Source organism: Lepidochelys kempii, chromosome 3 (genome assembly GCF_965140285.1).
Source record: "Lepidochelys kempii isolate rLepKem1 chromosome 3, rLepKem1.hap1, whole genome shotgun sequence".
Taxonomy (NCBI): domain Eukaryota; kingdom Metazoa; phylum Chordata; order Testudines; family Cheloniidae; genus Lepidochelys; species Lepidochelys kempii.
Genome location: NC_136382.1, coordinates 122,000,624 through 122,139,379, shown reverse-complemented (window position 1 = coordinate 122,139,379; position 138,756 = coordinate 122,000,624). Strand labels below are relative to the sequence as shown.

The window sequence follows — 138,756 nt, the reverse complement described above, 5'->3', positions numbered from 1 at the left end:
AGGAGATGGCACTAGGTATTATTGATGTCCTGAGGCCCAGTCTCTAACCCTTTGGGTCATAATAGAAATGCTTCTTCTTGATGTCCACCAAAGCCAAAAGAGCCTCCAAGTTCTTTGTGCCAGCTGTTGCAGGAATCCCTCCTCTTTCCTCTGCATGAGTTGTCAGAAATTACCTTTCAGGCACCTCTTCAAGACTACCTGCCACAGTGTATCCAGCTTTTCAACAGAGTAAATTGGGTATATCTGGGCCACAAAATAAGAAAAGTGTGGAGACCAAAAGGAGTCTCTATATAATAAGATTATTATTATCATTTGTCTGTGGGTCAACCCTAAGCCATGGAAACAACTAAAAGTATGGCTGGGAGCTCTTTTTGTTCAGAATATGATCAGGATCAATCATCACTGGGACTCATGATCTGTTACTATCCAGTTTTTAACAGCTCAGACGTTTTGATTCTATGCATTACACCCATGTGATCTATTTATGCCATGCCAATATTCCTAGACCATTGTGATAGTGGAATTAACCCAACCAATCACCATCCTTACTCTGCAACTACTTTGCATTCCTTTGGTTGTATGAGGGAGACGACACAGATGGTGGATTACCTGGCCAATTGCCATATCCGTGAGACAGCGTGGGCTCTCAGCTATGAATACAGCATTACTGGGTGAAATCTTGGACCCGTTGAGGTCAATGGAAGTTTTTTGGCCGGTGTCATGTGGCAGTGCCCCACCCCTAGGCCAGATTGGGCTACAGCAGGCCAAAGCGGCTGCACAGACAGGCAGCCAATCAGAGGGGGCCTTTGGGGAGCCAATTAGGGCTGAGCAAGAGGCAGCCAATCAGGGACAGGCTAGGCCCTATATAAAGGTTGCCCAGGTAAGAGGCAGATAGTATCTCTTGGGCATTCAAAGGGTGAAGGTCTGTCTCCTGTGTGAGGAGACTAGGGGCGGGGGGAGCAGAAGGGATCTCCAGCCCAGTACTTGCCAGGCTGCAGGTCTTGAGGAAAGGGCCTACCTGGTGCAGAGGGGAAGCAGCCCAGGGAGAGAGAGATGGACAAAGGGAGAGAAGGAGGGTAGGCAGGAAGGCTGCCACCAAAGGGTCCCTGGGTTGGGATCCAGAGTAGAGGGTGGACCTGGGTCCCCTGCTTCCACTTACACCTGGCCATTAGGAGTGGCCATCACAGACTGCACCAGACCCCTGCCAAAAGGGATTAGACTTTGGGGTGTGGTTGCCCATTGTGGCTGGGGCGAAGAGAAGAACTGCTGATAACACCCACCACCACCCCAGAAGGGGGTGAGGGTGGACTAGGGGGCATGGCAGGAGGGCAGTGTCCTGAAGAGGATGCTGCTGAGCAAGGAGCAACGTGGGTCCAGATGCCAATAGAGGGTGAGAGACGGATGGGACACCACTAGCAGAGGGTGCTCCATGTGGACTGAGCTAATTCCCAGAGGTACCAAAAGGAGGTGCTGTGGTGGTGAGTCCCAACCCTATCACAGGGGGTTTTCACCTTTCACCCCATTCTGTGTTCCTTTTTGCCACTGAATCCCATAGAATGAATAATGCTAGGGTTTGAGGGAAAAGGTTCACTTCTATTTTTTCATTTGTTTTAACTACTGGGTAACTTTTCAAAACGCTCTGGGCTTTGGAAAAAATGAAGATGACTTTTTTCCAAACATGTTGATGTGAAAAGTTACCACATGGCAGAGTTAAAGTGTGCTTTTTCCATTTGCCACTCAGTAACAGGTCTAAACTTGGAGATGTTCTGAAGGGTGCCAAAGGGGGAAAAAAATTTAAATGAATAAGACAAAAACCTGACCATCATTCATTTTATTGCACTCAGCAGCAAAAGGGGGGGGAGGAGGGAGAAAAGGGTGAAAGAGGGACAAGTGAAAACATAAAATTCAAAAACTTGAGGGGAAAATATTTAACACAAGTTTAAAAATTAATTTTTTTTCCATTTTGAACCTTGCAAACAGAAACAACTTCAAAATTTCTACTTTTTTGCAACAGTTTTTCCACTTTTCATTCAGCTCTAATTATCTCCAACATTCTTCATCTTCTGAATTTGTGACAACTGCTTATACTGCAGAGCCTGGCTGCACAAGTATCCTGAGAATTAATGCCATGTTAGCCCCTACACTGTCCACCTCCTAAGGCAGGTGATAGAGATCAGAATTATTCATCCTATCTGAAAGATTGATATCCCTTTCTGAATCCTCTCCTCAATTTGACTGGATAGATAAGACATATCCTCAGGACTCCTTCCCCAAAGCAACCAGCACCTGCTACAGTTAAGAGTCAAAGGTATAAATCAAAGCCTTCTAGCTTCCTGTATACCAGCGTGGACCCAGACAAACCTTACTGGACCCAGCAAGATCAATCCAGATTGTTTTGTGTTTTTTTTTTGTTACCAGTTACTCAGAAAATTGTTTTCCTGGTGACCAAGTACAAATAAAAGAAACCAAAATAACACAATGTAACAAACAACCAAACAAAAAACGAACCCCAAAGCAATTGGGTGCATCTGTGGTCCGTAACTTGTTCTGTGACTCATCATTTAAGACTGCCTAGCTCTTCTCAGAGACCAAGGGCTCTTTGCGGAGTACCCTATAAGCCAGGGTTTCTCACTCTTAATTGCACCACGACCCTTTCTGACAACAAAAATTGCTACACGACCCTGGGAGTGGGGGCCAAAGCCCAAGGGCTTAAACCCCAGGTGGGGTGACTGTAACCTGAACCCCACCCACGGCTTCAGCCCCAGGCTGTGGAGCTCAGGCTTCAGCCCTGGGCGGTGGGGCTTGGGCGACCCCATTAAAACGGGGTCACAAACCACTTTGAGATCGTGACGCACAGTTTGAGAACCACTGCTATAAGCAAAGCTATATAAACATAGCAAACAATCTGATATTGTGGTATTGCCACAAGGTGGCAGTATTACATCAGATCTATGAAGGTAGTATGTTTTATTTTTCTGATTCTCCCCTGCATACTGTATGACAGAAATAAAGGGAGAGTATATTTTGCCTGCAATTAGTATTCCATTGTTCATTAATCTCTTGAGCCAGCTGAAGACAAAATGGAGAGGCTTCCAGGGCCTTTTATATTCCCCCTCTTGTGGGCGGAAACCCCTTTGTTCTTCTGTGCAAAGTCACAGCAACAAGATGGAGTTTGTAGCCACCTGGGTAAGTCACATGTCCATGGATGATTCCACTTTTTGCAGGCCAACACCATTGTTTACATGTTAGTTTGACCGTTCCCAGGAAAGCTCAGATGTGGATTGGCAGCTCCCAAAGTCCATTGTTAGTTAAGTGTTTCTTGATTGGGCACGTACTGAGAATAGTCCTTTCTCAAGAAGCTGACCAAATGCTTCACTGAGGCTACTTAGAATCAAACCTATTGAGATACCAGTACATAGCCAATATTCATAACTTCAAATACAAAAATGATACACACCTACAGACAGCATAATCATAACCAGCAAACTACAACCTTTCCATAGACACCCCACTTGACCTCCTCGGTACAAGACCTGGTGCAACCATAGGACCCTGGTTGCAACAATGATCTATATGGTCACAGTTCATGTCAATAACATCACACTAGTAGGTGGATGAAGTGCAACCACGGAATGGTTGATCAAAGTACCTAAGTGGTAAACAGTGAAAAGTTGCTATTTAGGAAACTTTATGGCAGTTAAATACTTTTAATCTTCAGGAAATATTTTACTTTGAGTGTGTTATAGTGATTCGACTGTCGTGATGCTACTTGGACTCTGATTCACTTTCCTGATCAAGCTGTTTATTTTTTCCTCATGTTCAGTGCTTCCATCCTCTGCCTATAGGGGACCAATGGTTCAGTGGGCACAGCCTGTCACAGCTTGAGCATAAATGTCTAGTTGCATGTGTTTTAGACTTACACTTGGAAGTAATTTTAACCCATCTTCTATTTGCAGATCATTAAACGCACTGGTTTGGTAGCAAAGTTCTCTCTGAAGAACCCAGATAACAGAAAAGAAGTTGGTGCATAGACACTGATTAAGGCAGTTGAAGAGGAAGTAACCACAGTTCCAAATCTTTTCTATTAATTTCACTTCCTCTCCCAATACCAAAACTTCAGACCAACTCCTCCTGCGTGCACTGTCACTGCACGCACACACACACACACGCAGCCAGTCCAAGGCCCCTTTAACTCCCCAGCACTGAGTGATTATTCAACATCATTAACAGCAGCACAAACCCCTTTGTTTACTTGTGTCCCAGGGCCCAAAAGAGGCAGAGTTCAGGAAGTCAATCTCGGTGGTGCTTCAGAAATCCTTAAAGCATGGGACAGAAATGATAGCATGAGGACAATCACAGAACCAAGGCTCCACCTGAGCAATCTTGGGTTTCAGCCTCCAAGGACAAAGTATTAGACACCCGTGGGACTGTAGAGAAACTGTGTTATCAACTCTAAACACAAAGTGTGTGTATAAGTTTTGTATATGCTGTACAGAACTATAACTGAATAGTATGGCAGTGTGAAATCAGCAATTCCTGACTGGATGGTCTCTGTTAGTCACTAAACTGTATCCAGTGCAAAAATTCCTAGCACATTTTTTTTTGTGAAAATACAGACTGGAAAGTTTCTGGCTAATTTGCTAGTGCCGTCAGTTTGTGAAAATTAACCCAGAAAATGCTTGTTAATAGCAGAAAACAAGGGAAGGTGTTGGTTCTTCTCACTGGTTTGAGTTAAAGTAATTTTGAATGTGATTATACTGTAGGTCTTAAAGCTAGTCACCAAGTCCTGTAAAGCACAGGAAGAAAATAGGGGTGTAAATGTGATGACACCAAATGTTGATTCCTAAGGCAGGGTCAAATTCTGCCCTCCGCTATAGCAGTGTAAATCTGGAGTAACTCCATTAATGTCAGCAAATGGAGAATGGATCCAGGCTGGTTGTGCAGAAGAGCATTTAGAACTAGTTTGGGTGTTTGTCAATTGGGGGCACTGCAGGCTTTTTTTGCTGAATTGAATGTTTGTTTTCTGGACTTTTAAAAATAAAAACCTTTTTAAAAGTCTTGCCCAAGGGGATTTCTCTAGAATCCTTTGAGTGTCATTCAGCTTTTCTGGGATAAAACACACACTGTGCTTAGGTGCATTCAAGCACAGCTGCGTTTTACTGAAAAATACACACTCTGGAATGTGGTGTTGCCACTAGAAAGTGCTTATTAATGTTTTAAGAATGAATAATTCTTATGAACCACTTTCACTGAAGAATCACGGCCATTCTGATTATCGCTAACTTTATTTACTCTTTTCTTTAAGCCTTTTCCATTTGAAGCACCTACCTCTAAACCACACCCTTTGAAAAAATGTCTGGAATCCCCATTGCAAAGGGAAGGAGAAACTCGCTGCCCATGGGGCAAAAGAAGTGCAAGCAGTGGTACTGGCAGAACTTCCACACTCAGATAAGACGCGGGAGTAACAGAAGTCCTGGATAGGGTTAGGGGTAAAGACCAACAGGTGAATCAGTTGGGTGGAGTAGGGAGAGGAAGGAAGAAGAACTGACTAGGAAAGGAGAGGAAAAATGAGAATTAACCATGACCAGCAGGCTGGGGGAAGGTCACAAAGGGAGAAGAATGTGTGGGACAGAAGCCTGCTTTCTGCTTCTCTACATCAGCCTGTGGCATGACTTTTTCTTTCATGGTATGTCTACATTGCACCTGGGAATGAGCCTCCCAGCCCAGATGGACTTAGAATCATAGAATATCAAGGTTAGAAGGGACCTCAGGAGGTCATCTAGTCCAACCCCCTGCTCAAAGCAGGACCAATCCCCAATTTTTGCCCCAGCTCCCTAAATGGCCCCCTCAAGGATTGAACTCTCAACCCTGGGTTTAACAGACCAATGCTCAAATCACTGAGCTAACCCTTCCCCCTGGATTTCTGTTAGCAGAGCTCACACTAGTGCACTAAAAATAGCTATGTGGTCAATGCAGCTTGGACTGGCCACCCAAACTCGGACCTAGAGTGGACTTGAGTTTGGTGTGCTGGCCTGCACCTCGGTGCCACAACAATCATCCCCCTATTTTTAGCACACTAGTATGAGCCTGGCCTGAGTTCTATTTTTGTTTTGCTTTACACCACTGACAGGGGATGCCACAAGAGGGCAGTTGATGCATCTTCTGGCACATGCATCTTGTGGATTCAGAGCTAAATACAGCTTCCTGTATCACTAGTGGTTGCCTTAGCCACACATTAACATATAATTTGTGTGTTGGCTCATAGATCACCACCAAAATTTCAGTGAGATTCCATCACCCTTAAAATTGCATGGGGGACTATGACAGATGAAAACAGCCTGCTGCATACAAGGCTGACAGTGGTTCCAACAGATGCCAACAAGCAGTGCACACTTCCCACAAGATCTGCCTGCCTCCAGAAGAAACCACCCAAAGCTGCAGTTTCTGCTGACTTGCCTTGACTGACTTTGTGACACCCTGTTGTCGTGGCTGTTCATGCACTCATGCCCAATGCTGCCAGCCCAGTGCCAGCCTCAGATGAACAATGGCATATCGGGGCCAACAGCTATATCCTCACAGAGCGGCAACAACTCTAGGACAGAGAGACAGGCATGCTGATGAACTTCTGGAGCCTTAACTTACAACCACCTGATTGCAACCTGGGATGCAGATCCTGGATGAGGCTTAACAGGCTGCTGACTGGAACAGCCAGAGTGGGCACCATAATGCAGAAATTTGGCTTAGTGCAGTCCTCGTAGTGTGACTGTGGGGCAGCAATGCAGATGGTGGAGGAGCGCACAATTAGACTGGAGAGTGGACGGCAATAGCTAGCTACCCTCAGTGATGCAGCATTTAGGTGGCTGAATAATTTAGACAGCCACCTGTGATGCACCTAAAAGAAGAAGCATGAGCCCCACTGGTGGAAGTGACTCTCCAGACAGGGAGAGTCACTTCCAGCTGCAGTGTAGACATACCCTTTGGAGCTTCAGCTCAGCTGAACTGGTGCATAGTGTCAAGTACTTTAAGAATCTGCACCAGAAACAACAGAACCCCATAGAAATTCCTCCTTTCAGATGATTTCCTATCTCCTTTCCCATTTCCCTGAGACACACCACTCTAGCTGATATTACAGCACAAAATCACAATGGCCAGAAAGGGCTGTGAACTCCCGCTCCTGTCTTACCCTGCTATAACAACTGCTGTTGACCTGGATTGGATTCAGATCAGTGTCACGGAGGTGAAAGTTTCAGGGTAGGGCTCTGTACAGGATCCAAGAATGGGGAAGCCAAAACCAAACTCACAACAATGACAACAGCCCCTCTTAAGAGTCTCCAAACTGATCATGGCCAGCAGAGTTCCTAATTCTCTTATTCTAGCAGGCTGGCTTTCTCCCTCTCCATGAGGTGTCAGGTCAGGGGAGAAGCCACTTAACACAGTTCATAAGGCCCTTACCTCTGAGCCTTGAGTCAGAGCAACCAAACTTCCAGACAGAAAAACAAAGTCTCTAGAGCCGTGCCAGATTCGTGACCCTTGCAGCCATCACCACTTTTGATTCCCTCGCCTTTTCCTGTTGTATATAGCCCTGCCCCCAGCCAGGGGCATGTCTTGGATTGCACCCAGGCTCTCTTGGTTGTTAGCTCCAGTGGTTAGTTCCATAGAGGAGACACCCTGCCACAGGCTTCCTGGTCTCGGAGCCATTCACTTTGGCATAAACACGCAACATTTAGGACTGGGATTTTCAAAGAAGGCCAGGGAAGTGAGGCACCCAGCTCCCACTGACAATCAATGAGAGTTGAGTGCCTAACCCTGTCATGCCCTTTGAAAACCTCAGCCCAGTGGTTGTTCCTGAAAGGTGCTGAGCACCCTTTTACCCACCCCCCCACCTTGGCTTCAATAGGAGTTGAGGGTGCTCAGCTCCCTGGAGAAGGCACACAGCACTGTACAGGATTGGGTTCTTTTACTGGGGGTGAAACCAGGCTTTGTTCAGAGGGCTAGCACAAGATCTTTGCTACACACAGCTTCCAGTTAAGCCATGAAAATAGGGCTTAAGTGGGACTGACACACTTCACGGGCCTTGTTCTGTCCCTCCAAATAAGGGTGAACGTCATCCCATAGAAACATTTATGCTCAGTTAAGAATGCAATTCCTGATACTGGAGCAAATTAGACTGAAAAGTAAAGGGTGCAGGGACCCATGAGCACTCTTTGGTTTGTATTTTTGCCTTTTAGCTGACAGAAGCTCAGAACAAACTCTTGTCTTATGAGTTCATTTCTACAACAAGAAAATAGCAAGATTTCAGTTAGATGTATCTAGGGAGACTAGACAGCAAGTGTGAAAAATTGGGACGGGGTGGGGAGTAACAGGAGCCTATATAAGAAAAAGCCCCAAATATCTGGACATCTGGTCACCCTCGATGTATCAGTAGCATGTAACCAGTATTAGGAAATTGTCCTGCGCTGCTAAGTGTGAGTATATTTGACTGGTGCCTATAAAAGGTATTTAGCAGTTAATTGAGCCCGTATTATTACGGTCCAGACAACTCTGCCAAAGCTTCTGCACTTTCTCAGGCTCCTTACAAGGGAGAGAGCAACCCTCATTGCTGTGAGACTCTTGACTCTGAACACTGGCCCATAGGGAGCAGGTCGGTACATTCAGGACTCACTCTCATCTCTTCCTAGTTATTTATTATGGACATAAAGTGAATGTATTTAATAGAAATACATGTCAGGGGTTCAGTAACAATTGTTTTGATGTTTCTGCTGGTTCTTTGAATTCAACTCCCTAACCCTGGTTGTAGAAGTTTTCTCAGGGCTGGTCTACACTGGGAACTTACATCAGTGAAGCTATATCTCAGGGGTGTGAAAAATCCATACCCCTGAAGAAGTAGCAATACCGACCTAACCCTCAGTGTAGACAGTGCTAGGTTGGTGGAAGAATTCTTGGGGCAGTGGATTGCCTATGCCAACAGGAGCAGCTGTGCCACTATAGCATTTCAGGTGTAGATAAACCCACGCACTGGTTATTTATTCTATAATCCCCCCCCCCCATTTCACTGATTTTTCCCCTTTTCTAGTTGACTTATCTTGTTTTCTTTAAGTGACATCACAGGAGTTCTCAGACAGCCCAGAGATGGAGTGTGTAAAGCGAGCCAGGTGTCTTGATCTCTCATAGCATTTTGAGAGATGCATGTACTTCCCTCTCCGGAAAAAGAGGAAGCATGGTCATACTGCGGTGGCATTTTGAAAGGAGGAGAAGGGATCTTTGCCTTTGTTCAATGGTGCATATTTCTTTTAGGGCCTGATCCTGAGAAGTTCTATGCACCTTGAACTCTCATCTCTTAGGATCAGTTACAAGATCACATTTTGGTACAGGAAAGAGAGGTACACACAAAAGTGGCAGAGAAACTCTGTGGGTGATGTTTCAATCTCTGCTGGCATGAGACACTAGGCAGACCACAATTTTCAATACAAAAAGTGCAGTAAATAAGGCCTGGGACTACATATTGAACAAGGATGATAAAATAAAATATTAAATAGCTGCTCATTTAGTGAGCACTTTCCATCCTGAATGAAGCTGGGGTTCTATAGAAAAAGGTAGAGTGATCAGATAACTAAAAACTGTATCATAATACGTATGCACATGGGGACTGAATTATGGTTGCACAGAGAATCTTAATTTTGGCATTTCCTAATTTTGGCGTGCTCAATTTTACAACCTTAATAATTGCCTTTTAACATAGTTTTTGTGTGTGTGTAATTAATACTTCTGTTACAGTAACACTGAGAGGCCCCAATCACAACTAAGGCTAGACTCTGTGCAAATGCATAGGAAAACACACTCTCTACTCTGAAGAATGTATACCCTGAGACGATATCAGGATGGGACAATGGACTGTAGTCAAATATAATTCTGTAGGAAACCAACACATCAAGCACCCTTAATCCAACAAATATATGATAGAGGTAAGACTAACCAGATGATCATTCTTCACTTATTAGGATTTATTCGGTTCACAATGTTTAAGGAGGTAAATTTAGGAATATTATCTATTTAATATAGGATCAAACTATAAAAACAATTTAAATTGAATATAATAGCAGAGAGTAGCAAACATGAAAAGTGAACAGAGACAACTGGATGAATTATTAGCACTATACAATATCAGTAAAGCACAAGTTAAATGGATTCAGAACTAGCTGAATGGCAAATCTTAAAAAATTACTGTCAATGAGGAATCATATCGAATGGGGGTGTGTGTTTCTAGTGGGGTTCTGCTGGGATTGGTACTTATTAGGTCTGATGCTATTAAACATTTTCATTAATGATCTGGGACTAAATATAAAAATAACTGCTGATAAAATTTTCAGATGACACAAAAATTGACAAAGAGATAAATAATGTTTAGGACAGAGGAATCATACAGAACGATCTGGATCACTGGGTAAGCTGGGTTCTTTCAAACAAAATGTGCTTTAATACAGCTAAAGTTATACTTCTAGGAACAAACCTACAGACCACACCTACAGAATGGGGGACTGTATCCTAAAAAGCAGTGACTCTGAAAAGGCTTTAGGGATCATAGTGGGCAAGCAACTGAATATGAGCTCTCAGTGAGATGCTGTGGCAAAAAGAGCTAATGTGATTCTTGGATGTATAAACGGGAGTAGTGAGTAGGCAAAGGGTACTGATTTTATCTGTGAATACCGCAATGGTGAGACTGACACTGGAATATTGTCTCCAGTTCTGGCACTTGCCTTTTAAAAAGAATGTTTGAATAATTGGAGAGGGTGCAAACAAAAACCACCAAAATGATTCAAAGGGCTGGAGAAAATGCCTTACAGAAAGATCAAAGAAAGACCAAGAAGTGAGTTGATTACAGTATATAAGTACTGTCACAGGGAGAAAATACTTAGTATTAAAGGGCTCTTAATCAAGCAGAGAAAGACATAACAAGAACCAGTGGCTGGAAGCTGAAACCAGACCAAGTAAAATTACAAATTAGGCACAAATTTTTAACAGTGACAGTGATTAACCATTGGAACAAACTACCAAGGGAAGTGGAGGAGTCTCTATCTCAAGTCTTTATATGAAGACTGGATGCCTTTCTGGAAGATGCACCTTAGCCAAACACAAATTATTGGGCTCACTACAGGGGTAACTGGGTGAAATGTAATGGCCTGTATTATACAGGATGTCAGACTGGGTGATCTAATGGACTTTTCTGGATTTAAAGTCTAGAAATCTATTAATTGTTTTCCTACCCAGTCTATCAATAAGCCAACAATAAATAGCCATAAAAACCTAAGGAAATACATAGTAAAAATATACAGTAACTGGTGGAGTTTTCAGTTGCATATGTCTTGGCCGATTGCTGAAAGAGCTCGCTATTCCTGAGATGGAGCATTATTCAAACCTCAACTACCTTACTGCATGTACCACATTCATATGCTGGCTGAACTCCCCTAATTAACAACTATTGCCATTTTTTGTCCATCTAAACTATTCTCAGGTCCTATTTAATAAAATAGGCAAAGAGTAATCAGTACACAGAATATATGTAAGATGGATGTTTGTCCAAAATTAAATCCCCCTCTCCCGAATTGCAACTACTCATAGCAATAAATTCACCAAATAAGGTATTCCTGTGGCAATGCCTTGCACATAAAGAAACTCAGGCCAAGTAATTTGGAGGATACAGCTTTTGAAAAGATTCCAGAAACTTGGATCATTGGCCCAAATTCAAATCTGGTGCAGAATGGGCACAATTCCCAGTGGGAGTTGAATTTACTTATGCCAGGGTTGAAGGATACAGTTGTTAACTCCTAATCAGAAAACATTTGCACATTATCATCTAGTTGGTTTTAGAGGGCCAGTTTTTAGCCACTATCCAAATGTTTCTTTGAGGTCTGGGAATTGGAATACTTACTTTCATTACTTAAAACATCAGCGGTGATCCTCAAAGGTGCTTTACATTTTAAAATAAACTCTTAAGAGATTGTAAGATAATGCTATTCCAGTATTGAACTTATATTTGAGTTTTAATCTTTGCTTTCAAAATGCAGAGACAGAGAGAATAAATCTCACCCTGATGCAGTGGATCAAGCCCTGACCTACCTACCACTAAAATCTCACTTGAACTCTCAATACAGGACTCTAGGCAGCCTAGTTATTGTGCTGACTCGCTGCACAGGGATGAATTTCATCCCAAGAGAGAGGGAAAAAGTAAACTTGCCATGTAGAGGGCAGCTATTTGACAAGAGGACAATAGCTTTTTTTTTTGTTTGTTTTGGTCTTTTTTTCCATTTAATCCTCTTGAGATCCCTAGGGTACAACCTGGAACTGCACTACCTCTGTGCCCCCTGAACTCTTCAGCCTTGGCTGTCTCTCACAATGCTTTGCTAGTGACACAGAGAAAGGCACCAGCCAGTTCCCCCCAGAGCTGTACCATCTTGCCCTGCTCAGAAGCCTGAGCAGTGTAAAGTTATTACCCAGACCGCCCCTCCCTCAATGTGGAGAGGACATACACTAGCCTTTGGAAAGTGAGCTGAGATTTCCCAAGCACTTCAAGCAAAATACACTCTTTTAGTTAAGGTATAAAACAGATTTATTAACTACAGAAAGATAGATTTTAAGTGAAAGGCCTAAAAGGGTCAGCAATGGTTACCAAAGAAAATAAAAGATAAGCACACAATCTACATCTTAAACCTTATTAAACGAGTCAGTATTTAGATCAAACAATTTTCTTAACCCACTGGATATTACAGTTCATAGTACACAGGTTTCTCCCTTAAACCTGGACCAGTCTCCTCAGTTGAAGTCTTCTGTCTTTCTGTGTTCTTGTTGCTTCCAGGGTAGGTGGGGGAGGAGAAAGGCAAAAGCATGATCCCACTGTCTCCTATTTTATATCCTCAGTCCATGTGGCTGGAAGACACTAGCCCAGGCATCCCTGGTGGGTTTTGCTGAGTCACAGGGTTGAGCAACGCCTCTGGTGGTCTTGTGCAACTGAGCCATAGAATTGAGCAATCTCCATTGTGTGGTGCTTGCGGGACTGTCACTGAATTGTAAATCCCTTGATCACAACTCCCCTGCTGATTAATGGTTATTTAACACCCTCCTAGGAGAGATTAGCAGTAGTGACTCAAAGTTACAACATATTTCAGTAACAACTATACAGCAAAATCTCAAAACTTCATAAACACTAATGATATACATATTTGAACAAAACAATGGGTTTCAGCAGATCATGACCTTTCATAAAATATCTTTCATGGCATGCTTTGTATGAAATATCACAACCATATTTGAATGATGAATATGGGAGTTACAGGGTGCAATTTTGAGGTACAGTGTGTCACACCTCTTTTTTTTACTTAACAATTGAAAAAGAGACACTGAGCCAAACACACATATCTTTGCTTGCATTAGGACTTCCGAGTGTCATCGTAAAATAGCTCCCAACCCAATCTAGTGGAAGAAATGTTTTTATTTTCTTCACCCTCTTTAAATGTTTGTGAACGTTTAACACTGAAAGGTACTTCCTCTGTTCACAAAGCATGTAAGCATTGAAAAGCTTCCTATCCTCTTCACATGCTGCATCCACACCTGGAGAGGAGATTTAGAACCTCTAACACACTCAGCAACTTTCCTGGTCTTCTTTGCTCATACAGATAAACAGCCAGCCAACAACAACAAAAAGAGAGAAATGAATGAGTGCTGATAATTGGCATGTGGGAGGCAGGTGTCACCTTTCTATGTCATGCAAGTTTTCTCTAATTGTTTTACAAGGGCAGATGAGAGATTGGTTTCAAGGATAAGAATGAGCTCCCCATTGCAGCTGAGCTGTTTAGTGGCTGGTGATTCATTTGATGTTTGGTAATTCAGCTTCCACAGAACTGGCACAAGGGCACTGCGCCAGCTCCCAACATGGGGAGGGAGGAGGCATTCCAGGAGATGGGGAGGGAGTGGTAGCCCCAACACAACTTAGTGCAGCCCTCTGGCTGTTCTAACTTACACTGAGAGTGAGGTAGGTACCTATAGGGCCCCACAGTAGGAGGAACCCAAAGATGGCATAAAGGCACCTTTTCCCCAGCTCACTCTATTCCCACACTAGGCATAGAAATGGAGCAACTGAGAATCAGGGGCCCATTTGCTCCAAGGTAATTGAATATTCCTGCAGGTAACAGAGTAACTACCCTTGGTAGATGTAATTGGCTTCTAACTTGGGTTTTTAAAAGAAGTAACCTGACTGTAGCGACCTTTTCATGTTAGTTATTACATAGTTAAGTCTGCCATGGTGTGATGCTTAGGTGTTACTAATCCCAAGAATTCAAGCATAAGACTATGCCAGCAAATAACCTTCAGGAGCATAACTATTTAGAATGATGCACTAAGGGCTCAGCAGCATGACCCTCCTTAAATAGAGTAGAGCCACCTGCATCTATTGACATTACTGACTATACATGTGGCTAACAGCATATGCACCTTACTCTTCATCACTCTAGAGCCAGCCAAATACAATGATGGCATGGTTTCATTAGGGTTTGTTTTTCTATTCCCAGGTCTGCTTGTAAAGCAACTAAGTTCTTAGAAGGATGCAATGCCTCCTATCACTGAAACACAGAGAGATTATTCAGATTACTGGACATTGATGAGCACCTCCATGGTGGAGGGATCTGCACCTACACCCTTCTGGCTTTGGCTTATTCTCATCTGCTCCATCTTGGATGCTGTTGCAAGTGGAATTGCCCTCTGGTTTTTCTGCCTTCACGCTCAACTGGACCCCCTGAGCATTCACATACTGAACCTGGCTGTTGCACATCTCCTGCGTTCTGTTGGTGATGCACTCCTGACTCTTATGTCAAACATGCCTTCTAATGAATTGGGTGGCAGTCAGTAAGTGTGACCTACAGCTTGGGAAACAATGCCAGCCTCTTTTTCATGCCAGCTATTAATCGGGAGAGGGCCACGTCACTGCTTTTCCAAGCACAGTTTAGGCACCTCCACCCAAAACAGTCCATCTTTTGTGCTTTGATGTGGGTCCTGTCCTCTTTGCTGACAGGAACAGAACATGCATTCTGCGTGAAGGTGACGCTGAGGAAGTGGGGGTGGGGGCACAGGAGTTTACAGAGGGCTGAGACACAATGTCAAAGAGTGGTCATCTTTATGAACATCCTATATCTGGTGGATTTTGTTACATTTATGGCCATGTAATTTGATGCTGTGTAGGCAGATCCAGCAAAGCACATGTATACCTCACTCAAAGCTCTATGTAGCCCTTACAGCTACAGCTGCGATGGTATTTGCTTTAGGCATTTCCCTCTGGGTGCTGGATTATGAGTTTGAACTCTTAGAATTTCCATATTTATCTTTTATGAGAGCAGCCACAGATAGCAGATGTTCAAGCAGCATCTCCCTGCTCTCATGTCACAAGTCAGAAGCAAAAGAGCAAGGGGGAGATGGGAGTATCTCCAGTTTTATAACCGCCAGAGTTGAGCACAAACAGTGAATAGCCAGAGTCTGCTGGAAGGTAACAAAAGGTCCAGATCTGACTATCACCCAGAGAGTTTGCTTATGAGATCTGTGCTGCTTATTGACAGGAAGAGGTCCAGTTAAGCTGTTCATTTACTTAGAATGATGCATAGTGGCATAGAAAAAACCCAAACTGGAATTTTTGCCCATGTGGTCTCTTGTGTGTAGAAGTAGCTAGTTCAAGCCAATCTGGCCCCAGATTGAACATTTATAAGAAAACAAGTTCTCAAGCCAATAAAGAGTCAGCTGACATAACTGACAGAAGGAGAAACATGATTAATGAAGCTGTAAGTATAAAAGCTCTAAAACTGAGGAAAGGTTTACAAAAGTAGCAGCAGCTTAATTTCTTCACTGCTGCCTAAAGTGCCACTCATATGTGGCTAAAAACATCCTCAATGCACCTCTGTGTTCTTGGTACAGCCTGACAACTAATTGTGAACTTTCTTGGGTGGACTGTCTTAGTGTTTTGTACAGCACCAAGCACAATGGGCTCCACTGTGACAAAAATAATAAATAGTGATTTACCAGCAGTGGCACATAAAGGACCACCACAGTCAACCTCAGCAGCTAAGGTGTCACAAAAAGCAAATTAATGTTCTGATGAGTGCACTAACCTAAGAAATAAGAAAAGACTGCCAGCAGTATATTGTACAGAGCTTAAAAACCACCTCTGAAAATACAGTACGTCTTTTCACAACACCAATAGTAAAAGGGTTGAAAACCCATGCAATTTGGCTTGCAAGCAAACAGCACTGGATATGTATGCCCCTGACACGTGAACATTGTTATGCATCTGTTTTTAAACTCTGTTCTAATATAAACTGCTCTTATTATGGAACCAGTTCTTCTCAATGGCTTCCTTGGACCACTTAAGTGTTAGTCATAGCATACTTTATAGGGCCTGTATTTACAGCATAACTGCTGAGCAGCCCTGGAACTGATGAAGGCAATCATGGTTTGACTATACAGATTTATAGGTTTGTTCTGGACATGAAGGAGGTTCTAGGAACGAGAAGGTCTGCACTAAATAGAAGGGGGTAGTGTACTTTTCTGTTATTACTTCAGCACACAGACATGACGGACAGTGTAATCCTCCACAAATACCCCACCCGTATATCTTCAGTCACTGGAGCCTGGTGTGTTTTTATGTAGTTGAAGGATTTGAATATTTTCATCCATAAGTTAATAAACCATTCAACCCGTGTCTTCCAAAGACCCCCATAAGCTAACATATTTTCCACTTTTATCTTTGCCTTTAGAGTTTGTTCTTACACTCGAATTGGAAGGTCTGAGCCTGGCTTGGTGCTTGGCTTGTTGAAGAATTCTCCCCTCCAGGCCAGCTGCAGAACTTCTCCCAAGAGCCTACTGCAGCAGACCACACAGTGCTCTTCTGACCCTGCAGAGGGGAGGCATGGATGGAAGGATCTAGGCAATGGATACCCAACCCCCAGTGCTCCTGTATCCCATCCTCCTTACGGTGGAGGGAGCTGAGTCCCTCCCCTATTCAGCTTCAACTTTCCACAGAAGAAACAAACTCTTCCTAGTATCTGAAGACCTTCCACACCTTAGAATTCCCAATCAATTTTAGATTGGGTTTTGTGCCAAGGGACGAGGAAATCCTGAAACTGATCCCTCTGAGATTAACAGTGTCCCTAGTCCCTGAGAAATGCTCATTATGACACACAGGCACCAAGGCCAGAAGTAAAAGCTGTTTTCCTTCGAAAGACTTACACAATTGTTGGGCTTACCAAATTTCAGAGTAGAGGACAGCAGTCCTTGGCCTGAAGCCCACTCACTCATCCATATCAGAAAAACTGATCAACATAGCACATGTTACTGTCAGGCACTCTCCTGCAACGTGTGCTTAAAAATACACACAGAGAAGTCACCTGACTTATTTTGTTGTCTTTGAAAACCTTTCAGGAGCCTGCAGAATTATTTCTCCATCAGTTTCGTCCTTTTCCATCTGGCAAACAGCAATAACCCCCCTTTCCCTCAGTTGAAATGGAATTAAAGTTAAAGTAGCTCTTCTATTTAACAATTTCCAAAAAACACAACATGAACCTGTGTACACCAGCCTTTTTAAAAGCAACACAACACTTGGAATAGAACTGGTTTATTAATGTTGTTGAAGAACAAACAGGGAACAAGATAAAAGTCCCATCAAAACAGTGGATTCTCTGTTCCACTTGCACCTGAAGAAGAGGTAGTACTTCTTTAATAAATATATTTAAAAAAAAAAAAAGGAGGATTTCCCCTTCAGATTTGATTCCTAAAACCTAACAGTCTCCTTAAACACAGATTTTTTTTGTGATTGAAGGCAAACAAAAAACCTTTGTTAAATGCCTTTTACTGACCATCACTATATTAGCAATGTAAGGAAAAAAAACACAACAGGCATCCTCAAAGATGTCCTTGAGATTTTTCCAGAAGATAATCTTTTACATGGCATACCATTGAGATCCTCCAAATACAAAGGCCAAAAGAGACCATGATGCCACAATCCCACAAATTCTGCAAGAAGAAGAAAGTTAAAATGTCATTAGACTATTTCATAATCACACAACTAATCCCAAATGTAAAGTGAGACTACTCCCTGAGCTGGGTCAGAGCTAATATTCTCCCTCCATCTGCACCACTATATCACTGGATTAACAAAGCATAGAAATTTTAATCTGTAATTGTCCCTGATATTCCAGAATTGAACTTTCAACACAGCTTTACCCTTCCCCACACTTGGTATTCCAGTACTGGGCTTCAGCATCTGTCAATTATGGTTTGGTGATGGTTTGGTGATGGGGGGAATATTATTCTTGACTCACAGCAGAAAGCACATGAGAGCATCGTCACTTACTGTAGTAAGCAGTTCATTTGTGGTGAGTGTCTCCAGTGGTGATAGAGTGAAATCCGCAGATTGGGGTGAGCTTTATAATCTCGCAGAACAACCCTGACACTAAGAAATAAATCATAATTACATTAGATACATCTTGCATGCGGCTCTTATTGCATTCTGAGGCTTGGGACATGAATCCCCTTAACTAAAAGTCAGCAGGATTGGAGTAAGAGGGCAAATAGGGGCAGCAGGGGGAGAGGATGAGAGGGTAAAGAATTAGAATTTTGATCACTTACTCCTTAAACTTATTGGAGAGCAACAGAAATTGGTTCTCGGTCAGTCGTCTGACATCAAACTTGCACAGAGCTTTTAATATTTGATAGATCTGTTCTTCATCCACCCCAGGCCACCCCCGAACACTGGCAATCAGAAGAGGTGGACGTTGGCTAGGGACATCTGTGCCAGAGAAATTCTGGAAAATGATGAAGTGAAATTAAGCCAGAGACTCTCAAATTTAATCCACATCTGACTGTGGAAATACTAAAAGAGTTATTTAAGATAATTAAACACAACAGGCAAAAAGTGACATAGTGACTAAGCAATATCCACCTGTACAATACAAAGAAGTATTTTTTCATCTTCGGGCTCTTGTGGGCATGAACCATGAGAGCAAAACTTAAGTCACCAGAATGCATGTGAAAACAAAAATTCAAGGCAACAACCTATCCTCTAACAAACTGTAGGAATCAGAAGCCTGGAAGTAGGGATACCTTAATACAAATAAGTACCTTTGAGTGCTTCCTGTATTTCCATCTCATTATAGGTGCTGAAATGGGGGAAAAGGCATCTTGGCTGCAGTTAAAAAGACTATGGGCTTGTCTTCATTATGGCACTAAATTGGTGATATGCAGTTGATGCCATGGCGTCAATTTAGCAGGTCTGGTGAAGATGCAGTAAGTCGATAGGAGAGCGGTCTCCCGTCAACATAATTAATCCACCTCAACGAGAGGCAGAAGCGATGTCAACATTTCCCGCTGACATAGCACGGTGTAGATACCACGTTAAGTCAATGTAAATTACACCACTCGGGGGGTGGGGGGCAGTTTGTTTTTTTTTACACCCAGAGCAATGTAACTTACTTTGACTAACGCAGTGGTGTAGACAAGGCCCCAGGTCATTTGTAACTGGTGACAAAATGAATATAAATAACAGGGTAAAAATTCAGTACAACTGTTTTTTTTAAAATGCTATTTGGACTGACACTGAGCAGTCACCCGCAGATGAAGATCCAGACACCAGCTGGCATTTTCTTTCACTCATGTGAGTGAGCAGATAGCCTACTAGCTTATCCACCTGGGGATTCAGATACAATGAGGGTAAACATGATGCACTTTAAACTCACGATTTTTGAAACGCCAGCTCGGATCAGATTCACTTGGTTCAGGTACTTGGTTAATGCATTGAGATATTGAGAGAAAGAGGGACCATTCTCCAGCGTGTCACTATGTAGGAAAACAAAATAAAAAAAATAATTCAGTGATCTACACTAGAGGAAAACGGCACAGTACTACAGCTTTAAGGAACTCCTAGCTACAGCAGACCTTTAAGGGAACAGGTGCAGGGGAAGTATGAAGGATTTATTTATTTAAAATATGAATATAGTGCTGGTAAAAGGAAACAGATTAACAGTCTTGCAGTACGAACTCCTCTGTGTACAGAACAGATACAGCACATACAAGGCAGATCAAGCTTCCCCAGAACCCCCCTGCCAGTGTACCTCAATCATAACAGAGGGAAAGACCACATCTACTGGTGCAAGGATAGTGCTGTTTCAACACCCATTTAACACCCTTGTTATTCTCAACAGAAGCCAACAAGTGTACCAAACAGTGGGAAGGGGACAAACATTCACTAGGAACTTGACTGAAGCCATCAGTTCATTTCCCCATAGCTGTCAGATGGTAAGACCATTTGGTCACAACCAGACTGAGCTGGATTTGAAACAATGACCAAAAGAAGGAATGATGCACAATTTCATTACCAGCCTCCCAGGCCATCAAACCCCTCAAGATTATTTTTTTAAACAAGGTTTCAGCCTTGAGACAAAAACTCTAACTTGCAGCTTTATTTAAGCTAATTACTTGGAGTAGTCGCATTTTGAATAATGTTTTATTCAAAAACCGGACAAAGTTGTTGAACAGAAAATCACAAGCTGACAGCTATTTTCTAAAAGAGCTATGATTGCAAGGTAATTCCCAAGGCAAAGAAGTTCATAAACACCACTCACCATGGCATCCTGCCTAGGAGCAAGTGGGCTAATTTCAAAAGAACTAAAAGGAGGAACAATGAAGAGGTGACATTACAAGAGTGCAGAAGCAAAAGCTAAGCAAATGTTCAATTTTAAAGAACTATATATATGAATAATTTGGCAGTTTATCGTTAAGTAACGAGTACCTGTATTACCTACTATTGAATGAAAATGGTTACAGTGGAAGGAAAGCAATTCTTGAATTCTAACAGTTAAACCTTTAAGAAATGTCAGGTTTTACCTGATCCACAAAGAAATGCATCATAGGCCGCCTCATGGGGAGATTTCTTGTCAGCTAAGAGTCCAAAAAATGGAAAATAAATTAAAGCATCTCTAGAACACTGTGCAAACTACTTTGGGTCAAAATAATCCTTCTCTCACTAAGCATCAGATTACCCACAGTTTTCCTCTCTCATCTTTACACTTCTTACTATTTCTAACCCTCCCCCCTCACAGAATCCCTATACCCCTGCAGTCTCTGCTGCTCCTCAGCTTTCAAAATGACACTACCAAGGAGGCAACAGTTAGACCAGTGGCTGAAGAAAAGATGGCATCACATTTAAAGGTTTATTAGAGCAAACTTGCATTTATAAAAGGTCGGGATTGGAGTTAAAGGTGTGAATGGACAGGTTCCCCAGCACATGTTCATTTTGCCACACAGCTTCATTTCTGCCTTGCATTTGGATTCCCATGGAATAAAACAAAGAGTCTTTATACAGAAATGAAAATTTGCTTCATTGCACAGAACATACCATATTTTGAACAGTCACTTGCATGGGCAATCACCGGACATGTGGGGTTGGTGGGATTTAGGTCACTGTTGAAGAAAATTTGAAGTGTAAATTTTCATTCTTCCCCTATGCCTAAGGGTGGGAGAAATTTTTCAGCAAACACTCTTGCCCCGTCGGAGTAATCCCTATGGCTTTCCATTTTTAACACAACTGCTAAAGAGATTTCTTAAAAGAAGTTTCTCTACCATTAAGGAATAAAATCATACCATTACAAAAGCAGTGCAAGCAACAATTTAACTGTTTAATTTTCACCAACAACAAAGGAAGTCATATGGCTCAAATCTCTGCAGGCTACTTTGAAAATTTATCCCAGAAGTTTCAAATCTTAGCTCTTGACTGATATTTGGGAGAAAAGAAACGCGGGGGGGGGGGGGGGGGAGAGCATGTGAAATAGTCCAGAAGTACCAATTTGTGTCAGAGGGATCTGCATATATCCACACACAGAGATTAGGAGCCAGGCAAGTTTGTGGCATGAAAACAAAGTATATGGAGTTCACAAATGTAGGAGCCTTCTACCCTGCACAATACACCCGAAGTAGATTTGTGCTTGTGGCTGCCTCTTCTAGACTCAAGTATCCTAAAGGCTTTCTGCACATCTCCCCACTTTACCAATTTACAGATTCTTGTCCCTGACCAAAGATTACAATAAAAATCAGAAGGGATTATAATCTCTTAACTAAAACTACTGCTGCTTCAGACCTTGAAGGTTGGTTCTTTTCCCTGCCCATTTGGCTGTGTGTATGCCCTCACTCCACACACTGGTCCAACAGACAAGACTTCCACTGAGATCTAAAAGCAGGCTAGTTCAAAGTTCCCTCCCTCACTCCATGCTCCCAATACTGTAACTCGTATTTGGTAAAGACGGTTATATGCAGGGGAGACATCAGAAGGCAGCATAGGGAATCTTATTCCAGTTGTGAAAAAGATCCTTTAACATCTGACTGTGCAAGGAGAACATGAGTTTGGGCAGCAGGATTCTCCTAATCTGTTTTGAACTATAAAAAAAAATAGTAGTCCCTACCCAAAGCCAATCACACTGCCTTTAATGGCTTCCCTTACATCAGTGACTGCAGAGACAAATAGGGACCCATGCAGCTGCATACCCGTGAATGCTCTCCTTACTGGAAACTAATCCCCACATGCTGCACTCTGTGTGTATCTGCTGATATTGTATACACTACACAGAATGTGTTCAAGTGCAGCAGAGTGTTTTACTTGCATAAAAAAGTGTGAATAAGGATGAGTAAAGACAGACTAGTCCAAGGAGATGTGCTGACTGACTGGCTCTGGAGGGAAGGCTGTTTTGATGCAGGGCTTTTGGAGAAGGCAATAAAGAGGGTAAAAATTAGGATTCTTGAAGTCACCGCGAACAAGAGTTCCCAACTTCCCAACAATTCTGGGTATCCACAGTTTGAAAAGACTATGAAAAAGCAGAATGTCTTAGGAAGAGAAGTTAGTGAGGTTAGTGTAATAAAAGGTGCCTGCCTGAGAGCACTCATATCCTCCATTTATCCACATAGCAGATCCAGTACAAACAGTAGCAACACAAGGCTCTCACCATATCTCCTGGCATGGTGTTTTGCCTGTGGAAGGAACACATCTATAGAAAAGGAGACTTATAGTGTCCAGTCCTTACACTCTACCCATTCTTCTAACAAGAGTGCCATTTGTAATGTGGACACATGTCTGCTAAGAGCCAAACTGAGGGCTTGTCTCCACTTACTGGTGGATCAATGCTGCAGCGATCAATCCACCAGGGGTCGATTTAACATGTCTAGTGAAGACCCGCTAAATCGACTGCAGATCGCTCTCCTGTCGATTCCGGTACTCCATTGGAACGAGAAGAGTAAGGGGAGTCGATGGGAGAGCATCTCCAGTCAACATAGCATGGTGTGGACCCCACGGTAAGTAATCTAAGCTACATCAACTTCAGTTACACTACAAAACGTAACTCAAATTGCATAGCTTAGGTCAGCTTTCCCCCGTAGTGTAGACCTGTCCTGAGATTACAAATTTATTCCACTTAAGACCCTGTGCAGCAGTGAGATAGTATTAAATTACTGCCAATCCCAGCCCTAACCCAAATTCAAGATCAGGGAAATAATGGTAGAAAGCTTCAGAGCCCATTATCAATCCTCTAAACAATCCTATCCTCTAGAAGTCAGCATATGACCTAGTTTGCCATATATGTTTCTACATCAGAATCTGAGCCAGTTTCCATCCTAATTTAATACTGGCTGAATAATTCAAACGGAGGCATTTTAAACAATTTACTGACTATTAACTTGATAGGTTTATAGGTAGTACTTCCTCTGATATTAAAGCCAGGTTAGAAAGGAGGGAAATTGGTTGAACAATCTCAACCCACAGAGCAGCAGAAAAAAAAAAAGTATAAAAATATTGCATGATTGACTTTTGAAATACCCTTTCCAAGATGAAAAGGAGTGCTTGTGGCACTTTAGAGACTAACAAATTTATTTGAGCATAAGCTTTCGTGAGCTACAGCCCACTTCATCGGATGCATTCAGTGGAAAATACAGGTGGGAGATTTATATACAGAGAACATGAAACAATGGGTGTTATCATACACACTGTAACGAGAGTGATCACTTAAGGTGAGCTATTACCAGCAGGAGAAGGGGGGGGGGGAGGGGAACCTTTTCTAGTGATAATCAAGGTGGGCCATTTCCAGCAGTTGACAAGAACGTCTGAGGAACAGTGAGGGGTGAGGGGCGGAATAAACAAGGGGAAATAGTTTTACTTTGTGTAATGACCCATCTACTCCCAGTCTCTAGTCAAGCCTCAGTTAATTCTATCCAGTTTGCAAATTAATTCCAATTCAGCAGTCTCTCGTTGGAGTCTGTTTTTGAAGTTTTTTTGTTGAAGAATTGACACTTTTAGGTCTGTAATTGAGTGACCAAAGAGATTGAAGTATTCTCAGACTGGTTTTTGAATGTTAGAATTCTTGACGTCTGATTTGTGTCCATTTATTCTTTTACGGAGAGACTGTCCAGTTTGACCAATGTACATAGCAGAGGGGCATTGCTGGCACATGATGGCATATATCACATTGGTAGATGTGCAGGTGAACGAGCCTCTGATAGTGTGGCTGATGTGATTAGGCCCTGTGATGGTGTCCCCTGAATAGATATGTGGACACAGTTGGCAACGGGCTTTGTTGCAAGGATAGGTTCCTGGGTTAGTGGTTCTGTTGTGTGGCGTGTGGTTGCTGGTGAGTATTTGCTTCAGGTTGGGGGGCTGTCTGTAAGCAAGGACTGGCCTGTCTCCCAAGATCTGTGAGAGTTTTGGGTCGTCCTTCAGGATAGGTTGGAGATCCTTGATGATGCATTGGAGAGGTTGGGGGCTGAAGGTGATGGCTAGTGGCGCTGTGTTATTTTCTTTGTTGGGCCTGCCCTGTAGTAGGTGACTTCTGGGTACTCATCTGGCTCTGTCAATCTGTTTCTTCACTTCAGCAGGTGGGTACTGTAGTTGTAAGAATGCTTGATAGAGATCTTGTAAGGTGTTTGTCTCTGTCAGAGGGGTTGGAGCAAATGTGGTTGTATCGTAGAGCTTGGCTGTAGACAATGGATTGTGTGGTGTGGTCTGGATGAAAGCTGGAGGCATGTAGGTAGGGATAGCAGTTAGTAGGTTTCCAGAATAGGGTGCCGTTTATGTGACCATTGCTTATTAGCACTGTAATGTCCAAAAAGTGGATCTCTTGTATGGACTGGTCCAGGCTGAGGTTGATGGTGGGATGGAAATTGTTGAAATCATGGTGGAATTCCTCAAGGGCTTCTTTTCCATGGGTCCAGATGATGAAGATGTAATCAATGTAGCGTAAGTAGAGTAGGGGCATTAGGGGACGAGAGGAAGCGTTGTTCTAAGTCAGCCATAAAAATGTTGGCATACTGTGGGGCATTGTGGGTACCCATAGCAGTGCCGCTGATTTGAAGGTATACATTGTCCCCAAATGTAAAATAGTTATGGGTGAGGACAAAGTCACAAAGTTCAGCCACCAGGTTTGCCATGACATTATCGGGGATACTGTTCCTGACGGCTTGTAGTCCATCTTTGTGTGGAATGTTGGTGTAGAGGGCGTCTACATCCATAGTGATCAGGATGGTGTTTTCAGGAAGATCACCGATGGATTGTAGTTTCCTCAGGAAGTCAGTGGTGTCTCGAAGACAGCTGGGAGTGCTGGTAGCATAGGGCCTGAGGAGGGAGTCTACGTAGCCAGACAATCCTGCTGTCAGGGTGCCAATGCCTGAGATGATGGGGCGTCCAAGATTTCCAGATTTATGGATCTTGGATAGCAGACAGAATACCCCAGGTCGGTGTTCCAGGGGTGTGTCTGTGCGTATTTGTTCTTGTGCTTTTTCAGGGAGTTTCTTGAGCAAATGTTGTAGTTTCTTTTGGTAACTCTCAGTGGGATCAGAGGGTAATGGCTTGTAGAAAGTGGTGTTGGAGAGCTGCCTAGCAGCCTCTTGTTCAGATTCCGACCTATTCATGATGACGACAGCACCTCCTTTGTCAGCCTTTTTGATTATGATGTCAGAGTTGTTTCTGAGGCTGTGGATGGCACTGTGTTCTGCACGGCTGAGGTTATGGGGCAAGTGATGCTACTTTTCCACAATTTCAGCCTGTGCATGTCGGTGGAAGCACTCTACGTAGAAGTCCAGTCTGTTGTTTCGACCTTCAGGAGCAGTCCACCCAGAATCCTATACCGGAAACCTGCTGACCTCTATTCCTACCTACATGCCTCCAGCTTTCATCTAGACCACACCACACCACACAATCCATTGTCTACAACCAAGCTCTATGATACAAGCGCATTTGCTCCAACCCCTCTGACAGAGACAAACACCTTACAAGATCTCTATCAAGCATTCTTACAACTACAATACCCACCTGCTGAAGTGAAGAAACAGATTGACAGAGCCAGAAGAGTACCCAGAAGTCACCTGCTACAGGACAGGCCCAACAAAGAAAATAACACAACGCCACTAGCCATCACCTTCAGCCCCCAACCTCTCCAATGCATCATCAAGGATCTCCAACCTATCCTGAAGGACGACCCAAAACTCTCACAGATCTTGGGAGACAGGCCAGTCCTTGCTTACAGACAGCCCCCCAACCTGAAGCAAATACTCACCAGCAACCACACGCCACACAACAGAACCACTAACCCAGGAACCTATCCTTGCAACAAAGCCCGTTGCCAACTGTGTCCACATATCTATTCAGGGGACACCATCACAGGGCCTAATCACATCAGCCACACTATCAGAGGCTCGTTCACCTGCACATCTACCAATGTGATATATGCTATCATGTGCCAGCAATGCCCCTCTGCTATGTACATTGGTCAAACTGGACAGTCTCTCCGTAAAAGAATAAATGGACACAAATCAGACGTCAAGAATTCTAACATTCAAAAACCAGTCTGAGAATACTTCAATCTCTTTGGTCACTCAATTACAGACCTAAAAGTGTCAATTCTTCAACAAAAAAACTTCAAAAACAGACTCCAACGAGAGACTGCTGAATTGGAATTAATTTGCAAACTGGATAGAATTAACTGAGGCTTGACTAGAGACTGGGAGTAGATGGGTCATTACACAAAGTAAAACTATTTCCCCTTGTTTATTCCGCCCCTCACCCCTCACTGTTCCTCAGACGTTCTTGTCAACTGCTGGAAATGGCCCACCTTGATTATCACTAGAAAAGGTTCCCGTCTCCCCCCCCCCCCCCCCCACCGTTCTCCTGCTGGTAATAGCTCACCTTAAGTGATCACTCTCGTTACAGTGTGTATGATAACACCCATTGTTTCATGTTCTCTATGTATATAAATCTCCCACCTGTATTTTCCACTGAATGCATCCGATGAAGTGAGCTGTAGCTCACGAAAGCTTATGCTCAAATAAATTTGTGAGTCTCTAAGGTGCCACAAGTACTCCTTTTCTTTTTGCGAATACAGACTAACACGGCTGCTACTCTGAAACCTTCCCAAGATGATTCATGGACCAGCTGGTAGGGCTCAAATTCCCAGATTTCAATGCTCACCTGCACAGGATTTCATAAATTTCTAGGAGGTTAGATGCTCGTGGAAACTGAAATTCCTGTAAGAAAACAAGGCAAGATATTTCTGATGTGCTGTGATGTTTTGGAAGAAAGGAACCACAGGATCAGAAAACAAAGCGAAACAGTCAGACCACATAAAAAGTGCTGTGCAAGCTTCCTATCCGCACTGTTTTTCCAGTAGTGCCCTTCAATGGGCAACTAACAACAGCAGGATTCAAGTCCTGGGATCCCATAGAGCCAGAGTCTCAACGTCCTGGCCCGCGGGCCATCTGCGGCCCAAGAACCTCCCCACTGCAGCCCGTGGAGGAGAGATGCAGGCAGACACGCTGCCGGCAGTATCTGCTGTAGACGCCGCCCACCGCAGCTCCCATTGGCTGGGGGAGAGGGACAGAGACACCATCATTAGTTGCCCGGCAGAGTCAGCCATGAAGGCAGCATCACTTTTTTCCCCCCACAATGCATATAAACAAGTCAAAGTACCGAACACAACTATTTGATGCATGCCTTGCTGCAATCCTGAAGGTTTCAACTGCTCAGTCCCTGAGGCCAAACATCATCAAACTGACAGAACTGAAGCGTTGCCTGGTGTCTGGCAAACACTAAAAACTCTCTGGCAGGTGAAGAATTATATAAAGTTGTATGACAGTTTTATTATTTCTAAGAAATTCTAAATAAAAAAATACAATGTAAACATTTTCTTTTCTGAACACCATCTTCAGTGACATTATTGGCCCGCTGGGAGGATTTGAGGACTGGCACTGGCCCTAAGGTAAATTGAGTTTGAGACCCCTGCCATAGAGTTTCTTCAGAAGAAGCAAACTCACTGCAGTACTCTTCACAATGTTAATTTAAAGATTAAGTTACGATGCTGTGATAGTCAAAATCTGGAATATCAGTCCCTGGATGCCATCTTGCTTCCCTGATGGAAGGACTGGAAATTATCCTATCTGTTCAGTACTACCTTTAAATCCTCTTTCCCCTGGAGCTGTACTACCTCTTCTGCCGAGAAGGTGTTCTAAGCTCCAAGTGACAGCTGAGTTATGAAGTGTTACAACAGCAATTCCTAAAATCAATATTAGTAGATACTGCACTCTCAACTCCTCCACCCTCAAACTCAGGAACCATATTCTGGCAATGGAACACAAGTCGTCTGGAAGTCAGTCAACTTCAGAAGGGTCACTCAGTGACAGGGCATATTCTATCCAGTGCCCCCAGCTTTTTGTCCAATACTCAACTCCTGCAGAGTGACAACCAGGATCAGCATTCAAACCCCAAGTCCAAGCACTTGTACAACACACTACTGGTTTGGGTACCACCGCTTTAGTGCAACATTTAAAACTGGTCCCTGCTCTATAACCAGAGAGTGATCAGGACCTTCTTTCCATCTAAGTGTGAGGCAAGTTTTATTTCCCAAAACAAAATTCCATATCTTACCTTCCAGATGGATTTTGTTACATTCTTGGTGTCTATGAGGACAGGAAACAGGCTGTGAATATTCCTTTTAAACTCCTCATAGCTTTCTGAAAGAAAAATAATAAAGAAGCAAACATTCAGAAAAAAATATTACAGAACTGAGAAAAAAGAAACTCAGCACTCTATGCAGTAAACAAAGTTTAAGTATCTTTCTGGTCTTTTGCCCCATGGGAGAACCACACTGGGAGCATTCCGGAGGGACCAGGTCCTGCCCTAGAGGTGGGGGAGCCAGTGCAGTTATCTAGCATCAACCCAGTCACACTATGCGGAGTAAATGATGATCACTGAACATTCATGCTGCATTTGTGCCCAGCGATTGAAAAAGCTGCTTTGGGGAGAGATGCACCAGCATTTGAATGATGCTAAAGATTACGCTACCTGGGAGGGGCTTGTAAAACTTGTCATGAAGATGCAGAAGGTCCATGAGCATGTTGTGTCCCACCACTGGCTACGGGGAAAGACATAAAACAATATCAACATGTTCCTACAGAAGGTAGGTCAAGTAACCAACTTCAGACCTGTTCAATAGCCCAACTTCTTTACTACAGGGGTAACACCCATACAAGCCTCTTCACAAGCTACAAGGCCTAGAACAGCATCACAGTGAGGCCAATGCCATTCCCAGCTGGGCTTGCCCTCTAGTGTAAACCTTAGGGTGAGGGGGACATTTATTGGTAACATTTTGTTTAAAAGAGGTCTGAGGAACTAGGAAGGGGAGACAATAGCCTTTAAAAATCTTTCTGGGCCAGCTGGCCCAGAAAGATTATTTTGGTTGTCAGATCTACAAACTTATTCTGGGATCTGAGCATCCAGGTGGGGTCTTTCTGCCCTATACATCACCAGGGATAAAGTTTCTGAAATTGGATCTTATTCAACAATGCTGCTCGGAACACAGGAATTCCAATACTTGATCAGGCCATTGGTCCACGTGGTACAGTGTGCTGGCTCTGACAGTGGCCAGCACCAGATGTTTGAGAAAAATCTGCAAATGCACAATTATGTCAAAGTGGAATAACCTACCTGCAGGAATGTATCTGACTAACTCTCAGATGGTGGCTTATGCCTTGAAATGTGACAGGTTTTATTACTTCTGAACTTTTGGATTTTTTACAAATTGTTTGAAATGTATGAGTCAGAACAGAGCCTAGATTGCTCTCCCGCAGGCGTGCTTGCTCTGCAGGGTATCAGGAATGCAACGCAGTAAAGTATGATTTTTAGATCAATAAAGTAAGAATGTTTTAACAGAACACACTTAAAGCACACCTGCTTACTTAACAGATCTGCTATGTTTAATAGCCATTTTTCTAGACAAAATTACCCTTTAAACACTAAGTTGTTTTACTGACAGCTATGAAGGGGTTAACGAAGCCAGCCTGTGCAGCCACTCACTGCTTTGAATCTGTTTACTTAGCTCCATACAAAACATCTTGCATACTCCATCACCACCCTGCTACCATGGTAACAATCCAAGAATTCCAAAGGTGGGAATAGGGATGGTGAGTGTCACCTTCTTGGCTTCAACAAGGGTCTGGAAAAGGTTGGTGAAACCCCGGGCAGAGAGAAGAATGAGCTCCTTTCGGCAGCAGTCGTAAGAAGAGTTCTCCAGACACCAGCGATGCCGTGGACTCACCTTTTTCACCATTACCTGCAAGAAAAGAGTTACTACAACTCTGGAGAAATAACCTTGCACAAATGCACACACACAATCAATATAAGCAGCTTGTCTGGTAGCCTGGTGTTAACGCTGAAAACAGGTTCAATTTTCAGACTCCCAAGGCTGTGGAGATAGCACTTCAATACAGAAGGTGAAGATGGTCTCTCTTCCGTCACTGAATGGCGATCAGCACCCAGTTGATAAATTAAAATAACTCTGAAGGGAGTTACTTCCAGGCCTCCTCGGCTAGAAGGATGGTGGCCATAAAATAGGTTGCGTTTTTCAGGATGCGAGTGGGTGGCTATGGAATTTAAGTGCTCTTAGCGCTAGTAATATGTATTCGATTGACAACGCTGAAACAAGACGCCCTCTATCCATAAAACACGTATTGCAGGGACAGCAGCAATTCAGGTTTCGCCACACCAAAGTGCATCAACGCTGACTCTGAGGGCCCACACTTAGGTGTGAAATGGAAGCTCAGGAAATTTGTCCCATCTATAGCCTCTGTTTGAGAATAAGGGTGCTAGCTGCAATATTGATTTTTGTGGTATTTTTAAGCTTCTCCCTGGCATTTGACTGAGACCACTTGTTTCCTGAATATGCCATCCAATAGCCCTCATTCTTATTCAGTAAAGAGCGTGCCAGATTCAAGCTGATGACCTAGATGCGAGAGGCTGTGTAACATTACTGTTATAACAAACCAGCAACAGAATGGGTGAAAGTCTCCAAAGCTAATACAAGGGACAGTTTAACAATGAAAAAGCAACTACTGAAGACCAAATGTTCGCTTTTGTGGATACATGAGGCACTGGGTTTGAGAAGCCTGGAAATTCTGAGAGTCATTTCAGACTTTGCCGAAGAGTGACCCTTCTGGAAGAGGAGGCTTTGGGATTGTGGGAGAAACAGAGGCCAAAGCTTCCCAACCCATGGGAAAAGGGAACCTGGTTCAGCCCCTTAGCACGGTTCCTTTGCAAGCTCCCTCCTCCTCCAGGAACCTTTCCATTAAAGCACAACCAAGATTTCAGAATCCCAGCAGGAAGGACAGGCGCACACATATCTAAAACAGAAGTCCTACCCTCCAAAGGGCTTCATTTCCAACTTACCTTCTGATCTCCAAAAGGCTCTGTCCAAACATCTGGAATTGCCTGTCTCAGAATCAGCTGTACCTCAAATAGCTGAAAACCTGAGACCAGAAACCGAGAGAAAGATTTAAAGCTGGGGAGGAGTTTGCTTGGTAGAACAAGAATGTTTTTCAATGGAAGAATAAAATATCAGTGTGGAAACCAAGATAAAAATTAAATATTTAGGGCATACAACAATCCAGAAAAGAGGGCTGATGATCTGAGTCATCCCTATTTCAAATTATTTTAAAAATACCTTTGAATATATATCTTAGAACATTTCCATGCAAAGGGCACAAAATCGAGCCAGAAAACCTTACAACGAGGAAAGCTGTCAGACTTACTACTCCCAACCCTGGAAAATCCACCTCAGTTCCAGAAACAGCCACTGATACCAACCTACCTCCAGAAAAAAAGCCCTTCCACAGTAGAGCTCATCATAATGACAAAAGAGGAGCAACAGAGCAGAGAGATGAAAACACGACAGGAACCAGAAGGCCTGGCAGCAGCAATGGTGGGCTGGGTATGTTTTTTTTAAAAGTGAAAAAGAAAGAGTGTTACAAGACAGGCAGCTATGTAAGTGGGCTGAACAAGCAGCAATCCCCATATATTCAGAAAAGGTACTGCAGCCACTGAGAAATCACAAATGAGGAAGGAATCCTATTTCATACCACTAATATTATGTAGAACCATAGAGTCTCCCTCTTCTGCTGATGGCACCCAGCATGTCACATCATCAATCACCTTTTTCATGTTATCCTTGTCCAAAGTGCTGAAATGAAAAGAAAAAAAGTGAGAAAGCTGCAAAAGCAGTGCCAAGCAAGACTCCACTTTAAAGAGGTGGCCCCCTTCCCTCCTGCTGTAGTCATTCTGTGGAGCAACTGACAGCACCATCCTGTGACCTTTCACCGGACTCTATATATTCCCCAAGGGAACAGAAGTGGCAATGAGACATTCTCTCAGTTTCAGTAGTCCTACAAAATGTAAACTGAGTGAAAAGTGAAGGTGAAATACTAACAGAAGTCACTGGAGGAGCAATGGCTTTGGAAGAGCTTTACCTGCGAACTTTCCAGTTTCCAGCTAAGAGCCCTTGCTGAAGTTTCTTCTCCTGAACCTGATTCATATATGGGATTCCATCTTTCAGAAACTGAACGGGGGGGGGAAAAGGGTTTATTTATCATAGGATTTTCTGGTGTTAAATTAGAAAAATAGTATGAAGTATTTATTTGTGAAATCTGTCATTTCTAATACGATGGCCTTCCCCCATTCCTTTCTCAAAATGCTTCCAAAATTTTTTTAAAAAGTCCAAAGTTCACCAGTAATCCAACTTGTATGCATATGCAAAGGAAGGGAAAGGTTTTATTTTAGGATTCCAAAGGGTTCACAGGTACAGAGAGGGAAAAACTGAATTATGAAAGACTGTGCATGAAAGATAAAATTGAAGTCCTGACCATTTGTGATTATTTAAGAGCCGACAGAAAAAGTACTCAGTGTCAGGATTCTAATCTAGGTTTTCAGGACAAATTCCAGCTCTTTAATTACATTCAATTTAATTAAATTCTCCAGCCATTTCAACTGGGTACTATTTTCTTCACTCCCTGCCACGAACTGTTGGATAGCGCTGCTGTATACTTATGCCTTGGAGATGGTGGAACATCATAGACAGGTAAAGTTATATTTAGCTAAGAGTTCAAGTTTCTTTGAGATTATCAGATGATAATAAATTCAGTACCCATTTTCTTATCTGCGTACCCAAGCTTCCCACTCCTACACAGGGTCTTACGTCTTCTGTGCAACTGAGTATGCTGGACCACATCTAATAGCCAATGAAATGACACTTAAGACACAAAAACTCTACTTCAGTGTATGAGGCCTGGAGATATTCACCCATCATGCAGACCCCACCTGGATAGCGTGGTTTGCAGACTCGGTGAGAAATGGGAGAGTAGTATAGGCGTCGACTTCTGCTGGCACCGGTGGGTGCTCGACCCCCCTCTGCCCCTTCCTGCCCTGCTCCGCCCCCTCCTGCCCTGCCCCCATTCCAACCCCTTCCCCATAGTCCACGCTTCAACTTCGCCCCCTCCCTGCCCCTATTCCAATCCATTCCCCAAATCCCCGCCCTGCCCCACCTCTTCCCCTGAGCGTGCCACGTTCCCATTCCTCCCCCTCCCTCCTGGAGCTTATTATGCAGCGAAACAGCTATTTTGCAGCGGCAAGCACTGGGAGGTAGCCGGAGAAACAGGGACATGGTGCACTCAGGGGAGAAGGCGGAGGTGAGGTGGGGCGGGGAGTGGGGAGTTGAGCTTGGCTGCCGGTGAGTGCAGAGCACCCACTAATTTTTCCCCATGGGTGCTCCAGCCCTGGAGCATCCATGGAGTCGGTGCCTATGGAGACTAGGGAGGAAGGGACGCATGTGACCTGCCATGTGCTTTATTTATTCAAAGGCTGGCTGTGCCGGGATACCAGTAAAGACAGGCATTTACCTCTCTGCTGATGAGGAGATGGGAAGTACATGGAGATGCCCTGTGGCCAGTGGCAGCTAAGGTTGGTGTCACAGGGCAGTAAGGAGGTGCCCAGTGACCAACTGCAACAATGTGAAGCAGCAGTACAGGGTCCACAGGGTTAGTTAGGGGTTCAATTTAGTAACCATTGGCAAAGATGTGGTTATTGCCCCCTGGTCATGGAACAGCTCAGTGTCCAAAGCCCTGTATTGCTACTGACACACAACAGAACAAACCCAACCCAAGTGTTCAAAGCAGCCATTGTACTGAAAAAGTAGCGAGCTGCTGCTTACACAAGAAATGCAGAGTTTTGGGGATATTTTTCCTTAATACTTCCCCACAACTACATAAGCCTCCTCTGCTCTAGTCACTTACAACAGAGAACATACCTTATTATAGTCAAAACCGTAATGTGTCAGGAACTGAATGCTAGACGCCTGGAAAGAGAATTCAGAGTCCATGACTCCAAATGTTGAGGGGAAGAGGAAGAAGTTATAGCAGCGTGCAACATACCTACAACGAAAAATAAAGATGCCTAAAACAGGATCACAAGGAACCATTGCAGAGGAGTCTGAGAACCTCCAGCATGGAATCTCAACTGCATTATCTCTATTGTAAGAGACAGCTATGAACTTATTTAGAAAGAATACTTTTTTTTTACTTACTTGTTTGATTTTTCATTTGAAAATATAGACAACCCTGAAAGAAACAAACACAAACTGAAGTCTTAGTACTGAGAGCTGGGTGTTACTCCTCGGTCTCCTGAATACTGATATTGTGAAAATTAAATAGCGGATGCAGGAGTTCTCCTTGCTATGCCATTTTAGTCATACACTAAAGCTGCTGCACTAGAATTTTACTAACCTCCAGATCACTGCCAGGTTACAAAGGGGTGGCATGAACATGGGTCCCCAGATAGTTAAACAGAAATAAGATTTTAGGGCTCAATAGGAAGACAAGTTAATCTTCAGTAAGAAGCAGCCCTTACTGAAAAGGGACTAAGCAAAGGAAGAGAAAAGGAAAATTATTGAGCTACAACCATGCTGTAGCTTTACAGGCCTTTCTACTCTACATGTAGTGTTGTAACGAAGTCCCCCAACACTAACTGATCTCCTCAGACCACAATAAATACTCTGATAATCTAAGACTTTAAAGGTGACCTGCAAACCATTTTTAAAGATGGAGTTTGGAACTTTAATTAATTTCATTATGAAACATACTCCCCTTCCAACACCCTAAAAATGAAGCATCCTAACTCTATTGTTTTTAAACATTAGAAATATAAATTCTTGTTTTCCCTTGGTATTGACGAAGATGCCTTAGAGGAGGCATACTAACAGCTCACAGTGTGACTAGAAAAGGTGGCTGAATCTATAGTAAAGACATTTTTAATTCAAAATATTAGTCATTGAAGTTAAATAGGTGTTAACCAAAAAAAAGTACACCATCTAACTAAATATCTTAGTACTTCTAATTTTCTCAGCGTTCAGTCTCTTGTAGTGTCAGAATTTCACTAGTTTTTGAGTCAGAGTGTCTTTAGGCACAGGCAATCTAGACAAGTCCTGAATTTCTAATGTAAAAAGTAAGCAGAAAAACATTCAAAAGAGAGCAAGAAAACAAACCTTAAGATTTCTGTGTGTCATAAAAGAAATAAGGCACAAGTACATTTTCCCCATTGCAGGTCACCTTTAAATTGCTTCAGGTACAGACATACCTGGGTCAAAGTATACGGATGTTTAAATGGATGAGGACAAAAATGAAGCTCCTTCCAGAACACCACTCTACCTTTTCAGCCAGAAGGAGCTTCAGCAGGGAAGGTTCAAATATCTCCTTGGCATCCCTACATTGGTTCAAAACACTCTGCAGCCCAGGAAACAGATGCAGAGATCATAATCTAACTGGCCTTTATTTAGAGACATTGTCAAAAAGTTGATATGTCCTCGTTTCTGTCTCCCCCAAATCAAACTGTGCTTAAAGCCAGTACCTCAGTCCTCAAGAGAAGCCCTTACAATAGTAACCTAAAATGCCAGAGGACAAAATGAAGTTTTATAAAGCAGCATATTTCATTGTTTAACCTTAGAAAATATTATTTTCTCTAGCACCTTCCATTTGAGAATCTGAGTTATTTATTAACATTAACCTCACAAAACCCCAGTGAGCTAGGATTACTCCCATTTTACACGGGAGACTATTAAGGCACAGAAAGGTTATATTTCTTGCTTACAGTCACATTGCAAGTCAATGACAGAGTCTGGAACAGAACCTAGAATGACTGACTTCCATTACATTTTTCTTTAAAGATGACAGATACCTTAAGTGTTTTTTAAAATAAATTTGCAGAAATATAAAGTAGACTGAAAATTCTTGCATAGCCAACCTGACTTTAAACTACTTAAGATGTATGCATGTTGATCATAGGTGCCGACTCCGCGGGGTGCTCTGGGGCTGGAGCACCTACAGGGAAAAATTAATGGGTGCTCTGCACCCACCGGCAGCCAAGCTCCCCTCTTCCCTCCCCCCTGAGTGCGCCACGTCCCCGCTCCTCCACCTACCTTTGAGTGTTTCCCACCCGGCTACCACCAATAAGCTGTTTGGCAGCGTTAGCATGCTTTCGGATGGGGGGGGGGTAGCGGGGGAGGAGTGGGAACGTGGCGCACTCAGGGGAGGAGGCAAGGAAGAGGCAGGAATGGGGCGGGGACTTTGGGGAAGGAGTTGGAATGGGAGTGGGAAAGAGGTGGGGCCTAATGGAAGAGGTGGAGTGGGGGCAGAGCCAAGGGCAGACTTGCAGGGGGTTGAGCCCACGGGAAAGAGGGGAAGTCGGCACCTATGATGCTGATAACATTATTCCTTAATAAAAAGGGATCTAGCATGGTGGACAACCAGTGCAAACACAGCAGACAAGCAAAAACAGAATTGCAAACCTTTATCCCTCTCAGAAAGTCCCACAATCCTCTAGTAGACTAGATGCTATGTGTTAGCCAAATTCAACTAGTTTGTGAAATGCTAGTAAATACTTTGCAAGAAGTGGGATTTTATCTTTTCTGACAACAATGAAAAAAGATCTCACCGAGCTGATTGACCGTGAACTTCTGAACACTCCGTCTGGCCTTCAGATACCACTCAGCAGGTGAATCGAAGAGACTATTAAACAATCGGAGGTGGGGGGGGGAGAAATACTCCCATGATGTACTGTTTTACTTTTTCATCGCAACTTCTACCATTATTTTAACTCACTAGATCATATGACATTTTGAATGTGACATCTTTACCTGGTCTGCTTGCCTTGTGGAAAGACTGAATGTAAACCTGTGAATTCCATATCGAACCCTGTAGAGACAGAACACACAAAAAAAAGATTCCAAAATGTGAATCTGCCTTTCTGTAGCCTTTTGTACTAACGACAAATGGACAAAGGAGTGATCTAAGCTCCCAACATGGTACTAAGAAAATTAAATCCCCCCTAACTTTTCCCTTTAACCCATTAATTATTCAGCCAGTCAGCAGTTGGGTAGGGCATTACTCCTTCAAAACAAAAAATGTGCTTCACAATTTGGACATTCATTTGAGGTTTACTCATCCCTGAATGTAGCATTAAGACACATAGTTGCATTAGACAGCATAGCATGTTAGGGCCAAAAGGAAAAAAAAGTACAGTATGTTTAATCAGCACCATGTGGCCAACACAAGCTCACCAAGACCAGCAATGCAAACACGAGCTGGGCTTATTCTCCACGTGGGGTTCACTACCTTTCTCAGCCAAAATTGAAGCTTTATTTCTGGGAGCAGTCTAAAATACCAGTACATACATATTGTACATTTTTCTGTCTTTTCAATATTAATAGAACAATTTTATTTCTACATAAATTAGAAGTACACACTCCTAATATGAAACTACTTTCACATACTAGTGAGATATAGTTTAGTTAGATGATTTTCTATACTATTCCTCTCTAATGACAATCACTGACAGGAAAGATTGCAATCACATTGTCTATCTGAGGCGGCACAGCAGAGGCAAAGACCAGGGACAGGAAATGGACAATTAATAGTAATGCATTCTAGTGTTCATAGCTACAATTGAGGTGAAAATGTTATGTGGATGGATAAGGTGCTCTCCTAGGCTAAGCCTACACCAGGAGCGCTTTGTTGATATAGCTATAGAAGTACACTGTACTGGCAATACACCCCTAATGTAACATAGCTTATACTGGCAGAATGATGAGCTTATACCAGCCCCCGCCAGCAACGTAAATATCTAACACAAACGCAGTTTTGCTGGTATAACTGCGTCTACACTAGAGGCTTCTGCTAGCTCAGATACGTCAGCCAGAAACCGGAACTCATCACCCCTCTCTCTGACCAACATACCTCTGCCTGCAAAATTTTGTAGTGTAGACCTGGCCCTCGGCTCTCCATTCACCCCAGGCATCAGCACAGAGTACAAGTTGTTTGGATGCCTCAGCTGTAGCTGTACCATACTTTCCAATAATCTGAAGCTTAAGATTAACTCTGAACTTTAAAAAAAAGATAACTACAACATCCTTGTAAGGGTGTATATTTTTACTTTTAAGTTATATATGTATTCTTCTCCCAATCTTACCTCCTGTTTAACAGTTACTGAATGGAAAGTAACTTGTGCTTCATTTATAGATCAGGGAAAAGGGGAACATTTCGAGGACAATGGTGGAGAGAGTGGGAGAAAACAAAACGACATTTTTTCCTACTGTTTCAATGAAGTCACACAAATGAGGGTCATTCTTGTCAGTTGCCAGCTTGTGGAGATCAAGGAGTGACTGGTTCACATTCTTTTCCAGGTGCACACTAACTGTGATACGATTATATACACAGTAGTGATTATTAAAATCTTAAATAGAAAACTGGAAGAAACACCTAGGGTGGCTAGTCTACACTATAAAGTATAGCTATACTGGCAAATCCTTGCAGCAGAGATGCAGTTTATGCAAGCAAAAGAACTCCTTGTACTGTTAAAGGCATTAAATCACCTCGCCAAATGACGTCATGCTGCAATAGTTATTTCACTGTGTGCGATTTTTTTCACATTCCTGACATAGCTATGGCAGCAAAGCTTGAGACACTCTGCTCTACCAGTTCTCTGAACAAAATAAGCTATGCCAGCAAAAGAACTCAGATACATAGCTACACTGGTAAATCTTTTATACTGCAGACAAGGCTTAAGACTGAACTCCTTTTCTAATCCTTTGTTGTAATCATTCATGATGAAGAGGCAAAGTGAGATAGCAGAGATCACTGGAATTGGGATGGAAGGGGAAAAGAATTCTCAAGTCTTATAAAAATGTTTCTTATTTGTTACCATGGTGCAATCCTTTCCCTACATGATTATAACTGGCTCTACCTACCTTTCAATACAAAATGTGCACACACACACACAAAAAAGATTAGATGAATAAAGGGGCAGTAGAGGCAGTTTTGCTTTAGTACTTTTCAGCTTCCTCTTTGACAGCACTTCTGTACCTTTCTAGAGGTGTCTCAGAGGTTTTTCTATAGGCTTTCAGAAGGGAACCACACATCCTCATCAGCACCCAATTTTTTTTTCCTTGATACCAACTGCACAAAGAGACCCAACTTTGTGCCTATGCCTCTTTCTGCAGTATGCAATGGAAAAGGAAAAAATCCTGTTTCCCTTGTCACATTTGGCAGTAGAAGCATAGGTGCTGGAACCAGGGGTGCTGCTGCATCCCCTGGCCTGACGTGGTTTCCATCAATGGTCCAGTGGCTCTCAGCACCCACTATACAAATTGTTCCAACACACAACACCCCTGAATGGAAGAGGGCTCGGGAAAAAATCGGGTGGGGGGCGGGGCAGAGACAATATTTATCAACTGCGGGCCAAGCACCAGGAAAGGCCAATCCATTAGTCTGGCAGCGGAGCTCAGCAGGGGCGCATCCCGCACGGTTTGGCGCCACGGGCCAGAGGCAAGTCACCAGGGGAGGGGATGCCTCTGGCGCTCCAGTCACGGCCCTGGCTCTCGGCTCGGACCGGGCTGCCCGAGTCACGCCGCCAGGAGCGCTCGCTCCCGCGGCCCAGTGTGAACAGCCACTTTCGCTCCGGGCAGCGAGCCCGGCGGCAGCTAGCAGGCGTGAGAGGTCCCACGTCTCCCCGCCCGCAGGGGGAGCAGGCAGCGGGCGGCTCCCGGCCCGCGGTAAACGGCCGGCCGGGAGGGTCCGGCCCGCCGCCCGGCTCCAGGCGGGGCCCCTCACCCAGGAAGTCGCAGCCCAAGACCAGCGCCCGCAGGTGGGGCAGGCTCTGCGCGAACTGCCCGGTCCCCAGCTCCATCCCCGCCGCTCCCGCGCGAGGACGGAGCAGACAAACCGGCGCTCGGGGGGAGTTCCCGGGCCGCAACTAAGGGCCTCACGGGCACGCCCGCTTGATTGACAAGAACAGCAGCGAATCAGCGCTCGGTTAGGAACGTCAGCGCCATCCTCTCCCTTCTTTCCCTCCATAATGACAGGTTTCGGAGTAGCAGCCCTGTATTCGCAAAAGGAACAGGACGACTTGTGGCACCTTAGAGACTAACCAATGTATTTGACCATAAGCTTTCGTGAGCATCCGATGAAGTGAGCGGTAGCTCACGAAAGCTTATGCTCAAATAAATTGGTTAGCCTCTAAGGTGCCACAAGAACTCCTGTTCTTTTAACAGGAGAGGTACTGATTTGCTCCTAAAGCTAGAGGGACTGGGAGCTGGAATTTAACCAGGAACCTAAGTAACCGTGTTATAAACTGCATGGTTGTGCAACGCTCTCTTCTGTTCCAGCATTTAAACACTTTGATGCTGTGGCTCATTTGGCATATAATAATAATCGATGAGCAGAGAGGAGTTCCCCGACAACAGCCAGGATTCGAAAAAGTCAGGATTACAACAGCAACGTCTCCCACTAGAGGGCACCAAATTATTTTACAGCTGCTGGTACATTATACTGCTGCTGCAGAGATTCTGTCTGCCCCCTTTTGAAGGATTTTCTTTAAGACAGAAACATACAAAATTAACTTTCTGTGGAAAACAGGCCACCAGTTTTAACCAGGGCCATAGCAGCTGCTGGAAGACAGTAGGACAGGGCACACATAAAGCTTCTACCTTTGGGAGCTAACTCCACTGATACAAATTTGAAGAGAATAAATTATGCACTATGCAGGAAATTGAAGATAAATTTGTCCTAATGTTGTAAATGCAAACATCCACAGCTTTCTTCTACAACCAGTTTTAAAGAAGCCTCGCAACTGGTCACTTTCACTGACCTCATTTAATTTTTCCAGAGGACTGGAAGAAAGTTAAGGTTATGCTAGTATTTTAAAAAGGTAAATGGGACAACCCAGGTAACTATAGGCCAGCGAGTCTGCCATTGATCCCAGGCAAAAATCATAGAAAGACTAATATAGAAAATAATCAGTAAAGAATTAAAGGTTGATAGCATAGGTCACCATATACTATGAATGCTTCTAAGATTGTTTTTTAAAGGTAACTGCTATATTTCCATTTCTGTAAGGGGTTTAATTTAATAGTGAACAATTTTAAAAAGTCAGTATTCCATGGATTTTAAAACTGCCACTTGATAAATTTCTAAAGGTGAGGAATGATCGCCCAAAGGGGGCTACATTGTAGTGGCATCTGACCAGGACCTTTTCTTGGGCCAGTACTATTCTATTATCTATTAATGATTTGAAAAATATAAAATTAGTGCTGCTAAAGTTTGCAGCTCACCTGTTTTTTGCATCAAGTAGTAAATGGTCAGTTACACAGAGCAACTTGGGTCACTTGGTAAACTGGGCTCATTTGAACATGTGTTTTAATGAAGCCAAATGCAAGGTCATATCTAGGAAAAAGAAAAATGCAGGTCATACCTGCAGCATGGTGGACTGTGATCCAGTGACTGTAGAAAAGATTCAGGGATCATGACAGATAACCAACTGAACATGAGCTCCCAGTAGGATGCTGTGGCTAACAGGACTAATGTGATTCTTGGATGCATAAGAAGGTAATATAAAATAGGGAAATGGTATTACTTCTGTATATAGCACTGGGGAAATCATTACATGTTTTCTACTTCTAGTGTCCACACATCAAAAAGCATGTTGAATTGGAAAGGATTAAAAAGGGCTACAAGACTGATTTGGGGAAGTGCAATATATTTTGCTTATATGTCAAGTCAGTTCTCATAGGTACCTGCATGGGGAGAAGATTCCAAATAGTAGTGGTCTATGTCAGCTAGATTAAAGGCATCCAACAGCTGGAAATTACATAACTTCAGATTAGAAATAAAGTGCAACTTTTTTTTTTTTTTAATTTTATTTAAACAAAGTGATTGTAATTAACCATTGAAAAATATACCAACAGATGTGGTAAATTCTCCATTAGTTGAAGTTTATATCAAGACTGGATGTCTACAAATCTAGACTTGATCTAGCTCAACCGCAAGATATGGGCTTGAAGGAGTAGTTACTGGGTGAAATTGTGGCCTGATTAGATCATCATAATGATTTTTTTCTGGCCATAAAATCTTTGAACAAGTTGGAGTTGAAGTCAACAAAAAGAAAAAATCAGCATCACTTATTTAGTATAATAAATTGCTATGTTCCACACTGTTCCAGCTCTGGGCCTGAATTGCTTCTTTGCCCACTCCTGTATGAGAGCAGTTGTTTGACAGTCCGTTATAAGAAATTTCGCCCACAGTCTTCATCTTACTGATAGATTCTTCGAGGCTCACCCACGACAACACCACCATCTGTCACAGCTTTTTGGAATCGCTGGATCTGGTTTTAAAGGGAAACAGCTGTAAAATATGAAGGTTTAAAGTAGTTTTCATTCCCCCCATCATCCCACCTCAAATTAAATCTGCTATACTGGAATAATAGGAGTCCTATAAATTAGTTTTGAGATGCAAAGCCATGGAGGCCCCCTGAACTGCAATAGCAGAAGGTGTTGCTTGTCAGAGATAAGGTGCTCTGGTAGGATGTCCACATGGCTCTGAGCTGAAAGAAGAGGGGATTGTGTAGTCTTTCTTGGTTAAGGTACATTCTTTGAGCCACCCAAAGATCACTTTAGCGTTCAAGAGCAGTAAAATTTGTGTAAAGAAATCCAGTGCAAGGAGATGGACGCTTACCGAGTCACAGCGATATTCCCACGGGATAACAGCTTTAAAGGTCACAAAGTTGATTCCTGCTTCCAGACAGCGTTGTGCCACCACACGCCCAATATTTTCACATGCCGCCACTCCCTTGGGACTGTATAGATGTCTCTTTATGGCCCACTCACGGGTGGAGGCTGACACAACGACATTCCCACTGCAATGCTCAACATAGGCCTCCACATAGTGCTGTGTCCGCTCAAGCCGTAGTCTGGATGAGGGAAAAATAAATATCATGGAACATGAAAGCTAAATAGTGAAATGATTCATTATTCTGTGATTGTTATTTTAGATTGTGTCACACTGAAAGAAAGACAGCTTCAGTATTATGCAGCAAGGGAGATGCATGTTAGATAGGAGAAAAAGCTTTTGAACTATAAGGATAGCTAAACTCTAGAATAGGCTTCCAAAGGAGGTTGTGGAATTCCCATCATTGGCAGTTTTTAAGAACAGTTTAGACAAACACCTGTCAGGGATAATTCAGGTTTACTTGGTGCTGCCTCTGCACAGGGGACTGGACTTGATGACCTCTTGAGGCCAGCCCTACATTTCTACGATTATTTGTTTACAACTCTGAAAGCAAAACTTTTAGGAAAAAAGTAAAAGTTGATAAGTTACAATATATGTGACTATGGAATCATTTCTAAATTTTAAAAACAAGGAAAATAGTTAAGGACATCATAAATTTTATGTTGCTCACTTATAAAGTAGAAAGAAAAGCACTGCAATAACCTTAATGCTGACTCATGGATTTTTAAAAGTAATTGTTATCTAAATATTTTCATTTAAGTGACTCTATTAGAGGAGGTATCGGGTGCCAGGATTCTGAACGTTTTTTTTTTTTTTGGATATACCAGAGTACAGAAGCAAAAGACACTGAAGAGGTAACTAGAACCCTGAGTAAAACTTCTGAAACATGTTTTAAGGCTGCAAAAGTTATTGCTTGTTCAAAAGTTTGCAAGTTCTCTTTTTGTTTTCACTGTTATTTTCATTAATAGTTAATTTGTAAGTATTTTTTGCCCACTGATTTTTATAAGTGGAACCTTAAAGCAATAATTCCCACACAACAATATGTTTATTTATATTCAACTGAAGATTTCAGGCTATTCAGAAAACAAGATATTTCCCTGGAATTAAAAACTCATTTACAACTCTTTTATTTCATTTGGAATCAACAGCAGAAAATTTTAACTTGCTATTATTTCTGTTTATTGGTACACTAAAACACTGTGGCCTGTAGTCTCAAGAGTAATTAGTGATTTTGGTTGCCCAACTTGAACATCTTTAAGGGCCCCGATTTTCAGATGGCAGATGCTCAGCACACTTTAAGGTGTATCTTGTTTTCTGAATGGAGTGAAATCTTCAGTTGAATCTAAACAAAAATATTGTAGTGAGGGAGTTACAACTTAAAGGTTACATTCTAGTTGTATTTTGTTAAGCCTGCACTATTGTTAACAGATTTCTGACTCACCTATGCCAATACTCTCTCTTGGGCCATGTTGTTTCCCAGCCCCGTTCCTTTCTTGCTAGTGCCAGCAGCTCCAAGTTACGAGGATTTCGGTTGGTGAAATCTGGGGCAACAACTTCATTTTCCTTCGTGTCTACTTCACCCTCAGTGGTTCTGAAGCTGGCTACAGCAGATATGAAACGAAGCCCTTGGGGGAAATCAGGAAAAGAATGAACGAACTAGAATATACACAGAATACATGGATTGAGTCTACAAAGCCTGAAATGTAGAACTAGTGATCTGAAGATTTTGGGTAAAAATCTTAGTGGAATTGAACAGTTTTCCACCAAATGTGTGCGGAGTTGTAAGTTGAATGCAGAAGGCATACCACATTTCCACTTATGGTCTGCAAAGGTGAGTTGACAATTTTTCTGTGCCTATGCTTGTAACCCAAATGCATAAATGACAGAAAGATTCTCTCAGGATTACAAAGTTATTCTTAATGAAAATAAGTAATTGCACAGGAGACTGCCTAACTGAATAAAGACATCCTATACATCTCTACCAACATAGCTGAAGCCTGATTTGCAATACTGACTTATAGCTGGACAATTGTATGTGCAGACTGCAAATGCCCAATTCTGGATAATTTCATGATGCAGAAAAACTTCTAATAGAAACTGATCACTGTTTATAATGAATAGTGCCTTCCATTTTGAAGGGTCCAGTAAGGTTTATGTCCACAGATCACTCCATTATCCATTCATATTCAAGCCACTCTGGGGTGAAGTAGCTGTTTAACAGTGCACAGCTGTGTAACAATGTTGGGCAGGAACCAAAAGTTCAAATATTCAAATAAGGATACAAGAGGCATTTAGGTAGGTCAATACTATCAGTGTTAACACTCCTTCTTCTAAAAATATGCCACAGGCATCTTCAGTAACCACATATGGGAAAGACCTTGGCATTCAGATATCACAGTAAGAATCTAGGAAAAGCTTTGCCATGTAGGCAAATTATACTATTATGACCAGTTACAGGGTGTCTTGCGTCTTCTTCTGAGGCACTTAGTTCTGGAGAGCATCAGAAACACAACCAGTAACTAGATGAACAATTAGTTTGTGCATGGTGATTCTTGCATTCCCCTAAATGCCTAGGTACCAAAGGCAACATCTACAGCAACCGAGTACCGCCAATACCTTCCTGGAGCACTGGGCTCGCCCTGGCCCAGAGGAAAACTTGCCACCAACAGCCCTTCCTAAAGCACCCCTGTTTCCGTGAAAGCCTCCCTGCCAACGTGCTGGGAGGCTCGCTAAGCATGGGGTACGAGCAGTGCAAGAGGCTCAGTCCCAAGAACAAAAGACTCGCGCCCACTCTCTAGGGGGCGCCCCGGGAGGCCTCCCGCCCGTCTGGCGGCCCAGCGCGGGTTACCGGGACTAGCGCGTTGAGTGCGGACGACACTTTATTTCGCTGCCTGCCCATGGCCAGCCCCCCGCGGGCAGGGTGAAGACACGGGTCGGAGGACCGCGGGGGAACCAGGGGCGGATGAGGGCAATCGCGAGGAGCGGCGGAAAAATCACCTTTTCCGGCTCCCTGGAGTCTCCCGGCCGCGGCCCTCAACACCAGGCCCCGGGTCCTCAGCGCCATCGCGACCAGGCAGGAGTCGCGGTGAAACGTCCCCCGCGCTCACGGCCGCCCAGGACGCGCCATCTTTGCTGAAGCGACCGGCTCGGCTACTCCGGAAGTAGACAACTAACTTCCGCCCTCACAGGCCAGGCGCCGCCACGGCGGCCTCCCTCGCGGAGCGGGGCGGAGCTAACAGAGGGGACAGTCAGTTCCGGCGAGGCGCAGGCTGCTCCCGCGCACAGCAGGCCCGGGGCCTACGAGGCAGGCGCCTTGCTGTGCAACCAATAACCCCCCTGCTCGGCACAGCGTTCCCGTCATGGGATCGGCTTTAGCCTTTGCATTCTCTCCGCTCAGGTTCGTGGAGGCAGATGGTAAAGGACAAAGCCCTGCCTAGTATTGCTCTGGATCACACCTTTATTACCTGGGCCAGAAATAAACTAAATCCCCATAGGTTTCAGAGTAGCAGCCATGTTAGTCTGTATTTGCAAAAAGAAAAGGAGTACTTGTGGCACCTTAGAGACTAACCAATTTATTTGAGCATAAGCTTTCGTGAGCTACAGAAAGCTTAAGCTCAAATAAATTGGTTAGTCTCTAAGGTGCCACAAGTCCTCCTGTTCTTTTTGTAAATCCCAATAGGATCAGTGGTCTCAGACCTTTTTACGCCAAAGATCCCGTTTTGAATTTGAGGGCAACCCAGGATCCACCCTGAGACTTCATCCCACTCCCTCGGAGACTGCCCCCCACTCTGTTACTTGTTCTCCCCCACCCTCACTTTCACCAGGTTGGGGGAGGGGTTCAGGAGGGGCTGTGGGCTTAAAGGTTTGCAGTGTGGGAGTGGGCTCTGGGCTGAGCCTGGGGCAAGGGTGTACGAGGGGGTGAAGGGAGCAAGCTCTGGGAGGGAGTTTGGGTGCAGGAGGGGGCTCCAGGCTGGGACAATGTGTTGGGCTGCAGGAGCAGGCTTGGGGTGCTGGTTCCATGACAGGACTGGGGTGCAGGAAGGAGTATGGGGTGCTGGCTCTGGGAGGGGGCTCAGGGCTGGGGGTGCGGCCTCCTGCCAGGAAGCACTGACATCAAGCAGCTCCTGGTCCGTGGCACAGCGAGGCTGCTACTAAGGTAGGCTCCCCACCTACCCTGGCACCACATAGCTCCTGGAAAGGACCTGGCTCTGCATGCTGCCCCTCTTTGCAAGCACCACCCCAGCAGCTCCCATTGGCCACAGCTCCCTGTTCCTGGCCAATGGGAGCTGCGGGGACGGTGCTTTTAGGCAGGAGCAGTGCATGGAGGGAGACCCCCCTGGCCACTTCTGGGAGCAGCATGGGGCCAGGGCTGGCAGGAAGCCTGCCTTAGCCACAGCCCTGCTTTTCCACCAGAGATCAACCAGTTGTTGACCATTGCTCTAGGAAAAGGGGAGTAAGTGAAATTTCCTGAATCCCTGCCATTTCTCCAGTAAGGAACCATAGAATTATAGAATATCAGGGTTGGAAGGGACCTCAGGAGGTCATCTAGTCCAACCCCCTGCTCAAAGCAGGACCAATCCCCAACTAAATCATCCCAGCCAGGGCTTTGTCAAGCCTGACCTTAAAAACTTCAAAGGAAGGAGATTCCACCACCTCCTTAGATAACGCATTCCAGTGTTTCACCACCCTCCTAGTAAAGTTTTTCCTAATATCCAACCTAACCCTCCGTCACTGCAACTTGAGACCATTACTCCTTGTTCTGTCATCAGCAACCACTGAGAACAGTCTAGATCCATCCTCTTTGGAACCCTCTTTCAGGTAGTTGAAAGCAGCTATCAAATCCCCCCTCATTCTTCTCTTCTGCAGACTAAAGAATCCCATCTATGCACAGGATGGGATGTCATCAAGAGCGTCTTTTATTTCCCCTTCCTTGCTAGTTAGGAGGAGGCTCATATTGAGTCAATTCGCTGAAAGGCTGGTTAGATACAATTTTAAAGTTACTTTTAATTTCTGATTTTTTTAAAATTTACATTTAAAAAAATTTAAGTCAGATTTGTATATACTTGTCACTAATTCTTTATTTCTCGTTTTTCATGAAATCTGTTTACAGCTATACACTCCACAAGCATTAGCCTTACAGGCTAGCATTTAAATCTTCTTATCCTATCTTTAAAAACGGAGATAGAAATTACCTTAGCAGATGGAATATCTAAAATATATACAAGAGATATTTGGGGAAGACTGCGTGATAGTGCCGATCAAGAAAATCTTACTGTAGATTAACAGAGTAGGGAGTGATGCTCCACCACAGAGAACATTATTCTTGATTGAGTACTTTATATTTAAAAATTAGGCAATGAGAAATTCTATGTGGCCTTTGATAGAATCAAAAGCTATTTTGAAGTCTACAATCAGATAAAATTTCAGAACAGATTGATTCAAACTGGGATTTACCCAAGCACATTATGCCTTCTCAGCTCTGTGTGTGTGAGACCTCAACTAAGGCCAAAATTAGAAAAGGAAGACAAGGTGACTCCACCAACATTTTCAGGAATTTCAAAGGGGATTAGATTAAGCAGAGATAACTGGCTCTTTTTGTTGTTGTTATTTTTAATAGTACTAACATAAAATAAAAATTAAAGGAGCTTGTATTTTCCCTCCAAGAGTTAACTACCCTATCACTTCTTTTTGGTCCACCAGTGGTTTTAACTTTTTTTTCCATTTACAGACCCCTCAAAATTTCAGATGGAGGTGCAAACCCTTTTTAAAATCTTAGATATAGTCTGCAGACCCCCAGGAATCCATGTACCACAGGTTGAAAACCACTGTTCTATACTGATTTTAGTTTTTCCCCAAACACAAACGATTCCTAAAATATTTCCATGGTCACTACTAAGATCTTGATTTCATAGACAACAAAAACAAGGTAATGGTGGTAAGCCCTTTGCTCACATTAGGTTTGTAGATGGTCACAAACTAGAAGAGATTTGGGGCCAGACTTTGCACTAACATGGAAAATAGATCATATTTCCCGGATGAAATCCAAAGCTGTTACACCAGTGTTCTGAGGTTGACCGAAATGCTGGGTAGCACTGTACATTTGGTTAACTCTGCAATTAGTTATCAAGCTAAAACAGTCTCATGGGGCTGTAGACTATAAACACTGAAAATCTGCGAAAACTGTACTGGATTACTTCTGAAGAAGATATTGGCTCTGCTCTACTCAACTCCAAGGTCACACCAAGCTCTAGGGAATTACCCCTACGCCCTACTGCCAAAATGCAAGACGACGTCGTCGTCTAGGTTTATGGCTACTAAAGCAGCCCCGCAGCTTCCTGCAATTAACCCCCCCCAAGCCTGGGGAGAACATTTGCGGTTTCCAGCGATCTCGGCGCTGGAGAAGGGGCGGGGATTGGAGGGACGACTCCGGCCTGGGACGGGCTGGCTGTCGGCGCGGCCCGGGCGGAAGCGGGGTTCCCGCGGTCCGGGACCCGCTGCAGGAGGCCGCGGAGCTAGTTTGCGGGCCTGTTTCCTCGGCGTCGGGCGAAGCCCAATGGAACACGCAGGACTGGGAGCGTCGGAGCACCCAGCACTAACCCCCAGGGGCTGCGCCCTGCTGGGCCGGCCCCGTGTGTGTGTCGTAGGAGGGTGGAGGTGCGCTGGGCCCCGCCCGGAGACAGGCGCTGAAGCTCGCTCGCGCCGTGCCGGGGCAGGGGCCGTCTCGGCAGCGGCTTCGCCCCTCTGAGGCGACGCTCCCTGCGCTGGGAATTCCTAGGCCAGCCCTGCAACCTCCTGGAAGGAGAAAAAAACCAATGCTCCTAACCCCGCCCCCTTTCCCAACATGCAACGTGACTCAGGGGGACATTCAGAGAGCAGAGGCGTTGCTAACCCCAGAATCCAATCACCACCTTCAATCTAGGCACCTTCTGGGCCGCATTGCAACGGGCTGCTGGATTGGACAGAAGTGTTAACGTCATCGTGAGTCAGCGCCGTTCCTTTCTCTGCCCCGCCCTCTCCCCATCGTGCACCGCGGTTAGGGGCCAGTTTCCCAGCAAGCCTTGCGGCGTCGCCGGCGCATTCTTCTGCAGCAGCGCGCGTGTCACTGTCTCTCCTCTCGGCGCGCGGGGAAGATGGAGATGGGGTCGCTGGCTGTGTTTGGGGAGCGGATTTCCGGGGAGGCGATCCGCGGCCAGAACGGTAATGGGAGCGCGGAGCGGGGCCCTGGCCGCCTGCCTCAGCGGCCGCCGCCATGTGCTCCCTCGGCAGGGGGGGCGGGGTGTCCTGTAGTAGAGGAACCCGGGCTCGGGGAGGGGCGAGGCCCCGGCTCTCAAGCCCGCTTGTGTCTGCGGGACGGGGCGCGGCCTCAGTCCCTGTGAAGCCATCGTTACGTGCCGGAGCCCGTTGGGAGGGAGCGCGAGGCGCGGCCGGCCCCGCCCGCCCCGTGGCGCGCTCAGAGCTCGGCCCGGGGCGGTGGTTGCCGAGAAGCAGCTCGCGGCAGTCCACGGGCCCGTTACGTAGGGCCGCTTTCCCCGCGGCGGCCCCTGGGTGGTTGCGGCGCGGGGGCGCCCGCGTTCGCACCGAGCAGCCGGGCGCGGGGCCGCTCGTGTCTTGCTGCTGTTCCTAGCCCGCTTCCCTTTGGGGCGCTAGGCAAACCCGAGCTCGTTGTTACGTGAATGGCCCCGGCCGCCATTTTTGACATGCCTTCAGCAGGCGAGACTTGGGGCGAAGCGGCGGGTGACTTATCCCGCGTGGGTCCCGTCTGGGACAGGACTGCGGCTCGCTATGGGGAAATGGCCGAGAAATCGGTAATCGTGTGCCGTGAATGTTTACACTGTCACTGTGTCGTCTGAAGTGCCTGTGAACAATAGTGACCGTCTTATCAACCCCCCCCCCCGGCGGGCCTTTGCTTCCCGGTTGGGTGGAATTTATGAAAAGTGGCCCTTGTTACACTGGAGATTAAGGCTACACATGGGTGAAACTTGATATTGGTACTCTTAAGTTTTTGCCCACATGAGACCATTCTTGTATGTGTTTCCTACAAAATATTGGTGTTTTTGAATATAGATTATGAATGACTTTCAAACATTAAAGCTTCCTGCATATGCAAATTAAGAGCATGAAGACTGAGTTTCTCATCCTCTGTAGCACAGATCCTGTTTTAATCTATCTGAGGATCAAAAATAGTTTTGAGACATTTTCTTAACTCCATCCGGTTACTGACAGTTAAGAAGCAAATACCAGGATGTGGCCCTTAGTGCTAGTATAAAATCAAGATGTGTTAATTAAACAACGGGGTAGATAGACTAGTTTTGTGTGAAAATAATACAGCTTGGTATAAAGCTTTGGTCCCAGGCCCTCAAAGGTTTTCTTGGGGGAGAGGGGTGTCTCACTACCATATCTTTGAGAATCTGGTCATTGGCTAGTTTGGGATAGAATCAAGCATGGTAAGTGACAAAAAGAGGCTTAGATGTAGCTCCCTAGTACTCCACTAGCTCATCAGCCTGCCTTTGCCACAGCCGTAATTATCTCTTTGCAATGTTGGTGAGTCTGGAATTTGCAGAGTTACCTTTTAGTCCTCAAAAGGGTTTTTTGTGCCATCTGTCTCAGTGCTTCAGATAAGTTATTACAGGAGCCCTGCACAATGAGCAGAAACCAGCTGTTTTTGGAGTGGGTGCTCTATGCATCATGTGGAAAAGTGGTACATATCTTAGTAAAGTCTGTAGTTCCAGTAGTTTTTTCGCAGTGTCTTTAAATGGGATGAGGTACATGGCTGCCTATTTAGCCTATGGCTAAGGAAGCCTCTGATATTAAGGGCAAATTTGGGAAATGTTTTTTTTACGAAGGGCTGATCTCTGGAAAGAAAAAATGAGCAAGTTTGGTACATTTAAAGCTTTAAGGGAAAGATCAGATTTAAACTGGACCCTTCCCATTTGACTACCACTCCTTCAATTTACAGATTGAGTGGCTATGCTTATGGGATAGAGAAAACCCTGCCAAAGTCTGAAGGAGAAGATTGACGATATCTTTTTCCTATATGAAATGGCAGAACACAGAATGAAAAGATTCTGAATGACAAACCAAAGTGCATAATTTATTTCTTTAACTTAGAAAGTTTTTTACTATTTCAGTATCCAAAACAACATCCTTCAAGGCTGAATCCCCACTCTGTCACTCCGAGTGCAGAAAGTGGGGGCCCATAAGGATTCTAAAAGTTAATACTTGCCAATCCAGGCTTGTATTAAACTCATAAGGTTACAGCTTCTCTCTGACCTTGGCGTGGTAAATGCTGCCATCACCCAAATGCAAAAAAACCACCCTTTTAACCCAGGAAAGAGCACTTGGGAATCCCTCCCTGTGGGGTACCCTCAAGCCCTTCCCCTCCCTGCTCCGGGGAAGAGCTGAGAAAGGAACAAAGGACACTAGCTATGGCTACCAGCTAATCAAACAACATGCACAAACCTCTTAAGAGACCAGTAATCCAACCCTGTTCTTAAAAAAAGTAAATTTTATTAAAAACAAAAAGGACAAAATACATTTGGAATACATTTAGGCTTTTGCTAGATTTTAAGAGCAATTCTCAAAATTAAGCACCCAAAATAAAATAGCTTTCTTGGGGGTTCAGCTTAAATGTTACAAGCAAACAAAAGCAACTGGGGTTAGCAGAGAGGAGATCCTCAAGCATGAAAAAATAAACCTGATCGCGTCTAACTAAACTTTCTGATCTGCTTACACCTTTGGGTTGTTAAAAGTAGTTCTAGATTGGCCACCATACATAGATTCCAGTCATGACATCACTATTTCGTAGTATCCAAGATCCCAATCTTGCAATCAAGTATCGTCATGGACCCTTACACAACCACCCTTTTTCCCCATTTTCCTGGTCAGATTGGCAAATTTTTTGCAGGATTGGAGTCTAAATAAGGAGTCATTTTATTTCAGGTTGCTGAAATTGAGAATCTGCTGACACAAAAATATACTGCTCTTAAAATAGATATTTGCGAAGAAAGAATTATTGATTTTTATTTTGCTTGATTTATACAGTTATGGCTGCAGCTTCTATTGCTAACATTGTGAAGAGTTCTCTTGGTCCAGTTGGTTTGGATAAAATGTTAGTGGATGATATTGGTGTAAGTAAGCACGTCTTTCATTTGACTTTGAAGAAAAGGGCTTGCATAGTAACAAACTTACACTGTAAATTAGAGCTGGCACCTGTTCTGTTTCAGCTGAAGGCATGTCTGTTTTTGTAAAGTGTTTCCATCTAAAATGTGCTCCATGGCTCTAATATACATTTGGTAGTTTGACTTTTTTCCATTTTGTCATTAGGGATGTAAAATATTAAACGGTAAGCATTAGTCTTCCTGTTAACCCACCTTTAACCGTTAACCCCCAGCCCATCTCCCTTTAATCAGGTAACTTATTAAGCAGTATAATTTTAATTGTTTAAACGGTTAACTTTTTAAATATTTAAATCTCTATTTGTCTTTAGTTTATTTTTTTGAAGAAAGCCTTAATTGTAAACTATAGTTAACTGTTACTTCCTCCATGATGTGCTCCCTTATTTTATAACACAATTAACACTTGCTCATATACAAGTACGTTTGAATTTCAATAAACGTTTTTTTCTCACATGGATACTTGTACTAACATTGTTTTGATTTATTCATTCTGTGTTCTATTCTAAACTTATTTTTGTGGTTGTTGACATGCATGTTGTTGTCTTTAAATTGTTTTACACGTATTAGAATTAGGTGCTGTTGTACATAATTTGCATTGGCTAATGTTTCTAATAAGATAGAATCACATCTCATTTTCAAATATTTAGACCAGGTGAGAATCTGATTTCTGTCTTTCTGCTGTGCTATCCTGAAAGCCAAAGTGAGATAGCATTATGTCATTGAGTGGTAACTGTGTAGTTAATAAAAGGTCGTAATATTGCACATTATCCTAAACTGAGATTTGTAAGTAACTGTATTTAAAATGCTTTATTAAAAATAGACAAAGATATTCTAGCTACATTTAAGAAATCTTCCTTAGTTCTTATTTATACAACATGAAGAATTCTACCATCTAAAAGCTCATGCAAATTCTTGTGCACCAAGGTTCCCATCCTGCAACACATGGTTCACTGGGATTAGTTGTGTGTAGTTACATGTGTATAGATATAGTATTGAAGAGTTGACTTAAAAAGACAAAGTAAACTCTTAAGGTAAATGGTCAATGTACACAATGTTACATGAAGCATAGTTCTTCCCCACTATTCTCATTAAAATGTCTTCTCATATATTACAGTTTCATAAAGTTTAAAAATAAATTAGCATGAATATCAATCTTTTATTTGCTATTTTTTGAAAACTAGGATGTGACCATTACTAATGATGGTGCAACCATTCTGAAGCTGTTGGAGGTAGAACATCCTGCTGCAAAAGTTCTATGTGAGCTGGCAGAACTTCAAGACAAAGAAGTTGGAGATGGGACCACCTCAGTGGTATGTAGAAAGTTTTACAGGCAGACGTGTTGAAAGTCATTAACAAATGTAGCTTTTGGCATATCTTTATAAATGCTGGCACTGTAGGGATTAAATCTGGACCATTTCGTCATGTGACGACAGATTTCAAATGCATCTGCCCAGTGCAAACTATGAAAATTGCTTTGAAACAGTTCCTGGAACCGGAGTAATGAGGGAGACCACTGTAAAAAAACCTAGCATCTCTATGCATGCTTGCATTCTGGAAGAGGGTTATTCTTTACTTAGTGCCTGCAATTTGAGAATGATCATTCCTTCCCTTCCTGAAGTTATATTTGAGAGTAGCTTCTGGGTTGAAGAAGTTCTTAATTCTCAACCCCTGAGAAAAAATTAAAACATAGGTGGACTGATGGATGGACTAGAATCAGCTGATTCCAGACAACTCATATCAGTAGAGCCCCAAAATCAGTTCAGAGTTAACTAGTGAAATGGAAAGTTAGAATTAGAATTGTTTTGCTCATTAATGAATCTAAATGATGGGAAACTTTTCATATTTGTCACTTATTTGTTCGTTGGAGCAAGAGCTACTGCTTATATTAAGACTTGCCCATTTTCTCAGTGACTCTCTTTCCTCTTTTCAAACAGGTAATTATTGCTGCTGAACTTCTAAAAAATGCAGATGAATTGGTCAAGCAGAAAATTCATCCCACCTCTGTTATTGGTGGCTATCGTCTTGCTTGCAAGTAAGATACAAATATTTCTGCTGAAATAGATTATTTTGCAACTCTTGTGTTTCATTATATCCAGTGAACACTTATTTTACCTTAATCCTGTATTCATTATTGTCGACAATACAGGATATTTTTCTTGAGAAGACTTGTGGTGGTTTGTCAACTTGGTTCTAACTCTGCATTTAGTCTGCATGTCCCGACAGTAGGAAATGTTCCTTACAAGGAGTAGAGAGAAATTGTTCTTGAAATGTTGGTTTTTATTCAACAGGGAGGCAGTTCGCTACATCAATGAAAATCTTATTATTAACACAGATGAACTTGGCCGGGAGTGTCTTATTAATTCAGCTAAAACATCAATGTCCTCCAAAATCATAGGAATGTATCCTTTGACTTGGTAATAATAAATTGGAATCTTAATTTTACAAAAATAGGGGATATTATTGTGGAGAGCTTGAGTATCCACTGTAAAGCCCATGGCAGCAGTTCTTAGTTCTTATCCTTTTTCATTCTAAACCCTTCTTTTAAGAGTTATAACTCCATTGTGAAAACTTGTTCTTGGTATCAACTTGGCATAAAAGGTGTATTCTGGTTTACTAAACCAAACCCTGCTCGTTTAAAGGACAATTGCAACAAGTTTTTAAATCTCACACTTACAAACCATTTTCCTCTTTTGGTATCACATTTTGTTTAAACCCTTAATCCTTAAACACAAGCTACAATTGACCACCCCCTTAGATGCTGAAATTGTAGCTGTTTTCTCTGACAGAAGCTGCCATACCCAGAGGCTTGAAGGAGCTGTTCTAATCTAAACAGCTGTTTTGATCCCCCTAATAGTTGTAGAAAACACAATGATGTGCTGTGCCCCTTGCCTATATTTTTTCTTGTTTTTACCAATCTTTTATGTTTCTTTAAAAACAATACTCTGGTTAGTTTGCCTGTTCTTTTTTTAGTATAATGGCTAAAAAAATGCTCTTTCTGCCACTTACTACATAACCCTTTTCTCCTTCCTGGGGCTGCCCAGGTGTTTTGCCCCTGTGGAACCCACTCTGACTCAGTTCACGTTCCACCCTAGCCAACATATAACTTATATTTTGCATTAATGGAGGAAAAAAATTAAAAGCATCCAAGCAGACGATCAGCCACACTAATCCCAAGAGTGTCTCCATTATTCCAGGCAACATTCCTTCTTGCATTCTGTCTTCCCACTGTAGTTCAGTGATCGTTACTTGTTTATGGCATCCATTTGTTTCCTTTGAAAAACTGTTCACTAATTCAGGATTCTGATGTGACTGGGATAAAGTGGGCAAAAATAGGCTGTGTGTGTGTGCGTGCGCGTACTTGTGTAAACAGTAGCAAAATGTTGTGATTGTGAAAACATGAAATAATTTGATATTTGGACAAAACATTTAAACTCTGTCCTAGTTCCTTCTATCTGTAAAATGAGATTAATAATTATTTTACCTCATAGGTGCTTCAAGGATTATTTTAAAGGCATGTTAATATAAAGCAGCCTATAAATGCTGTTTTTAGGATTAAAATGAATTTATATTATGCTAGTTGTCTCTGTTTAGCTCATTTTAGCCTTAACGGTATTCTAGTGATGGTGACTTCTTTGCCAACATGGTGGTGGATGCTGTGCTTGCAGTTAAATTCACAGATCAAAAGGGTCAAGCCAAATATCCAATCAGTTCCATTAACGTTTTGAAGGCACATGGCCGTAGCCAGAAAGAGAGTATTCTTGTAAACGGCTATGCACTGAACTGTGTGGTGGGCTCACAAGGTAAGCTCAGATTTTGTTTTATAAGCCTTCAGTGAGCAGAATGACTGAAGTTTGTTTATGAATATGCTCTTATGTGGATGTTTCTAGTGATGTGAAGAATTGGCTAATAAGCTATTGTTCGTTCAGAAAAATTAAAAACAACCCTTGAAACAACAAAGTAAATGAAAACATTCTTAAATAAAACCAAACCCTACACTAACCAGTGGGTTTTTTGCCCCAAAAGTGAGAAGTCACAGACTCTGTGAAGTCCACAGGCTTTGCTGCTGTTGATGTTCTGAAAGGAACTCGGGTATTGCAGTGAGGCACCACTGTATAAAACCAAAAAGAAAAATTATGGTGGTTGCTTTACTATGCTACATTGTACTTCAGTTGTGACATCATGTGGATGATAATTCCCATTTTACATGGTCTTACAATTACATGTTAAATATTTGTGTCATTGAAACACTGTCCTGGTTCCCCAGTTGAAGGTTGTGTTTTTCTGAAACTTTGTAAAATTACTCTAGCAATTTAAATCCAATAAATAATGTACTAGTTTCTAACTACCCATCTCTAGAAAAATAGCAGACGCATAGGTACAAATTCATGGGCAGCTATTAAGGACTTCAGTGAAACTTGCATTCATGTCTGAAGTCAATATTTGGCTTTGAAATCTTGTCTCAATAAGGATTTTTTAAATGAGATCTACGATCATATAGATTTTTAATTGTTTAGTCTGTTCACTGTCACTTTCTTGCACTTGAATGGTGGAAATAAGCCAATCGCTTATCTGGTGCTTAATCAGTGCCTAATAGATCTCAGGTTATCAGGTACGTACAATACTTATGTTTGGAATGTATACATCGCAGTAGACTGTTTAAAAACTTGCAGTTTAAGAGAGACTCGAGGAACTATTTCTATTGCCCATAAGGTTTTAAAAGCTTATTTTTGAAGTCTAAATTTGTGCAGTCTTTGACAGGAATGTCTAGTTTATTACATCGGTTACTGTGCAGCACTCTGCAGGTGTCAAGAAACCACACCGGCAGGTAAAACTCATGAGGCTTCAGTTGTCAGTGTTAAAGGAACGTGCATTTAAATGACACAATCTGGAATACAGCACAGGCTGCTGTTCATTTGGTAGTGGAGGGGAGGTTCATTGTATTGCTCAGCTTATCTAGCAAATAAGTGAGCAACAATAAATGTCTCCCAAAGGAGTTCCATCCAGCCCTCCTTGGCCTGAGGATTGTTGACTGCAGTGCAAGGCCTCAAAGGTGGACAGTGTAAAAGCAAGGAAATTGGCTACTGTCACTAGAATTAGGTTACTGTATTTTGACATGTTCAGCTCTGTTAAAATCAACATGTTCTTATTATCCCTTACTGGGAATGTACTAGGTCCCTGCTAAATATATCCGAGTTCTCTGTAGATTTACATAGTGATTACACTGGATACCAAAGGGTCAGTTTCATTACCTGTGGTACTAATACATCTTGAACTTGTAGCTCACCAATGTCACAAACTGGCAAGCAAGGAGTCATGGAAAGGTGCTCCTCTGTGTCTTCGTATGAAGTGGTAAATTAAGAAAGCAGCTAAGGTTATGTCTGCATATTGAAGAATGTCTCACTACCCTTTTCGTTGTTCTTGTCATAACATTTTCCCAAGTATGTTTGTGAAAAGAGTTGCAGGAAAAAAAGCAGCCTTAGATGGGTAATTGTATGTGTATTAGAAATCTAAAAAGTAAAATACATCACAACTATTTTTGCTTTATTAAGCATTTTTAATTAAAACTTACTTGTTACAACATTGAATAAAATGCCATTTTTATATAGGTATGACCAAGAGGATAGTTAATGCAAAGATTGCCTGTCTTGACTTCAGTCTGCAGAAAACAAAAATGAAGCTTGGTGTTCAGGTGGTGATCACAGATCCGGAGAAACTGGACCAGATTAGACAGAGGTAGCACATTTTCAAACTAATTTTGGTATTTTTTAATTATGTACTGGGTTTCTGGGTATTCTGAAGAGTGTAATAGACAACAAAATTAACTACAGAGGTAAGTAACACATCTTAATATAAAATACTGGTGGAAAACATTGATCATAACTATTGATTAAAATGTATTTGGATAATCTGTATTCAGTTGAACTGTATAATTATATTGAATTTAGGGCTGTCAAGCAATTAAAAAAATCGTGATTAATCGCGCTGTTAAGCAATCTAATACCATTTATTTTAAATATTTTGGATGTTTACTACATTTTCAAATATATTAATTTCAATTACAACACAGAATACAAAGTGTACAGTGCTCACTTTATATTATTACAAATATTTGCACTGTAAAAAACCATATTTTTCAATTCACCTCATACAAGTACTGTAGTGCAATCTCTTTATCATGAAAGTTGAACTTACAAATGTAGAATTGTATACCAAAAAAACTATATTCAAAAACAAAACAATGTAAAACTTTAGAGCCTACAAGTCCACTCAATCCTACTTCTTGGTCAGCCAATCACTCGGACAAACAAGGTTGGTTACAATTTGCAGGAGATAATACTGCCAGCTTCTTGTTTACAATGTCACCTGAAAGTGAGAACAGGCATTTGCATGGCACTGTTGTAGCTGGCATTGCAAGATATTTACGTGCCAGATGCGCTAAAGATTCATATGTCCCTTCAAGCTTCAGTCGCCATTCCAGAGGACATGCTTCCATGCTGATGATGGATTCTGCTTGATAATGATCCAAAGCAGTGCAGACTGATGCACGTTCATTTTCATCATCTGAGTCAGATGCCACTAGCAGAAGGTTGATTTTCTTTTTTGGTGGTTTGGGTTCTGTAGTTTCCGCATCAGAGTGTTGCTCTTCTAAGACTTCTGAAAGCATGCTCCACACCTCGTCCCTCTCAGATTTTGGAAGGCACTTGTCATAAATATAAAGGGAAGGGTAAACCCCTTTGAAATCCCTCCTGGCCAGGGGAAAGCTCCTCTCACCTGTAAAGGGTTAAGAAGCTAAAGGTAACCTCGCTGGCACCTGACCAAAATGACCAATGAGGAGACAAGATACTTTCAAAAGCTGGGAGGAGGGAGAGAAACAAAGGGTCTGTGGGTCTGTCTATATGCTGGTTTCTGCCGGGGATAGACCAGGAATGGAGTCTTAGAACTTTTAGTAAGTAATCTAGCTAGGTATGTGTTAGATTATGATTTCTTTAAATGGCTGAGAAAAGAATTGTGCTGAATAGAATAACTATTTCTGTCTGTGTATCTTTTATTGTAACTTAAGGTTTTGCCTAGAGGGGTTCTCTATGTTTTTGAATCTAATTACCCTGTAAGATATCTACCATCCTGATTTTACAGGGGGGATTTCTTCATTTCTATTTACTTCTATTTTTATTAAGTCTTCCTGTAAGAAAACTGAATGCTTTTTCATTGTTCTGAGATCCAAGGGTTTGGGTCTGTGGTCACCTATGCAAATTGGTGAGGCTTTTTATCCAACATTTCCCAGGAAAGGGGGGGTGCAAGTGTTGGGAGGATTGTTCATTGTTCTTAAAATCCAAGGGTCTGGGTCTGTAGTCACCTAGGCAAATTGGTGAGGCTTTTTACCAAACCTTGTCCAGGAAGTGGGGTGCAAGGTTTTGGGAAGTATTTTGGGGGGAAAGACGCGTCCAAACAGCTCTTCCCCAGTAACCAGTATTAGTTTGGTGGTGGTAGCGGCCAATCCAAGGACAACGGGTGGAATATTTTGTACCTTGGGGAAGTTTTGACCTAAGCTGGTAAAGATAAGCTTAGGAGGTTTTTCATGCAGGTCCCCACATCTGTACCCTAGAGTTCAGAGTGGGGGAGGAACCTTGACAGCACTTCAGATTCTTAAACCTTGGGTTGAGTGCTGTAGCTATTTTTAGAAATCTCACATTGGTACCTTCTTGGCGTTCTGTCAAACCTGCTGTGAAAAGTGTTCTTGAAACGAACATGTGCTGGGTCATCATCCGAGACTGCTATAACATGAGATATATGCAGAATGTCAGTAAAACAGAGGAGGAGACATACAATTCTCCCCCAAGGAGTACAGCCACAGATTTAATTGATACATTATTTTTTAAATGAGCATCATCAGCATGGAAGCATGTCCTGTGGAATGGTGGCCGAAGCATGGAAGGGGCATACGAATGTTTAGCATATCTGGCATGTAAATACTTTGCAACGCTGGCTACAAAAGTGCCATGTGAATGCCTGTTCTCGCTTTCAGGTGACATTGTAAACAAGAAGCAGGCAGCCATATCGCCCATCAATGTAAACAAACTTGTTTGTCTTAACAATTGGCAGAATAAGAAGTAGGACTGAGTGACTTGTAGACTCTGAAATTTTACAGGTTTTTTGTTTTTGAGTGCAGTTATGTGACCAAAACAATCTGCATTTGTAAGTTACTTTCACAATAAAGAGATTGCACTTCAGTACTTGTATGAGGTGAATTGAAAAATACTGTCTTTTGTTTATCATTTTTACAGTGCATATATATGTAAACAAAAATAATATAAAGTGAGAACTGTGCACTCTGTATTCTGTGTTGTAATTGAAATCAATATTGAAAATATAGAAAAACATCCAAAAATATTTAAGTTTCAATTGGTATTCTATTGTTACAAGTGCGATTAATCCTGTTTTATTTTTTGAGTTAATCCCAAGTTAACTGTGATCGACAGCCCTAATTGAATTATGAAGCAAAAAAGTTACATTATTTAGAACCAAAGATTGGATTGATTTATATCAGCAAGCAGAAAACTTTGATTTAAATAATTGATTTACATTGTTTTATGTTTGTACTTTTCATTTTCCTAAAGAAAGATTTGATTCTTATTGGTTGATGGCTATTAGAATATAGCCTGTACACTGTGTTTAGCAATTTTTGCTAACCAGGTGGGTACACTGAGTCTATGCCTAAGCAATTATCTATCTTACACCTACATTAATTCAGATTCTTAATTTTTTAATTTTAATATATCAGAAAATGGTGCATGATGCATTTAAGACTTTATTTTTACTTGTAATTTGTGTCGGTGCATTTGGATGGAAACTGAAATTCAATTAAAATGCACAAACAGAATTGTAAAGTCTTTTTTATTCATAAAAAAAAGATCAAAACATGTTTTGAATTTAAAACTGATTTATTAAACAAAGGAAGTTAATGAATTGAACTGATTATTTCTGCCCACCAAGTCCGTTGGTATTTTAGAATGAGTAGATCTCATCCTCTTGAACACAGTTTTATTCCTAGATTGTGAGAGGAAACAAGACTTCATGCTTTTTCAACTTCCAATCATTTTCTTAACTTTTTAATGTACTAGTTATTGAAAAAACTCAAATGGATAAAATATTCTCTCTGAGTCTATGGAAGGGGTTACTGCTGTCAAAAACTCATTCAGCACTTCAAACTCTAGTGTGTAGCCAGTGTTTTCCACGAGTTCAGTGGTTAGACTTTCTTTGAAACTTAGGCAGCAACATTCCTTAATACTTTTTATTTAATTTAAATTATAGTAAATGTAGGTCTTAACGTAGATTATTGTAATTTCAAATCTCATTTCAAATAGGCTTAATTTTAAAAATAGAAATATTTTTTGTATTTAATTTTTTATCCACCCTGACACATATTCATGTGATGGTTCCTTTTCTCCCTGGAGATCTTAGCTTTGCACTGCTGGTAATTATTCAGATGTTTGTGTATGGTTTAGCCATTCAGTTGATGATTTTTAATCCCACTTTCATAATTTTTGGTTATAAGTAAACACGTGCCCATTATCTTTTGCAGAGAGTCCGATATCACTAAAGAGAGGATTCAGAAGATTCTGGCCACAGGTGCCAACGTTGTTCTAACCACTGGTAGCATTGATGATATGTGTCTGAAATATTTTGTGGATGCTGGTGCTATGGCAGTACGCAGAGTTTTAAAAAAGGACCTTAAACGCATTGCTAAAGCAGCAGGAGGTATGTATATATTGTGATTTTGGTCGTAGTATATGTTTTTAGTTCTATATAGTGTTTCCAAAGCTGTTATTAAGCAGTAGTTGGTCAGTTCCCTGAGTATTATTGGGCTGATCCACATATAGAGTGATAAGGAAGTATGCTTGGAATAGAAAACATTCAGATGCTACAATGCCCTGACAGGGAGCACCTCACTAAGTAAAGAGGAGCCACTGAAAAATTGTGACTGCAGAAAATGTACAGTGAGGGGAGATGTTCACTGACACAGGGAAGGCTCTGTTATGCCAGGGCACACAACCAGACTATATTTTATCTAGAAATGGGGATTATGGAAGTCTGGTTAATCTAATCTCCAACTTCCTGTAGTAATTGAAATTTTTTTCTTAAAATTCAGAGTCTATAGTATAAAATTATTCAATCCCAAAATGCATTTTATAAAGATCATCTAAAAGAGATTTTGATAGTTCAAGTCTTCTTAGAACCGTGCAGAACAAAGTGTGTAATTTGTTTTTAGCAGCAATGTGAAAACTTCAATTAATACAGAACAGGTGCTGTAAAGATCAAGTAAAAATGAACCCAGAGAGACTAAGGGGGACTATAAAATACAGAAACGGATTTAAAAGTAAGGTAGGGCCTATAGGACTACTTAATCCAGCCAGCACTGCAGGGAAATAGAAATGTTCAATCTTGCATTTATGTTTAATGTTAAGGAATACTGATGAATACTACCATTCTGTTTGCCCTGTAAACCTAAAACCATTTGTTCTGTGAGTTTGATAAATAACAATGAGTTGGTGTTGTCCACACTGATTTCACAATTTTGTTTTGTTTTTATTTTAAAGCAATCATTTGTTCCACTCTGGCTAATCTGGAAGGTGAAGAAAGCTTTGAGGCATCAATGCTGGGACAGGCAGAAGAGGTGGTGCAAGAGAGAATTTGTGATGATGAACTGATTTTAATAAAAAAGTAAGGACTTTTCTAGGGTTCTAGAGTTCATCATGCCTTGGAAACATGTTTTGCTAAATCTTTAGATAAACTTCCCATTTATTTACTGCTATGCAATCTCAATGCTATGAGCAGTTATACGCGTGGGATAGAGTATAGTAAGGCCATTGTAAATTTGTGATGAAACAACCAATGTTTCACCATTATTGCTAGGGCCAGACATCCTTCTCAATCATACCAGTTACAAGCTGTAAGCCTGTCCTGTTGTTGTGTAGTTGACATAAAGAATGTCTTTTGTTTAAATAGCTTATCTATAACTATAGAAATTACTTTTCTAAACATTGATGTGTGAAAGTATAGAGAAAATCCAATCGGAACGGTGTAACTGTATGATGATCAGCTTCACTAGTGATTATAGTGACAGAGGTGTGGTTATGTCTTCTGTGACACTACCTAGATTTGAAAATGCTGTATACTGAAGTTTGATTAAAACTAGCTCTGTATAACCTTTTTGATGCTGATTTAAACCCATTTAATGGCAGGAATTCATATTAAATTGTCACGTGACTATCAAGAACAGCAATTCTTAACTCAGTGCATTTTTCCTTTTCCCTTTTATGATTTTGGTATGCCATGGTGATGATATGAATGCAAACTTGTTTCTGCCTCATCATAAAATATGTTGACACACTTAATCGGTTTCCCATGTTTTCTGGTGTGATCCCCTGGTTTCAGTTTCATGAGACTAAAAGACATTCTCCAAGATGTTGAGTTGATACCTCTAACCATATCACTTTCTGCAGCTGCCTGACTACCTGTTGCTGTACTGATGGCAGTTACAGGCACTAAGTTTGTACGTTGAATAAAGAAATCCAGCAATGGTACTGAGGGGAATCTAGCAGAGGAATTGAGAGGCTGGAAAAAACAAACGTGCTATCTAAAATCTCTAGTGGCAATAAATGTGTGTTTAAAATGGATACGTTTCCATTAATGGTAATTTTTATCTCACTCCCATTGTGTGGAAATGCCTTGCCTTTCTTGCTGAGGAGTAAAGAATTTTCTGATAGGGTGAGCAAATTAAAATGCATTAGCCAGCACAGAATATCTGGGATTGTCTGAGAGGGGTTAGTGTGAACTGAAGGGTTACCCACAGATGTCACAAGAGATAATATAACCCCTTTAGGATTAAATGTTTGAGGAATTTAGCTGTAGCAATGAGATAGTAAAGTATCAAAGCTCTTTCTCCAGAAGAGTTTTTCTGATCGGCGTGAAGTTAACTCACTTTTCCTCATTTTTTGGACAGTACCAAGGCTCGTACTTCTGCATCAATTATTTTACGAGGAGCCAATGACTTCATGTGTGATGAAATGGAGAGATCCTTACACGATGCTCTTTGTGTAGTTAAAAGAGTATTGGAGTCCAAGTCTGTGGTACCAGGTGGTGGTGCTGTAGAGGCAGCACTTTCAATATATCTTGAAAATTATGCAACCAGCATGGTAAGTGCAGTTCACAAAATAACAGTGTTTCATTGCATAACACTAAAACTTCTTGCTGTGGTGGTTATAATGCAGAACTTGACTTTTAAGTGCTTTGAGCTTTGTTCTGCCAGATCTTGGGAGCATCTGTTTTAATACACCAAAATATTAACTTCAGTTTTCAAAACAATTAAGAAATAACCTTGAGCTGGGAACAGAACAGTTCTTCCTCTCCCTACATCTATTTTCCCCCTGTATTGTTCATAATCAATATAGATTGTAAGTGTCTACCTGCGGTCTAAAATTATGGCTACATTTTTCCTCTTGTATTGCATGAATTGGCTTGATGGGTTTCAAAGTAAATAACTCTTCCTCCCTCTCATTTAGGGATCACGTGAACAGCTTGCTATTGCAGAATTTGCACGGTCTCTCTTAATTATTCCAAATACCTTGGCAGTAAATGCTGCCCAGGATGCCACAGATCTTGTTGCGAAGCTGAGAGCATTTCACAATGAAGCTCAAGTGAACCCAGAACGCAAAAATCTGAAATGGCAAGTATCCATTAATAGAAGTGAAAGGGGGTTACATTTAAATGCAGGGCTGTCTTAGGAGTTTTGTAAATATTGACTGCTTGTGGAGAAGTTCTGTTACAAAATATAGTGTAAATTTACTTTTCTCTGCATTTCTGTTTTTCTCCTGTTGTGTACTTTAGCTGCTCCTCTTGATCATAATTTAGGAACTCTGAGCTTGCTCTGGGAAACTTTTTTTTTTATTTTCCTTCAGATAAGCATACTGGTAATCCTCAGAAGTTTATGTTCTAACTTCAGCCAAATTATGTGTATTACCATAGTGCCTAGCACCTATGTGCTACCCAACAAATTAGACTTGTCTAATCCATTTCTTGTTTGCAGGATTGGTCTTGATTTAATCAATGGGAAACCTCGTGATAACAAACAAGCTGGTGTGTTTGAGCCTACTGTAGTCAAAGTAAAGAGCTTGAAATTTGCAACAGAAGCTGCAATTACTATTCTACGAATTGATGATCTTATTAAGTTGCATCCTGAAAGCAAAGATGATAGAGGCGGGTGTTACGAAGATGCCGTTCGTTCTGGAGCACTTGAGAATTAGTCTGGCTTTTATTTATGTTACTGTTTAATTGTTCATCTTACACTTCTTCCCAGTATTGTACCTAGAGTGTATGTTAATAAAATGGGGATAGTTACAAGAGAACTTGCTGTCAAGTTTGTGTTCTTTATTCACCACAGTAAGTCCAGGGCTGAGAGGTAGAGTTTAGGGTGGTAAGTTCTGTTTCTCACATCCTTCTGGCTAACAGTCATTGAAGTAATTAACAACTTCAGTCATAGTTTTTAATAAGTTCACAATTTAGACAAAGTGAATTAAGTTAATACTATAGCTTTATTAGCAAGCTGAAACCACTCTACAGGGTTATACATTAGCAGTGAGAAGAGACTGAACTATGTTAATCTTTCAATGCACATAGCTATTCCCATCCCCCCTCCTATACAAAGAGCAGCAACACCACGTTTTCCAGCTGTTCGTTCCAGTGCATACAGAAGAGTAACAAGAATACGACAACCAGAGGCACCCAGAGGATGACCAAGGGCAACAGCCCCACCTTCAATGTTAACCTGAAAAATAAAGTCAGCCTTATTTGTCTTGTAATAATTAATAAGAAAGAGGCAAGGTAGGTGAGAAGCCAATAAATGAGTCCAACTTGAATTGGTGAAAGGTAAACTTTGGGCCAATAAAAGAGTCCCTCACCTACCTTGTCTCTCACATAACCTGGGACCAACATGGCTCTACCACTACTGCAAATAAGAAATAAACATCCTTCCAATAAATCGAGAGTGCTTAATGACTGGTAGTTCAGGCTTTGTTTCCTGAAACACTTCCATTAGCCCTTCCCTCATTCTTGAGGTATTTTCTGGACATATGTGGCACTACATGAAAGAAAACCATTACTGTCAGGTGTTTAGACCAGTTTGACTACTACAAAACTAGTGAGGACTTTCCTTTTAGTTCCAGCAAACACCATCCTTATACTTAATGGTCTTACTTCACCTCTGACAATGGTTTAGAGTGCCTTCAGTTCTCAAATGATGCCCTGAATTACATCAGTACATCTGTGTATCCAAGTTACCTCTGCAAAGGAAACAGGTCTTCAAACTCAGTTTTTTAGGTGTAGGTACTGATGCTATCTAGAATTACCTAAAGATTTGCACTGAAACTGAGCAGTATGTAGACTATCAGCATAACTGTTACAGGAATTATCCAAACTTTCTAAGATGATAGCATACATCTACTGTAGCAGTAAAGCTCATGAAAGTAAGATTAAGGGCCACTGTATGCTTTAAAAGTAGAGTGGTTCTCAAACTTTTGTACTAGTGACCCCTTATAAATTAAAAACACTTATATATTTAATGCAATTATGAATGCTAGAGGCAAAGCAGAGTTTGAGGGGGAGGCTGACAGCTCACAAACACCTCCCCCCATATAACCACCTCATTGACCCCCTGAGGGGTCCCAACCCCCAGTTTGAGAACCTCAGCTTTAGTACAATGTTTGCTAGAGAACCAGATTCAGTTCACAACAGAGCTAGTTCGCCTGTTAGTGAAGTAAAGACAATTCCCTTACCCCACATCCTCAGCATAATGCCTCTGCTGTCAGTTCAGTCGCTTGTTAAAGCAAAATTATATCTCGGCTGTACATGAGCTTAGTTTGGACAGCATATTCAATACAGGCACTAGGGAAGTATTTAATTCTCTCCTAAAAAAGGAAGAAGAAACTAACCCAAATCATTGCTTTTATAAAGAACTGGGTGTGTTTTCCCATTACATACCTTCTCAGGGTTCAATTTCAGTTCTTTAGCTATTGCTATGGCTAGTGATGCAAAGGCTTCATTAATTTCAAACAAGTCAACTTGCTCCAGCGTCCAACCTGCTTTATCAACCTAGGAGATAATATTTAATATTAACTGAAACGAGACTGGAGTTTAATGGCTTGTGGAGGGCCTTTGTCCCCTCACAACTTACACTGGTTTGTGACTAGAAAGTGTTGTGGCCTAACACTCTTCTGTAACTTGGCTCATTACCTACAAGGTTAGTGATTAATCTAAATGAGGCAAGAGTTACAGAAGAGTTTTCCAATATCCACTATACTTGATTACAAAATGTCACTCTGGGGCAGTTGTGAATGATTTCAGTAGCTCTACAGTAACCCCAGCTGCAAGCTGTTTGCCATAGGGCTCAGAGCCACCTGTGACAGAAGAGACGGAATTGTTGAGCTTCCTCTTCCAAGCTCCATTGGTATTCACTCTTTTCCAGGAATCTACCTGTAAATAGTGCTGTTAATAGAAATATAGCAGCACTAAGGGACATTTTATTTTAAAAAATGCCAGTTTTGACAGCCCTGCACATACTATATCCTGGATATTTGAAAATATTTTCTGCTGATATTTTAAGGGAGAAACAAACTTTACATGGGAAATAATTATATGGCCTGTGGAATGCTGTGAAATGCACAAACTGTTTTTAACTTGTTGGTTCTCTTAGAAGTTATCTTGGGTGTCATAACCACAGTAGGTCCAACATCCAGAAAAAGGGAGTTAAAAACATCCTGTTAAGACAAAAGCTTTTCCAACAGCCTCACTTAATTTCTAAACTCAGGGAAACTTGTTTTTTCCTGCTTCAAGAATCTCAAACTAGGAACAGGCCCTGGTATGTTTTACGGAAGCCCACCTCCCCAGTTTACCTTGCATCACTGTTGAATCTGCTTTGTCAGCAGAAAACATTTGCTGCAGTGGCATTTCAAAACCATTTGTATGCCTGCACCTCCTCGGAGTACACAATCAAGGCTCAGGACCCTATTTTACTAGGTATTGTCTAGACATTAATTAAGAGACTCCCTACTTCAAAGAACTTGCATCTCTTTAGGAACTACTCTGCTACTCCAGGGGTGGCCAAATTTTTTTGGCCCAAAGGCCACACCTGGGAATAGAAATTGTATGGCGGGTCATGAATGCTCACAAAATTGGGGTTGGAACGCGGGAGGGGGTGAGGGCTCCAGAAACGAGGAGTTCAGGGTGTGGGAGGGAGCTCCGAGCTGAGGTGGGCGAGTGGGGTGAGGGCTCCAGCTGGGGGTGTGGGCTCTGGGGTCGGGCTGGGGTTAAGGCGTTTGGGTGCAGCAGGGTGCTCCAGGCTGGGATCAAGGGGTTCAGAGGGCAGGAGGGGAATCAGGGCTGGGTCAGGGGTGCGGGGAGAGGCTGAAGTGTGCAGGTTCCAGGTGGCATTTACCTCAAGCGGCTCCCAGAAGCAGTGGCATGTCCATCCTCTGACTCCTACACGGAGGCGTGGCCAGGTGGCTCTGCGTGCTGCCCCCTCTGCAGGCACCACCCCTGCAGCTCCCACTGGAGCGCTGGAGGGGGGCCATGTTGCTGCTTCCGGAAGCTGCGTGGAGCGGCCCCCGACCCTGCTTCCTGGCTGGAGCTCAAGGGCCAACTTAAAATGGCTGGCGGGCCAGATCTGACTCACAGTTTGCCCACGCTTGTGGTACTGTAATGCTAATGCACGAGTGGCTTACAAGGTCCTCAAGCTGATATATTTACCAACTAGGCATAGTGACAGTTTAAACTTGTAATAATTACAATGAAAGGATCTGGAATGTGCTTGTTTTTCAGAATTTACTGTATGGCTATGAAGTGGTAGAGCCGGTTAACCCCTCAAAGCTGTTCATACACTGACAGTACTTTATTTGTGTTCTTGTTTCCGCAGCTTTAGTTTCCTTTTCCATTAAATATTATGCTTGGAGGGTGGGGTGAGAAAGTCAGACAGTAACAGCCTCCATCGCTCAGTTCTGCAGGTTTCGAAGAGTTGAAATATGGAGTAAGAGGATGGTATACCCCAGATCTATCTACTTTGGAAAATAACAGACTTCACCTTCTGCAGCTCAACATCTCCCAGACACAGTTCTGACAGGGATGGGCTATTCTGCCTCCTGCCTGCACTCTCCAGAGGCAGTTCAAAGCTGTAACACAGCTCACGCTACCTACGCTCCCTTTTCTGGCCTGCTGTTGGATTTTCTGCCCTCAAGTGGTGGATTGCCTTGTGCCTGACTTTTCTTTGCCAACTTATTACACCTGTTTTTACAGGCAGTAGCGTGCAGATTTTCTTCTCCCTCCTGTATCAGTGGAGTGATCTCAGCTACCTGGAGCCAGTATCACAGTGCCTCCCTGCCCCCTTCTCAGGTATGGCAAAGGCATTGTGCAAACACTAAGCTAAATCCAAGCAGTGTTCTGTTTGGAAGGCAGCTTTCAGGCTCTTTGGAAGATGAACTGGGCCCTGCCTGTTCTCATTCAGTCAAACTTTGCACTGCCAGGGCACAGGTCTTTGAGTCAGACAGACATGTTGGGTTCCCACCCTTGCTCCAGGAAGCCACGGCACACAGAAAAGCCTGACCTGGAGATGCAGAATGGGGAGAGACTCCAAGCATGAGTTCAGCCACCCAGCTCAGGGTGAGTCCCAGGACAGAAAGAAAAACCCTCAAGGGGCACCAGGTCCTTGTCTCCTCCCAGCCCCAAAGTCTTAAAATGGGTCCTAAGTTCCAGAGGGAGAAAAGCAAGATTCATGCTCAGCTCCTTCCCAGCTCAAGTCGGGGAATTCCAACAATGAAGCCCCATCCCCCAAGCAAGGGGAGGCCATTAAGGGAGAGAGATCCAGAGAGCTCTGCGTAAAGTAAGATGCAAAACGCCAGAGATGAGCAGCGACACCTACAAAGTGGGCCAAAAAGTTCAAAAAGGAAAAGAAAAGGTTTAAAAAAAACCTGAGTCCTCTGACTCAAACACCTCCTAGATGGATCCAGCTATGCACTGTTGAGGCAAACCAGGCTCTACCAAACCAAGTGCTCCTGTTCCAGATGTATCACGGTGCACTCCAAAAGACCTACTGCAACTGCAAAGAAAGGGCTTCTGCTTCCACTACAGAAATCTGCAAGGTAGCAACATGCCCATCAATTAAAACTTTCATCAGATGTTATGAAATGGACTTTCTCCAGTAATGGCATTGCCATTTTGGGAAGTTAACCCTGACGGGTCTTTCTCATAGCATTCTGTTTTTCTCAAGCCTCCCTACTTCTGTTCACTACTTCCCATATGTATCCAACCTGTGGAAGATGCCGAGCTGCACAATGTTACATTTCTCACCTGATTATTTCCTTTCTGCTAGCAGTGTCTCCCACAATTCTACCCTCCCTGGGTGGCTTCCTAGCCAAGGGACAGTATTTAATTTTGAAAACTATGCTTATTGGCTGTAATCTACTGTACATCAGTTACTGGCTTTGAAGTCATTGTTACCAATCGTACTCAAGTTTTTACACAGCTTTGGAATGAATCATCTGGCAACAGCCCAGGAAAGGGGGCATGGCTAGCACACGCTCTGCTACAGCTTTGAACTGTCTTAATATATTACTTCATCCACCTTGTCTCTCTAATATCCTGGGACCAACATGGCTACAACCACTATATAACTAGGGAGGCTAACAGCATTTTGGGGTGTATAAGTAGGGGTACTGCCAGCAGATCGAGGGACGTGATCGTTCCCGTCCATTCAACATTGGTGAGGCCTCATCTGGAGTACTGTGTCCAGTTTTGGGCCCCACACTACAAGAACGATGTGGAAAAATTGGAAAACATCCAGCAGAGGGCAACAAAAATGATTAGGGGACTGGAACACATGACTTATGAGGAGAGACTGAGGGAACTGGGATTGTTTAGTCTGCAGAAGAGAAGAACAAGGGGGGATTTGATAGCTGCTTTCAACTACCTAAAAGGGGGTTCCAAAGAGGATGGCTCTAGATTGTTCTCAGTGGTAGCAGATGACAGAACAAGGAGTAATGGTCTCAAGTTGCAGTGGGGGAGGGTTAGGTTGGATATTAGGAAAAAAAATTTCACTAGGAGGATGGTGAAGCACTGGAATGCGTTACCTAGGGAGGTGGTGGAATCGCCTTCCTTTGAGGTTTTTAAGGTCAGGCTTGACAAAGCCCTGGCTGGGATGATTTAGTTGGGGATTGGTCCTGCTTTGAGCAGAGGGTTGGAATAGATGACCTCCTGAGGTCCCTTCCAACCCTGATATTCTATGAACTATATATATAATGATTGTGGGACACACTTCTAGCAGAAAGGAAATCATCAGGAAAGAAATTTACCTTTCCTGATATTTCTAAGAGGTTTTTTGTTTTCAAAAAGGCCATAAACCCAATTAAAGAGAACTTTGTTGTTCACCTTTAGAAGAGTTACTGTTAAGTTACAGCTTTGTGTATGACAATTTGGGAGGCATTCCATGAACTAGGCTCATTTCTACTTTTGACCCATTTATAAATTTCTCTGAAAATAACAATACAGATACTAGCCCTAGCAAAAAAGAATCAAAGCTTCACATGTCCTGCCTTTTGAAATCTTGTTTGTCATGGTCTCCATTATAGAATTGTTTGGTGCTACATTTTTGGCATTTCTTTGAGAAAAACTAAGATCTGGACAGTCAAAGGGAGACTTGTCTTAAACAAGTATTTCAAAGTGATCAGTAATTTTTCTTCTGATATTACTTACAGCTTTCTTTATTGCAGAGACAGGTCCTACTCCCATGATGGAAGGGTCTAAACCCACTTGAGCCCAAGACACAATTTGTGCTAAAGGAGTAAGACCTCTTCTAGCAGCTTCCGACTCCTTCATAAGAATTACAGCTGCAGCCCCATCATTCACACCTGCAGAACAGTGAACAATTGCTTTCAGTTTATTATTTTCAAACACCTAAAACTGTGATTGTGTTAGACTCTTCACAGGAAGCAGATGATGGGTCCCTCTCCTAAAGAGTTAGTCTAAATTATAGGTTTGACAAGCAAGACAGTACACAGGCTATAGATATCGAGGCTGGTGTAAGTCAGTGTAGCTCCACTGGTTTTGGTGGAGATATGACAGTTTACATCAGCAGGCTAAAGGTTACTCAGATTAGGTGCATACACACTTAGGTTGTGGGGGAAGTTATGTGATGTGTACTTTCTGTAAGTGATGCTGTGGAATCAAGGTTTTAATGAAAGAGTGGAAAGGAAAGGGTGGCAGCTGTGCTGAACAGATTTTGGAAGGACATGGTAAACATAAGAGGCAGCATGGAAGACCACTGGGGTCCACTAGAGGGTCTGAAGAGGAATTCATTTTACATTTTTTGAAGTAGAAATACTAAGGTGTGGTGGGGGGTGCCCCACCCCCAAGCCAGATTGGGCTGCGCAGATGGACAGCCAATCAGGGAGGGCCTGTTAGAGAACCAATCAGGGCCAGGCTAGGCCCTACATAGAGGCTGCTCAGGCAAGAGGCAGGCAGTCTCTCCCAGACCTTTAAGGGAGAAGATCTGTCTCCTGAGTGAAGGAGACCAGCACGGGGGGGGGGCTGAAGGGGAAGTGGCCCAGGGAGGAGAGGTGGACAAGAGGAGTGAAGGATGGCAGGGAGGCTGCTGCCAGAGGGTCCTTGGGCTGGGACCCAGAGTAGAGGGCGGTCCTGGGTTCCCCCTCTTGTACTACACCTGGCCGTTAGAAGTGGCAATAGTGGACTGCGCCTGACCTGACAGAAGGGGTTAGACTTTGGGGATGTGGCTGGGGTGAAGAGAAAACACTTGGACTAGGGGGCACTGCTGGGGGGCAGTGTTCTGAGGAGGATGCTGTGAGAAGGGAGCAACGTGGTCCGGATGCCAACAGAGGGTGAGAGATGGATGGGACACCACCAGTGGAGGGCGCTCCACATGGACTGAGCTAATTCCCAGAGTTACCAACTGGAGGCACTGCATTGGTGAGTCCAAACCACATCACACAAGGTAAGGAAATGAAAAAAGGAGGAATACAGAAATTATCTAAATACAGTTAGACTAAGAAATAGAGGGATGGGGGACTAGGGAATGTGGACCCTGCTGAGATGTGTCAGTAATAAAAGCACCTCTGACTTCATGTCATGACGGGGTGTTGCAGGTTGAATTCTGGCATTGATGCAAAAATCAAGTCTCCGCTGCACAACATCTCACAAAAGCAATATTTAGGGGAAAAAGCACACACGCATATGCAAGTTCTTACATGTGCACTTGAACTCAATGCTGTATTTCCTTGTACAATAGTAAACACTGTAGATGTTGCAAACAAAATCCTGAGCTGCTTGCAATTGCTGGTCTGTGGCATTTTGTTTTACCCATCTACAAACCTGAGGCATTAGCTGCAGTTACTGTCCCAGTTCCATCGGTCAGAAAGCAAGGCTTTAACTTTGCTACTGTTTCCAAGGTGCTTCCATGGCGAGGATGCTCATCTGTTTTAACTTCTACAAGACCTGCAAAATGGTCAGACATGAACTTGAGATAAATTCTATGCAATTTTGCACTTGTAAAAGGGTTCTAAATGGAGAAAAATAGCCTCTAGAATAAAGACTACAGAGAGTAACTTCTAAGTAGTGACCACTCAGGAATATATTACACGTAACTGGGGAGGGAAGGAAGGGATGTATTTAATTTTTCCAGTTCATAGCTGTTAGGGTTATAACAATAATACACAAGAACTTCAAGTTAGCCCCATAATCTCCTATTCCTTTAGAGGCTTAACTCCTTCCAGGTGCTGGTAGCAGTATGTATGGCTACTTTACATCTGAGCTTTTGGAAACAAGCCCCAATGGCTAAATTTGCCTGCCTGTTCAAAAGCAATTCTCCTATCTGCTATTCCCCAACCATTCCTCTGCTAGGAAGGCTCTTTTGGGAATGGATACTTATCGGGCTCTTATTTGAGAGAGTCAAGTCACAATATTATCCAGAAGCCTTCCCTGGTTCAGCTTGGGTTTTTTCTTCCTCCGTTAACTACACGGTCAGTAAAAGATCACATATGATGCCATTAAGCTAACTCCAAAGCTATTTGACCAAGTCCATTAAGAGCAAAGAAAAGCTATTGGAGTTCTTCAACAGACTAATGAATCTAGGGAGTGAGTTTAGCACAAAAGATGTGGAACTCTCTCCACTCCCCACCCAAAAGTGGATCCTGGAATCACTCCACTATCAAAGGGCCTACCTATACAAAGAAAGGCACCCCAAGACTTTAAATTTAAAAAAAAACAAAAAAAAAAACTGACAGACAAGATTAAGAAGCTGGCAGGCTTTGAAAAAATCTATAAGCTACTGAGTATAACAGAATGACTCTCTAGGTTATTTTCACTATGTCTTTCACCAGTGAGGGAGGTTTATGCACCAAATATCATGGTGAGCTTGAACATGTTTTAAACTTAGCATAATATGGGTCTAACGTAACTCAGGACCTGATTCTACAGCTGGCTACATGTGGGCAGGAGCACCATTGAAGTCGGGTCCACCTACAAAGAAGGGGTGGTAGGATCAGTAACATAACTATATTTCATATACTTGCTGAGTTACATTTGGAAATTCTGAAACAACATCAGTGTTCTTCCACCTTCTCTCTCTTTTTAGGGAAAAAAATAGGGGAAGCCTTACCCATTGTTAAAGATTGAAAAGAGGAGCCCTCCTGCCTGTAAAATAGGCTTTTCCACAAAGACACCATTCATTAAATAAATAAATAAAAACTGGCATTGGAATATCTGGTACTGACTATCCATTATAATTAATTACACACACACACACACACACACACCCCTACCTTTCCTAGAAGGCACAAGGACAGAAACAATCTCTTTATCAAAGTAGCCAGCTTTCTGTGCACCCTCTGCCTTTTTCTGTGACTGTACAGCAAGTTGGTCTTGTTCCCTTCTGCTAACTTGCCATTGCTTTGCCACATTTTCAGCTGAAACAAAGCAAAAATACCAGTTTGAAGAAAAAATTCAATCATTTACTCTTAACCGCAAGTTTGCTAGGTCTTAAGTTAAAATTCCAGCATGCCAATCAGACAATGTTTGCTGGTAGTAGCCTGTAGGTTAAGCTTACAGAACAGTGTTCGTTCTGAGCTCCTGTTTTCACTCATGACTTTCTGCTACATTCACTTTTTGGGGCTGAACATTTCCATATTTGATCTCCATCCAGAATTGCTTTAAAGAGTTTTTTGAGCAAGCAAAATCAAGTATTCATTATTGCTCTGGACAGTTGTGTTCAAATATCTCTGCAGCAATTGTATATTGGAAAGACTGTACTGTAGATACACTAACCTCATAAAATCAGAGGTTGAAGACTCATTACCCCTTCCAGTGCAGAACTGTTTCCTACACATTCATACATGTTCTCCAGTATTCTGTCCTTGCACTTAAAAGTTTGGGGAAAAGCAATTTAAAATTTGAATTTGCAGAGATTAATTTCAGATAATTCTTTGCAACAGATATCACTATCTGATGTACAGTATTATGGGACAAAATGCTGAAGACAGAAATAGATAAGGCAGACCAAAAAAAAATTCCCCCCTCTTCCCCCCCAACTGACTGTTAGCTCAGATAGTATCCTTTCCAAGTCAATTTTGTAATATGGTAACACGCAAAAGGGAAAATCAATGTGAACTTGTAGATATAGTCAATTTCTTAACTTCTATTGCCTTGACGTATATTTGAATCGCACTTTAAAGTTTCCAGAATCTGTTTATACTGCACTCCCACCCCCTTGCTAATTTACAATTAACTTTTCAGAACTAGAGTAAATGGTGGATTCTCTGTAACTTTAAGTCTTTAAATCAAGATTTAAAGACTTCTGTAGTAAGCCCATAACCTCTAGCTGAGTTACTGGAGTGGCTGTATGAGGTTCTGTGGCCTGTAATGTGCAGAAGGGCACATTATCTAATCATGATGATCCCTTCTGACCTTAAAGTCTGAGTCTAACTGCTACTACTTACCTGTTATACCCATGTGATACTGGCAAAATGCATCTGTAAGACCATCACAGATAATACTGTCCTGCAATGAGGCCTCCCCCATTTTCACTCCAGCTCGCATATGAACTAAGTGAGGAGCCTGTAGATAAGATATTTTGAGAGAAATGTAGAAGTCTCAATGGTACGGTTAGTTCTTCCCAGCAAAGCCCCATCTCCCATCCAATCCCTTCATCAAAAAGTCTGACTTTGATCTGATGGCCAAAAGGAATCCTCTCCAGCTTAATGAATAAAAGGCCTGCAGAATAACCAGCAGACAAGGGGCCACCCATTAGTTTTGGGTTATTTCCAACCATCAAGTGAACTCTCTCATTCCAAGGTTTTCAATCTGAAAGTGAGCCAGCAGAAGGCACTGGGTGGCCCAGCCAACACCTACCCTTGGAGAACAGACAGTTCACATATGAGGAAAAGTAGTCTTCAGATTACTCCTGCACCTGGGCCTCCTGCAGAGCAAGCAGCAATACTGCCTTTGCCTGTCTTGCTGGGAGTAAACCACTCACTGTCAGGGTGATGGAGGGAAATTAATAGGCTTGAATTAAAACAATGTAATCAGTCTTGTCTCCAAGGTTTCCATTCCCTCTATTTAAGCCAGATGTTGCATTTATAACTATTGCCAACTAAAAACATTTAGAAATTTAAGACACTGTAAATTCTGATGAAATTGCTTATTTCTCCATGTCCGTGCTCTGGGGATGAATTTAGAAAGTTCTTAATCTGTTTTCTTATCACTCCAAATACATCCCCACCACCAAAAACTATTTGTCAGTATCTACCATCCTAAATAGCGAAGTTAAAAAAGAAAAAAGGTTGTCAAGAAGTCTAGTTTCAGTTCAGAAGGATTCATTCTGATCAATCGGGGTTCATATCAGCATTAGTTTAATTTCTACTCAGTAAGATTCCAGATGGTCCCATTTAAGTCATATTACTCAGGTGAGTAAGAGTTGCAGGACTGGGCCCTAAGGATCTGATCTACAGCCCAACAAAATCAGTGAAAAGATTCCCATTGATTACAATGGGCTTTGGATTGGGCCTTAAGTGAATCTCCCTTTGAATTTCCTCTTGCTAGATTTTAAGCAGGAACACTCAATAGATACATCAATAGCGTACACAATATTTTCATATCCCATGCAGTCTCATAACACAGTCAGATCTATAATACTAAAATTCCTAAATCACATTTTGAATTTCAGTAAAGGGTTAATCCAAGTTAGGGACCACTACAACTATATTCTGACTTTCATTTTATATCATTCATTATATATGAACGCTTAATAGATTTCATCTAGAAATAGTCTCACTAGAGGAGAAAAAGGTTGCTCAAATGGAAAGTTGGATACTAATGAAGGTGAAGAAATCCATGACAGTTTTGAAATTTCAAAAGAAGAATTTAAAGACAACTCTGCCTCAACCACTAAAGAGGTATTGGTTAGTGGAAGAGGACAAACGCAACAGATCTATTAAAGAGAAGTCTACAAAAGTAGTAACTTTTTAAACTAAGTTTAGGCTGCAATGGAAAAACAAAAATCTCAAACAAAAAAAGGACAACAAATACATAGACCAATTCCACAGTTACTCACTTGCAACTCCAACTGAGCTCATTAAGAGTTCCAGGTGCCCAAAAAACAAAGGAACAATCCAAAACATTTTCCTACCAGATTATTCAAGTTTTAAAATCCAATAGTAAACCTGAAGTCACGAGTAACCCTTTGTTATTGCCAAAAGGGACTATAGCCTCACCTTGCTCATGCTTTCCATGCCTCCTGCCACCACAATGCTGGAATCTCCTGTCAATATGGACTGAGCCCCCAAACATATTGCTTTCAGGCCTGAGCCACATATCATCTGACAGCCCCAAGATGGTACAGCATATGGGATTCCTGCACCAACACTGGCCTGTCGTACAGGATTCTGACCAGCACCTGCAAGAATTACAGATCTGAACAAGTGCAGAGTGGGGGAGGGATAGCTCAGTAGTTTGAGCATTGGCCTGCTAAACCCAGGGTTGTGAGCTCAATCCTTGAGGGGGCCATTTAGGGATCTGGGGCAAAAATAAGGGACAGTACTGGGTCCTGCTGTGAAGGCAGGAGACTGGACTCTGACCTTTCAAGGTCCCTTCCAGCTCTGAGATAGCTTACTTACCTCTGTTTAATATGGAGATAGGTCTAACATATACATTCTGCTACTCATGAAGTGACAGCCAGATTTCCCCCCACATTTTAGAGTTCATTCCCAGTGATGAATGGCAGTTAAGAGGGGTTATCTAAGCTTCTACTGGGTGAGAGGAAAAAAATTACAAGGGCATTTGTTTGCAAATGGAATAACTCATGGGAGTTCTCCTGCTTTCTGACACCAGAGTGTCTTGCTCACATGACTTTCCTGGTTAGAAATGAAGAGCACCCTTCCAAGTGGGACTCTGTAGTTGCCTAAAGTAATTTCTCAGCTAAGGTTTGTGCGTGGGGGGTGTGTGGTTTTTTTTTTTTTTTTTAAAAAGAACCCTCACACACAGCTTAATTTTGAGTGATAGCACATCCATCACAACATGCTTTAGGGATTTGTTGCAATCTCCTCCCATGCCCTGGTGTTGTGATTCCCTTTGAAGAACTCACAGCAGAGCAGACAGAAAACCAACTCTATTCTACAGTGTGCTGCTGCGGTCTTTGTCAGAGGGCTTTACCTGCACTACAGGCACAAGAGTCAGGGGAACCAGTTGCCGTTTATAACAGACAGGACCTTTCCCATATTCATATTAATATGTAATGTAATTCCCATGTTTGTATGTAATATCACTGTATTAATCTTTGGATATGACCGTTTTATTTGCTATTTGTAGTAAAGACCAGTAAAAGATTTGCAAAAATAGATATTTCCCCAATTTGCTGTAAATTCATATTTACAATCCTGCTTTCCATTGGTTACAAATTTCAAGCAAATGTGACTTGACTAAACTAGTACTTTTCTGAAACTAAACAGACATTGGTCATTTTATTACTAGATCAAACTTCTTGGATATTCTACACAACAGTTAAGAATGACCAAATATTACCCTATACCCCTTAGGAAATGGATAAAGCTCAAGCATATAGCAAGAGTCATAAAAGCTTTCATTCTGTAACCTCTGACAGAACTGAAGTATTGCATATTACAGAAAACATTCTTCAACTCCATGTCTCCAGGCCAAAGCAGTGCCTGCTCTTTTGTATAGAAGCCACTAGTAAAAAGAGTGGGCACACCCTTCATTTAATTACATAATCTAGGAGGCAAAGAATTGAGTTCTAGTTTAAAATATACCAATAAAGGCATGTGCATTAGTATTTATATTTCAAATAACCCAAAGCCATGTAATGTTCTAGTTAAGAAGCCATTAAAGTGGTCGTCTTCTTTAACAGCTGCATTTCCATCATATCAAAATAAACTGAGGTTTCTCTTTATGGGGTCTTAACACAAGGATTATTTCCACAGCTTCACAAGTGTATATACTGCATTACAGATAGATACAATACAGCTCTTTGCCCTGAGGACTTTCCAGTTAAAGTCAGACTTAACATGGCAAGCAATGATTAAGGAGAGACAAGGGAGACATGAGAGGAGGCTGGTTACAACAGTGAAAGATCAGTCTGTGGTTAGTGTTACGTACCCACTTTGTTAGTTCCTCTTTGGATTAAAAGAAAATAAGTTAGATATCTATATGGCTTTATGCAGTGTCCAGAATGAAGGTTGGGGTTTAAGTCAGGATCTGCTTTCTTCAGTCCTTAAATACCAACAATGTTAATATTCTTAAAATGAAATTTTAAAATATCAACATTTCAATGGAACAGTAAAATAGGGACTTGATATTTGATGGGATTTGTTCTCTGCTATAAAATCATAGTCTCTCATAGTAAAACTAAAGGAAAAAACTTTTATTTCCAATTGTTTGAGAAAGGAATTTAAAAAATACCTGCTGTCAAGACTTGTCCAAATATAACCTCAGACACTTCTTCCGGATTGACATTTGCCCTCTTCAATACTTCTTTAATGACAATAGAGCCCAGCTCATGGGCATGCATTGTGGACAAGGCACCATTAAAGGAACCTACATAAAAAACCAAACAATTAGATTTTTATGTCAGTGTCATCTTTTTTTTTTAAACCTCATGACTCCAAAAAAGATTCTGAGGAAAATATTGCCCAAGATTTCACTTCTCGACTTGAGAGAGAATAAATTAGTTTTTGCCTTTAGGATTCATTTTGCTCCTTCTCACTTCAGTCAATGAAGGAGGAAAAGAACACAGGAAATAAAACATCTGGTTTACAATGATCAGAGCAGCACAACAAAGAACAGAAGGAACTCAAGGGTGATATTCAACAACTAGTACCATTATCTGATCTAGTCTACTCTACATTTTAAGACACCATACATCAGCAGAATATCTGAATTATTTACCTGAAAAAGGGCCTTTCTAAACCCATGTTTAGTTCTGCCTAGTGTTATTTAGAAATACTATAGTGCTGTGGTGTGTCAAAGTCTATCATGCCTTTCTTTTGGTTAATTCTTTGAGGGGGAGCTGAAGTTGTGGGGGAAAGTATCATTTCAAATGAATACTATGTTTTGGGGGGGGGGAAGGAGGGAATACAATTTCTAGACTGGGGGGTGGGGAGGGAGTGTCCTGGGATCACCATGTGATCCAGCCACAAATTTTGTAGGCAGCTTAAAATGTAATTATATGACCTAAATATCAGCAAACCATAAAATACTCTACCAGGTTACCATTCCTTACTGCAAAAAGAAAAGGAGTACTATTTGTTAGCCCCTAAGGTGCCACAAGTACTCCTTTTCTTTTTGCAGATACAGACTAACATGGCTGCTACGCTGTGTCCTTAGAATCTCCTACACATATACCCCAACTAGTTCTATTTAGGGATCGCAGTCTACTTTGTTTATAATATTTTTCTCTCTCTCAAAAAAGGAGATGGCGGGGGGGAGGAATCATTAGACGTTTACAGTTTACATTCTATTTGGAAAAAATCTTTAATCCACCCAGGACAGGAAGGAGAAGTGGCTGGTATACACATTTTTGTTTTTTTTTATTATTCTGTCCAATATAGATTAGTTTTGAATTCATTAGCCACACTTGTATCACCTCTCCCATCAGTACCGTGGAGGGGAAAGAATGTTCCCTCAAAAAACTACTTATTAACAATATAATGGTGCAGGAGTCAGAGAACACAAGATAAAATCATCAAATATTTATGGAGTAGTGGTCAAGGATATTCTAGACAGACTGGACACACTTTATCCCAGTTTACCAATACCTTAAACAAATGGCTATGGGTAACCTAACATTCTAAGATTAGCCTAGAACAAGCATAATAAAACACTCCAAGAAAACAGATCTTACCAAGAGGATAAAGGTCAAGTCACCTATCCCCACCCACATGTGCCCCTGACACTGCCTCCTTCACAGGAGGCATTTCATTGAAATGAGAAAGCCCTTGTTCTTCTTTGTAAGTGTTTTCGTTTATACCTCTCAACGTACCAGCCAGTATTTATATGCATGCTACCCACATCCTTGAAGCTTTGCATCATGTTTACCTTACAGGCCTTCCCCCTACAGAAAGTGCTGGCCTCAGGCCGAACGAAGAGGGATTGTTTGCTTTCTCTTTAATAAAAAGAAAAGGAGGACTCGTGGCACCTTAGAGACTAACCAAAACTAAGGTGCCCCAAGTCCTCCTTTTCTTTTTGCGAATACAGACTAACACGGCTGCTACTCTGAAACCTCTCTCTTTAATGCAAACCACACCCTAAACAAAAGGAACCTGAATGAACACATCAGCTCCTCCTCCTCGGACTCCCTGAAGCTACTGAATGAGAGGCGTCGCAGCGCCTCGGGCCGCAGCTTATGGTTCTACCGTGCGCAACCCACTCGGAGCAAGAGCAACCCTCGAGGAGGCCGGCTAAGCGAGCGCCAAACCGCCTCACAGAGTGGCTCCATCGCTTCTGCCCAATCCGTGCGAGGCAGGCGCAGGGCCTGGGTGGAGTCTCCCTGCGCCCACAGCGATGGCCCGACGCCGCTGCAAGCAGGGCCGGCTCTAGGGAAGCTGGTGCCGGGGCGGCACTCCGGGTTTTTTTTATTTTGTTTTTCGTTTTCCCTTCCTCGGCGGCAGCTTTTTCATCTCTTCTTCTTCGCCCCCCGCCTTCGCTGCTTGGGGCGGCAAAAAAGGCAGAGCCGGCCCTGGCTGCAAGGAGGGGAGCGAGCCAATCAGCAGCCGCACCAGCAGCCTTCTCCCCCAGCCCCATTCACAGAAAGAATAGGCGCGCAATATCCTTTGCTACTCTAGCACCCTCCGTGTCGAAGGCTGCCCAAGCACCCTGGAACCTAGGGGCAGCGCGTGCCTGGAGTGCCCCAGAAACACACCCAACCTGGCTGGTGGGAGCGGGCAACAAAGCCGCACAGCACGCATCCGCCCACCCAAACAGTGCAGAAAGAGGAGCCCCCCCCCCGCGCGCGCAATCACACGCGCGCGCAAGAGCACGCGGGGGGCCCCGCTGCCATCCGCAGCCACTGGCTCAACGCCCCACCTCCCCCGCCGCCAGCCGCTGCAGGGCGCACCACGGGGCCGCTTACCAACGGGGGTTCTTGCAGCGGAAACAAGCACCACCGCTTCCGAGCCTTGCGCGCTCATGCTGGCGACAGCCGGACTCCCAGCCCCGCTCGCGCCCCCGCGGCTGGCCCGCCCGGCTCCGAGACTGATCTCCCAGTTTCTCTCTCTCCCTCCCAACCACCTTCGGCAGGGAGGCGCTCGCCTCGGGAAGCAGGCGCATCACATGACAGACGCGGGGGAGGAGCGTTGCCGGTGGACAGGCCACGTGACCTTCTCCCTTGTTTTTCCAAAGGGAGGCTGAGTTGCCCTAGGGCAGGGGGGGCCCAGTTCATGGCCTCCTAAGGCAGGGCCAGTCTGCACCACAGATAAAACTGACTTAGGGAGCCTCCTGATTGCTGACGCCATCCTTAAAAGCTGTAGCGTGGGCTGGACCTATTTGGATTGCAGACAGCACTTCAGCCTTGCTACCAGGGACACAATCCTGTTCCATCTATGCTACAGTTATATACAGTTAAATATAACACTGGCGTGATTATATTTAAGTGTAACATAGGCCCACACATGCCATATTGGCAACTCCAGTATTAATAATCAGGAGTCAGGCCCCCAAAAGGGAGGAGATTGGCTTAAAAATCATGAGATTTAAACAAAAATACTAAATGGTGGTTTCTTTTGTCTACTATTTTTTTCAGCTTTTAGGGTTCACATTTTCAAGCTTTTCTCCACAACCATAAAGGCTTTAGGCTTTTTTTTTTCTCCTCAGTGAAAGCTGACCTTCTCATATAATCACTTGATGCTTGGGGCTGAGACAAAACACCAAAGAAAAACACCAAATATCATGAAATTTGTAATAAAAAGACACAGTTTAGGATGCAATTCTGTCTGCGTCCATGCCAGCACTGTACTATATCATTGCAGTTGTACTGGCTTTTGGGTACTAATCCCCCTGTTCCTGGAAACACTCCCTGAAGTAGTGGCCTCTGGGAGATTTAGAATGACCTCCTGGGAGCACAGGGAATTGTAAGGAAAAAGAGGTAACATTCTCCTAATTTGAAGGGCCACTCCAATAAGCTTCCAGGCACTAGTATAATTTCCAAGTCTTTTTTTCAAAACAGTGGCTAAAGTAAATACTCAAAGATCCACAAAGGTATTTAGGCCCCTAACATTCACTGAAATTACTGTGAAATCTGATTCCACTCTGAAATCAGTGGACGTTAGAAGCCTAAATACCTTTGAGGATCTGGGCTTTGGTTCTCACTCTTTGCTCAGCAGAGAATATTTTTGCTATATCTTTTGAAAAGTAATTGTGAGGCACTGGGGGCAGCTTTGGCAAGATGGCTGAGTGTGTTCTAGCAATGTCTGTTGACGGCCACAGACCAATCATATGTCTACACTGCAAAATTATGTCGACCTAAGTTACAGCGATGTACAGCCACCGCAGTAATTAAATGGCTTTTGTATGTCCACACTATGCTTCTTGTGTCAGTGGTGTGCATCCTCACCAGAAGCACTTGCTCCGATTTAACTGTCAACGTGGGACATTGTGGGATGGCTTCTGAAAGGCAGCAACAGTAGATGTAAGCAACGCAGTGTCTACTCTGAGTCAACCTAACTACATCAACATTGACTCTATGCCTCTCATGGAGGTGGAGTTATTAAGTCAATGTAGTGGGTGAGTTATCAGCAGGAGCAACATTTTAGTGTAGACGCTCACAGAGTTAGGTCAACGTAAGGCAACTTACATCAACTTATCTCTGTAGTGTAGACCAGGCCCAGATAGTTAGCAGTTGTTGCTGTAATGTCATGCACAACTACCTAAGGAGGAGTTTTCTCCATGTACTATTTGAGGATGATGTTCACTAGGGGGAGTGCCACTTTTGATCCTGGACTACAACCCCAGACTAGCAGGACCAGGGTGTTGTCAAGATCTGGGACAAGCAATCGTAAATGCATAACTTCAAAATAAGAAATGACAATTTTTTATGCCTCTGGTGATGTTGCAAGACCAGACCACAAGGTTGAGGAAAAGAGTGGCCAGTTGCCCTGTCGAAGCTGCCTGCTCAAATATTTATTGGTCAGCTGAGTGGGTACCAGTTTGGGACTGAAGTCTCCAGTGGGTGCTGTTATTGTGGCTGTGTGCACAGCTGTTCATCTTACGTTGCAGGTACTTATGATCGAGGTCGCAAATGTTGAAGAGATTCAGGTATTTAAATAATTTGGCTTTTCAAACGCTGCAGGAGCTATTCGTGTAACTCATGTGCCCATAGTGCCCCGAGGTAGATCAAGAGAAAGGATTATGAATCAATGGTGGCATAAGCATTAGTAATCATGGCATGTTTCTGGAAGTTTACACAGGGTGGTCAGGCAAAGTGCACAACGCTAGAATTTTCAAAAAATTTAAGTGTGTATAGATGGAAACTTTCTACCTTTCATCCCCAACAACATCAACATTAATGGTGTTTCTCTTCCCATTATGTTCTGAGTGACCCTGCCTGCCCACATTTGCTATGGTTCAGGAAATTATTTCCAGATGATACAAACATAGAGGTATGCCCAGTCAACTATTCAAGTGGCAGATGGTGGTGGATTGTGCTCCTGGGAGACTGATTTCAATCCCTAGTTTAAAGTAGCCCAGATATCTGTACCTCTCTCTCTAGCCAAACGCTGGTAAGTGGGGGAAATGAAATGTAGGGCTGAGGTGGAAACAGACATTAAAAACTTCTCCTTGTGAACTGCTCTTGTAGCAGTTCTTGCTGGTTGTCTAATTACTTTCAGATCTCATTTTATATGGAAAACCCTAACCTAACATTTGTTTAGCCCAGCCTCTTGTTGTTCCAAACTCTCACTTAATTTTTTTTTTTTTACAATTGAAAGTGAGTATGTCAAGTGACCTTGAAACAACAGGCTGCAGCTGGGTTTATAGGAGAGCAGTTGTCCACAGAGCCCAGATAATTGGAAAAAATCATACATTAGGTTAAATCAATGTATTTAACACTTCTCTACTATTTATGTTAAAATCCTATTGGTTATTTTAATCCATTATTACCAACCCCTTTGATCTGTTAGGTATCTCTACCATGATCATTTTACATGGTGGAAGCATAATGGGGGGGTAACATATGGAGTGATATGCTGTTACAGATGAGGGATTCCTCTTTAATCCTATACAAACAAGCATCAAGCAGAATATTTGGGGGTGATGCCTCTGCTCGAGAAGAATGGAGATATTACTGGGAAGCCAGGTGATGTGTGTGAGCAAGAGGGAGTTCAGAGGAGGGGAAAGTGATTGAGATGAAGAAAGGAAAAGTGACAGAACAAAGGAAGGAACCTACAGAGCAAGGGAGAGAAAGGGAGAGCAGAGAAAGACAGATGGACAGACAACCACCTGAGCAGATCCGTGCCCTCTCTCTCACTGAGATGCCAGAGCCCCCGCCAACAGGCCCGCACAAGAGGTATCTGACACTGCTGACATGCCAATTAGGGCGCAGTACAACACTGAAATTTGCCAGCTCCAGGAGAAGACCAGAAAAGTTGACATGACTCAATTTATCTAGCGTCCTAGGAGAGCTGGGGATTATATTTTTACCTATATATTTAAGTATTGTATTTTGGGGGGCAAATGCAATCCCAGAGAAGTATGAAGGAGCTAAAAAGATGGGTGACCACATACCCTAGCATGATGACAAGTAGATAGGACATGAGAGAGCATATGCAACAAAAGTTTACTGATGGTCATGTACTGCCTATTGCGTAATGTGCACTTGGTGGTGGTTAACCTGCCTGTGTAACCTGTATTTGGACTCTCTGTGTGGAGGCACAGGGTAAGAGCAGCAACATTACCACTGCCTTCCATGCACTTGTTCCTAACATAATCTCATTTATAATGCAAAGGAAGCCATGGAGCTAATATACAGGAAAATACAACACTCCAGTTACATAGATGATGAAGATGGTTGGCATGGACTCTCACAGGAGCCTGATTTCATCAGTAATCAAGATAGACCAGGCTGGACAGTAAAACTGTGACAATCACAGTGGGGAATGCTCCTCACATATTCTGGTCTGGTTGGAGGAACACTGGAACTGAAGGAACCACACTATACAAGAAAGCTTCAGCTACTCTTGGGTTTCTAGCTCTTGAAAGGGGAAGAAGTGTCCCCAGTCTCTTTGGGTTCAGTATACAAGTTGTACGAGGAAGCCAGACAAATCTCTTGAGCAATAGAATCATTGGGTGGGCAGAGAGGAAGGCATACCATATGCTCCCAAGCAGCTAAAGATTGAAAATATGAAGGGTTCAAGGTACAACAGCTCTTCCTTCAGGTGCTTCCTCCTTGTCATAGGACCCCCCCCTCCCCGACCATCTTGGCCGGGCCACCTGGTCCTTTAACAATGATCTGTTTAAATTTGAAAAAAAAAATGTATTTCAGTTTGAGGTCCTTTAAAAGACCTGATCAATAAGCAATTATTATGTCTACCATCAGATAAGGGAGAATTATGATTATATACTTTTATGCCAAACAGGGTAGATAACCTTGGAAAAAAATCCATATAATTCCTGAGACACCATAGCATCTGCAGCACAAAGTTGTCTTCAACATCTTTTTACAGACCAAGAGGGAATGACTAATGTGGACATTTAAGGGTAGCACATCACTGATGCTATACCCATGCTAACATGATCATTACTATAATTAGTAATTGATTAATTATTAATTTGAGGCATCACTGCAGGTGCACAATCTACATTCAATTTAAGATGAGCTTCTGGTGGTATTAAATGTTATTTTTAGGAGTGCAAAGTCCAGAGAGGGCAGTAAATCAACAGGACTGCTCACCCCAGTAAGCTAGCCTGCTGCAATATTCTTCTTCTAGCTGCAAGCAACAAAATTGTTTGACAGCCAGAACAGAGAAAGTTACAACAGTCAAGACGTGATACAACAAGGGTCTCAGTGGTAATGGTGAGAAGTTGGTGAATTTTATAAAAGCATTCCTACCGAACTTGCAATGTCCTAACTAACTCTGATCAGAAAATGGCCAGGATGGGACCCAAATTCATAAAAGCAATGCTCAAAAGAACATAGCAATTGCATAAGACAATTATGAAACAGGTAGGTTACAGATCAGAATAAGTCAAACTGCATACAAGTGATACAAAAAAAGTACATTCAGCAGTTTGGCAAGTTGTGCTTTGGATCCAGCAGTTAATGAATAGCGAAATAGTGTCCAAAGTTGGTACATTTTCCCATTACTTTGAAATCTCATCCATACCTGACAAATCCAATTGGGTAAGATGGGAAAATTAATTTGGAATGGAGGCCCTGATCCACAAAGGTATTAAAGGTCTAAACCTCAGATTTAGGTGCCAAAGCCTCATGTTTAGGCACCAAAGTCCCAGTTTTAAGCTCCACTGAACTGCCACTGAACTCTGTAGGCACATAGATACCAACTGCCTCTATATTTTCAGGGTAAATGTTCCCTGCCACCCACGTTTTTGTCTCTGGGCCTGCGCAGTGCTTCCTCACTCTAGTCATCCAGTCATCTATCTCCCGTATAAGCCCCAGAGTGATTCACACACAGAGGAAAGATATACGTTTGCCTAAGTCGCATAAGATGCCTGATTTGGTAGGCATGCTCAGAGGCCACCTACAAGACTGGGTCCCATTTACAGTCTGGCTACCACCAGAGGAGGAGGAGGTGATGGTGCTGCCCACCTTATAACTCTTAGCCTGATGGCTAACGCACTTGCCTGGGTTGTGGGAGACCCTGCCTTCAAATCCCTTCCCTCTGCCAGCATGGGGAAGAAAACATTTTGAATAGGAGTCTCCCACTCCTCAGGAGAGTCTTTTAACCACTGCATTATAGGATAGTCTGATGTAGGGCTCCCTCAGTCTCTCCTGTTGAAGCTTTTCCACAGTAGCTAAATAATGAGAGTTTGGAACAGGGGAACTGGATCCAGGATTTCCCACTTCCCAGATGGATGCCCTAACCATGGGACCGCAGAGTCATTCCCATTCTTTCTCTCTCTGGTCCCATGACTATTTAAATATTTATCCATAGTGGAACTGTCACAGGGCCAGAGAGAGAGTGAATCTGTAGTCTGGTTCGGACAAAATCTCTTCAGCGATGTTTGTGCCTGAAGATTGGGGGGGAAAGGGGAGAGAGAGAGCACACACACACACACTTTTGCCATTAAAAAAGAATTAAACACCATTATTCTTTGTTTTATATACAGATATACAATACACTTAATCTTAAAGTTTTGCATTCATTTTGCAAAAACGAGTTGTTTTGGCTGCTTTGAAAAAGCCTTGATGAAGCAATCTTTTCCAGTTTTGCCCTTCCACATAGCTTGCCCACAGGAGGGCCTGATTTCATATTGTGCCTGGGCCTGTTCAAGGTCTATAGTGTATGCTCTAAGGCAGGGGTGGCCAAACTGAGCCTGAGAAGGAGCCAGAATTTACCAATATACATTGCCAAAGAGCCACAGTAATACATCAGCAGCCCCTCATCAGCTCCCCACACCCACTCCCAGTGCCTACCACCCACCGGCAGCCCCACCGATCAGCGCCTCCCTGTCCCTCCCCATGCCTCCTGATCAGCTGTTTCATGGCATGCAGAGGCTCCAGGGCGTGAGGGGGGAGGAGCGAGGGCACTGCAGGCTCAGGGGAGGGGGCAGGAAGGGGTGGAGTGGGGGCAGGGCCTGTGGCAGAGCCAGGGGTTGAGCAGAGAGCACCCCCCAGCACATTGGAAAGTTGGCGCCTGTAGCTCCAGCCCTGGAGTTGGTGCCTATACAAGGAGCCGCATATTAACGTCTGAAGAGCCACACGTTGGCCACCCCTGTTCTAAGGTGTAGGACAGGGAATACAGCTGAGTAAAATGTTTTGATTGAAACTTTCTTCAGTGAAAAATGCACATTCAGCAACACAGAAACATTTTGTAAATTCATGTCTAGTTTGTCAAGTTGTTTTGGTTAAAAAACAAACACACCAAAAACAGTTTTCAAAATAAATCAAAACATTTTCTTTCAGCCTGTTTGAAATAAAACATTTTGATTTATTTATTCTAGAGGGCTTTTTGTTTCGAAACTTCCGTTGATTGTACTAAAAATTTGTTAAATGTAAAAAAAAAAAGTTCAAAATACAAATGTTTTGTTTGACCCAAAATAACTTTTTTACTTTTGGTTTTGATTTGACCCAAAACTATATTTTTCCTCCCAGTTTTTTGGAGTTGTAAGTGAACAAAAAAATCTGTTATTCACCCATCTCCAGTCGGGAGGCCGTGATATTCCTCCTTCAGATTTTCCCACCAAAGAGAACCCACAGATCCAGTCTACAGTGCAGGGACAGATTCAGGCCATTAGGCATAGCCTGAAGATCAAACTGCTATCCCGAGGTAAGATATGAGATACAAAGGTTCAAATTCCCAATCCTCAAATTATGAACTGATTGTATTGTGGGAGAAAAGTTTCTCAGGAGTAGGTGGGCAGGAATTCCTCTCAGCTATGAGAAGCTCAGGGTAAGCAACTAACTTCCTTGCTAAATATAACTTAATCAGGGCAAGTGCAACTCATCACCTAATCAGGATCACATAAAAAATTCTGGCTTGCTTTCAAATAAAAATCTTTGCAAATTAAAGCTGTGGGGGTTTTTCTATGACTTAAAAAAGGAGCTTGACAGAAACTTGATTTTATCCCTTAGCCAAATAACTGTATATTGCACTGTTGTAGCCATGTCGGTCTCATGCTATGAGAAAGAGAAGGTGGATGAGGTAATATATTTTATTGGACCAACTTCTGTTGATGGAAAAGACAATCTCTGCGTAGTGTGAAAGCTTGTCTCTTCCACCAACAGAAGTTGGTCCAATAAAAGATATTACCTCACCCAACTTGTCTGTCTCAAAAAATTGTACAGGCAGTTGTGCTTTGAACTTGTTTGTATTAACTGTTCCACCAAAATTGATTCTGACTACAGCAGCAATTCTCAAACTGTGGGTCTGGACCCCAAAGTGGGTCACCACACTTTAATGAGGTCGCCAGGGGTGTCTTAGACTTGCTGGGGTCTGGGGCTGAAGCCCGAGCCCCACTGCCCAGGTCCGAAGCCGAAGCCTGAGGGCTTCAGCCCTGAGCGGTGGGGCTCAGGTTACAGGCCGCCAGCCTTGAGCTGAAGCCCTTGGCATTTGGTTTTGGCCTTCCAACTCGGGGCAATGGGGCTTGGGCTTTGGGGCTTTTTCTTATATAGGTGCCTATTACCCTCCACCCCCTGTACCGATTTTTCACACTTGCTATCTGGTCACCCTAAATAGAAGTGTACAAGAATAGCCTTGCTCCTCCAGTTTAGTATCCAAGATATTCCTTTAGCCCAACCCTCTCTGGAGAGAGTCACTGAATTCAAACCTGGGCTTACCTCTGCTCAGATGTCCCCACCTGGTGGTCAGATTGTAAACCTGTCCATATCATTTTCCTGCTGTCCAGTGGTTTCAGTGATCCATATATTCTGCTGAATTATCTTTTCTGTTGGTGACAGACAAAATAATACCCCTTCCCCATTGTCCCTGAAAAAGCCCTTGCCTGTTCCTCATTCCATGCTCCTTCCACACCACATTGTCTATAGAACTAGGTTAGGGCTATTGATTCATTCCTACTCTCCTTTCTACTGGGGAATTTCCCCCCCCAGTAAATATAATCAGAGACTGCCTTTTCATGATCTGATCAGCCTTTCTTCAGTTCCTGCTCTTTTAAGGTTCTTGCAGACTACCAGTGCTTTATGGAAACTGTATTGACCCTTCTACCTTGACTACTTCCAATTTCTTTTCTGTAACCCTTATTTTCTCTTATCTGTTGCTGCCTAGCTCTCCAAGGCTACAGATCATAGCTGCCATCAGAGCTGTTGCCAACTTTTGCCCTTTTTCCTCACTATTTTTTTTCCCAACCCTCAGTTTCTGGAGCCAGATTATTTCATGGGAATCTCAACTATTTACTTTTAAACTAAGTTTATAGCCCTCATAGTTACAGAGAAAAGTTTGATAACACAAATCAAGTGTACTCTAAAGGCTCAGAAGACTGACACCAAAAAGAACCCCAAATTTATTATTATTTTTTTTTAAATCCCATGATTTAAAGACAGACAATCTCATGACTTTGGGGGTTTAGTCTGAGTCATGAATTTTAAATACTGCATCACTTTTTATTTGACAAGGACCATACTTGTGTCTGTAAATTTGTCCAGACTGCATGGCAACAGGAGACAACTGTAGCAATACTATGCTCAGAGCCCAACTGCTCCTCTTTTGCTTTCTTAGTGGACCCAATCATCCCATGCCAGCTATTCAAGTTGTATAACAGCATCTCCAGCTCTGCCAGATGCATCTTAGCTTCTGGTTGCCTAGAGAACCTGCACGCCATGCAATTATAGAAGAGGTCAGGACCGGCACAAGTGAAGAACAAGAAGGGAGAGAAAATATTGGAAGAGAACACACAAATAAAAGTAGTAACAGTGGTTTAAGACCATTTTTCTAGTTTAAAAAAATCTCTATTATTGACATATACAGGCATTTGTTTTTAAATAATGTTTTCAAGTTTGTTTTGTTCTAACTGGCCTCCATGCTGAAAAGCCAAAAGCAAAACAAAAGATCAAGAGCTGGGTAAGTGAAGAAGCACTCTAGTTGCAAGCCTCTCAGCAGTAGAATAATTAGGTTAATGTGCAATGTACGATTATCCACAGAACCTACAACAGGATGAGAAGAGGATGAAAAGATTAAAAGCAACAATTAAAACTGTCTATAACCATACCACTCTGAACAGGCCTGATCTTGGACGCTAAGCAAGATCAGTCGTTGGATGAAGACAGCTTTGGCATATGGGTGATTGTAGACTTTTTGATTCTACCCTAATGCCAGGTAGTGCTCTTTTGAAGACATTTTCTCTCTCTCTTTTTTAAAAACCACTTTTCCACTAAAAGCAAGTGCAAAACAGGAAGATACAGATCCACAAAGGGACTTAGGAATTTCTGAGATCCACAAAACCTCCACTCAGCTGCTGCCTAAACTCATTCAGCACCTAACTTTTCACTGTAACATAGATCATAGAAGGTTAGGGTTGGAAGGGACCTCAGGAGGTCATCTAGTCCAACCCCCAGCTTGAAGCAGGACCAATCCCCAATTTTTGCCCCAGACGCCTAAATTGCCCCCTCAAGGATTGAACTCACAACCCTGGGTTTAGCAGGCCAATGCTCAAACCACTGAGCTATCCCTCCCTCCAGATCCATACTTGCCTCAGCCACCTATCACATATGAAAGTCTCAGCCTGATCCTGAAACCAGGTGAAGCTAGGCATTCTCATACTACCTTTAAAAAACAACAGCAACAAGAAAGATTTTCTTCTTTTACCTATTGTAGAAACGCCCAACAGATGCACAAACTGAGGTGCAAGATGGGCAATATGTACCAATGACAGATTTAAAGTTCAACATCTCAAAACTCATCAGAGCCTGATAGGAGTTTTATATCATTAGAGAAGAGGTTTTCCAATGAGATAAACAGTATTTACTTCTAGCCCTGGAAATCCTGAGATGTTTGATGTTTAAAATTGTGATTTATACATGGAAAAACCATTTTAGGTAATTTATGTATGGAATATAAATTACCTAAAATAATTGTCCATTATTATTTTAAAGTGGGAAATCTTCCCTTTTCCACTGTATAAATCTCCCACTTCTTGTCCTAATTGCTTTAAATATAAATGCCCAGTTTTGTAGGGTCTGAGCAGTCCCACTGTATGATCAAATATGTAAGTGTTCCACTTATATCAATGTTTATATTACAAACTAGTCTGATAAAATAGCAGCCCTCTTAGACTTTGGATATGTTATCAATTAATACAAAATGCAAGAACTTGAAATACACATCTGCAAGGTTGGGGGTGAGAGTGGGAGGTGGGCCCCCGGGAGTCACCTCACAAGTCGAGAACCAGTGTTGAACCGGATTGGCCCTGTCAACACTGGTTCTCCACTTGTGAGGTAACTCCCTTCTCTTCATGTGTCATTATATAATGCCTGCATCTGTAATTTTCACTCCATGCATCTGAAGTGGTTTTTTACCCACAAAAGCTTGCGCCCAAATAAATCTGTTAGTCTTTAAGGTGCCACCGGACTCCTTGTTGTTTAAGTAAAAATAGCATCTTCTTATTCAACAGATCCATTTTCTGTATATATTTCACAATCAGACCTGCCCTCTAGTGACAAATACATTTGTACTGCTGTTTAGTCCTTCTAGTGCTAGAGAGCTCAGCTAACATAGCTGAGAGAGAATGGACTAGATGGATTCAGGTTTCAGAGTAACAGCCGTGTTAGTCTGTATTCGCAAAAAGAAAAGGAGTACTTGTGGCACCTTAGAGACTAACCGATTTATTTGAGCATAAGCTTTCGTGAGCTACAGCTGAAGTGAGCTGTAGCTCACGAAAGCTTATGCTCAAATAAATCGGTTAGTCTCTAAGGTGCCACAAGTACTCCTTTTCTTTTTAGATGGATTCCGTTATTCCTTGTGCATCATTGCTAGAATTGCTTACAGAGTTCTAATCAGTTATACCTACACAACCCAGTTGCATAGGTGTAACAGAGGGCCTAATTTGACCCAAAATACCATACTTTATTATTTGTTGAGTTAGTAGGGAGGGAACATTTCTGTCAGCTGAATATCTTTAAGCTAGAAATAATGGATAGTACATAAAGAGCACCACAAAATGAAACGTAGACAGTAGCTGTCCAAACTCAAACTTTGCTTTAAGGCCAACATTAGGCAATTTTTTCTACATTTTAAAATTAGCAGAAATATTTTTATTCTTTTGAACATTAATAGGATATAAACATTTCCTTGCAGTTTACTGTCTGAAGACTGAACATTGTACTAGACAACTGAAACTGACTAGTCTAATTTTCATTATCCACGCTGAGAAAAAAGCAAAAAGTAAACAATATAAAAGGTGAAAATAAAAATTACATTTTTAAACATCCTTTTAGTTTAATAAGCTGGCTCGTAGCAACAAGTGAATTTGCTTCTCACGGTGCTTTATCTTTTTGGTGACCCTTTAATAGGCAACACCAAGGGCGCCTCCAAATCCGAAGGACGGTTCGGGGAGGGGGGGGGGGGGCTCCAAAAATGCGCATGGTCGCAGTGAGACTTGGTGGGTAACATGGCCTTTTATTGGACCGATTTCTGTTGGTGAGAGAGCCATGGAGCGCACTCTGGGTTCGCCATGCATTGGCCATACTATTTGCTCTGCCCTGAGGGAGGGTGGAGATGAGGCCGGGGAGCTGCCGGCGGATGGGTTTCGAGCCTGCCTCAGGACCGGGCTGTCAGCGGGTAACGTGGGGATGACCCCGCGCTGGGCTCGAGGCCAACAGGGCCGCGTCCTCTCGCGGAGTAGAGAGGTTGACTTTCTCTGCTTCCGCCCGAAGCCTCATTTCAGCAGGGGGTATCCCTCCGCGTCTTCCCCCCCCGCCTCCTCCTCCGCAGCAGCTGTCCGGCTGCCCCATGCGATGTCCGTTCAACTGTCAGGTTAACCGCCCCGCCACATACCAGGCGAGACGCCGTGGGAAGGCGGCGGCTCCAGGCCGGGAGCCCGCAGGGAGGAGGAAAGGCGCTTGGGAAGTAGTTCCGGTGAGGAGCCGGAGGAGGGAAGTTACCGTCGCGCCGCCGCCGCCGCCGGGTGAGTAAGAGCGGCGCGGGACAGGGGCCACCGCCGGCGTGTCGCGCTGCTACTGCAGCAGCAGCTGCTCCTCCCGCTCCCTGCGCCCGGCGGGCTCTGCGGGCGGGCGGCCGCGGCTCCTCCCAGGGGCGGGCTGGGGGCGGGGCGGCCGCACTCGCGTTTCCTCCTTCGGCGCCATTTTGTAGCGCAGAGAATCCGCAAATAAAGAGCGGGCGGCAGCGCGGGGTGGGGGAGGTGGTGACCGCTGAGGCCCCGGGTCTGGGCGCTGAGGCGGGTGCGGAAGGTGCCGCCCTTGATGTGACAGGCCCGGCCCGGCCCAGGCAGTCGGTGCGCGGGGACAGCGAGGCCTCCGCGCCGTAAGCAGGAGGTGAGTAGCCGAGCAGCCGCCCCTTCTCCCGGGGTGCCGCCGCTGCCGTCTCCTCCATCTCCCTCTCCTCCGCTCGGGATGCGCCCGCTGGAGCGGGGCCGGTGCGCACCGGGCACCAGGGTGTCCCTGTCCCGCTGCTTTTGAGGCTGGGGGCTCCGGGCCGGGCGGCTCCGGCCGTTACCTACGGGGGCAGGGCAGAAGCACCTAGAGCCATTTTGTGTGAGGCGCAGGCCAGAGCCCGGCTGGGTGCGTGAGTCAGGGCCGGGCCCCGGGGGCGCCCATTGTGCCCACCCGCCGCCTGGGGAGGCCCCGTTTTCTCTTGTAGGCTGCGGCGACAGCGGCCAGGACGGGTTGGGCGGAGCCCGGGCCCGCGGGATTAGGAGCCATTCGGGGGCTCTGCTCCCCCCTTCCACCGGCAATGAGCCGTAGCCCCGCCGCAGGGAGCGGCCTGTGCGCTCCGCTGTCAAATGGCCCTTCTTGCTGCGGGGGCGGCTGCTGCGGCCTGGCTGGGGCCGTGCGGGAGAGGTGAACGATTTCCAGTGGCTTGTTCAGCGTGGCGGAAGGGTCCGCTGGTAGAGCTGCAGCGCACTTAGGTGCCCGTCCCGCGGCGGCTGCTGCACATGCTTAGCTTTACGCTCCGTGCGGGTTTCCGGGAAGGCAGTGGGACTAGTCACCGTGCCTAAAGTTAGGTATGTGTAGAAATCTTTGTAGAGCCGGGGCCTTGTTTTGCATTTTTGCTTGTTTTTGTTTTGGAGACGCTGATACCTGTAGTGGTGGTTTCTACGCAGACTGTAATATAAAAAATTAGCTGCCAGGTATTTTTTAAAAAAAAGCCCGTAAAGCAATGTTATAACTAGAACAATTGAAATTAACTGCATCATTTCATCCCTGTATCTAATATTTTATGTCCCTTTACAATATGTCATCAATACCGTAGTATGTTAAGTGGCATGTGAGATAAAATAGAACATTATGATCCTCAAGCATGAGCCTTTTAGTTCATGTGTCAAATATGGCAAAGTAATGTCTGCTATAATCAGCTTATAATAAGTTAAGAATTTACATAGAAATTTTAAATAAAAACCCATCCTGTGTTCCAACTGTGTGTGTTAATGTGTTAGTATAGGTGAAATACTAATGTACGTTTGATATTACTGAGAGCAAAAGTAAAAGGCTGGAAACTTGACAAGCTACCATTTGTCACCAGAATGAATTTTTGGGTTAAGATGCACATTTTTTTAGTATGATAATGAATAAATTATACCATGTATAAACAGTGAATTTGTGTTTATTTCAATAGGACGTATTGAAGATTACTCTTTAAAAGAATTCTTGTTTGTTCTTGTAGAAAATAGCACATTGTCATGCTCTTACAGAAAATTACAATAACCTTAGCAGTGAGCTTGATCATTCTTTCAGTTGAGAGCCAACTGAGGGGAAGCATCTTTAGCTATTGCACAATATTTAAAGGTTTCAGAGTAGTAGCCGTGTTAGTCTGTATTTCCAAAAAGAAAAGGAGTATTGTGGCACCTTAGAGACTAACCAATTTATTTGAGCATAAGCTCATCCGATGAAGTGAGCTGTAGCTCACGAAAGCTTATGCTCAAATAAATTGTTTAGTCTCTAAGGTGCCACAATACTCTTTTTCTTTTTGACAATATTTAAAGTTGCTTATTCTTTGTGCTTTGCTTTTTAAAAAAAAAAACTTATTTTTTAGTAAACGTATTCTATGTACTGTGGTCAGCATCTTGGAGATGGTGGTCCATTAACATGTTTTCTTACCCATCTTACTATTGGCATGTTAATGACATTTAAAATGAAAATTGATAAAATAACAAACAAGACCCCTTGGGTCTTGAGCTTGCAAATAATTAAGCATGCAATAACTTTGAGTACCTCATGCTTAAGTGTTTATAGGATTGTTGCTTTACTGATTTATTTTATTTTTCCTTTTCCCATATCCAGGTGTGTATATATACTGATAAAACAATAAGCAATATAAAACAGCCAGTCAACATTCAAAGACCTAAAACAATTTAGGTTGGCTTTTAACTCTCCTTCATGCTGCTGTAGATGTGTCAGTAGTTTTGAGGAAGTTACTTAATGTGTCTCAATGTTGACTACCGGGGTGGTGTTATCAATCTGCTCTGTGTAGCTAAACCTCTCAAGTTTAAATTGCTAAGATACTGTGAAGTCTTGCTGATGCAGAAAGTCTGCCATGTTTCAGTAATAGGGTGTAGTGTTTATATAATGTACAAAAAAACTATTAAGAGGAAGTTATCTATTTAGGTTGCAAAGTCAACCCCTAAGTTAAGAAATGCCAGACTTGCATGAGCAACTGTAACATGAATTCTGACCCTTGTGCATCCATCCTGTGCACTGAATAATATTAATCCAGGAGGTGTGGGGGGGAATACACACTATCAGATTAAAGATTATATCATTATGCATATGCGGGGGTGGGTGGGAATTAAGATTGTACAGGAAACTTACATCTGATATTTCCTAACGTTTGAGCCACATGGCTTTGCAACCAATTAACTGTTTTACTGTAGAGTTTTAATATAATTTTATAGTTCTTAAAGGAAAAAAAGTGTTAAGATTATACATATAGCATCATTAGCATGATTTGAACTCTGAACCTTCATTGCCTCAGGACTCGTACTACAGTAGGAGAAATAACTTGGTAGATTAACTTCTGGTAGCTTTTGCTGGGGTGCAGGCAACCTGGCCTGTTTCTGATCGGTACAATGCCCCTAAAGCCTTGTGCTTGGTCCAGACAGAGATGGTTGTAGGAATGGAGCCCAGCTGTGCTCCCACCACTGCTTTTGCAGCTCCAAGGTGTTTCTGCTGCTGCAGCTTTGGCACAGCACCTAGGACCTGTTTTAGAATGTTTACATTTTGTTGTTTTGGCATGCTGCCAAAATTTCATCAGGCAAACAAGTAGCATATGGGAAAGAGCTGTCTAACATTGTAACTTCTCATGCATTTCATGGGACAGGCAAAAGGCACATCCCTATCTCCAAGGCTTTCGCCTTGCTGAATTTCAGACATGCCAAACAATGCAGGTGTTAGAATCACTTACAAAAATAAGTGAGCCTTTTATTATGAAGAGTGGTAGACAGCCTAAACATAGGGGGCCACTACTGGTTCCATCCTATGATGTAGAACAACTTGTGATGTTTTTGGATGACAGCATATGGAGCAAAAGTGATTAGTAAGACTGAGTATTTCCATTATGATCCCATTTTCAGTTGCTTAGCTCTTTCCAAAATTTTCATCTATTGAAATTTCATCTCGGAGCATGATTTCTGCCCACAAATGGGTTGTTTTAGAAAGTTTGAGCAAAAAGACTTTGGTGGCTTTTCAAAAAGGGGGACGGGGGGTGGGCGGGCCTGGCAGCAAATGCTTCCCTTTTAAAAAGTTTGAATAGCTGTATCTCCACTTGTTCCGAGGTAAAGTGTCTTTATTTAACCAGGCTGAGAGGTTGAAAATTGCACTTCGTACATGCACTGTACTTCAGGTGCAACTTTTAAGTACTTTTTGCCACTGTTCTGTGCATGGCTAACATACCAGTGTGGTGTATGTACATTGATGGAGCCCTCTTTCATTGAGCGAGTATAGCTTTGCACATCTGAAAACAGTATTTTCCCAATGCAGTTTAAAAACATGAAAAAACTTTAAGCCCTTGCCTTACTAGGCTCATCTAGAATGTTTTGCAGGGTTTAGCTTATATGTTTGGCTTAAAAAAAAATCATTTAAAAATTACATCTAAGAGTATTATGCTTGCAAACGGTGAATAAAATCAGTTTTTAAATTTTGATTTTTTTAATTTAAATTAAGTACAGGCTATTTAAAAATACCTGTTTAACATAAAATTAGAAATTGACCACCTCTATTAAGACCTAAACTTTCTATACTCTATTAATCACTTAAACTAAGTACAGAACTTTAACAGCGTGTCAGGTTGTAAAGAAAATCACTGACCTAGTGAAAGTCAATAGCTAAGCACCTCGAACCAGAGTTTGATGAAATGCTAAACCAACTTGTGACATCTATAGCCTCTTCTGCAGAGACAATATTCTGTTCATTTCCGTTTATTCAACTAGTTCAGTTTAATGACTAGCTCATTGAAAGTTAAGAAACCAATTGGGATTGGAAAAACATTTTCCTCTTCCAATCTATGCATAAAACGTAGGTGTGAGGATGAGATGATGATCTGCTAGTTCTAACATCTTGAATGATGTGGTGATCAGAAACAATCAGTTCACTAACTATATATATGCTTCCTTTGCTTTATAAATCAGTTTTAAATGCAAAAAATATTTTGAGGTGCTAAATAAATAAATTTTAAGAATTTAATGGAAAAAATTTAAAATGCTCTCTGTGCATTTTGATTTTTGGATTTCTATCGAAATAGAGCTTGACCGATCACAGGAAAAATTAAGCACCTAGTAAATAAATGCATCACTCATCATTTTCTAACATAAGTAAAAATTAAGAATTTGAATAAATGTTAGTGAAGCTATATAATTGCTTAAATGTGTATGGATCGTGTGTCCTAGTTAGCAAAGTGCCAAATTTAGCATAAAGGCTATATTTAGTTGCAAATCAACATGTTTTAATAGTTACCAGTCAAGGAGAATCAACCTTTCTTTAGGAAAATAACTGAAGTACAAATAATGACAGGTTTCAGAGTAGCAGCCATGTTAGTGTGTATCTGCAAAAAGAACAGGGGTACTTGTGGCACCTTAGAGACTAACAAATTTATTTGAGCATAAGCTTTCATGGGCTACAGCCCACTTCATTCACTTTACAAATGTAAAACATGATTAAAATCAATGACTTACATCAAGGTTTCATGCTTGTTTTAAATCATGATTAAAATTGGTGATTTTAAATCAATCCACCCTGCTTGAAAATAAAGCACTTGCAAACGAGGTAATACCAAAGTTAAGGTTTTCTGCTTGTGGGTATACATCACACCATGGTCTTAAAATAGTTTCTCAAATTCTATATTACTACACTTCTGAATACACCTTACATTACAAAGATTGGAGGGCTGTGCTGGATACTCATTGTATGTTAATGATTTTTGAGGAGTCTGGCACTTCAATGATTTAAAAAAGCCACATCTGTTTAAGGTGTGGAAGTGTATACTGTAATTCAAGAAAGTGTAATCTTACCTAATTACTGAATTGTGACACATGCACAACAGAGCAGAATTTAGGCTGTGAAGGCACCCTAAACTTTGGTGGTAACCATGCAACCTCCAGTGTTCTAAGTTGCTATAGTATACTTTCCATCCATCCAAAACCTTACCTTATTTCTGTACTCTTAAGAGAAGTCTCCAGCATTCTTTGCCATCTTCACATCCCCTACAACATGGTCAGTAACACTCCCAAAGTTATTCACTTCCGTCACGAATAGAGGCAAAAAGCAGTATGCATCCCAGGTTATCAAACTTTGATTTGAAGGCAAAACATTAATAGTGATCTCTGCAGTGTGAAAGTAGAACAACATTACATAGGTGTGATCTGGGACATATATTCTTGATATTATGTGTCGGAGTTAAGGTTTAATTGGGAGTGTTTAATTGGCCAAATAAGGCATTTGAACACCTAAAGAAACTCACATTAAGTCCATTAAAAATAAACTAGTATTAGCTTCTGACACCCACTGTAGAAAAACTTGATGACAAACAGAAAATTCCTTCATGACCTTTTTCTTAAATGTTCTGATTATACTGTATTTTTGAAGAGTTTCATTTCTGATAATCAGTGCAGATTTTTGGCAGTTGTGTACCATACATTCATTTTATTAGGAAGTGCACTTTCTGTATTTGAATTATTTGTCCTAAAAAAGTGTGGAATGGAAGGAGAGAAGAAGCTTCATAATACTTAATTAAGCCTCCCAAAATTAAAGTGCTACTGTGATGTAGCTGTGCCAATGCAGCATCTTAAGCATAGACTTGCCCTTGATGATCTTTTTGTCTTTTCTGAGTGTAAGTGTTCTTTATTGCTCTTAACATACTGATAAGTCTGGTCCTGAGGACAGCTGAGAAGGCTGTTGCTTCTACCTCTTGCGGCTTGGCTACACTTGCATGTTAGAGTGCATTAAAGCAGCCCTGGGAGCCCTAACTCCTGAGGTGTCCACACTGGCAACGCATGTAGAGTGCCTGGAGTCTGCAGCTGGAGCGTTCCTGGTAATCCACCTCCAGGAGCAGCATAAAGCTTGCTGTGCCCCAGCTGAAATGCCCGGGCATCAGTATGGACAAGTTGTTGCATTACAGTGCTGTGATTGGCCTCTGGAAACGTCCCATAATCCCCCTGAAATCAAGTGGCCACTCTTCTCATTGTTTTGAAATTGGTTGCAGGCATGCAGATATCCCCTTTCAAAGCTCCATTTCTGACAGCCGGCATGCTCATCTGCTCCAGGACTAAGCAAACCATTAGTGTGGAATGCCGCTGTTGTGAGCGGGTGAGAAGGGAGTCTGCTGCTGTCTGAACTTACGAGACAGCATGCTGACACACTCAGCCCCCCAAAACACTTTCCCCCCCATACACACAACATTCCCTGTCACACTCCACCCCCGCCCCATTTGAAAAGCACGTTGCAGCCACTTGCACACTGGGATAGCTACCAAAATGCACTGCTCTTTGTGGCATTGCAAGAGCTGCTAATGTGGCCATGCCAGTGCGCTTGCAGCTGACAGTGTAAACCCATGGCAGCGTTTTCCCTGTTGCGGTCTCCAAAGGCTGGTTTAACTCCCAGTGTTCTACATCTGCAAGTGTAGCCAAGTCCTTAGATGGAAACTAATCATTGGTACCTCTCTGTGTGTGGTAAAAAAAACAAAACACCCCAAACTGTCAAAATCCAAGTGGCTCTTGTCATAAGCTATGCCTATGCTAGGTGTGTTACCTATGTAGGTATACCAATATACTACACTGGCAGAGCTCTCCTGGTGTGGATTATAGTGGTAAAGATGCGTTCCATAGTTTGTTCTCTGGGCTTGTCTACACAGTGCATTAGTGAGTACCAATGGGGGTGTAAATTCTTGTGTGCAGCAGTGTGTCGTGAACTGTGCTGGTGCACACTAAAAGTTCCCAAACTGGCGTTGCCATAATACTGTTTTAAACTCTTTACTATGTGTCAGCAAGGTTGCACGCAGTATGTGACATGCTGCTGCACATAAGAATTTACACTTGGCTGATGTGCACTAATGCACTGTGTAGACAAGCCCTCTACTGGTATAGCTTGATCTACTGGGAAAAGTAGAGTTCAGCCACGTAGGGATCATGTCTCAATACCCTGGACCAGTGGTTCTCAACCCACAGGCCGCTTATGGCCCAATCAGCATACAGCTGCAGCCCATGTGACATCCTCAGGGCCATACAGGGAGTATATATAGTGTGTGGATACAGCCCACATAACACAGAGAGCTGTATTTTTGGCCTACAATGGTAAATAGGTTGAGAACTGCCTAGACTGACATAGCTATTTCAACAGAAGTCTAGTACAGACATAGCCATTGACTATTTCATAATAGAATAGAGCCCATTTTAATGAATACCAGATTATAGGACAATGTTAAAACACTTCCAGTGTTATAAAAAATGCAAGATGAAGCAGTGTATCGTAAGGATTACAGAAACTGGATGCCTGAGATTCACGTGGGGCAAGTGGTTTCATGACCCTCTTGCCTTACCCGTTCAGCTCTAAAACTTTTAAAAGGCACATTGTTATCTGTGAAAACTAAACTGTGCACCTGAAATGAGCTTTTCTAGATAGAAATTCCCTTTACTTCCCACCCTCTGCACTTAAAACAACAATACATAGTAAGAAATAAAAGTAAAATCTGATGAACACTTTCTGGGAACAAAGCAGTTTTTTTTAGTAAAACTCAGGTGTCTATTAGATCAGTCTTGCAAAACCAATTAGCCAAAATATGGCTTCTTTTTCTCTGCATCTGTAGTATAATGGACAAGTTAATGATACTTACTGAATGCAGTCTTTAAAAGTTTCCCTGGGAAAACACAATTGTTGCATGATTATTATTCCCTTTTTATTAAACACTCTTGGGGAATGTTTTTCTGTTGCTGCCCTTTAACTATGGTCTTTGAGAACAGAATCTCAGTGTTTGGAAAAGGAGTTCTTGCACTCCACTTCTTTATTGAAAAACAAAACAAAAAACCCGCCAGAGTGTGAGTAGAGCTGCGTCCAACTGCATAGCAGCTTCCCTGCTTCACAAATGCTTTTCTGGTGGCTATACTACTTTCCCTTCCATCTAAATCACAGCAGGTTTCTAGTTTTGAAGCTTTCCTTCAGAGGGAGGAGGGGATCAGTCTCTTTTGTTGTTTAAAAGACTTATTTGGCCTGTGGAAAGCTGGAGTTCCCCTCCCCCCCTCTTTCCCTGCGCTGCCCCCTGGTTAGAATTGGTTAAAATTTCAGCCTATTAAGACTCGGGCTTTGTCAAAAATAAAAATCATGGGAAGTACTTAGGTTATTTAATGTTGAAGTGTTGCAGAGAGGTTCAAGCATAACGGACTGGGGTATCCTAGTTAAAGAAACTAATTTTACTAATTTTTCAATTTATCCTCCAACCATGTTTGTGTATTCATAAACTACTTCCCCCGAGTTGAGTCAGCGTGGAATTAGTTTAAAAGTGTTAGACCCGCTTTGTTTCAAATCAATTTGTGGGAGAAAAGCCACTATCCGCCACTTTCTAAACATGCTAAATGTTACTCGGGAGCTACTTCAGTGTTCCTTAAATGCAGCCACCAGGGGCTCTTCATGCGGCTATAGCCTCCTGGATCGTGAGTGGGCTGGGGGAGAGGGGGACAAAACAGCAGCCCTTCCCCTGGCACTGTCAGCAGGGGTTGGGCCCTGCCCTCCCTCTGGAGCCACAAACACCTGAGAAGCAGCCAGCCAGTGTGAGTACCCCATCTTCCTGGGGGCAGTAGGGCGTGGGCTTCTGGCTTTCAGCTTCAGCCCTGGGAGGAAGGCAGTGGGCTCCGTCCCCTGGCCACAGAGTTTCAGGTCTCAGTCACATGGCGGCAGGTGCTGGCCCTGGCCCACCCCTCCATCACTTCTGGTCCCTGCTGCGTCCTCCAGCCCTGCACTTTGGTGGTGCGACTGCAGGCCTCTGGTTCCCAGGCTCCAGCCGCAGGCTCACCCGCCACCCCATTTCCCCAAGCACCTGCTGCCTCCCTCAGACCCTTATTAATCTCTTCCCCCATCGCCCCTCACTGCTGTACTGCCTCCCTACCCGCCTCCCCATCTCAGTGCTTAATTTGTCCCCTGGCTTGTTAGGGCTGAATAAGTCTGTTGTGAAAAGTGATATTTGTATGTTTGTTAACATCACTTGTCCCTGCCTCCCAGGTAGCTAGCAAGTCTGCTGCTGAGAAAAGTGATATTAACAAACATACAAATATCACTTTTCACAGAAGTAGATTAACTAGCAAGTCTTAAAAAGAAAAGGCAACCCCCCAAATAAACAACAAAAATCAAGAACATGCAAGGCACCTTTTTTGTTTCTATTCTGTTTAGTTCCCATAAATAGAAACTGTACTTTTTTTTGAGTCTGCAAAAAAAACCTAAATTGCAGTGAATTGGACATGCATATTTGACAATTTTTCCTAAAATTGTAACTAACTTTAGGAAAAACAAATTGGCCACCAGCAAGAGTTGGTGGCTGCACTCTGAGGCCACCAAAATTTTTGTTGTGAGAAACCCTGTATAACTAGATTGGCAGTCCACTGCTGCAATGGTAAATCAGTCACTCACAGGCCAAAGAAATTAATGTTGTGCATAACTGAAAATGTAAAAGACCTGAAACTGCTATCACTGCTGTTTATGACCTTGTACTGAGTTCCTCTATCTCTTCTTAAACACTGTAACCAACCAAAAAGTTTAAAGTAAGTGATCCTTTATTTTGGTGGTGTTTTTCCATTGCCTTTTATGGTATTTGACCCTTTCCCATTAGGTTTTGTTATGTGTGTCATTACACCTGTTGCTACAAGGCATGACCCTTTAGAGCGAGAGACTTCTTCTGAGGACTTTGTTTCATAAACATTGGTATCCTAAATATTGGTAGCCGTACTACAGAATAAAGTTGCAAACTGTCTCACTAGGAGAATAAACTGTACATATGTATGGCAGAAATGAGTTAACTGGATGAGTTCTCTGGAAGTTATTGCCAGGGTTAATAGCAAAATTATAGATGTTTGTTTAAATATGTAAGTCTGTAGAGTTTTCCTACTACACTTGTGAAAATAGAAATGAGAACACTTAAAATTGAAGATTGTCTTAACAGGCCATTCTTTTGTTAGTCACAGCAAAAATACTATTGATACTGGTATTAATGTTATCACCAAAATAAAACGTTACTTGGAAGTTCTACCTCCTGATGTTTGTGCTGGAAGAGTGAATAGCATGGCTTGTTATCAAACAGATGTTGTGTACTTCAGCATCTGACCTCGCTGATGTGTGGTTATTGTGGTGTGGGTTTTTTTTTTGTTTTTTTTAATTAAGGATGGGAATGCAAAGATGGGCTAACTTTCTGAACTCAGTAACTGGACCAAATCAGACTGACTAAGGTTTGTTTTTTCTTCCTCAGTTCACAATGACTAATGAAGAACCTCTCCCAAAGAAGGTAAGTTTGAAATTTTTCCCCATTTTTCCTTGTTTTGTTGGTAGCAGAGACAAACAGTTAAATTGTTTTGTTTGTTTTTTTTACTTTGTAGGTTCGCCTTAGTGAAACAGACTTTAAGGTTTTGGCTAGAGATGAACTGATCCTAAGGTAAAGTAATAAATGTTTTTTGTATAAACAAAAACTTTTAAATGGGATTTCTCTCAAATCCTAATGGGAAAAGTACCACTCTGTCCAAACTGTTATTTCTAAAGTACACCATGTAGCAGTACATGTAATTTGGTAGTTGACAATGGCCAAGATTTTCAAAAGTGATTTTGATGTTTGGGTGTCCAACTCGAAACTTATTAAAAGGGCTTGATTTCTCATATTGCTGCTCTCCACCCTCTGAAAAATCAAGCTTCTTTAAAGGTGTCTCAGCTTAAATATCCAGAACTGAGGCACCTGAAATCACTAGTCACTCTCAAAAGCATTTGTCAGTATCTATAAACATGTCCTTGGAGTTATCAGGGTTCAAAAAAAATCCACTTTAATTGTAAATAGCATACTAGTATTGGTGAGTAGGGAGAATTAAGCAGCTAGAAACCTCTATTAATTTAAGCTTTTTATTTAAAAACAAGTTTCTGGCAGTCTTCACACCCCATAAGGATCTCTTGAATGTGGATCAAATATCAACTGATGCAGTGCTGTCTTTCTGAGGCTGCATACATTTTCTGTACCTCAGCTGCTTAACCTTTTTCCCCAAGTAGTAGCTGAGTGAAATTGGCAAAATTGATCCATATCACTACTGCTATTGGGAGTTCTTTAGCCAGCACTGAAACTGACAATCTTGTTTTTCCTCCACTGTTATGGAAAGCTGTCTGGAACAAATACACTGAAACTATTCAAAGGAGGGAACATCAGAAACAGACTTGGGAGAGCAAAAGAGACTGACTATATGGGGAAGAGAAAGAAGTCCCTTTCCCTAGCCATTAAGTGGGAGTATTTAAAATTGGTCAGATGTTCTCAGATTCTGGCTAGGAGGTTTTTGTAATTGTAAAAGTTGCAACAGTTTAACTTAAATCTGTTCACTTATCCCAATGTCAGGCCCTCTGATGAGCACAATCCAGTTGTAAACAAATTTAACTGTGTCCACACAGTTGGGATTGTGTCAATACAGGGATGGATGTTGGTTTAAGTAAATAGATTTTAAATAACAATTGTTAAATCATTGCAGATCTTGTATGTAGATCAGGCCAAATGAAGGGAATTCACCCTGTGTTGGAATACCCTCCTGCCTTTAAGCAGCTGGAAGTGGTAGGCTGGATTTTTCACCAGGCTGTTACTGCTGAACCTTGCTGGTGACTGCACCCCACCCAACCACCTGGTCTGTTGTATGGCCTTCATCCAGGAATTTTTCAAGCCTGTATCTCATGTTAGATGGCAAGTGACTTCAGAGTTGTCTTTGGACACAGGAATATACATAAGTGTTGTCTCACAACCTTGAAGTATGAAAGTTGGGACTTTTTATTTTTTTTTTCCCTTAAGATAATGGAGTATTTACTAACTAGCAATATTCATGTTTACATATCTAGTATGTAGGAATTGTATAGACTGATTTTCCTTGGTTGTATATTTTGACAACTTAAAATGTTTCAGTGGTGTCTGTGGGAATCTTACTGTCTGTATATGTTGTGCACCGATTATCAGTGCACATTTGTGGATAATGTTTTGCTGTTCTTAAATGGGGCTAAAAGATGTACACATGAAGTAGACAAACATCGCATCCTGGCACTGGTTACATCAGTGAGTAAACAAATCATTAACTTGAAGTTCCACAACAAATACTGTCTTTCCAACTCTTTTTCAAACTGGTTACATGAGTACTTTTTAAAAATAGATCTAGCTGCACCTAGGGGAACCCAAATTCATTATAGCTCTGCATGACGGCAGCTGCTGGGTTTTTTTTCCACTTTATCAAGTAGCTTACTACTATAGGAATGACATTCCCCTTGCTTATACAGACAGCTCAAGAGCAGACTATGGTTCCAACATTTATCATGGAATCCTGCCTTTAAGTCTGCTTTGTTCCCCCCCCATGTCATTCCTAACACTGTTTCCACTCTACAAATGGCTTCTGTAGAGCACGTATGTACATCACTTGTGAACTGCATGAGGCTGCAAATGTGAATAACGTAGCTGAAGTCAACGTACTTAAATCTACTCACCGCGGTGTCTTCGCTGCAGTGAGTCAACAGCTGATGCTTCCCCGTCGACTCCACCTCTTGCTCCGGTAGAGTACTGGAGTGGATGGGGGAGCGCTCAGCAGTTAATCTATCATGTCTAGACTAGACACGATAAATCAACCCCTGCTGGATCAATCACTGCTCGTCGATCCTGCGGGTAATGTAGAGAAGCCCTTAGAACTTAATGTACAAGGTAAGTAACTTCTCTTTCTTTTGAGTAGTGTCCCTATTGGTGCTCCACTAAGACTCCAGAGCAGCATTTCTGGAAAGAGGATCATGCTTGAGAGCTGGATCTAAAACTGTTGATAAGACTGCTTTGTCAACAGCAGCATATGGCTGCCTGGAGACATATACCAGAACAAAGTGTTTGGAAACTGTGTGAACTGATGCTCAAGTTGCAGCTTTGCCAATTTGAGTCTACTATACTTTTCAACTATGTATGTGTCTCCCAGACAGTGGATGCACTGTGAATGTCAGTTGCTAACTGCAATAGATTCCAAGCATGTGAGGCACTGCTTGAGTCCCAGGGACCCTGGTATAGCACACTAATGACAACCCCTGAGCAGAGTCTCTTAGGGGGTGGTGGTGTTGGGGGGGAGGGGGAGAAAAAGAAATGGTGTTTAATGTAGGGGAAAACCCTAAAACAAAATAGAGCTATAAAGTAAAAGGAAACAATGTAAACCTGAAGCAGGCATGCTAGATGCTCTGTTGCAGAACAATTAAGTAACGAAGGGTGGTGGTTTGACCTCTTGGGCACAGCTCTGTATCGCCTCTGTATGGACATGAGGAAGTCATGGAATGAAGAGGCACTGCTACCAAAAATCTCAGATTAAAGGCGCATGGAGGGCATGCGCATCTGAAGTGGAACATACAAAGGGAGGCTACTCAGAGAAGTCATGTTCTAAGGTTGAACAATTGCAGCACAAATGTTAAACTCCTCACTATACAGGCAAAGGAAAATATCTTCCTTATAAAAAGAAAAGGAGTACTTGTGGCACCTTAGAGACTAGTGTACACTTTCCACAGTATGCATCCGATGAAGTGAGCTGTAGCTCACGAAAGCTTATGCTCAAATTGGTTAGTCTCTAAGGTGCCACAAGTCCTCCTTTTCTTTTTGCGAATACAGACTAACACGGCTGTTACTCTGAAACCTATCTTCCTTATAGCATCTTCAAAGTTCTGATCATCACCTTTCCAGAAGATGAACAGCCTGACTAACTGAGGCTGTTTTAATCTAGCAACAGTCACAGGTTTATTATTTTGAATGACTTTTAAAATTACTTGCAGCTAAAACCACTTGGATTTGGACTAAGCTGTCTTCGTTGTGACAAAACCGTGCATGATTGGCACCATCTTTCCTACCTGAGCTTTGACAGATTGAGGGAGTTGCAGGGTACAAGCCTATAGGTTGAGTCCATAACTTATCTAATGAAGGAAAGTGGGAATACGCTTGGCTATTGTTGAAGGGAAGGCATTGATCCACTCCAAGAAGGCTAGGATGTTGCTTAAGAAAACTTCTCGTCATTGTTCTCAGCTATTACTCTGTCCAAATCATCTTTTTTAGTGAATGTTGGTTAGAAGGTTGTGATGGAACAGTTCTGGCAGAACCATAAGTAATGATATCCTTGACCCAAGTCTCTCTTTTTGGGTAAACCCTGGGAATAGTGGTGTGGTGGTTCCACTTCTAGTAGTGGATTAAAATTAGATGTCAATGCTACTTTTTCTGGAAATGTCAGTTAACAGTATTAAAGCCCATAAAGTGTGTGTTTGCTGTTTGGAGCCTACCAATGGTAGACAGTTTTTGTTTTTAAGGGAGCAAGAGCCCCAAAGATCATGTGGAACAAATTACTCCCCTACCTGGATGACTATTGTGCATAATTTCGTTATTCCCCTTTTTATTAATCTATGCATAAAACCAGTAGGAGGCTAGTGAGGAAGTATGGGCTCTAGTGTCAATCATCCAAGATAAGTTATGCTTGTATCGCTGTGGAAAGCAACAAGAAGAAATGCCAGAGATCTGTACAGTAAATTTTTTAAAAGGATGTTGAAAAATTGAGTTAAAAAAAACTAAAAGGTTTCAGGTCTTGAAAACATCTCCTTCAATGAGAGACGGAGGTCCTTCAGTCTATTAACCTTCTCTCTAATAAATCAGATATCAAATTTGTACATTAAGTCCAGAAAGGATCATTAAATCATCTAGCCCAGCGGTTCTCAAACTGTGGGTCAGGACCCCATTTCAATACGATCGCCAGGCTGCATTAGATTTACTGGGGTTTGGGGCTGAAACTGACATCTGAGCCCCAGTGCTGAAGCCCTCAAGCTGTGGCGCCCCGTCCGGGTGGCAGGGCTTTGGCCCTGGGTGGTGGGGCTTGGGCTTTGGTCCCCCTTCCCAGGGTCCCCATAGTAATTCTGGTTGTCAGAAGGGGGTCGCATGCAATGAAGTTTGAGGAAACCCTGAAGTAGTCTGACCTCTTGTGTAACGCAGGCCACAGAATTTCACCCAGTTACTCCTGTATTGAGCTCAGTAATGTGTCACTAAAGCATATTTTCAGGAGAGGCATCCAGTCTTTATTTGATGACCTATACAGGGAGAAGATCCTGACGGCTAGAGAGCACATTAATCTTAGATAGTCATAAGAAGATCCAATGGCTGGATCAGATGGGGAAATAAGATGCAAGCTTTCTAACAGCAAGCATAATATTGGAACAGATTATCAGGTGTGGTAGGTCCTCCTCACTTGAACTCTTCACATCAAAGTTTGACATCTATCTTTTTAAAACAAAACTATAGCTCCTCAAAAGTTAAACTGAGTGGAGGAATTATTGGGTGGAATTCTATTCATTGTGTTTATGCAGGAGATCAGGTTAGATTAGGAGGTTCACAAATGGGGTCACGAGTACATGCATGAAGCAGAGAGCAACTACTTTAAATTATATAGTTTAAATCTAGTGTTCTGGAAAACTATACACACCCTACATTGCAGTAGAAAGGTATTTACTTCAGAAAGTATTGTAAACATAATGCAGAAATCTTTGTTTCTAATCAATATATATTTGTATTATCACCACGTTAAGGAAATTGGGCTCTGGGGATTATAATATCGTGCATGCAGGTTTGTCATCTTGAGGATAAAAAGGTGGGACAACAGAGGGCTTGATTATTCAGCTGCTGAAAAGCTGCACTAAACTAGACCAATCAAAACACTGAGATCAGCCCCCCCCCCCCCCCAAGTGTGTGTCTGACTGTTAAATTACAAATTATAGTATGGTACTCGGGGGGAGAAGGAGGCTTGTGGCCTAAAGCCCCCCCCTGTAAAGGCCAAGCATTATGCAGAAGTAAAGGTGGCATGATACGGCATTGCCACCCTTACTTGTGCAGTTCTGCACTGCTGTCGGTGGTAGCACTGTCTTCAGAGTTGGGCGACCAGCCAGCAGTCGCCACTCTCCAGCTGCCCAGCTCTTGAGGCAGCACCTGCCACCACCACCAGCAGCACAGAAGTAAGAGTTGCAATAGGGCACTAGCAAATCTGCTGTGAAAAGTGATTGTTAATACCACTTTTCCCAGCCTCCCAGTTAGCTAGCAAGTCTGCTCTGAAGTCTGTGCTAATGTCTGGTGTAAAAAGTGATGCACAGTTTCTTTCCGACCCTGGAATTAGACAGTAACTTTAAAAAAAAAACACAAAAACCACTTTTCTGTTTATAACAATTCAGTAAAAAATGGTTGTCTTAATTTTAAAAGTGGCGAGAAAAGGTAAATTCATTTTAACATTTAAAATAGTGTTAAATAAGCGTTTAATTTATATGGGGGGGGGGGTGTCTCTCACTTAGTGGTTTGCTGTCTGAGAGGGGTTGCCAATCCAAAAAGTTTGAGAACCACTGAGTTAGATTATGTTGACTATTATTAGCCTTAAAATCTGTAAAACCCTCCTCAGAGGGTACTTGTGCCATTTGTCTAGAAGATAAGGTGCTGCTCTGGGAAGCAGGTTTTGTTCCCAGTTCTGCCACTGACTTGCTGTGAGCGCTTGGGTAATCTGTTACCCCTACCACCCATTTGTCTATCATGTCTGTTTAGACTGTAAACTCTTAATGACAAGGATTCTGAACTGTTTGTACTGTGCTTAGAACAATTGGGCCTTGATATCTGTTGAAGCCTTTAAGAACCACTGTAATACAAATACTTGATGCATGAACAGAATCCAGCTCATTTTTTCTAGCTATGCTCTGTATTAACAGGGGCAACAAGTACACCAGACCCGCGCTAGAGCGCGCATCTATATAGCACGAGTTTGCATATAACGCGGTCGTGGCCATGGATCCCAAATTTAATTCCTTTAATTGTAATGCATTTTAACGCGGTCCCCACTAGAACGCGGTACTGCACATGAATCCCAAATCCTGCGTTCTAGCGAGGGTCCGGTGTAGTAACTCTTGTCACACAAGCAAGCAAATACAGATGACTATTACACAAAAGAAATCTGTTCAATAAGAATGTGGCATTTTTAGTCATACTTCTGAGTAAAACTGCACTTTGACAGTTACTAGGAAACTGGCTTAATCTTCCTAGCCTTTAAACCATCAATTTTCATGAAAAAGTGCCGTTAGTTAACACCTATTAAATGTGCTGTTCTGTCTCAAGTTTAACGTTTCAGGAAGTAGCATTTCACTGCAGCTCCTGCTGCAGATGAGTTCTCTGGGGTTATGAATAGATGCTGTTATAGGAACATATGTCAAAGGCAGGAGTTAAAGCACAGTAAATAACCTCAGTGCAGGATTTTCACTCCTGGATATTGTGCCTTCCTGGCTCTTCAGATTTTTGCTCCTCTGTGGTACCTGTAGGCTGACTGTATGGCAGGGCTTTTCCGTGATCAGAACATTCCAACCCCAGGTACCTCAGAGGCTTGAACATTTTGAGCTAGTTCCTTTTTGACTGGTCAAGAAAGGAACTTCCTCTATGAGCTGTCTGATGACATATGAAGGTTAATTGTGTGCAGTAAAAGGTTCCCTTGGGTCTGTTTACACCCCCCAAGCATGTGGCATGCAATGAAAACTGCAAGGCTTTTTGGTAGATAAGTAGATTCCACTTATTAGCAACTGCCAAATAACTTTTTACTGGCAACTGAAATGCTAATAAGTGGAAGGCAGGTTTCTGAGTCAATAGCCAAGGAAGGAAATAAAGGGCTGCAGCCTGGGAGGGCATGCTCCCAGAAAATCTGCTTACAGGCGGGGTGACAGCAGAGGGAGGCTGCAGCCCACATGCCAGGCTTTCTGTGCGGAGCAAGGGGACTGGGAGCCAATGGGGCTACACTGTACCTCCCCCTGTGCTCTCTGGGGTTGGGGATAAGCACATCCACAGCCTCTTGAAAAAATTAGACTGAAGCAAGCTCAGCATTCAGACTTTGAGTTAAACTACTGGTGTACTAGAGGAGCCTCCTGCTGCAGCTGCCCCCCCACAGTCTTAAGAGCTAAGGAAATTTCCTAAATGTGTAGAGGGCACAAGACCCAAGAATGAATCCTGTATGGTATTTTCAGAGAAATAATAATGTAAGTAATTTTGTTCTTGAAAATTGATATTTAAGCGTCAGAACTTAGTAGAAATTCCAAAGGAAAATCTTGAAGGAAAAAAAAGCTGGCCATAAAATAGAACAGATTAAAAATGTTCCTATAAATTAGGAGATGGCAACTTTTAACAGAAATATTATTTTACTGGGTGCGTTCACTTTATTCCTAGGGGTCAGGTGCTCTCATAAATAAATTTAAGATTTTATTTGGACAGATCACTCCTTCCCTGTAACTGAATTTTATCTCAGATTAGACTTTTTCAGACCTTTAATCGAAATGGAAAAATGTCTCAAGGAATAATTGCAAGAATGTTCTTATTTAAGCAAAATTCTGAAGTTGTGTCTCACGGTCATTAATAAAATATTAATCTTATTGTATACCTTACCATTTGATAAAGACCTCTTGAAGTCAGCTATTAAGTCCATTGGGAGCTCATTGCTTTGAAAAATCTAGGTAGTTTATTTAGTAGTCTAATTTTTTTTTTCTTGTTCTTAAGACTTTGACCTGGATGTCCAAATGCCATTCTCCCCCCCCCCTTCCCCCCCAAATTTTGTTTGCATCAGGATGGTGTAATCTAGAGTCTTTTTGAATAAATGGATTATTTAAGTATTCCATGGCTAGAGTAGCTAAAAGATGGCCAACTCTAACAACTGCTTGTTTGCCAATAACTTAACCATTTGTCTCCCATTCACTGGATTTTCAGAAGACAATCCTGGCTTGAACAAGCCAAGAAAACTTTCCAACTTTTCACCTTATTAATTTTGACTGTCTGAATCTCTTGATGGATTTCTAAATCCACTTGTATGCTGTGCATTTGTGTTCACTTTTTATTACTAAATTTTGGTTTTGATAGTTTTGCATTTGGGAACACGATAATATTTAAATGAACAAGTAAAGTGTTCCATAAAATTCATGACTAAATAGTAAACATGAATGGTCTAAAGTTTTGTCCAGAATAATGCAGACAACCTTCTAAGACTTTTAGTATGTCACTTTTTTTAGAAGGTAGTGATTTTTCTTTATCCTTTTCTCTTTAGTTCAGAAGCAGAATTAAACTTGACTTTCAGCCATGAAAGTCAACTTTTCCATCGTTTTAACTAGCAAATAGAAGATTATATATATGTGTATCTGTGTGTGTGTGTATATACATACGCACACCTGCATGTATCCCTTGTGACCTATTCTGGTTATGGTACAAATGTGTATTATGTTAGTGTTTTTAAATTAAGATGCCTCAGTCTAATGAATCAAGGTTCAGAAATGTTTGTTTTCCTCCCTTAATAGGTGGAAGCAATATGAAGCATATGTACAGGCTCTGGAGGGCAAATACACAGATCTTAATTGTAAGTTAGTCTACTTTCAAAGTCACAAATGTTACACAAATCTGTTTAAATAGTGTTTCAAGTGATTTATATGCCTTGTAAAAAAAATAAAATAAATAAATAAATTACAGTGGGGAATGATAATCTGAACAGAAGGTGTTACCTGGCTGGTGCACTGGCCGGGATGGTTTAGTATAGGCCCACAAGACCTGCATCCTCTAGAGCAGATATCCACCCCCTGTCTTCCAGTGGCTTCTTCATCTATCAGTAAATGGTCTTCTTTGTTTGGGCATGTATAAAATTAGCAGGTGTGCCCCGACTGGGGGGGGGGATACATATCGTTTTTAAGACAGACTTTGGCAATCATTTCTCTGTGAAAGAGAGGCCATTTTACAAAAATGTTCTAGGATGAGAAGTGAAAGGATTTTTGGTTAGGGGAAGTGGTCTAAAATGAATCGCCAGTTAAGTCTTGTATAGATCATGTATCTTAATTTACCACTTTTGAATATTCACCAGCTATGCTGTTCTTTAACTGTAGATCTTCTCCTTTTGAAAGAGAAGGAGAGAGATTTCCACCCACCCTAAGATTGGATGAATGAGTGTGTTTTAGGGGTAGCTGAGTTACCAATCCTACTTATGTCACTAATTGGATTGGCAACTAAAATAATGGATTCACCACCCCGCTTTCAAATCTTGAGAATTCTTTGTACCACTACTCTTCAAGGTGGCTTTGTTCTCTTTTTCAACCTGTCTTTATCATGCTTGCTTTGAGAGAGACTGACCTCTAATTGGTTTCTTGCTCGTTATGGTTTTGTACATGCAACAAACTGAAATGAGTGTATACCATGGTTTCCCTCTGTGCTGGGACCACGCTAGCCCTGTAGAAGTGCATGAATGGACTAGATGTGTAGCTTCCACTCGAATGCTCCTGCCATCTTCAGGTGCGGGAACAGCTGTACCAGCACAAATAGTCGGTGATTAAAACTATTACAGATTTTGTACAAAAACTTTTTTAAATCCTCCCCAAAACTAGTATTAAGTTTTTCCTTAGTGTGCATTAAAAGAGCTCAAGTAGTTTTAAAATAACATTGTTAAATAGCACTTCCAGCATCTTGTCAGATTAGTTGACAAATGCTATGAGCAAAACAAAAACATACATTATTATAACGTCAGTAGAAAACAAAAATTGAATCCCTAACTTACATTTCCAACATACCTAATAGAAATGTTTTAACATGGTGTGTTTGGTTGGAATGAAACTTTAAAATGTGATTGGATTGCCATCTCTGAAGTTTTGTAATGTCAAAATGTGACTGTGGGGTTTGGACATTCCAGCTTGAGTATTGTCTAAAAACAATGCTGCTTAGAAATTGAGTACAGTTGCTGAGAATGCACAGTCCTCAGCTATACTGGTCTCTTTCTGAAGACCTTTCCCTCCCTTAATACCAATGCAGTTCCTTGGGTCCTAGTAGCAGAGTAGGAGTGCTAATGAAGAAGAGGCACAAACAGTGGCTGGTTTACACTAGCGCTGTTGCAGTTGCTACTACTGGTATTTAACATGATAGAAAGCTTTCAAAAAAGGATTAGTAGAAACTAACAGGGACTAATGTCACAAATTTAAAATGGACTTTAGAGTAATTCCAGTATCTAAACCTTGATGTTTTTGACTTAGTTTTCCTTTTAATCTATTTTTAAAGCAACCAGTTTATTCTTTCTAAAGTCATCATAGTCTTTGAACTAGTCTGTTGTAAACTAGGCTATTAAAGTTTGTGCTTTCTGTATTTATCATTAATATTAGCTAATGATGTAACTGGATTGAGAGAGTCTGAAGAGAAGCTGAAGCAACAACAACAAGAGTCTGCCCGAAGAGAGAATATCCTAGTGATGAGGCTGGCAACTAAGGAACAGGAAATGCAAGAGTGTACTGTAAGTATTTAATGTTGATAAATGTCTTAATGTTATAGGAATGTGTTTTCAGCTGAGCATGTACTGCATATTGTTATCTTGTAAGGGAAAATAGGATCAGAATCTAAAGAGTAATTTAATATGGAAGAATATACATTTTAACTTAAACTCAAGTAAGATATTTAATAAGAGGCCCTGAAACATAAACCCTTGTGTCTGAGGCCTAAAGCCTGAACCAAAGTACTTCCAGGCATTGCTAAGCAAAGCTGGGCTGTGACCCAGAGGCAGGCCCTAATTGCAGTACTTGGCAAGAAAAGGGCTCCTTGAAAGCACGTACTAATGATATAAGTAGTAGTAAGAAGAACATGTGCCAAGATGACACCTGGACATCCCGATAAGAGGATACTTACAGAGTTAAGGAACAACCAGGTGCATCCCAAAGACAGGGTCAAAAGGGTAGCATGATGGACAGATGTGTTTGTTTGAACCAACATGATCAAAGTGGGAAACAGCACCCTAATGAGTCAAGGGGCTGTACCTCAATACGTCAGTAGGGATGAGTAATCTGTCCTGCAACTGTATAAAAATAGGTCCTGGAGCGCACATCTTTGTCCAGCCTAGGGGGCAGTGGAGTGCCCTGCCACTGACTGAGCTGTGCCCATTGTTGGGGGCACATATTCGTAGTATGTCCTATAGAGTCTATGGGAAACTACTACTGTGCTTCGTTTGACAATAAACCTGGCCGGGTGCCTTCATACCTTACTAGAGTCTGTGGTTTTTGGGAGTTCTCTCGGGGTCTGCTGTATCAGCTGTCTTCACAGAGCTGGGGCAGCACACAGAGGGAACATGCATGTAGCCGACTTATCATTGAACCAGAGCAGAGCACCTCACGGTAGCTACCGACAACAGATAATAAATATAGCAAAGACATTCCTCTCCTGATCAGTGGCACTAATTCAAGTGCTGTTACATTCAAACAATTCCATACTTTTGCTGCTGCTAGCCTGTTGCATGAGGCCATTTTCTTTTTTTAATATATAGTTTATCGAATGTATACATGTAAAATAACTTCTTCACTTTGGATATGGGAGCAGACTTTGGAAGTCAGTGGCATTTTATCCTTAAGCGCCAAGCATCAAGGTCTACTGCTGGAGCTTCTGGTCTGACATAATTCAAATTGATGTTGGGTTGCTGGTTTTTGTTATCCTTCCCACTGATTCAAATGGGTAGACAATGCAGTAATTTTAGGAAAGGAGGTTTTTTAAAATCAGAATTCTTTTGAAATTTAGCAGCTCAGCTTTTCTTTTCCCTCAGGGTTACACTTCAGTTGCTCCTCCTTTTTATATTTAATGGTTTTTTCTTTCTACTCACCCTCTCCCCCCTTTTACTTTTCTCTGATTTTCTATCTTTAATTTGGCCTCTGGGGATTCCTCTTTCCTTGTTTGGGATTCTCTTGGAATTCCATATTTTCTCCTTTTTACAGGTTTCTTCCATATCACCTCTACCTTGCTCACTGAAAAAATAAATACTTGATTAGATGAGAAACTCAGGAGAGAGAGAGAGCTATAAAATGCTCCCTAATCATAGGGGTTAAGTGTGCCATCCATTCACAGTGCACTCCTAGGATCTGCTTGTATGGGGAACAAAGACCTAAGCGCTATTGAGAACAGGTTCACAACCCCTTTCCCTTTCTCCAGTCTTCTTCCCTCCTCCTCTTCGGGATCACAGAGGTGCCAGTAGTAGTAGTGTGAAACGTATTATCAGGTTTACACCACTGGTGCAGAGCCACCTTTGAAATATTGTCACAGTCCTCTACTTCTGCTGTGAAAGTTAAGAAATGAGGGGAGAACATGTTTTCCTTTCCCCCATCCCCATATTCTTATTTACAAATGAATGACTTCAACAATTTTATTTTTCTGGTAAGGAACATTATTTCAGTTCAGAGAGATTTTTGAAATACATACAGGAATCACTTTCTTTTTAGATAGTCAGATTAAACTGTTTCCACGATGAGTCTGTAGAACATAGATCAGTTGTTGAATTTAAGTGTGTGTGGGGGGGCATACCATTGAGCTTGAAAGACTTAATTATCCAGTAGCTGTAGATACGAGATTATACATTTTTTGACAATCATGTAAATCCTTGTAATGATGCATCCTTACCTTGAGTACTGCTCCTTTGTGTCATGGTGCAGTGTTGCCAGGGATCCTTGTCTTTGGCTGCAGGTTATCATTTTCTTGGCCCTGAGATGGCCTCGCTCTTCTTCTGTGGCCTGGCTGTCCTGCCATCTTACATAAAAATTTACTCCCCTTCTAAGGTAAGAAAAGGTCCAACTGAAAGTCCAAAACAAATGCTCACATTTATGGTTCTTCTGCCTTGTCGGGCTCTACCAAAGTACTCTGCTTCTTGACCCCTTCTCCGGGCCCCTGCGGAGCGTCTTGTTTTTCTTGTCTTGGTTCTGCCGCAGGATTCCCCTACTGCCTCCCTGGATGCCTGGCCCCTTCCAGGAGCTCACCAATAGGAGTTAACTCTATGGGAAAGCTCTGCTCTAACCACAAGCAGCCCCAAACTACTGGGCTTCCCATGCAGGCGTGTCCCATCTCCTTTACAGCATCTCTCCCTATAGTGCATTCTCAGTTGTATTTAAGAAGTCCTTCCTGATTCTCTGCAGCTGGGTCACTAATTAAGTTGCCATATCACCATCAGCTGAGGTCACAGACAGGACTGAGCCTGGTTTTCCTTAAAGAGACAGCCATCCTGTGACAATCCCGTGAGGTTTACTTGGAATGTCATTAAATTGTTTGCAGATAGGACACATATACCTAAAGAAGATTCTCTTACAGAAACTTTTTTCATATTTTTAAGATGGAAATGTATTTTAACTTCAGGATGTCAAAAAATACAAATTGCAGCTTAATTTGTCCCTTTAAAAAACCCATTTACATGTTTGGAACACGTCCTTTATGAATCTCCTCTTTTTGGGGATGGTTAAAAGGATGGAATATCCACCTCTAAGTGGAGATACAGAAAAGAAAGATATATATATACCCTTGAGTATGAGGGCTTTTTTTTAAAAAAAAAAAAATTAAAAAAAATTGGAGAGGCTGGCTAGTTAGTTTGTTTTGTTGTTGTTTTTTTTTTTTTTTACTCTTTCATATTTGATTTTGCAATGCAGTCTTTGAGGAAGCTTGGTATATGTTTTAAATGATGATGGTAGAAACCTGTTTTGTAACATTGGAAGTGAAGTATTTTCACAAATAAAGTACTGGCAGCATTATATAAGAGAGTGGAGCAAAGCTAAGAGAAAAATGGGATGAATGGGGTTTTGTAAACTAACAAAATAAGTTAGTGAGGTCTCACTGTTTAGTGGAAAGATGAAGTCCATTAAATAACTATAGTGAAACATTCTATGTAAAATGATTACCTAATCGACATAGTATAGTTGGTAAAAATACAAAATGACACCACATGGCATTCTTTAACTTTTGACCGCTTAACTTTGCAACCATAACGTTTTTAGTGTAGTTTTGTATGTAATATGTTTTATATAGAGGGGAATATATAATAAACCTGTTCTTGGAAAGCATCTTTGAAAAAAGGCTTTGTAATTGGTTGACCAGTTGAAGTTTGTTTGAAAGACCCCCTGTAAATGATTAAAACAAAATGACTCTTCTAGTTTAAGATATCCACTGTTTCACTTGGACTTCAAGTTGCATAATTAAAATAAAATCTAATCAATCAGAGTTTAAACTGGTTTCAGGGACTAAACCTGCCCCTGGGTCTTCGCTGCTGTTTAAAGTGGTGGTGGTCTTTCAGTCAGATTTTTGTTGTTGAAAGACTCAAATAGCATAAACTGACTATACAAAGAGAACAGTCAAGCTAACTGGACATGCAGTTCTGTCAAATGCACAAAATAGAAAAATATTTGTGTTTTTTTTAGTTTATCACGTATACAAAGCAGCCTCAATCCTGCAGGCAGATCCTTGTGCCTGGTGCAGAGCTTCTTTGACGTAAGTGAAACTTTACTTAGGAGAAGGATTTGCCAGTGCATATCTACCTACAGGATTGGGGTGTATAAGTGATCACAGCAGCTAAAAATCAAACAAATTTAATTTTTAAAGTTGATGTTTCTTTCAGCCTGTGAAATTCTTAATTTACTTAGTTGTAATAGAAACATGAGAGAGGTTTAGGAAGCATATTAAACTGAATTTAGTATAAACCGATTCTGCCTGTGCTAAGGGGATGTAATTTTAACAAGTATATGGATTTAGAATTCAAATACTTCTGTTTAGCACCCCTTTTAAAGTAAAGTATATAAAGATATGGTTTTTAAGTTAAAAGAATTCACACTTCCAAAAATGCATTTGAATGAATCCTATTTAAATATGGTAACAGTAGTTCTATAAGTAATTCATGTGCTAAAAGAAAATAGGTAAATTAAAAGTAACTACAAATTTTTCTTTTCATTTCATTACTGGATTGCAGATTCTGCAAAAGAACCTAAATCCAAACAAAACCCCCTTTTTTTTTTTTTGTTGAAGTATAGCTTAAATTTAATTTAAAACAAGATAATGAAGTTTCATACTCTGTAACAAAACACAGATTTTCAACCTTAGCTTCCTGATTATTCTTAAATAAGAATACCGCAAATAATACAAACCAGCATCAAAGGTGCCTGTTTTGTGGTCTTCATAAACACATCAGGATTTTAGACAAACAATTTGGAAATAGTAAGAACCACTATTTATTTGTCAACATTAATGTCATCACTCTGATTTGGTCTACATTACAGGTATATGGAAACTAGTCAATTTCTAATTTGACTTTGGGAAAACTCTGGTTTTGATACTCTTCCTACTTGTAGTCACCTTTCAGAAGAATGCAAACAATCAAAAAGTAGAGTATTATAGTAGCCTAAATGCTATTCTTATTATGCAAACCTAAATTGAGGTGGTATGAAGAATTAAGTAGATTTGGGAGAGAGAAGCAAAATTTGTAGCCTTTAAATTTAAAGTAAACTGAGCCATATTTTTTTCTATTCTGGGGTCATTTTCCTACTGATTTATACTTTAGTTGATACTGCTGTCTGCCTGTGAATTTAACAGTTACAATATGGAAGGAAAATGAGCTTCTTTTAACTCCATCAGCAGAATAATGTGGCTTCTTTTAACTGTCCATTCTGAAATCATTGACACTTTTTAAATTATAAACAGTAACAATTTGTTTCTCTTATTTTATGCAGAATCAGATTCAGTACCTCAAGCAAGTCCAGCAGCCTAGTGTTGCCCAACTGAGATCAACAATGGTGGACCCAGCCATCAACTTGTTTTTCCTAAAAATGAAAGGTGAACTGGAACAGACTAAAGACAAACTGGAACAAGCCCAAAATGAACTGAGTGCCTGGAAATTTACGCCTGATAGGTAAACAAAACAAATACTCCCCAGTCAAGACTACCCTGACAGTCTCACTGCGAGAATGCTATGGTGGGACAGCCACGTACTCGTTTCCACACCAAGACTCAGACGTTTTGAGCCAAAAAGCCACATTCTTATACTGTCCAGCTTGTAATGCTTAATGTAAAACTTACCAGATGAACCTTGTGTTTCAGCTTTTTTCTCCCCCTTTGCTTCAGAGGCCTGATGGCGTCGGACTATTCTGAAGAAGTGGCTGCCTCTGAAAAAAAAATTTCTTTTCTAGAACATGTAGACACGTGCAAAGTGGTTCTATTTGAAGAAATAGAGGGAGAAACAGAAGGCTTAAGTCTGTGGCACACTGTGTCTACAGACAGTTTGGAGGAGAGAGAACCTAGAGATTTTAAATCATGAATTGAACATGTAAAATTCCAGTAAAATGTAAAAATGGAATATGCTTCGCTCTTAACCTTGAGCCTAGTGACTTAGAGACACTGTAAGTCAGTTTTGCCAATAAGACTGGACTTCCTGCTTGTTCACTGAACTGCTGGGTCAAAACTCAATGAGGTGAATTTTGCATTAAAGAGTTTATTTGCTAACCAGCTTTAAATAGCCACAAGAGAGTGCTATTTCATATTGCATCAGTGGTAGTGTACACTTCTGACTGTTTAGCATTTGGGCTATATAGCATTTCACTGAGCCTTAAGTCAATATGATTTTAAATAATGGATTGTTCTCTGGATGGTTGATGATACTGTGGACTCAAAAATAGGACTGTATAAAATACAGGTACTATCTAATTGCAGGTTTTAAATTGTTTGAAGCAATATATTTGATCACAACTAGAGTGTATGATTAGGAAAACTAGTTGTGATAAGTATTTCACTGCATGGAAACATGCAGAAATGAGAATTTTTTCAAACGTCTATTCTGAGAACTGATCTCAAATGCTTCATATATAAGGCACACATAATGGCAACTGTCTTCAGTGTTGGTATGGGGTATTTTTTGTTTCATTGTATGCCTGTTTTTGTATTGCACTTCTATATAATATGTGCCTTGAAAGCGTTGTTAATATAGAGCTTAAGGAACACAACGGTAATACTATTGTACTGTGAAACTTTTGGGGTAATGAACGAGAATGTTACCTTTAAGATGTCTCGTTCTCTGAAAAGAGAGGGAAGACCATATTCTTAAAAAAAATAATAATTTAAACACATGCATTCTTCTGGCTGGAATCAATTAAGGAGCTTTGCTACTCTATTGATGCCTTTTTGTAATGTTGTCCCAAGTTATTTGCAAGAATAGTAATATGGGACAGCTCAGAGTGCATGTTTTGAGATGTGTAAGTGTGCAGAGAAATGTGAAATTATGTGGACTGGTATAGTGCTCATGTATTGTTAGCTGATTAGTTTGTCAGAACATTAATGTTCTAAATATACAGTCGGGCACTATTTCATGACTCCGTCCAACACTGTGGAAAGTTCACTGTAACCAAATCATTTTAAAAAAACAAACCAAAACCCCAAATCCACCAGGTTCCATTTTATAAAAGGTAATGTATTCTAACTGCTTATTGTTCAAAATGCACTTTTCATTAAGATCATTTAAATTTTAATTCAACTCACTTAAAGTATCTTAAACTGTTGTGCTTCACATAATTAATGTGGGCAAGAAAGAGTAGTGTGCTTTTGTGTAGTGTTACCTAAGCGGTGGATTTACATCAAAAGAAAACCTTCAAAATTTTAATTTTTTAAAAAAATTATACATATATTGAATCTATTTTGCTGTGACAGTATTATTTAAGGTTTTAGTGATCTAGCATCAAAACAAAGGTAAGACTTGCATTAGTGAACAATTGTGTTAGTGTTACCAAGTAATTTGAAAGTACTGTTTACTATAATATGCAGTCAAAAAAACCAGCCATGCTGATTTCTTGGTAATTTGAAGTTTATAAATCAGTTAATTTATTTAGATAAAGGATGCAAAACTGTCCTTTGGAGCAAAATGTGTTGTGTGACACTGAGGTGACAAATGTGTTTCTTACCACTTTGTCTTAATTTCAAGCAGAAGTATTTAAAATCTTGTTTTGCTAATTTTTATATAGTCTTTGAGGGGGGGAGGTTATGTTGTGTTTAAAAGTAAGTGATAAAAGAACTGAACAATATTCCCTAATTCAAATATTGTGTAATCTGAGTCTAATCATGGTGCAAGTATATGAATACATATTAGATACATGCAGGAAATAGAATGCAAGGAATCAACAATTTATTTCTAGTCTGTTCGTTTGTTTCAATATTTAGGGAACTCTTTTATTTGTCATTGGGTTCATGATTTTATTTTCATTGGTAAAGAGATGAGTCAGACTGCTCAAGCTATAAAGGGTTTGTAGAAATTTTTATTGTTTCACTAGGAACGGTTTCCCATTTTCGTCCTGTCCTTCTGTATAACTACTTTTATTTTATGGCACCTCATCTCATATTTGAAAGAGTTGATGATCTCCTTCAAAATCTTTAATTGTTCTGAACTAACCCGACACACGTCTGCTCCAATTCCATTGCAAGCCCAAGTTTAGCATCAAGCCTGGGACTTCATTGTAGTAGATGCATACAGCATTATACTTGCTGACAGATGTTTAAAGGGGGAAAGAAGTGAGTGGTTTTATTAAGCCATTTAAATCACCATTTAAACATTCAGTACATAATACGCATTTTTGTTTAAATAAAACGTCAGCGGAAACTTCACTTATAGAAAACTTACTGTTACAAATGTTAGTCTTTTGAAATTTAACCCCTTCCATTTTTACAGGTTTCATAGTATGTGTTCGCACATAAATTTGGTAAACATACAGTTGCAAAACCTGGTTCTGTGACTTTAATCAGAGTTATTCTAAGATTTACTGCCTCTGATATTCTTGCATGTATTATCTTGATTACATACTTCAACATGCAAGGTAGGTTTGTTCAAACTCAGTAGTGCAAAGTGTTTAGACAAAGTAAAGTTTAGAAAAGTAAATTGCATTATAGGTAACTGTGCAAATTCCTATACGGGTAATAAAAGCAAAAGGTTTGTTGTGGCAGGAACAGACATGGTGAAGAAATAGCAGGCATTCTAGAATGGTGCAAAGCTTCTGAAGTTGTTAATGGTGCATACTAATACATGCAACAGTTGGCAATGACTGTTGTGAAGACATTACATGATGATCTATAGTGGTAGTAAATACAGAATAAAAGCTTACCAGTAGCAGGAACTTGGAAATGGCTAAATCATTGCCTGTCTGCCTAAAAGCTTTTGCAATATCTGTCACATTGGTTAAGTCCAAAGTGGTCCTAGTTTACACAGAATAAATAAGCATCCCGTAGAAAATTTTTATCTTAAATTGTATTACTTGTATTGTATTAGGTCAGCACAACTCTAAGCTTCAAGAACTTGGCATTGGACATCACATCAAGATAAAGAACAGGTTGCTGTATTAAGCACATTTGCAGGCTTCCAGGACTTTACACAGCCAGATTCCTTCTGGAGCAGCCCCTCTGAAAGATGTGGGAGAGTCAGTTGGAAGACTTTAAATGGACAGAGTTGGCAGAACTATTAAAAATCTGAAGTGTTAAAAGCTTGAATGCTTAAACAGTTAATTGAGAGATAATTTGAAGTGACTTTTGGCTGGGCACCAGTTTTGCTGGGGAGAGCTGTGGTCTGAAGCACACTAGCAATATTTTTTTACCTTTTTAATATGCAAAATTTCATTCTGCCCTTGTAACTTTATTATACAGTCTCAAGCTGACCTCCTCAGGCTTGTTACCTAATACAAGACCTGAAGTTCAATCACAAACCCATTAATTCTGTTTTTCCAGGGCTTTCATTTCCTGTGGAAAAAGAGGACTGCTTCATTATATATGTTGCTAAACCTCAAAGAAGGCAAAATATTTGTGGTTACTTTCCAAACTTTGGCAGACCAACAGTGTTAGAGGGCTTTAGCTATCAACTTTATTTTGTGATTAAATAAATATTATTGCCTATATATTAATTTGCATACTAGTTCCTATAATGCTCTACATTGCAGTTTTAACATGAAGATTTAAGATATGTGTATGTTCCTGATTTTGCAAAAAGCAGAATATCAGATCTGCTTTTTCCCCATGAAATACTTTTTGGTCTGGTGTTTCTTGGCTTTTGATCACCAGGCACTCTTAAAGGTACACTGTCAACTTTGAAATCTGGTTAAACTTAAAAAAAACAAACAAAAAAAAAACAAAAAAAACACTACTTGCTCCTGAATCCCCCTGCTGCCTTGTATTTTTCAGCTCCATTTTCTCTTATCTCCCCTCACGCTCTGTGAAAAACACAAAGGAGGAGCTGACTGTAGCTATTGGGGAAACAACGAAGCAATGTATATAATATAGTCAAAAGTACGAAACTGGAAAAATATAAATATTTAATCATTCAGGTATGTTAAGTAAGAAGTTTTCATGCTGATCAAAAAAACACATTAAATTCAATATTCTTCAAACCTGACAGTGTAAAAATAAATAAATAAATAAAGCTGACTAGCTAGTAAAATATTTAGTACGTAAAGTGAAGGAGCACTTTTAATGTTTGTAACTCACTGTCTGATTACCAGGCACATAGTTAACCTTTTTTTTTTTCTTCCTTTGAGAATGGACAAATGCCAAATTGTGTCCTTGATAGTCCAGATGTCAGTAATCAAAAACATTGTGGCCATTCATATTTACAGTAATAGAATTTGCCTTTCGCTTTTATGGAACGGCGACAGAAGATCAACAGACATTGGAACAGCACGTGGTAACTATAGGGAGACTTTCTGCTATGACAATTACCTTGAGGCACAATGTTCCTTAAATTGTGACATGCAGAAATCGCATCTCCTATCTCTGTTATAATTGTAATTGAGGAAGATTACAGAAGGTTTTATCTTCATTTTGTGATAGATGGCTCTTTCCTTTGCAGCCAAACAGGCAAAAAGTTAATGGCGAAGTGTCGAATGCTTATCCAGGAGAATCAAGAGCTTGGAAGGCAGCTGTCCCAAGGACGCATTGCGCAGCTTGAGGCAGAGCTGGCTTTACAGAAGAAATATAGTGAGGAACTAAAAAGCAGTCAGGATGGTAAGGGCTTTTTTAAGAAAATGGAAATTGCCTTGCATTTGCCCTGGCTTAATTATTTAATCTACTGGTCATGTGGATATTGTAAATTATCCCGTTACTGAGCAGGAGACACTTTTTTTTTTTTTTTTTTTTTTCCCCCCCCTTTCCCAGAATCAAAGGGACAGTGTCAGGTTAAACGTGTAAATTCTTAAACGTGTAAATTTAAATGTGTAAATTCTTATCTGTGGTGCTGGTTGCCTTAGATTACTAAAACAAAATATTTAAGGGTAACTTCGCTGTTTACACTGGGGTCAGAGTCACTTTAAGGTGGAGAATGAAACTATTTCACTTTTTGGGTCTGAACACAATATTCTGCACTCCTTGGACAGCAAAAGCTGCTGAACTGTTAAATGTAAAACTCTTACTTTTTATTAATTGGATGTTTATAGTCTCACTTCATTTGCTAAAAACAGGCTTTTAATAATACCTAAAATCAGTAGAAATGTTCACAAATCTTTTTACATTTCAGTGACTATTTTTTACACAAATGTTCTGCAATATTCACAATTGAAATATTGCAGCATTTGTTAGTGCCTCTGAACCTGCAAGTGAAACTACCTGTGAACTGACTGACTTTCACCTAGCTGAAATGGAGGAAAAAATCCTAGACTACTAAATTTCCAGCCTTAAAGGTTCAGAGTTTGTAACATAGGTCAGGAAATTTTTCTTCTAAATTTATTGTCTGAGAGTGGCCCTAAACAGACTTCTTTATAAAATATTTTAAAAAGAAAGTTTGGGAGTTAAGTCTGACACTGTCCCTGAAACCAGTTGCGGAAAAGAAAAGCTAGAAGTTCAACAGGACTATGCAGGTTTTATTTGACTTTACAACCTGTAGCTGGTTAATGGTTTGTGACATGATGCACTTATTTTTGAAGATAGGACTATCTGCTTCCTTTGTGAGGAAGCTCATTGTAGAATGCCTAGAAGAATTAGGGAAAATAGTTCTTACAATTGTGACATCAATTTGCAGTATGTTACTGGAATAAAGACTACTTTTTCGGTTCCCTAAATTAATGCATTAAATCACCCAAGTGACTTTTTCCTTCTAAATTTATCAAGTTGGTAATTGAAACAAAGGAAACGAATGTTCTTTCAAAAACTGCCTCTGCAGGTATCTGCTCTTGAACATGATGCAGTGTTACAAGCTTCAGAATGATTTAAAAGCAACCACTGGGGGTATGAACGCACACTCCCTGCAGAACCAAATGTTTTAAGTGAGGTTCTAAAAGGCCTGAGACTGTAACCAGCTCACAATTCTGTTCTCTTTTTTTTTTTAGTTTCCTTTACAGCTGCAAATAATATGAGTTAGAGTTCTGAAAAGTCCATCTTCTCGAGATACTTTGTTTATAAAACATCAAAATAAAGTAATTGCATGTTTTGCTTTGTCATCGTAGAGTTAATGTGCAGTTTAATGTAAAAAGTGACCAAAAATTGCATTGTGGGATTCCATATTTCTCTTATTGACTCCTAGTCAAACTTGCTCAGTTAGCCAATACAATTTTTTCTTTCCCTGACTCCCGGTATTGCATCCTCAATCCAGGCTATGAGAGGCGAGCTGTTTTTTTCTTTTGTTATACATCCAAACTAAAAATTCTACAGTTGCAACTTGGTTAACAAATCTGTTAATGATGCACAAGTCAGACTGGAATCCATCTCTCTCCTGTTGTACTTGTTATGCAAGGCTGAAAGGAGGAAAAGTAATTAAATCACTTATTGTTAGTAAACTAATGATTCTGAATCATTCTGATACCTACAAGTAGCCCATATGTTGCATCAGAATGTGCTTTGTCACTACCTTTTTTTTTTTTTTTTTTTTTTTTTTTTTAAACAATAGCTGCTATAGTATTGTACCTGGAAGTGAAGTTCACTTGCAGTATATTTCCTACTAATACTTTTGAGTTCAGCTATCTCCCAGCACGTATTTCTACACTGTCCCTTTGTCCTAGAGTGGATTTTTCCACACACTCCTCCACCCTCACCCAATAGCTGTGTTTGAAAAAGTATGCAGATGGCAGTTTGGAATTTAGGATTTCCTCCATACAAAACATTGCAACATCACACAATTTGCAGATGCAACAGCTGAAAATACAGACCTCTAGGAACTTTAGCATACGAACCTTTAGTAATAACTCTATCTGCTCAGGATTCTATGTACTGTTTTAGGGTCCAGGTATGTGAGCTATTAAGTGTGTGCTCCAAATGTGTTTTCTCTATATAGAATTGAATGACTTCATCATCCAGCTTGATGAGGAGGTAGAGGGTATGCAGAGTACCATCCTAGTTCTCCAGCAGCAGTTGAAGGAGACTCGCCAGCAGTTGGCTCAGTTCCAGCAGCAGCAGTCCCAGGCCTCAGCCCCAGGTACCAGCAGGACTCCATCTTCTGAGCCTACAGACCAGGGAGAGGCCATGGGTAAAGACTGCAGCCGTCTGGCTAACGGACCGAGCAATGGCAGCTCTTCCCATCAGAGGACGTCTGGGCCTGGATTTTATAGGGAGGGTAGTGGCACGGAAGATGACTTCCCAGCGTCTCCAGGGAATGGTAATAAGCTCTCCAACCACTCTGAAGATAGAACAGTCAGAGGAGGTTGTAGCTACATAAACCAACTAAGTACTGGGTATGAAAGTGTAGACTCTCCCACTGGCAGTGAAAACTCACTCACTCACCACTCAAATGACACAGACTCCAATCATGATCCTCAAGAAGAGAAAACAGTGAGCATGAAAGGTAACAGAACTGTGGGTTCTCGTCATGTTCAGAATGGTTTGGACTCCAATGTAAATGTCCAGGGTTCAGTTTTGTAACATTTTTTTCTGCAACACTTTTATACAGTGTCATTTAAATTGGGAGAGGATACTGTCCAGAAACTGTTTAAATTAGTGCATACTTGTCACAGTTTTGCCTTTTTGTGGTTTTTTTGCTTCAATACCTCTGCCACTTTGGAAATTTTAACAGTTAATTACGTTGAATGTTGCTAAAAGGACATTTGTGTAGGCTCAAGTTATTTTTATATGAGTTAATGTGAAGTTGAAAATGGAAATTATTTCCACAAAGTATAACATAAATGATGTCTGTACAAATCTGTGTATATCTAGAACCTGTGCTGTGTAAGGGCATTCTTACTCATATTGTTATATTTACACCACATTCAAAATTTGTCATATTAGCTGTGGGTTTATGACTGCCAAGTTTGCCCAGTACAGTAGTTTTATCACTAAAAGATGGACTTGTTGAAGGAGTCCTGTAGTAGTTCCAGTGTTAATTACAGTTTTTTCCACCATACATCTGTGCATTTCTCCTTAGGTGACCGAATGTTTAAGAAGTTTGTGTGCATAGTTACTCAGTTTTTAAGAACTGTTGTATCTTGTTTATGCATATTGCTCTGTGACTCCAATATTATCTTACCTGTACTGACCAAACCTAAATAAAGACTTTTAATAATGTAATTTATTTTAGTCTGCATTGGTTTCATGTGATGTATTTGTATACAATGCATTTTTATTGTACATGTTTTCTGTTGGATTATTTGCCCACTACCAATCTACATAGTAAAAAATCATGCTGAAGACCTCAAGTTTGAGACATGTGACATTTTTCTTTTTAATAAATAAAAATAAGTTCTTGTAGTTTAATTTCAGGTTGGCTTGGTGGCTACGGGTGCTTACCTTGTAAATTGTTTTTGTTATCACCAAATGAAGAAGTGACAATACTATGTGTGAAGAATTGATATTGCAGACTTCATGGTGTCATAAATCTGATCCATAGCGAGGTATAAATGTCTTGTGTGTAAATTCACAAGGAATTAAACTATAAAAGCTGAAGAAATTAAGTTATTCCTGGTTTCGTTATGATTAACTTAACCTTAATCTTGAGTTAAAGCAAATCTGAAACTGCTTAAAAATAGATCACACTTTATATTGTCAGATAAATGTGTTTTTAGTTACAAGTTCTTCAGCACCTGAGTTTCTGGTGACACACTATGCTTTACCAATTTAAAGGTGGCAGTATGAAAACAAGGAGATTACTTTATAAAAATGGCACTTTTATAAACACAACTATATGGCTAAAGCCCTGTGGCACTATCTGGTGGGTTTAGGGTTAAGTTAAAGTTAAGAACCATACTTTTAAAATTGCTTTAATTTCACCTTTAACTAGAAATGCATTGACACTAGATAACTTATCAGTCTGTTACTTGAAGGTTTTATGCCGCTTGTGCATAGTGGAGGCAAAAAAGAGATACTGCTGCCAACTTTGCAGCCTGCTTGTGGAAGCACTTGCACTTCTGTTGCTGCAAAGCAGTACTTGTAAGCCATGTAGATTTTTGGAAACCATCTTTTAACTAATTGCTATTAAAAGAAACTCTACAATCCATTTTACTAAATTCTTATAAGAATAAATGTTTTGATATTTTGTTTGGTACTGTAATCTAGAGAAGAATGTGGAGTCCATGGTATACTAAAGGTGTCTACAATAGCAATATCAAAAGATGAGGGGATGGACATAACATGCTATGAAACAAAACCATGGACGTAATAAACTGCAGGAGTCCTGTTAGACATCAACATGAAATATAGCCGATCTCAATAAATGAGTTAAAAGGAGTTTCAGATACACTATTGAATCCAAGGCACTTCTGTGGTTTGATAGGCAATTTTTTCTCACTTGTATCTGCATATTTCACAGCAACTAGGGAAACTACAGGTGAATGATAAAATTGACTCTGTACAGTGCCATCAAATGTTCAGAGTAAATACATGAAAAATACCTTTTCCTCTAATCTTCAAATTACAGCAATATGCTGTTTTTAATTGATTTTCAAATGTGATTTTTTTTTAAATTGACTTCCTTATGTAGTTATCTGCCTTGCAAAATAAGGCAGTCTGATTTTGAATATTAAAAGCATTGTTTCATTTAAATTGCCTGTTTACATTTTAAATCTTTTTAATATAAAATGACTTTTTTCCCATTGTAATGGTATGTTTTAAAATTAACTTTATTAAAAAGATAGAGTGGAGTAGTTTGACAGTATTTAGGCACTCTCCATTCTAAAGCAGATCATACTAATTTTTATAAAACTTGTACATTGCCTTAGTGTAAAAACTTTCTATGCCAAGGGTAAACCAATTGCTGTTCAAATACTTGTTAAAACTATTTCCCTCTCTATTCTCCACTTGCTATGTTAATTGTGTTCCAATAGCCAGAGTTTAAAAAAAAAATTAGTGTATAAGTTTGAGCAGTTCTGCAATCCTTACGTTGGTTAATGGGATAAAAGTTTGATCTGTTTTGCAAAATGGCTTGCTTATTGGAACATATTTGTCAGAACGCAGCACAACTGGGAGGAAATAAAGCAATGTAAAAAAACTGGCTAAACAGTTTGAATATTAAGTATGTGTGGATATATAAATGGTCATAACTATCAAATGTAATGAATTAATCAACATACAAGTGAAGTCTGCATCTTAAGATGCAGACATGTAATCTCACTGCATTTGTCATAAATGTTGGGGGTGAAATCTTAGCCCCACTCAAGTCAATGGCAAAACTCCCATTGACTTCTGTGAGGTCCATATTTCACTCTAGATGTTGGAGTATACAACTTTTTATTCTGCATCCTTGGATTGCCAAACAGTATAACTGGCTCAGATCAAGCCATATGACACATTGGTATGCTGTCCTAGCAGTCCTAAACTGGCAACCTCTTAGGTGCTATGGTACGACACATCCTAAGTAATGGGGTTACAAAACAAAAGAGTAATTTGTCAAATTATGCACATGATACAATTTAAGGTCCCTATATGGTGCCCTTCAATTGGATTTTCTGACATGATGCTTCATGTAGCATTCCTAGCAGAAGTCAAATCTAACATGCTGGCTTATAAATTGCTTGATGTATTTGTGGCTTAACTGACATCTAGATTCTGCAGAATCTGAAATCTTTCACTTTCATTTAAAAACTAACTCATGTTGGCTAACAGAACCTTCTGATGTGATCTACACTTGAGGCAGTTTGTTTGATTCTGCAAATAACCTTAAGAGTGTAGAGGTGTGAGTGCTCTTGCTTATGGCTGCTAGTGGGCTTTACAGTTAACTCTCCAATAACACAAATGTCAGACTACTTAATATCTGATTATTTTAGCTGATAAAGGAAAAGGTTTTGGAATGAAGCAGTGGTGGGGAGGGAATGAATGGGAGTTGGAATTTGAGTAGGTGCATGGAAGAAAATGCAGAGGGGAAAACAAAGCCTGAAAAGATCAGTAACAAAGAACAGAAATAGCAGGTTCAACATAACTGAATGTTGCATTCAGTATTGCTGTGAACATACAGAAATCATATTCCTGATCACTTGAAGGGTCAGTTTTTTCCAGTTCACTAAGGCCACTTGGTGTTGCTATAAATAATAGAATCAGAAATGTAATGCTGGAAAGGACCTTGAAAACCTCTAGTCTTTTCCCCTGTGCTGAGGCAGGATTAAGAACACTTAGAGCAGGGGTTCTTAAACTGGGGCTCATGACCCCTCAGGGGGGTCACAAGGTTATTACGGGGCGGTGTGAGCTGTCAGTCTCTATCCCCAATTGCTTCCAGCATTTATAATAGTGTTAAACTTTTTTTTTGTATTTAATTTATAAGAGGGGTTGCACTTATAGGTTTGCTATGTGAAAGGGGTAACCAATACAGAAGTTTGAGGAAACACTGACTTAAACCATCCCTGACAGGTGTTTGTTTAAACCTGGCATTCTCAGACTTTTTTTGTGGGAACCCCGTTTGAAAATATTTCAGGCTGTGATGACCCTCATACCATGCCACCATTACTTCTGCACTGCTGCTGGCGGCAGCACTGCTTCAGAGCAGGACACCCAGCCAACGGCCACCACTCTCTGGCTCTCCAGCTCTGAAGGCAGTGCAGAAGTAAGGGTGGCAATACTGTGATCCCCTTCTACCATATGGTTTTGTGATCCCTCTTTTGGGTGAATACCCCGTTCTTAAAAACCTCCAATAATGGAGATTCAACAACCTCCCTGGGCTTCCTTTTCCAGTCCTTAACCCTCTGTAGTTAAAGTATTTTCTGATATCTAACCTAAAACCCCTATGCTGCAAATTAAATGGAATTCTACTACTCCTGCCTTCAGGGGACATGAAGAACAATTGATCACTAATTACTTTTTACATGTTTGAAGATGTAACATGTCTTCTCTCTCCCCTGCCATCTAAACTCAATGTCCAATTTCAATTTTTATCTGTACATCATGCTTTCTAGTCCTTTTATCACTTTTGTTGCTCTCCCATGGATTTTTGCCAATTCATCTCTCTCAAAGTGCACTGCCCAAAATTAGGAACAATACTCCAGTTGAGGTCTCACTCCTGCTGAGTACAGAAGAACTATTTCCACCATTTACATATGACACTCCTGTTAATGCATCCCAGGATGACATTTGCCTTTTTTGCAGCAGCATCACACTGACATATTTAATTTGTGACCCACTCTACCCCCACAAATCGTTTTCTGCAGTACCGCTTAACCAGTTCTTTCCCATTTTTCATTTGCTATGCAGTGCAAAATAGGTGTAAATCAGCTGATGCCTCAGAGGGGAAAATCCCTGCTGGTGAGGAGACCATATTGACTTTACATCTTATATCAGCCTCCATCTACATTGGTACTAGGAGGTGAGGCATAACTCAGCTGTGCTACACCCAATCCTCTATTGGCATATGGGACTTAGGCAAGTTCAGAGTACAACCGTTCCTCCTCTAACTTGCCTGGCAACTGAGGCTCTGAAGGGCTGCAACTGGCTCCCTTTGGCTACTACCTCCATTATGTTCAAGTACAGCTCAGCCATAGTGGAGAATGGAGATGTGACGGGTTAGATCACAGAAACCCCCTTGGGAACTGCCACCTGATGTGCCAAGACTACTACTGTCCCTGCTTTCCTGCCCAGTCAGCTTAGGACTTCAGTGCTCTGCCTGGTTTGAGCCAGACCCAGGTCTGAACCACATCCCCTAACAGCTGTAGGCTTAACTGAAAGCAGCTTATACAGGGTAAACTCATAAATTGTTCACCCTCTATTAACACTAACAGAGAGATATGCACAGTTGTTTGCCTCCCCCCTCCCTCCCCCTAAAGAATCCCCCTCTAGCCTAAGAGGGGAATCCACAGGACCTGGAAACCAAAGTAGTACGGGGGACAACTAATGAAATAACAGGGACAGGAGTGTGGTCAAAGGGTCAAATGAAGGGAACCAGATGGGGACACCGAGCAGAGAACCCCGGACAGCGCCCACTGCTCCTCAAAGGCGTCAAGGGAGTCAGTGGACATTGCCACAAGCAGAAGCCATTGCCCACATGGTATCCTAAATGTCTCCAGGAAGACTTCTTATGTGGATTGGAGCATTCCAAGATGCATTGTTCCTTAAGTGCTTCTTGATTGGGCACTTAACTTTGCAAATTCCTTTCTCCAGGAACTGACCAAATGCTCTACTAAGGTTATTTAGAAATCAAACCAGTACATGGCCAATATTCATAACTTTGAATACAAAAATGATACATGCATACAAGTAGGATTAATAGATTCAGTAAATCATAACCTTTACATAGATATGTTACAAAGCATATGTAGCATAGAACATATTCCAGTTATGTCATATATATTCATAAGCATATTTCCATAAAGCCTTATGAGGGGCACCGTCACAGAGACCAACATCTATATCCCTCTCCAAACCTCATTTACTCTTGATTTAATCTAGTCCAGTATTTCTCATCTGGTGGACTGCAAGGCACTGAAAAAATATATTACAAACTAAAAGCAAAGAATCTTGCACCCTGCTCCTGTGCACATCCTTACCCTCCTTCAAGGTAAGTATGCTTTGTCAACCTCTTGGAATACTCACACACATAGGGTTAGCATTGATATATTTTGTTCTTTTATAGTAAACATAAGGGCATGGGGGGAAAATGTGTGTTGAAAAAGGGGCCACCAAACTAAAAAGGTTTAGAAACAGTGGTCTAGTTCAAGCACTGGAGCTAGATGTAGAAATTACTCATTGAAGTTCTATGTCCTGTGCTATACCCAAAAGGTGAGACTAGATTATCAAAATTGTTCCTTCTGGCTGTAAAATCTGTGAAGAGCCTACCAAATCTA

At 41.7% G+C, this 138,756-nt stretch overlaps 5 protein-coding genes and 1 non-coding gene across 11 annotated transcripts; 3 read left to right on the top strand and 3 right to left on the bottom strand.

Moving 5' to 3' along the window:
* Nucleotides 1-17,628: 17,628 nt before the first annotated feature.
* PNLDC1 (PARN like ribonuclease domain containing exonuclease 1) lies at nt 17,629-40,665 on the bottom strand. The gene is made up of 19 exons (XM_073337831.2): nt 40,531-40,665; nt 37,560-37,617; nt 37,358-37,431; nt 34,956-34,989; nt 34,680-34,803; nt 32,848-32,936; nt 32,461-32,561; nt 31,772-31,851; nt 30,522-30,659; nt 29,393-29,462; nt 28,976-29,061; nt 27,524-27,579; nt 21,422-21,486; nt 20,911-20,964; nt 20,649-20,691; nt 19,764-19,863; nt 18,658-18,833; nt 18,383-18,481; nt 17,629-18,042 (listed from the first exon to the last, which is right to left on the bottom strand). The coding sequence occupies exons 1-19, from the start codon at nt 40,604-40,606 to the stop codon at nt 17,970-17,972; spliced, it is 1,596 nt and encodes a 531-aa protein (XP_073193932.2). The 5' UTR covers nt 40,607-40,665; the 3' UTR covers nt 17,629-17,969.
* A 2,183-nt stretch (nt 40,666-42,848) lies between these two features.
* MRPL18 (mitochondrial ribosomal protein L18) lies at nt 42,849-47,035 on the bottom strand. 2 transcript variants are annotated; one of them, XM_073337830.2, is made up of 4 exons: nt 46,480-47,035; nt 44,924-45,107; nt 43,429-43,663; nt 42,849-43,098 (listed from the first exon to the last, which is right to left on the bottom strand). In XM_073337830.2, the coding sequence occupies exons 1-4, from the start codon at nt 46,544-46,546 to the stop codon at nt 43,054-43,056; spliced, it is 531 nt and encodes a 176-aa protein (XP_073193931.1). In that variant the 5' UTR covers nt 46,547-47,035; the 3' UTR covers nt 42,849-43,053. The 2 variants fall into 2 exon arrangements, with proteins under 2 accessions (XP_073193931.1, XP_073193930.2); XM_073337829.2 differs by having other exon boundaries at nt 42,849-43,078; nt 46,480-47,029.
* A 3,489-nt stretch (nt 47,036-50,524) lies between these two features.
* Nucleotides 50,525-67,060, top strand: TCP1 (t-complex 1). Its single transcript, XM_073337827.2, has 12 exons — nt 50,525-50,679; nt 53,524-53,609; nt 54,839-54,967; nt 55,592-55,689; nt 55,946-56,056; nt 57,276-57,457; nt 59,264-59,390; nt 63,238-63,413; nt 64,253-64,376; nt 65,659-65,851; nt 66,218-66,381; nt 66,742-67,060. Exons 1-12 carry the CDS (start codon nt 50,613-50,615, stop codon nt 66,956-66,958), a joined length of 1,674 nt encoding a protein of 557 aa, XP_073193928.1. The 5' UTR covers nt 50,525-50,612; the 3' UTR covers nt 66,959-67,060.
* On the top strand, nt 52,405-52,539 carry LOC140909843 (small nucleolar RNA SNORA29). The gene has a single exon (XR_012158379.1). It is a non-coding gene; the product is annotated as a small nucleolar RNA SNORA29 (small nucleolar RNA).
* A 167-nt stretch (nt 67,061-67,227) lies between the features above and the next one.
* Nucleotides 67,228-84,542, bottom strand: ACAT2 (acetyl-CoA acetyltransferase 2). The gene is made up of 9 exons (XM_073337828.1): nt 84,343-84,542; nt 81,675-81,809; nt 79,475-79,656; nt 77,702-77,819; nt 76,529-76,672; nt 75,081-75,203; nt 73,449-73,603; nt 68,691-68,801; nt 67,228-67,479 (listed from the first exon to the last, which is right to left on the bottom strand). Exons 1-9 carry the CDS (start codon nt 84,398-84,400, stop codon nt 67,306-67,308), a joined length of 1,200 nt encoding a protein of 399 aa, XP_073193929.1. The 5' UTR covers nt 84,401-84,542; the 3' UTR covers nt 67,228-67,305.
* Nucleotides 84,543-96,844: 12,302 nt separating this feature from the next.
* On the top strand, nt 96,845-133,194 carry WTAP (WT1 associated protein). 5 transcript variants are annotated; one of them, XM_073337822.2, is made up of 8 exons: nt 96,845-97,019; nt 108,005-108,040; nt 108,132-108,187; nt 117,106-117,164; nt 118,942-119,069; nt 124,291-124,469; nt 129,429-129,583; nt 131,841-133,194. In XM_073337822.2, exons 2-8 carry the CDS (start codon nt 108,011-108,013, stop codon nt 132,422-132,424), a joined length of 1,191 nt encoding a protein of 396 aa, XP_073193923.1. In that variant the 5' UTR covers nt 96,845-97,019; nt 108,005-108,010; the 3' UTR covers nt 132,425-133,194. The 5 variants fall into 5 exon arrangements, with proteins under 5 accessions (XP_073193923.1, XP_073193922.1, XP_073193927.1 ...); XM_073337821.2 differs by lacking the exon at nt 96,845-97,019 and adding an exon at nt 97,186-97,386; XM_073337826.2 differs by lacking the exons at nt 96,845-97,019; nt 131,841-133,194 and adding an exon at nt 97,186-97,386 and having other exon boundaries at nt 127,863-129,536.
* Nucleotides 133,195-138,756: the final 5,562 nt, after the last annotated feature.

Coding starts and splice junctions, on each gene's coding strand:
- MRPL18 (XM_073337829.2), bottom strand. CDS start 46,546: ATGGCGCTGAGGACCCGGGGCCTGGTGTTGAGGGCCGCGGCCGGGAGA. Junction 43,664..44,923: donor AAGAGAGAGTATTGGCATAG/GTGAGTCAGAAA, acceptor TCCCTCATCCAG/ACTACGGCTTGAGCGGACAC. Junction 43,079..43,428: donor GGGAATATCGCTGTGACTCG/GTAAGCGTCCAT, acceptor CTTTAAAACCAG/ATCCAGCGATTCCAAAAAGC.
- ACAT2 (XM_073337828.1), bottom strand. CDS start 84,400: ATGAGCGCGCAAGGCTCGGAAGCGGTGGTGCTTGTTTCCGCTGCAAGA. Junction 79,657..81,674: donor TGGACAAGTCTTGACAGCAG/GTATTTTTTAAA, acceptor TAATTCTTGCAG/GTGCTGGTCAGAATCCTGTA. Junction 67,480..68,690: donor TGAAATTGAACCCTGAGAAG/GTATGTAATGGG, acceptor TTTATTTTTCAG/GTTAACATTGAAGGTGGGGC.
- TCP1 (XM_073337827.2), top strand. CDS start 50,613: ATGGAGATGGGGTCGCTGGCTGTGTTTGGGGAGCGGATTTCCGGGGAG. Junction 56,057..57,275: donor TCCTCCAAAATCATAGGAAT/GTATCCTTTGAC, acceptor ACGGTATTCTAG/TGATGGTGACTTCTTTGCCA. Junction 65,852..66,217: donor AAAATTATGCAACCAGCATG/GTAAGTGCAGTT, acceptor CCTCTCATTTAG/GGATCACGTGAACAGCTTGC.
- PNLDC1 (XM_073337831.2), bottom strand. CDS start 40,606: ATGGAGCTGGGGACCGGGCAGTTCGCGCAGAGCCTGCCCCACCTGCGG. Junction 31,852..32,460: donor GGTTCTACATAATATTAGTG/GTATGAAATAGG, acceptor TTCTGGTCTCAG/GTTTTCAGCTATTTGAGGTA. Junction 29,062..29,392: donor GTTTTACAAGCCCCTCCCAG/GTAGCGTAATCT, acceptor TTTTTCTTTCAG/AAAGCTATGAGGAGTTTAAA.
- WTAP (XM_073337822.2), top strand. CDS start 108,011: ATGACTAATGAAGAACCTCTCCCAAAGAAG. Junction 108,188..117,105: donor AGAGATGAACTGATCCTAAG/GTAAAGTAATAA, acceptor CTCCCTTAATAG/GTGGAAGCAATATGAAGCAT. Junction 129,584..131,840: donor ACTAAAAAGCAGTCAGGATG/GTAAGGGCTTTT, acceptor TTCTCTATATAG/AATTGAATGACTTCATCATC.